The sequence below is a fragment of the Balaenoptera acutorostrata genome, chromosome 2 (assembly GCF_949987535.1).
Source record: "Balaenoptera acutorostrata chromosome 2, mBalAcu1.1, whole genome shotgun sequence".
Classification (NCBI taxonomy): domain Eukaryota; kingdom Metazoa; phylum Chordata; class Mammalia; order Artiodactyla; family Balaenopteridae; genus Balaenoptera; species Balaenoptera acutorostrata.
In genome coordinates this window covers 64,069,118-64,213,296 of record NC_080065.1, presented here as the reverse complement: position 1 = coordinate 64,213,296, position 144,179 = coordinate 64,069,118, and the positions used below count along the sequence as shown (strand labels likewise).

General features: G+C 39.5%; 2 protein-coding genes and 1 non-coding gene across 9 annotated transcripts; 2 read left to right on the top strand and 1 right to left on the bottom strand.

Annotated features, from left to right (window-relative positions):
- The first annotated feature begins 50,039 nt into the window (after nt 1–50,039).
- On the top strand, nt 50,040–61,404 carry ZBED3 (zinc finger BED-type containing 3). Of its 6 annotated transcripts, XM_057541781.1 has the most exons (5): nt 50,050–50,142; nt 50,948–51,019; nt 52,637–52,718; nt 56,677–56,792; nt 57,485–61,404. In XM_057541781.1, exon 5 carries the CDS (start codon nt 57,499–57,501, stop codon nt 58,138–58,140), a length of 642 nt encoding a protein of 213 aa, XP_057397764.1. In that variant the 5' UTR covers nt 50,050–50,142; nt 50,948–51,019; nt 52,637–52,718; nt 56,677–56,792; nt 57,485–57,498; the 3' UTR covers nt 58,141–61,404. The 6 variants fall into 6 exon arrangements, with proteins under 6 accessions (XP_057397762.1, XP_057397760.1, XP_057397764.1 ...); XM_057541777.1 differs by lacking the exon at nt 50,948–51,019 and having other exon boundaries at nt 50,047–50,142; XM_057541783.1 differs by lacking the exon at nt 52,637–52,718.
- Nucleotides 54,750–54,887, top strand: LOC114236946 (small nucleolar RNA SNORA47). Its single transcript, XR_003622789.1, has one exon. It is a non-coding gene; the product is annotated as a small nucleolar RNA SNORA47 (small nucleolar RNA).
- A 10,697-nt stretch (nt 61,405–72,101) lies between the features above and the next one.
- AGGF1 (angiogenic factor with G-patch and FHA domains 1) lies at nt 72,102–118,660 on the bottom strand. 2 transcript variants are annotated; one of them, XM_007175886.2, is made up of 14 exons: nt 118,104–118,660; nt 115,500–115,602; nt 114,287–114,441; nt 113,253–113,417; nt 110,773–110,961; nt 96,880–97,210; nt 95,775–95,886; nt 94,894–94,945; nt 83,616–83,717; nt 82,208–82,373; nt 80,988–81,070; nt 77,876–78,003; nt 75,577–75,676; nt 72,102–74,310 (listed from the first exon to the last, which is right to left on the bottom strand). In XM_007175886.2, exons 1-14 carry the CDS (start codon nt 118,311–118,313, stop codon nt 74,110–74,112), a joined length of 2,097 nt encoding a protein of 698 aa, XP_007175948.1. In that variant the 5' UTR covers nt 118,314–118,660; the 3' UTR covers nt 72,102–74,109. The 2 variants fall into 2 exon arrangements, with proteins under 2 accessions (XP_007175948.1, XP_007175947.1); XM_007175885.2 differs by having other exon boundaries at nt 114,287–114,489; nt 118,104–118,659.
- Between the last annotated feature and the right edge of the window lie 25,519 nt (nt 118,661–144,179).

Sequence of the window (144,179 nt, the reverse complement as noted above, 5' to 3'; positions counted from 1 at the left end):
TAAATGTCTGAAAAATGTTACATTTGTTAAATTCGTAAGTTTTAATTTTTTTTCGTTGTGTAAGGAGCGTTCAGATTTTCAGAGGAATATTGTTTAATCTATTTACACAATTAGTAAATCCAGCGTTAAAGTACCAACAGCAGTGATTGTGCCTCTGGACGTACAGAGACCCCTCGGACATTAAAGAATTTAATCAGATGTAAGCGTTCCTGAAAGATTCATGGCGGAGACACAGAAGGCAGAATTAGGGAGGCAAGAGCCAGGTTTCAGTATCGGTTGCTATTTAAAGAGCCGGGATGGCGGCTCTGGAATGCTGCTGTCCTGACGCCCTCTAGTGGTTCAGACTGAGAAGCCCACCTTTCCTGAGCACCAGGAGAAAAATGCTTATTGCTAAGTCAGCTCGCTCTCCAAGAAGTTTCTCTTGATTAGCGAGACTTAGGGAAAAAAGAAAAAAAAAAAAAAATCCAGAAATTCTTCTGTCAACGTTCTTGTGAGATACTCAACCAGTCTTTACACAAACACTTCCTGCATCACTAGGCGCCTCAGTCCTCTTTGAATATCTCTAATTATTATAAAACGCTTCCTTCTTCTCAGCAGACACTCCATCCCTGCGACCTGTACCACTGGCTCTGCGTTTCCCTCTGGAGCTGCACGGCACAATTCTAATCTCTCTTGCACTTGACAGCATCTCAAATATTTGAAAATGACTTCTTGTCCTCCCCGGCCCGAGCTTATCTCCTCCAGACCAACACACATGGTTCCCTCTACTGTTCCTCATTTGACTCAGCCTCCAGTTTCTGGCCCAGTTGCTCTCTTCTGGAGGCATTTCAACAGCCCTTGAAAACACACCGATGGCAAAAATGGCCTCCACCCTGAGAGGTGGCCCATCTGCCCACAGTGCGGAGGGGCTCTCGCCACCCTCCCAGTGCACGCTCTAACTCCAAGGGCTGTCTGGAGTAGCCTTGTCCTACCATGTCAAATGACGGATGGATGGAAGGCTACGATCTCCCTCGTCTGGACTTTCCCACTAGCCTTGCTTTACTCTCTTTTGTAGCCTTGAAGCATTTTCTGTATTTGGACAGAACTTACCAGTTTCCTAAATAATACTGTATGCAAACCACCTGGACAGGTGACCAGGTCTGGGTGCAGTTGGCCTGCCACTGAGCAGAGAGCTCTTGAGAAATCTCAAGAATGACTTCTTCCCTTGTGAGAATGAAGCTCAGTAACTTGAGACTGGATTCTAACCTTCATGTTGGGGACGTCTGACCAGACTACATCCCTTCCACTGCAGCTGAAGCTCATTTTCTCTCATATCTCCCTCTATGGAAACAGAGAAGAAAGACTTGGTGTCAATAATGTAACATCCCTCTATAGTTTGAAGACTGATATTCAGTCTACTCACACCTCTCTTCTCTGAACTAATGTAGACTTTTCCCTGAAGGGCTATTTTTCAAAAGCTTTCATCATTTACTTTGTCTCCCCTGGCTCCTTTCCAACTTCTCCATAACATCCTACCCTTATGGGGCCAAGGACTGAACAGTATGTTTTAATGACTGATATTGGCTATAGATTAAGAATTATATCTGTGAAAATATTTCCATTATAACATAGCTCATTGTACAAAGATTTATATACCTAAGGAGTTCCTGGCTGGCATATAACAAGTTATGTTTCAGTTATTTGAAAGTTGGGCACATTTTCCCACAGAAACAGTGGTTCCCAGCCAAGCCAATTTAGGTCACAGAGCAATAATGATATCAGGTTGAATTTAGGGAATAAGAATTCTCTGATCTTAAGCTTAAGAGATGCAGAAAGATGAAATGAGAATTTCTGTCTCAATTTCTCAGCGGAGGCTGCTCTTCGGGAACATTTTGAAATGGGTGACTCTTAACTTTGGATATCTTCCCACATTCTTTTCTGGCCCTCTCCCACCTCTTCGGGTCCTTATCCCAGTCTCCTAGTTCCCAATATTCTAGTGTTGTCAGAAGTCTCCTAGGGTGCTGCCTCACTCAGATCTCCCTACATTCTGCAATTCTCCATGCTTCAATACACCTGAGCTCCCCTTGCCCATGAGCCAGCATCCATCCCCCCAGTAAAGCCAAGTTCAGGTGGGGTTAGAATGACAAGTATCTCATCAAATCAACTGCCATTAATGAATTCTCAATGATGCCTCTGTTTTTAAATGGGTATCTTAGATAGTCAAAAGATTCTTATCTGTGCAATTTCAGGCAGTGTCAGAAAATTTAAAAATACAGGTTATATGAGGGAAGATTTTGGTGAATATGGAAGCCTTATAGTAGATATGTTCATTCTGCCTAATGGGAGTGTATCCCAAATGGTACCTCCTTTCCACAGACTCCTTCCCTCTTCTATTTCTGAATCACAGATATATGCTCCATATTGTTTTTCAAATTGTTTTTAAAGATTTTTCAAATTGTTTTTGAGAAATTGCTGTTCTCTTAAGAAACTGAGTGAAATCAACCATGCCAAAAAAAAAAAAAAGCACATACTGTAGGATTCCATTTATATACAATTCTAGAAAAAGCAAACTAATCTATAGTGACAGAAAGCAAATCAGTGGTTGCCCAAGTTCAAGGCAGGAAGGAGAAATGAATTACAAAGGGGCTTGAGGAAACTGTTGGAGGTTATGGAAATGTTCACTGTCTTCATGTGGTAAAGGTTTCATGGGTGCATACATCTGTCAAAATTTATCACACTTTATTACACTTTAAATATGTGTAGTTTATTGTACATCATTTATACCTCAATAAAGTTGTAAAAAAACAAAAATGAAAAAAGACTAACATACACACACATACATTTTTTCTTCTCAGAATTGACACTTATTAATAGTTTATCATATTTGCCTCAGTAGTGCTTATATAAATTAAATAAAACAGATAATAGTTAAGTCCCCAGCCACTGTTCTATTTCTTCACCCCAAACCCCAGAAGCAACTATCATGAATTTAGTGTATATCCCAACCATCTGTGGTAATTTTACATGCATATATATGTATTCTTAAATAATACATATTATTTATGTGTTTTAAAATTCATGTAAATGACAACATGTACATTTTATTCCACAAAATTTCTTCTTTATTACATTGTCATGAGTTGACATTACATAAAGATTATTTTTTATTTTTTTTTTTAAGTTTTAATTTTTATTTATTTATTTATTTATTTATGGCTGTGTTGGGTCTTCGTTTCTGTGCGAGGGCTTTCTCCAGTTGTGGCAAGTGGGGGCCACTCTTCATCGCGGTGCGTGGGCCTCTCATCATCGCGGCCTCTCTTGTTGTGGAGCACAGGCTCCAGACGCGCAGGCTCAGCAATTGTGGCTCACGGGCCTAGTTGCTCCGCGGCATGTGGGATCTTCCCAGACCATGGCTCGAACCCGTGTCCCCTGCATTGGCAGGCAGATTCTCAACCACTGCGCCAGCAGGGAAGCCCCATAAAGATTATTTTACACATGGATATATTATGTTACATATAGGTACAACCCATTCCTTCTAATGGCTGTTATAACAATTCATATCATAATATAATAGAATATTATGATAATGCACATCACAATATACTAGGATATTATGATAAAAATCATATCACAGGATAATACGAATATATTTTATTATCCATTCCCCCTTTGATAGGCATTTCCGTTGCTTTCAATTTTCATAATTACAAGCAATATTACAATAGGCTGCAAAGTTTTCAAAACAAACCTTATGGTACTGGCAGTAGGAGTTACTGGGTAGTGGCCACCAATTAAGTGGACAGGTGGACTTGTTAAGTCAGATGCTGGTAAGGAGGAGTGTCCTGCTTCAAGGATCTGTGGTCTGTACAGAAATAGCCAAAGTCGGATATGACCCTGTCTCCAAATTGCAGCTGAACAAAGTGGCTCTGCGATGCATCCTGCAGAGTTGGAAATGATTCAGAGGACTTTAGTGGCCCACAGAGTTTAAATCTGAGTTGGACACAGAGGGGACCCAAAGCAGAGGACCTTCCATGACACAGGTACAGCAAATGCCTTTAGCAACAAGCCATGAGCAATTCAACTCTATCCACTGCTGTTTAAATTCTTGAGGGTTTTAATGTTAAATGAGCATCAGAAAATGTATAGTCACTCTTCTAGATTACTCTGTGATGTATATGTAGTAAACCTGCCTTGTTTGTAGTATTATTCAGATCCTTCTTTATGTTTAATTTTTACTTTCTTGATTTGGTAAAGTCTCAACGTACCATGTTAAAGTCTCCACTATGATTGTGTTTCTAACACATTTTGCTTTGTATATTTTGATGCACTGCGATTCAGCATATACAGATTCCCAAATGTTATGTCTTTCTTGTGAATTTTACCTTTCATTATTATAAAATTATATCTCAAAAATGTGAAGAGAACCTCCAGCATTTCAGTGGGCTGAGTTGATGCAGAAGAGTTCCCCTTCGGCTACTACTACTGAGAAACACTGGACAAACAGTTGTGTATATATGTGCCATTGACAGAAAGAAAGGGAACTCTCCCTATTCTAGAAACAAAGAGGGAATCTAGAGGCTGAGCAGTAAGTAGGGGCTAATGCCTCTGTAGCCTGTGCAGGGTTTGGACCAGCTAGGGATTTTAACACCCTTGCAGGCCAATAAGATGTTGTCTCTGGTGTGAGCAAGGAAGCAATGGGCGGGCATTGAGCAATCTGCAAAATCTGAGTTCCTGAGCACCAGGCTACTGGCAAAAACAGGATCAGATAAGTTCCTGCGTCCTCAGGCTATAGGTTGAAAAAAAAAATTCATCCACAAAAACTTGAAACTATACCTGTGTCATACATTGATATGAGTTCTGCATTTTCACTGTGAGACAGAAATACCAGGCAGAGAAGGAACATAAAAGCAAGTTGAGAACTGGTCTCTAGCAGTCTAGCAGAAGCAAACTTGCAGCCACAGTGAAGGGACAATCTAACAACCCCAGGCACACAGTTCTTCCCCAAGGGAAAAAACCCTGCTGAAAATAGGCTCATAATAAAAATTACAAATCATAGGAGGAAGTCACCCAGGGCCAGATCATGAAATTAACAGGAGAAATAATGCCCCACGAAGTAGAGAAAACAGATCAACCTATAGATGGCTATAAAATAAGTATGTTTTAGATAACTTACAAGATGAAAGAAGGAATAGAGAGTACAAAGGAAAACAGGAAATCATGGAAAAAGAAAAGGTAGATTTGGAAAAGGACCAAATAGTTCTTTTATAAATGAAACCTATATCCACTGAAAGTCAAAACTAAATAGATTTAATTATTTAATTAACTAAATAAAACTAAATAAATTAATTATTTATTTAAAACTAAAACTAAATAATTTAATTATTTAATACTTGCATAGAAAATAAGGAAACTGGAACTAAGGACATGACTCAGAATGTAGCACAGAGATAAAAAGGGGGGAAAAAAAGAGTTTAAGAATCACCAAGGACAGAATCATAAATAACAGAAAATATACCCATTAGGAGTTATGGAAGAGGGAAATAGGAAATGGGGAGGAAGCAACAACTGAAGTGATAATGACTGAGAATTTTACCAAATTGACAAAAGACGGTGTACAGAGAAGTACACTGCATCAGATTATATTGCTATGTAACAAACCAACCCCAAACCTGGTGGATTAAAAACACCACTGTTTATTTAAATCATAGTTCTGTGGATGAACAAGTTGGGCTTGGCTCTGCTGAGAGGTTACCCACGCGTCTGTGGTCAGCAGGAAGTGGCCTCACTCTCTTTAGCTGAATGAGAAATAAAGGGGAAGAGAACTGGCTGAGCCCCTGAGGGCTCCCTGCAAAGAGCGCTCTCTGTTTCCCCTGGCAACTATCTTGCTGCAGACAAGTCAGCCTCACACTGCCCAAAGGCCTGTGTGTTCTGATTTAATGTTTTGCAGCTGGGTTTTCAAATGGGCTGTTGTGTAGCATGTTCTGCCCTTTTACACAGATTGTGACAGACATCGACGTACTGGGAACAACTTGGTTTCAGGAGGGAAGTTGGAGTCATTTTCATTAATGACTTGACATTTCTTTGCCTCTATTGCAAGCTTGGGGTAACTAATTGTTAGTTTTACCTATGACCACCTCACCCTCTGAATTCAGTTCAAAGTATCTAAATAAAAAACAAATCACTTGGGTCAGTGTTAAAATTTGCTCTGCTAGGACTGCGCTACTAAGACTTTTGGGGGGGGGCTGGATTATGGTTAATGTTTAAAAGAATCAACAAGAATTATATTTACACAGTCCTGTAGATTGATGATTGGGCATAGTAGGAAAGGGGCCTGGATTGTGGGAAATAAAAGCAGGTAGAGGAGGATTAACCAAGATGGCGGAGTAGAAGGACGTGCTCTCACTCCCTCTTGTGAGAGCACCAGAATCACAACTGGCTGCTGGACAATCATTGACAGGAAGACCCTGGACTTCACCAAGGAGGATACCCCACGTCCAAGGACAGAGGAGAAGCCACAGTGAGACGGTAGGAGGGGCGCATTCAGAGTAAAATCAAACCCATAACTGCTGGGTGGGTGACTCACAGACTGGCGAACACTTATACCACAGAAGTCCACCCACTGGAGTGAAGCTTCTGAGCCCCACGTCAGGCTCCCCAACCTGAGGGTCCGGCAACGGGAGGAGGAATTCCTAGAGAATCAGACTTTGAAGTCTAGTGGGAATTGATTGCAGGACTGTGACAGGACTGGGGGAAACAGAGACCCCACTCTTGGAGGACACACACAAAGTAATGTGTGCATCGGGACCCAGGGGAAGGAGCAGTGACCCTGGGGGAGACTGAACCAGACGTACCTGCTGGTGTTGGGGGGTCTCCTGCAGAGGCAGGTGGTGGCGCTGTTTCACCGTGGGGATAAGGACACTGGCAGCAGAGGTCCTGGGAAGTTCTCCTTGGCGTGAGCCCTCCCAGAGTCTGCCATTAACCCCACCAAAGAGCACGGGTAGGCTCCAGTGTTGGGTTGCCTCAGGCAAAACAACCAACAGGGAGGGAACCCAGCCCCACCCATCAACAGTCAAGTGGATTAAAGTTTTACTGAGCTCTGACCGCCACAGCAACAGGGAGGGAACCCAGCCCCACCCATCAACAGTCAAGTGGATTAAGGTTTTACTGAGCTCTGACCGCCACAGCAACAGTCAGCTCTACCCACCACCAGAGCCTCCCATCAAGCCTCTTAGATAGCCTCAACCACCAGAGGGCAGACAACAGAAGCAAGAAAAACTACAATCCTGCAGCCTGTGGACCAAAAACCACAGTTACAGAAAGACAGAGAAGATGAAAAGGCAGAGGGCTATGTACCAGATGAAGGAACAAGAAAAAACCCCAGAAAAACAACTAAATGAAGTGGAGATAGGCAACCTTCCAGAAAAAGAATTCAGAATAATGATAGTGAAGATGATCCAGGACCTCGGAATAAGAATGGAGGCAAAGATTGAGAAGATGCAAGAAATGATTAACAAAGACCTAGAAGAATTAAAGAACAAACAAACAGAGATGACCAATACAATAACTGAAATGAAAACTACACTAGAAGGAATCAATAGCAGAATAACTGAGGCAGAAGAACGGATAAGTGACCTGGAAGACAGAATGGTGGAATTCACTGCTGCGGAACAGACTAGAGAAAAAAGAATGAAAAGAAATGAAGACAGCCTAAGAGACCTCTGGGACAACATTAAACGCAACAACATTCGCATTATAGGGGTCCCAGAAGGAGAAGAGAGAGAGAAAGGACCAGAGAAAATATTTGAAGAGATTATAGTCGAAAACTTCCCAAACATGGGAAAGGAAATAGCCACCCAAGTCCAGGAAGCGCAGAGAGTCCCATACAGAATAAACCCAAGGAGAAACACGCCGAGACACATAGTAATCAAAGTGGCAAAAATTAAAGACAAAGAAAAATTACTGAAAGCAGCAAGGGAAAAACGACAAATAACATACAAGGGAACTCCCATAAGGTTAACAGCTGATTTCTCAGCAGAAACTCTGCAAGCCAGAAGGGAGTGGCATGATATACTTAAAGTGATGAAAGGGAAGAACCTACAACCAAGATTACTCTACCCAGCAAGGATCTCATTTAGATTTGATGGAGAAATCAAAAGCTTTACAGACAAGCAAAAGCTAAGAGAATTCAGCACCACCAAACCAGCTCTACAACAAATGCTAAAGGAACTTCTCTAAGTGGGAAACACAAGAGAAGAAAAGGACCTACAAAAACAAACCCAAAACAATTAAGAAAATGGTCATAGGAACATACATATCGATAATTACCTTAAACGTGAATGGATTAAATGCTCCAACCAAAAGACATAGACTGGCTGAATGGATACAAAAACAAGACCCATATATATGCTGTCTACAAGAGACCCACTTCAGACCCAGGGACACATACAGACTGAAAGTGAGGGGATGGAAAAAGATATTCCATGCAAATGGAATTCAAAAGAAAGCTGGAGTAGCTATACTCATATCAGATAAAATAGACTTTAAAATAAAGAATGTTACAAGAGACAAGGAAGGACACTACATAATGATCCAGGGATCAATCCAAGAAGAAGATATAACAATTATAAATATATATGCACCCAACATAGGAGCACCTCAATACATAAGGCAACTGCTAACAGCTATAAAAGAGGAAATCGACAGTAACACAATAATAGTGGGGGACTTTAACACCTCACTTACACCAATGGACAGATCATCCAAAATGAAAATAAATAAGGAAACAGAAGCTTTAAATGACACAATAGACCAGATAGATTTAATTGATATATATAGGACATTCCATCCAAAAACAGCAGATTACACATTCTTCTCAAGTGCACACGGAACATTCTCCAGGATAGATCACATCTTGGGTCACAAATCAAGCCTCAGTAAATTTAAAAAAATTGAAATCATATCAAGCATCTTTTCTGACCACAATGCTATGAGATTAGAAATGAATTACAGGGAAAAAAACGTAAAAAAGGCAAACACATGGAGGCTAAACAATATGTTACTAAATAACCAAGAGATCACTGAAGAAATCAAACAGGAAATCAAAAAATACCTAGAGACAAATGACAATGAAAACACGACGACCCAAAACCTATGGGATGCAGCAAAAGCAGTTCTAAGAGGGAAGTTTATAGCTATACAAGCCTACCTAAAGAAACAAGAAAAATCTCAAGTAAACAATCTAACCTTACACCTAAAGAAACTAGAGAAAGAAGAACAAACAAAACCCAAAGTTAGCAGAAGGAAAGAAATCATAAAGATCAGAGCAGAAATAAATGAAATAGAAACAAAGAAAACAATAGCAAAGATCAATAAAACTAAAAGTTGGTTCTTTGAGAAGATAAACAAAATTGATAAGCCATTAGCCAGACTCATCAAGAAAAAGAGGGACAGGACTCAAATCAATAAAATCAGAAATGAAAAAGGAGAAGTTACAACAGACACCGCAGAAATACAAAACATCCTAAGAGACTACTACAAGCAACTTTATGCCAATAAAATGGACAACCTGGAAGAAATGGACAAATTCTTAGAAAGGTATAACCTTCCAAGACTGAATCAGGAAGAAACAGAAAATATGAACAGACCAATCACAAGTAATGAAATTGAAACTGTGATTAAAAATCTTCCAACAAACAAAAGTCCAGGACCAGATGGCTTCACAGGTGAATTCTATCAAACATTTAGAGAAGAGCTAACACCCATCCTTCTCAAACTCTTCCAAAAAATTGCAGAGGAAGGAACACTCCCAAACTCATTCTATGAGGCCACCATCACCCTGATACCAAAACCAGACAAAGACACTACAAAAAAAGAAAATTACAGACCAATATCACTGATGAATATAGATGCAAAAATCCTCAACAAAATACTAGCAAACAGAATCCAACAACACATTAAAAGGATCATACACCACGATCAAGTGGGATTTATCCCAGGGATGCAAGGATTCTTCAATATACGCAAATCAATCAATGTGATACACCATATTAACAAATTGAAGAATAAAAACCATATGATCATCTCAGTAGATGCAGAAAAAGCTTTTGACAAAATTCAACACCCATTTATGATAAAAACTCTCCAGAAAGTGGGCATAGAGGGAACCTACCTCAACATAATAAAGGCCATATATGACAAACCCACAGCAAACATCATTCTCAATGGTGAAAAACTGAAAGCATTTCCTCTAAGATCAGGAACGAGACAAGGATGTCCACTCTCACCACTATTATTCAACATAGTTCTGGAAGTCCTAGCCACGGCAATCAGAGAAGACAAAGAAATAAAAGGAATACAAATTGGAAAAGAAGAAGTAAAACTGTCACTGTTTGCGGATGACATGATACTATACATAGAGAATCCTAAAACTGCCACCAGAAAACTGCTAGAGCTAATTAATGAATATGGTAAAGTTGCAGGTTACAAAATTAATGCACAGAAATCTCTTGCATTCCTATACACTAATGATGAAAAATCTGAAAGAGAAATTATGGAAACACTCCCATTTACCATTGCAACAAAAAGAATAAAATACCTAGGAATAAACCTACCTAGGGATACAAAAGACCTGTATGCAGAAAACTATAAGACACTGATGAAAGAAATTAAAGATGATACCAACAGATGGAGAGATATACCATGTTCTTGGATTGGAAGAATCAACATTGTGAAAATGAGTATACTACCCAAAGCAATCTACAGATTCAATGCAATCCCTATCAAATTACCAATGGCATTTTTTACAGAGCTAGAACAAATCATCTTAAAATTTGTATGGAGACACAAAAGACCCCGAATAGCCAAAGCAGTCTTGAGGCAAAAAAATGGAGCTGGAGGAATCAGACTCCCTGACTTCAGACTATACTACAAAGCTACAGTAATCAAGACAATATGGTACTGGCACAAAAACAGAAACATAGATCAATGGAACAAGATAGAAAGCCCAGAGATTAACCCACGCGCCTATGGTCAACTAATCTATGACAAAGGAGGCAAAGATATACAATGGAGAAAAGACAGTCTCTTCAATAAGTGGTGCTGGGAAAACTGGACAGCTACATGTAAAAGAATGAAATTAGAATACTCCCTAACACCATACACAAAAATAAACTCAAAATGGATTAGAGACCTAAATATAAGACTGGACACTATAAAACTCTTAGAGGAAAACATAGGAAGAACACTCTTTGACATAAATCACAGCAAGATCTTTTTTGATCCACCTCCTAGAGTAATGGAAATAAAAACAAAAATAAACAAGTGGGACCTAATGAAACTTCAAAGCTTTTGCACAGCAAAGGAAACCATAAACAAGACGAAAAGACAACCCTCAGAATGGGAGAAAATATTTGCAAATGAATCAACGGACAAAGGATTAATCTCCAAAATATATAAACAGCTCATTCAGCTCAATATCAAAGAAACAAATACCCCAATCCAAAAATGGGCAGAAGACCTAAATAGACATTTCTCCAAAGAAGACATACAGACGGCCACGAAGCACATGAAAAGATGCTCAACATCACTAATTATTAGAGAAATGCAAATCAAAACTACAATGAGGTATCACCTCACTCCTGTTAGAATGGGCATCATCAGAAAATCTACAAACAACAAGTGCTGGAGAGGGTGTGGAGAAAAGGGAACCCTCTTGCACTGTTGGTGGGAATGTAAATTGATACAGCCACTATGGAGAACAGTATGGAGGTTCCTTAAAAAACTAAAAATAGAATTACCATATGACCCAGCAATCCCACTACTGGGCATATACCCAGAGAAAACCGTAATTCAAAAAGACACATGCACCCGAATGTTCATTGCAGCACTATTTACAATAGCCAGGTCATGGAAGCAACCTAAATGCCCATCAACAGATGAATGGATAAAGAAGTTGTGGTACATATATACAATGGAATATTACTCAGCCTTAAAAAGGAACGAAATTGAGTCATTTGTTGAGACGTGGATGGATCTAGAGACTGTCATACAGAGTGAAGTAAGTCAGAAAGAGAAAAACAAATATCGTATATTAATGCATGTATGTGGAACCTAGAAAAATGGTACAGATGAGCCGCTTTGCAGGGCAGAAGTTGAGACACAGATGTAGAGAATGGACATATGGACACCAAGGGGGGAAAACTGCGGTGAGGTGGGGATGGTTGTGTGCTGAATTGGGCGATTGGGATCGACATGTATACACTGATGTGTATAAAACTGATGCCTAATAAGAACCTGCAGTATAAAAAAACAAACAAAACAACTAATACTAAACTTTCATTGGGTTATTTGTATGGAAATATGTTAATATAAATGTTTCAGACATTACATGAAATTTCTAAAAATCTTATATTTGTATTTGTATGGAAATATGTATGGAAATATGTTAATATAAATGTTTCAGACATTACATGAAATTTCTAAAAATCTTATATTTGTATTTGTATGGAAATATGTATGGAAATATGTTAATATAAATGTTTCAGACATTACAGGAAACTTCTAAAAATCTTATATGTTCTGGTATAATGTTATAAGTAATAATCCTAGTTATTACTTTAAAATGTATATCTCAGAAATAACTAATTTTCTTGTCAACTGCATTATTATGAACTTTCATCAAATCTTTAACTGTGGTCATTTTTAAGTCTTTTGTCATTTACAGACAGTTCTGGGTGTACTCTGATGATTTTGCAAATATGTTCCTATAAAAGGGTTTCATCTTCAAGAAATTCATGGAAAAGACTCTGACAAGTACAGGTTTCTGGTAACTGACTGTACTGCTGAACTGAATGAATAAGCATTTTCAGAACTCTAATGAAAAACTGATGAACTCGTAAAAGTGCTAACAAAAGATCAAGATGAAAAAAAAAATTAATTACATGGGACTGAGTGAACTGATGAGGATCAGTATAATTTTTGTGACTTTCTGTCTGAATTAAAAAAAAAAAATCCCAAAAAAAACATAATGAGATGCCACTTCATACCCTTTATGGTGACTAAATTTAAAAAGGTAATAAGATTTGGTGAGGATGTAGGTAACTTGGAAACTTCATGCTGGTAGGACTGTAAATGATGCAGATACTTTGCAAAACGGTCTGGCAGTTCTTCAAAAAGTTACACATAGAGTTAAAAAATGATCAAGCAGTTCTACTCCTAGGTAGATACTCAAGAGAAATGAAAAATATGTCCACATAACTTAAACAGTGTTGTTCATAACATTCATTATACATAATACCCCCAATTGGAAACCATCCAACTGATAAAAGAATAAAGAAAACATGATATATACTTAAACATGATATATACTTAAAATGGCATATTACTTGGAATGAAGTACTGATACATGCTACAATATGGACAAATTTTGAAAACATGCTACATTAAAAAAGCTAATCACCATATATTGTATGATTTCATTTATATGAAATGTCCAAAACAGGCAACTCTATTGAGACAGAAAATAGATGAGTGATTGCCTAGGGCTTGGGGAGGGATATGGGGTCAAAGGGGGAATGAATGCTAATTGTATGGGGTTTCTTTTTAGGAAGATGAAAATGTTCTAAAATTAATTGTTGATGGTTGTATAACTCTGCGTATATAGTGAAACTCATTTAATTTTACAATTTAAACAGATGAATTGCATGATTTGAACTGTTATGATATGTCAAAGAGTTTGTTAAAAAATCAATTGATTGTGTATGGATGGGTCTATTCCGTTCCATTTATCTAAATATATCTATCCTTGTGCTAATACCATGTTGTATTGATTACTGAAGTTTTACAATGACTAGTGAAATTCAGGAGGGGTAAGCCCTCCAATCTCATTTTTTTTCCAAAATATTTTTGATTATTCTAAGTCCTTTGTGTGTTACATATAAAATTTTTAGACCCAGTCTGGCAATTTCTACAAAAATGCTCGCTGGGGTGTTCAGTGGGATTTCATTCAAACTATAGATCAATGGACATCTTAATAGTATTGAATCTTTGAATCCGTACACGTGGGATAACTCTTAATTTATTTCAACTTTAAAAAATTTCAGCAGTACTTTTTTGCCCTATTTCTCTTTTAGATTTTATCATAAAAGGTTTTTTTTAAGTTTTTGGTAAATTTCTAGTTTTTGTACTTTACTGTAGATATTAATTTTTCATTTTCCAATTGTTGCTAGTATATAGAAACAAATGATTTGTATATTGATTTTGTATACTGCAATCTTTATAGATTTATTAAGTCTATCAGGTTTTTGGTATATGTTTTATGTTGATAATTATGTTTTACTTTCTATTTTCCAATCTTTAAGCATATCACTCCTTTTTCTTATATTACTGCACTGGCTAGTACAATATTGAATAGAAGTTTTAAGAGTGGACATTCTTTTCTTATTTCCAATTTTAGAGGGTAAGCATTTGGTCTTTAACTAATAGTATGATTTTTGTCAGTAAATTTTTCATAGATGCTCTTATTAAGTTGATAAAATTTCACTATAAAAAAAAAAAAAAGCAGGTAGAAAAGTTGAAAATAATTGATTAATTTATAACTGATTAATTCAAAGGAAAAAACAAGAAGGTTTTCCTATTTGGGGTTTCCTAAACCATGAATCCCTATTCCTCTCAGCCAAGAAGTAGAAGCTAGAAAGAATTTGTTTTTCCTAAATAAATTCCACACTAGAGCCTTTGATAAACAAACTCATAGGAAATAAGGAAATCTTGTTAATCATCACAATAGACTGGAATGACAGCACTCCGTTTACCTGTTCTGGAAACACCCTGTTCTGGAAAGGGCTCTCAGGCAGATAATCCTCACCCATTTGTTCTACTCAAAATATACATGCTATTGGGCAAAGAAAAAAAAAAAAACTGAGAGCAAGAGGGAAAAGTGTCACTTGTCCTAGGAAACTCCTAACTTAATCCATTTAGGGCCTGAAAGCAGGGACAGAGGGTGAAAGGTTAGGGAGGGGTGAGGATAAGAAATCATTGTGGTGCTTCAGGCTGAGAGGGGCTGAGGAGACGGCATCCTTAGGCTCCAACTTTCCAAGGATGGTACCTATTTCAGATATTCAGACTCCACGTCCTCATGAGTGCCCTTGGACTTGTCACAACAGATGTTTAGATATACGGTTTTGAGACTTTGGTCACTATCAACATGGGCAGCCTAAGGTGCCAGGGAAGTGGAGGGAGTTTCTCCTGCTCCCTGGGTGGCCATCCTTATTTGTAATGATTCTCGGGTGGGCAACACATCTGTGCCTTTGCTCTGGTTGGTCTGTGGATTTGGTGTCCCCCCTTGGCCATCTCAGACTCTGAAGCCTCCCCTTTGCTTTAACAATGACCAATCTCTAGTCATACCACCCCACATCCACCACTCTATTTTACTCCTGCAGGGGAAAATAATGCCCAAATTGAACAAGATATACAAAATGTGAGGGCAAAGTAGATAGACTCATAGCTAGAGCAAGAGTGTGACCTTCTGAGGTTTTGGTGAAGTGGTCTTTTCTATAGAGGGCACTCGCTGACTCTGGATTTTGACCACTGGTGTTCCTTACTTCGTGGTAAGACAATGAGGACCAGGAAGCAGTCTTCTCTAAGGTAGTGGCATCCAGACAGGTCTGACACGGCCACTAGAAGAGCTTGGACAGAAACTCAAATAAGCTGCTTCCATCTTGACTCTGCCTTGGCCAGCCCATGAGCACTAGAGCTTCTCATATCTGTTCCTTCTTCCACATCTGACTGAGTCCACCCTCAACCCCGTTACAGTTCCCATCCCTTTTTTTTTTTTTTTCATTTATTTATTTATTTATTTATTTATGGCCGTGTTGGGTCTTCGTTTCTGTGTGAGGGCTTTCTCTAGCTGCGGCAAGCGGGGGCCACTCTTCATCGCGGTGCGCGGGCCTCTCACTATCGTGGCCTCTCTTGCTGCGGAGCACAGGCTCCAGACGCGCAGGCTCAGTAGTTGTGGCGCACGGGTCTAGTTGCTCCGCGGCATGTGGGATCTTCCCAGACCAGGGCTCGAACCCGTGTCCCCTGCATTAGCAGGCAGATTCTCAACCACTGCGCCACCAGGGAAGCCCCCATCCCATTTTTGAACAAACCATTTGGAAAAGTGCTCTTTCCCATCTTGATCATGCTTCCTGCTCTTGGCATTCGATCCAGCTGCATCTATGTACACCTGCAGTGTTGGTGCCCCAAGTTCTCCTAGGACAGGCTCTTCTGGCATAACCTACACAAGCTAGTTAGGAATTAGGCATTTACTCTTTTAACATGAAAAAAGCCTGGGGAAGAATTTCAGTTTTAAGGCGGTACAGAAAAGAGATTTGTTTCTCCTTTCGCCTCTCGGCAACAAGCAAGATGAGAAACAGAAACACACATGCAGCACTGATGAAACCAGTAGGCCCTTCTCTTCTCAAATCACAATACATGAAGACAGAAAGTGACTGGAAGATTCTGGCCTGAGTAGAGTAGAGAAAGGTGGAACTTAAGAACCTGCAGAGCACGAACTCACCAAGAAGCAAACTGATTTTGCAGTGCACATGCCCCTGAAAAGCTGAGGCTTTGAGGCACTAATTGGAGGGAGGCAACTGATGAAAATAGGGAGATTTGTTCAGAATCCATTTAATGAGCATTTGGTCCTCACCCACAAGCCAAACAAAGTGATTAAAAAAAAAAAAAAAAAAACTTCCCTACATTTATTTTTTTGGGAAAAAAATTGAACCAGAAAGCTTTTAGGATGGTGGAAGTTAGATTCCAGAGTAAAAATACTGAATGATACAAATGTCCTCCTCATCTCAGTCTCAAAAATGCCAGCAGCTAGACCTAGATCCTTTAATAATGAGACTGGAAAATTCTTCTTTCCAGACATTAATGGTCCCAAAGAGACGTCCAACAGACACTGACATCTGAGTTTCCGCCACTGAAATAGCCAGCTTAATGCCATATACACTGCACTGGAGCCAAGGGGTGACAAGCCCCTCCCAAGCTCACAGACTGTCCATTAAGCTGGTTAGTGCCTAATTCTTAAATAAGTAAGAGGAAGTAGAACAATGCCAGGAGTAAATGATTACTTCAAAGACAAAAAAGCTAGAAATAACACCCTTAGATAAGAAGAGAAGGTGCATTCAGGAAATAAAAACAAGATACTAAAGAAAACAAATAACTAGAAAATAAGAATGAACTCTTGGAAATTAAGAATAAGAAACCTGAAATTTTGAAAACTGATAGAAAAGTTTGATGATAAAGTTGAGGAAGTCTCCCAGAAAACAGAACAAAAAGGAAAAAGATATGGACAATAGAAGAGAAAAGATAGGAAAATTAGAAGCTTGATCCTGAAGGTCCAATATCCAACTTAATAGGAGTTCCAGAAAGAGAAATTTGGAGAGAAGATTTGAAAAGAAGAAATAAAATTTCCTCTAACTGGAAGTCTCAAGTCGCTCAATGGACAGGGTCCCCCAAGTGTCCAACACAGTGAATAAAAACTACACCAAGTCATAGTACGTCAATTGCTATTGCCAAAAACACTATAGGACAGGTCCCTTGAGCAGCTATTGAGAGGAGATTAGATGTACAAGAGATTTACTGGGGTAAATGTCTGTGAAGGATAAAGGGATAAAGAACAAGAGTAGATGGGAAGAACCTTCAGATCACAACGCAGGTCTGATACCTGTGAAAGGAGAGGGGAAAGAGAGACTTGAGTAGGAAAAGCTTCAGACCTCAGAACAGTTCTGAAAAGGTGTCAGCCAGGCCAAAGAGGAGTCTCTGAGCCACAAACTGTTCATGAGAGGAACAGGTAGGCATAGCCTAGCTCTAGTACCCTCACCTTATTCAGTTATTAGCTAGAAGCTGTCTAAGGGAAGTATGGCCTCTTTGTTCCCATGGTATTGGATCCAGAGGTGTGGCAGCTGGGCTATCAGTCAACTATGATATACATGGCAGATCATTTTTAAGGGACATCTAAGCAGTACACCTCTATGACTACTACAGTCCATTTCTTGCTCTATACAGATCAAGTTCTCCATGGTTTCTATAGGCCTCTCTTCTGGAGGAGAAACTTAGAAGAGAGAAGTTATGGGAAGAACTACAGCCCCTGATGCTGCCATTTGTCTTGAAGTCACAAATCGTACTCATTCTCTCTCACCTGCACTATCAGATTTAAATTCCTCTCCCCATCAGCTATCAATTCTGCAGCTTTTAGTGGCTTACTTGGTGGGGTGACCCAAACTTTCATTCTACAGGCATCTTAGTAATCACATTCTTTTCAAGCAGAATTTGTTGCCCATATATGTTCGGAGATTGAGCAAGGGTGGAGAAGAGATGCCCATGTGGATCACTTGGGATCCAGACAGGTTTCCTCCTCGTCCCCATTGTGTAAAAGCAGCTCCACCTCCTCCTGCTGATTGAAGTCAGTTATCTCTGCCTAGACGATGACTCCCTTTTTCACCTGCTGGTCATTGGTTATAAGGCATCCAAAATGCCCTGGTGGCAGCCATAGCATATAGTTCAATGGGACTCTTGCTGTGTCTCCTGTCAAGAGTGCACTACATTTGGGTAGCAGGACCTCTAATCCCTCAGAGCCCAGAACTGCAGAGACAAGAAACACAAATTTCCCCAGTGGGTCGTTGGGATTGATGACACAGGGTGCCACTCCTGCTTCCACCACTTGGTTCCCAGACCCACACAGTCTTCCTATTGAGGATGCATACCACATGGAGGACCTAATTTAATGTATACAGTGCTTCCTGAAGGATAGCACCCTATCCTTTCAAGGTATAATTATCTCCAAGCTGGAGATACAGCTGTGCCTTGGTAACCATTCCAGTGCTTTATGAAGCTTGCTCCTTCTAGATGATGCGTTATGTGACATGGCCAGTGGATCCCATGGTCATGAGCTTACTCTCACACCTCCTTTGGTATGAAGTGGATCCAGTGGTTGACATTATGTTGTATGTGATTTCATGACTAAGATCTAGCATTCCATAAGTCCTCAGATAGTGGTGCTTGCTGAAGCTCTGTGAGCAACAACGGCAAACCAATAGCCAGAACAGGTATCTAACCCGATGAGGATGAACTGCTGAGCCTTCCAGGACAGTGGGGGCCAAATGTAGTTGACTTGCTACAAAGTAGCCAGTTGGAGATGAAAAAGTTATTTTCCAACTCAACAATTCCTGGGCTCCCTCTATTCCATCTACATTTTGCTTGAAAACTGGCTGGTTCACTTATGAACTCATCTCTTTCTTGTAGTCCTATTATTGGCAAATAAATACAACTAGCTCACACTTTCATCATTTTCTCTGGAGATCTCTCAGCATAAATCCAAATATTTTTAGGTGAATATTCCAATTTTCAAGTTACCAATGATTTATAAAACATTTCATCTCTACATAACACAGGTCTACATTTTCTTTCCAGCCTATTAGGCTTCTTTTGCCCACCATCCAGTCCCCAAACCAACGCCACTTATTTTTTGTTCTTCTTGTGTCTATATCCTACTACTGATACCAATTCCTAATACCAATTAGAGATCAATTTCTGACACCAAAAGCTACTGCCACAAAATGCTACATGACAAACATCCAAAAACTCAGTGGCTTAGAATAACAGCAATTTATTATCATTGATCTGTGAGTCAGCTGAGGGTTGGCAGATCTCAGCTAGGCTCAGCTGGGCAGCTCTGCTGATTTAGGTTGAACTTGGCCAGGACTGATTGGCTTTGTTCCAGGTATTACTCATTCTTCTCCTAGAACTACTGGGCTAGTCATCAGCACGTTCTGCTGCTTCCAATGACAAAGCATGGGAGAGCAAGCTCAACCACTTAAGTGCTTTTCAAGCTTCTGCTTGCAACATGTCTGCTAATATCCCATTAGCCAAAGTAAGCCACATGGCCAAGCCTAGAATCAAACAGGAGGGAAGCACACTCCACTCACCTAAGTAGGAGGGGAAGGGAGAACAGTGAATATTTTTGAGCAATAATCTAATCTACCACATATGCTATTGTGGATTTTTAGACCACCTCCAAAGAGGAAAATCTTCAGGTACAAAGGATTGGGAATTCGAATGCCAGAACTTCTCAGAGTAATACCAGAAGCTAGAAGATAATGGAATGCCTTCCAAATTCTGAGTAAAATGATTTTCAACCTACAAGTCTGGATCCATCCAAACTATCAGTCAATTATAAGGCTAGAATAAAGACATTTTGAGACATTCAGAGTCTCAGTTAATCTACCTCTCATATAGCTTTCCTCAGGAAGCTACTGGAGAATAAGATCCACCAAAAAGAGGGACTAAACCAGGAAAGAGGAAGATGAGGAATATAGGAAATAGGAAACCCAACATAGGAGAAAGGTGAAGGAAATGTCCAGCATGACGGCACATGGAAGTTCTATCCTGTTGCACACAGAGTTACAAGAGCAATCTGGAGCAGAGGGACAGAGGCCTCCATGGCTCTCTGCAGTGCGTGGAATTTAATTGTGTGAAAAATATATAAAATGCTATTGTGGAGAATGGGAACACTCAAGTATACATAAAACAAAAAACTAAGAAATGAAAAAATGACATATCAAATTTAGGAAAGTAAAACAGATGCATATGCAAAGAAATATAATCATAGTTCACTATGGTTCAGCTGTAAACAATATTTCATATTAATTTAGTCATAAAAATTGTACTATAACTATATTGGGAGTATGGGAAGAGGAAAGTAAAATCCTTACCTACCATAATAGAAAGTTACTAGAGATTATCCAACATTGATAAATCTGGAGAAAGCAATATAATACATATTACTTAGCAGTATTGAAGAAATATGCTGACTCTGGAAAGTGGAATTCGAAAATATGAAGCACGAGACATGGAATTGCTATTTTTTTGTTGCAAGTCTTCTATCAATATTTGACTCTTTTGTAAAAATGTATGCATATATTTTTCTGATACATTTTTTAAAGGCCTAGGGAAAAGTAATACAATAAGCCCATATAACACTTTGGTGAGAGCAAATTTCATCCATTTTGTCATTTATTGAGTAATCATTTATGCTTGGTTTCAGGCATCAGAATAAAGATTAACACTGCACAGTGTTTAGTGATTACAAAACAGGTTTGCATATATTTAGTCTTGTGACTTAATTCTCACAACTCTATGAGGTTGACACAGAAGTAAATTTACCATGATGCTAATGAATCTTAAGCTTCAAGACCCTTTGATGAATGAACCCCTTCCTAACTCCGGGAAGGGGCCCTAGCAATATATTCACACACACAAAAAAGGCCTTTTGTTAAGGCGATGGTTTCTTTATACTCCAACTTCCAAAGCATCATACTTCCCCTTATATGGCCATGGGCATTATTTCTAACTAAATATACATTTTGTCCCCACCCAATTTGTATTCACAATTTTGTATTCTTTTGTTTAAAAAGGGTTCCCCCAAAGAGTATAAACTTCAAGGCCCATAAAACCTGAACTCATCCCTGGGTAAGTACTATCTATACCATTTTACAAATTGATGAATGAGGTTAAGTGGCTTTGCCCAAGTTTGCACATCTAGACTTAAATTCAGATATTTGAATGTCCAAATCCATTTTCTTTCTACTACTCCACAATGCATATCTAGATGGTGAAAGAAAGGTTAAGAGGCATCAGCTCCTTTACTGGGAAAATCAGTCCTGGAACACGGATGGAAAGGGGGCAAACCTGAGCCATCGGGATTCATGTGGTGGTGTTCTGGGTAACAGGTGGTGGTGAAAGATACAAAAGGGAAGTTCACTGAAGACAAATCATGATGACACATCATTTTCTCTTCAGTCGGCTCAGCCTAGTGCTTGGAGAGCAATTACACCAAAATGCCACCTGTGAGACACAATCCGCTTGGAGTAGGAAGAGGTGACCTCCTTCTTCCAAATATGTCTATTTTCAACGTGGCCTCTGGGAACAGATCTTGGTATCTCCATAATGCATCTCTACCTGGTGGGACGAGCCTGAGGCAGGTTGAAATCAGAGGTTAGGAAATCAAAGACGCGCAGAATTGGAAGAGACACTTGGGGGAATTTAGCTCAACTCAATAAGAAGAGGCAGAGCATAGCGACAGGCAGCCCATGGGGTGGTTAAGAGTATGACTTTGAGCAAGGTATTTAATCTCTATGCCTCAGTGTCTTCATTTGCAAACTAGAGATAGAAAAATGAGTCCATATTCCCTCATCTACAACTCAGAATCCATAAATCTAAAATTATTTCAAAACCTATTTCATGGGAAGAGGTGACCTGACCTGATTTGGCAGCAAAATCTAACCCAATTCATGTAAAGGTATGTATTCCATTTAATGTAAAACTCATATGCCTCACCACAGAAATATTAACGTATTTGGCAGTGCCATGGGAGTGTTTTCTAACATGAGGTAGGTGTGCCGTGCACCTTTCTAAAATCCAAAGAATTTTTTTTTTTTAAAGAGCTCCTGACTTATTTATTTATTTATTTTTATTATTTTTATTTTATTTTTTTGGCTGTGTTGGGTCTTCGTTTCTATGCGAGGGCTTTCTCTAGTTGTGGCAAGTGGGGGCCACTCTTCATCGCGGTGCGCGGGCTTCTCACTGTCGCGACCTCTCTTGTTGCGGAACACAGGCTCCAGACGCGCAGGCTCAGTAGTTGTGGCTCACGGGCCTAGTTGCTCCGCGGCATGTGGGATCTTCCCAGACCAGGGCTCGAACCCGTGTGCCCTGCATTAGCAGGCAGATTCTCAACCACTGCGCCACCAGGGAAGCCCAATCCAAAGAATTTTAAAACACATCTGGTCTTAAGTCTTTAGGATAAAAGCCTGTGGATCTTAAGTGCGTATCTCATAAGGCTGTTGTGAGGATTAAATTAGTAATATAGGAAAGGTGCTCAGAATAGTACATGGCACAAAATAAGTGCTCTAGACAGGTTTTCTGTTACTACTGGGAACCCCCTCTGTAAGTATATTCCTAAGAGATGTTATCTGGCATTTATCTGACTCCTAGGGAGGAGAATACAATTCCTTATGCGACAATCTTGTTTAAGTGCTGGATATTTCTAATCTAATCTAATCTTATAATTTCTAAGATTATAAAGATCTTATAAAGCTGAAATTTGCCTTCCTCTAACTTCCCCCCACTGTTCATAGTTAGCTTTCAATACAGCTTTTGCAGATAGCTACTGCATCTCCCCTGGGTCTTCTTTTCTCCATGGTTAATTGTTCTTCATATATTGCTCCCAAACCAGCCTTTTAGCTCTCCCCTTGATACACTCCAGTTTGCCAATATATCCTTTCAAATGCAGTGTCCCAAATAAAACCCAGAGGTCCATATGGGTTCGGAACAGCATAGAATACAGTCCATATTTTTTCTGTGCTCCAGATTGTGAAAAACAACTGCATCTCAATGTGAAAACAGAAGTGAGACGGGAGGAGATTTGGAAAAACACAATCAAGGTCATCACAGAGTTTCGTTAGAAAAACATACTAAAAAAAAAAAAAATTCAATTTCAAAACAATTTTTTCTGATTTCCCTGAACTAAGAGGGAAAACAGTGAGCAGCCTAGGCCAATCGAAATGCAAGAGTCAAACACTGTAGAAGTAAGATTGGTGATTTATGCCAATTCATTTACGGTGAAATCCTACAGACAGTAATGCTGGAGCCCACGTGAAGGTCACCGACCGTATCCCACAGTCCAAGAAAAACCAATGACATTTCAACAGAAGGAGAAGAAGAACAGAGCTAAATAAAACTCTGACAAGTATCAGCACCAATGCACAGTGAATTACTGAGAAACAGGAGGACACTGCTCCCTCTGGTTGGCACAGCTAGACCCTTCCTCATCTCTGGCCTTGAGCCCTCTGGTTAAAGAGAACCTAAGCAAATAAACCCACTGGAAGGGAAGAAATCCGTTTCTAGGGTAGGCAAGCTGTGATGGGAATAGTGAGAAAAACATTCTTCTCTGGCAGTGGCCATCTTGGCTACCTGCAAAGTAAGCCTAGAATTCTAGATTCCTTTGGAGTCTTGGTAAAGATCCCCTGAGAGCTGGCTGGCAGGTACATGGGGATTCATTATTCTATTCTTTCTATTTTGTGTATGTTAAAAATTTTCCATAATAAAATGTTTTGAAACATCCTCAAGCATTTGTAACTTTTTAAAAGAATGGTGACAGTGTAATAATTGAATCTGTTCTCCTTTTCCCTATACTGAAGATATTTTTTAAATCAGAAGGTACCTTCATTAATAAAGTGGTCAGGAAAATGTTAGTAATTTTTTATGTGAACATATTAGCTCATATAGTAGGTTACATGTCTAATAACTGAACAGGGAAAAAAATCTATTCAGACAGTTTTTTTTGTTTCTTTTTTAAATTTATTTATTTTTGGCTGAGTTGGGTCTTTGTTGCTGTGGGCGGGCTTTCTCTAGTTGCTGCGAGCGGGGGCTACTCTTGGTTGTGGTGCGCAGGTTTTCACTGCGGTGGCTTCTCTTATTGTGGAGCATGGGCTCTAGGTGTGCGGGCTTCAGTAGTTGTGGTTCACGGGCTCTAGAGCGCAGGCTCAGTAGTTGTGGCACACGGGCCTAGCTGCTCCGTGGCATGTGGGATCTTCCCAGACCAGGGCTCGAACCCGTGTCCGCTGCATTGGCAGGTGGACTCTTAACCACTGTGCCACCAGGAAAGTCCCTCAGACAGAGTTTTGATACTGAAAACTATCTTCAAAGTTATGTTGGTGAATGAAATAGCCGTCAGGTTCATATCTGACTGAAGGCAAGGATGTCAGTAACTTTGGGAATCTCCAGCCTGCTTTCTCCTTTAATCCACTGAGAAATGGATTTGTGATCATGGTCCTCAGACTGAGACCAAACCCACTATCAGAACCACACAGATTAAAGAGTAGTCAGGAAATTGATAAGGGGAATAGACTTTGACCTAAGTCTGGTCAAATGCATGTAGGAACTGACCTCCAATTTACTTGGGCTCAAGTAAATGCTTGGAATGGGCTGACAATGTTTTGTATACTAATACTTGTCTAGAGGCAGCGCCTCCAGTGTACCAGAGTCCTGAGCACCATTCTCATCCTGGCCCCGCCATTTACCCCAGTCACTGCTATGGGCAACCAGTTCCACACAGGTGTCATCTGACAGCACCTCAGCCCACACCCACACTATGGATCTCTAGATTTTGCTCCAGGGTTTCTCTGACACCAAGATTTGTGATGCCTGTTGAAAGCTTCCTGGCAGTCACACATGCACAATTCAGAGGTGCTCAGCAATTACTACTTTTGAGGCTCCCCTTGGATAGGATGTTGTAGGTAGACAGAAATAAGGACCCCATTGTGGTGGAAGTGCAGCTCCAGTAGCAACACCGTTAAGGCTCTCACCTGTGGTGAACTGGGATAAGCTACAGGGAGAAGGAGAAGCTTTGGGTTATGCAGCTGCTGTGCACCTGAACGATACGGAGGCAATGATAATGATAAGGAATAGGGAATTCATTGGCTTTTGCAAACTGCTTTGGAAATCTTGAAAAGAGGAAATTGATGGAGTCAGGTTAACCAACAATCAACTCAAGCATACTGTGAACTCTAGAAGGTCTCCATGGCAATGTTTAAAACACTTTATCTCCTAGAGGTGCAGGGAATATTGTCTTGAATTTTAAACCGATAACTGAGTCATAAGGTGACAAAGGCAACAATACAAAGCCTCAACAGGTCTCCTATTTCAGTTAGGGTCCTTAAAGGAAAAGTTTAAGATCTTAAGACCTGGGATAGGGTAGACAAGTCTGAAAATATTGTCACTAGATATATTTTAATCCTCTAGGAGAGCAGAACCAGCCTTGTTCCCCCTGCTAGAAGAGAACAGCCTCACCTGGCCAGGACACCCTGCAAAGACCTTACCTGAACCTTGCCTTGCAGGATGATGCCTGTCCTCCTCAAGACCCTCTCCCACCTCCACTCTCTGCCTCCAGGATAACTAGAGCCAGGGCTTGGCTCAAGCAGGAGGGGAAATATATCCCAGCTCCAGTAGGAAATAGTTTTACTGAATGAATTGAAGGCCATGGTTAATGCATTCAGCCAGGAACCTGGTTATGCTACTGGGAATGGGCCTCGAGGATGTCAGACCAGGTAGGGTGAATGCAAAGCAGAGAATTAATTGACATGACAGTGCTCTTCTTTGATTTAAACTGTCCTGGCAAGGAAACTATCCACGGCAAAGATAGCTTCTTGAGGCTTGGACAAAATAAGGGCCTACAATAAACAAAGTTCAGTTGCTGGAACTTTCCTGACATAGCTCTGAGAAAGGAGTGAGAAAGCTCAAGACAAGTAGAAATATTAGAGTAGACTTATTTTTTCTTGATTATTCATTTATGACAGATCGCAGAAAGTGTTCATTAGGAATTAACAGAGGCAAAATGTAATTTAAATTTCTACAAGCATCTAAGTTTTTTAAAAAAGTTTGTAGGAAATACACATAGATTCCATTTTACATAACTAAATTCCATCAAGCTCTTTGATTTTTGTCATCATCATTGAATGACCTATACTGGCCAATAAGGCATGGTTTATACTTGAACAGTGGCGACAACTTAAAAAATTTTTTTTATCGTGGTAAAATATACATACATACATTTACCATTTTAACAACTTTTAAGCCTACTACTCAGTGGCATTAAGTACATTCACATTGCTGTGCAACCATCACCACTATCCATCTCCAGAACACTTTCTGTGTTCCTGATTAGACTGGCATTCAGACAAAGATTCAAGAGGATTCCTACAAAGACTTCTTGAGTTCTTTTTGTATAACTCTCTCCTCTCAGGTACTCTGCCTCTAAAATTATAGTTACCTTGGTCTTCTTGAACTACAATCTCTATCTACCCAATTCAGTGAGACGGTCACATTCCATATAGTTTCCTCTGTCTAAAGCACAGCCTTGGAGCTACCTACAAGCAGAAAGCCTATGCAATGGTAGGTCTTGTCCCATTCGTTTTCCCCTTCCCAGGGATCACAATCTTGTTTGACTCTTGTCCAGTGTTTGAAAACAATTATTTCCTACATTTTGCTTAGTTTTCTACTTGCTTAGGTTCAAAAGGTAATTCCAGACTGGATTACTCCCTCATGGCTGGAAGCAGTTATTAGAAAGTTCTTCAAATAGCTCAGCTTAAGTGTCAGCTCAGGGAAAACATCCTGCTGTTAGGACACTGTCTTCCAGGATACTGTATATATGTGCTAAAACAAGAACTGGTATATAGTGCCATGTCCCCTGTGTCTAGCAACACTGGTCCAGGAAACACGAGGCAGAAGTAGCATTGGCCCCCCACTCACCAACACTCCTTATAATCTAGTTAAAATTTGTGTTTCCCATTCCCACAATTACAATTCTGTTGTAGTAATCAATTTCTGTTGAATTAATCATCCTACATTTAGGTAGGAGAATATTTCCCTAGGGGAAATGGTAGGCCTTCTACTGAACTTGAGGCTATGACCTGTTATCTTTGGCCTCTCAAGGCAGTAGACTAGCAAGCAAAGAAAGGTGTTCTAATACTGGCAAGAATAATTGACTCTGATTACCATGAAGAGCTAAGGCTGCTCTTAAATAATGTGTGCAGGGAGGAATATTCTGGAACACAGGAGATTCGCCGGGATATCAACTGATGATTGATCAGTGATGATGAAACAGGCAGTTGCAGCAGTCATGGCCTTACAAAGACAACTGAAGGGCCAGACCCCTCCGAGATAAGGGTCTGAGTCATCCATTCAGGAAAGCAACCAAGATCAGCCAAAGAACCAGCTGAGGGTAAGGGAAATCTAGAGCAGATAGTAGGAAAGAGAGATGACAAATATTAATTATGGACTAGGGACATATTGTAGCAGCAGGGAATGTAACTTCTTCTACTAACCTTCTTGTATTAAATCTTTGTAGGGTTTGCAGCTGGCCAAAGTTTGAAGACCACTCTGGACAGATTGGATTTAATGCAGAATAGAAAAGTATATAAGACAAAGGTCGAACCCTATTGGAAATATGTTGTAGTTTCAAAATAAGTCTACAAATTCTTTGATGCTCCTTCATTCAAAAGGTGACACCTAATTCCCTTCCCCTTAAGTGTGGGCTGTACTTAGTGACTCACTTCTAAGGAATAGAATGTGGTGCAAGTGACAGTGTATGACTTCTGAGACGAGGTCATAAAAGGCCTTGTGACCCCTCTGTCTCTCATCACTCATTAAAGGAAGCCAGTTGCCATATCATAAGGACACTCAAACAGCCCTACATTGTGGGTGAACTAATGTAGTGATCTTTCAGTCCTAATCAAGCTTTCAGATAAATGCAGTCCTGGCTTGAAATATTGGATGTAACGTCATGAGAGACCCTGAGCCAGAACCACCAGTTAAGTGGCTCCTGAATTACTGACCCAGAGAAACTGTGGGTAATAATTGCTTGTTTGTTGTAAGACACTAAATTCGGGGCTCATTCCTTATGCAGTGACATGTAACTAACTTAATGATTCCTCTACAGCACTTATATCCTCTTGTTTGACTCTTAACTGCAGCATTGCTGGAGGTGACCATTTCTGCATAGGCTTTGACCTGCTGCCCCCAGGTGTAATCTGAAGCATACGACCTCAGCCCATGCGAGGGACCTTTAGCTTCCTACACTGGGAATTCTCTTAGGTGTGGGACACTTGCAAGATGCCTCCTAGCACTCACATAATGAGAAAGAAACCAAAGGATAAATGCTTTCCCTTTCACCACTCAGGTGTTAAGTTTAGGTGGCTTTCACAAAGCTTCTGAGAAGGCGTTGGTAGGCTTGAGCACCAGCTGCTCAAATGTCTCTAACTTGACAAGGTAGTTTTCTTTTTACCCTACTTTTTATTATGAAAATTTTCAAACATAGAGAAGTTCAAACATAAAGAAGTTCAAATAATTTTACAGTTAATATCCATATATCCACCACCTAGATTATACAACTAACATTTAACTCTTTCCTTTACTGCATGTCTATTATCTATCCCTCTATCCATCTACTAATATATCTCATTTTTAAATGCATTTCAAAGTAATTTGCAGACAACAGTACAATTCACCTCTAAGCACTTCAGCATGTATATCATTAACGAGAAATCAATATCTATGATTTTTTTTCTTTTAAGGCAAAACTTATATTCAGTGAAATGCAGAAATCTCAAGTGTACCATTCAAAAATAAATGTACCTGTGTGACCCAAATCCTCTGAAGATATGAGCACTCCCTCATGTCCACATTCTATCAATTTCCATTTCCATACACATACAACCACACAGACCACTGTTTTGATTTTTCCTCACCATAGATTAGTTTTGCCTGTTCCAGAACTTCATATAAATGGAACCAGAGAGTACTCTTTTGTGTAAGGCTTCTGTCACCCAGCACGTTTTAATATTTATCCATATTGTTGTAGCCACAGCTTTCCTTTTCATTGCCGACCAGGAACCCACTGCATGAACACGCCAGTTTGCTTATCCATCCTTCTGTGAATATGCTGTTCCTAGTATTTGACTATTATGAATAATGTCACTGTGAACATTCTACCCCAAATCTGGCTGTGTATAGATATTTTCACTGAGTAAGTATTTAGGAATGGAATTGCTGGGTCATAGAAATGTATGTTTAGTTTTATGAGAAACTGCCAGATTTTTCATAAGTGGTTGTCCCGTTTTACGCTTCTACCAATAATTTATGAGAACTCCAATTATTCCACATTCTCGACAACATTTGCTGCTGCCAGTCTTTGTAATTTAGCCATTTTAGTAGGCATCCAGGAGGTGTCTCATTGTGACTTGAATTTGAATTCCCCTGATGATAACTAGTGATACTGAGCACTTTTTCATGTGCTTCTTGGTCATTTGTATATTAATAGGACATTCTTGTATGGCTTTTCTGCCTTCCTTGTTTCACTCTCCCATTCCTCACTCTTGGTATCTAGTATCATTTCTCAAACTACCTGTCTGTGACCCTTTGTCTTGGCTTTACTATAGGGATATGCAGGTTAAGACAGCAGAGAAAGCTGGAGAGCTGAGAAGGTACAACTCCATTTCCTCCCCCACTCCTATGAAAAGAGCAAGGGCGATGCTTCTCTCTTCTGGTGACGCCTCACCTCTCCTAGGTTAACAGGTGTGCTTCCATGTGATGTCTGAGGGAGAGGGGGTGGAAAATGCACCTCTGACTAGGAGTATTCTATAAGACCACATGCAGTTAAATTTCTATATCCTTCACAATTAAAGAAATCATTTGTCTTTTGACTCTCTGTTATCACTGTTAGAATCACTAAAATGGTCATTCACACTAAGTTCAAACACAAAGGACACTGGTCTAAGAAACAGGCAGAGAAATGGCTTAGAAAATAAAATTCTTCTTTCATTCATCACCTGAACTTCACGTAAGACCCAGATCAGCCTCCACATGGTGGACACCATCCTTCCTCAACACCCAGAGCACTCTGAAGTGCCTCCTGACTCTCCAGCATCCAGGCCCAAGAGAACAGAGCTGAGAGAGAAGTCCCCACCACTCTCCCCTTCCGCCAGCACTATGCTCATATTCTGCGCCAGGATCTGGGTCTTCCTGCCATCACAACAGCAACAACAAAAAAACTTCAAGCTTAACTGAGGATTCTAGACTTAGATACAAAACTACCACCTAGAATAGTGCCTGTACATATGCATTCAATAGTTTTGGTTGAATAAAATAATAAAGGTACAAATGAATGGATGCATATTTAAATAACAGTTCAAATAGAATGTGGCAAATACACACACATACACACACACACACATGCACAATGAATGATACAAAGTGCAAGTTCCATGGGGAGGTCCAAGGATAGAAGAGGAAAGTACACATCCCTACAGCCCCCCAGCTAGTCTGGGAGTAACCAAACCCGCAGCCTCACTACTTCTGACCTGCACCAGTGCCAGAGGCTCTGAGGAAGCCAAGGAGACACAGGTGATGGTGGACAGAGGTGGTAGCAGCTTGGGGACCAACACGTTGTCACTGCCCCAGGCTCCAGAGGAGGGGGTGCACCCTGGGACCCTTCGAGCTGTGACCACACTGCCCAGGTCCAAGTCCATAAGGGTCACAGTCATAAAGCCACCAAAACAGAGCAGGAAGAGGCTTCCCCCTCACAGAGGGCCTGGAAGTAGCCTCTGCCTGGGTGGCAACTGACAGTAGCCTGGAAAACGGCTCTCAGGGTGGAGAGCCACGAGGCCCTGCTGTGCAGAAGGCTCTAGAGACCTGTGGCGCACACGGGTCGGGGTGGCAGGCGGTGGCAGCGGTGCAGGCTGAGGAAGTGACAACTGGAAAATGTACCATTTTCCCAGTAGCAGTGGAAGGGGAGGTGATGGAAGTGGCGCAGGTGGAGGAGGGAAGAGGAGATGGAGGCGAGAAGCCAGCAGGTGAAGACATGGACGTGTCCAAGCAGAGAGGAGCTGCACACTGGACTTCAAAGACTTAGTACAGAATGTAAAACACCTCAATTTTTATATTGATTGCCTGTTGAAATACTACTTTTGATATATTGTATGAAGTAAAATATAATTAAATTTTTTAATATGGAAGAAATCAGTGGGCAGGAATGGGCATGAAAGATTTATGGGAGCTGAACAATCTGAACTGAGCCTTGAAGGGTAAGTAGGATTGAGCTGGTGGAAGAAAAGGGAAACAGCCAATAAGAGAGGCCCCAGACTGTATAGACCTGAATTCTTTCTGATGGCTCTCTTCAGAGCTGAAATTAACCTCATCGCCGCATTAAAAACATCAGGGACACTGGAATCTGAAGATTTCGATTAAAAAAACCCTTTCACTATTGATTAGTGTTGGACAAATCACTTAATAAATCTGAGACTCTAATTTCTCACCCGAAAACAGGTATCAGAAAAATTCTATCTCACTCTAGTGATACCTAAATTAGATAGTATGTTAAAGAGCTTTGTTATAAAGCACCTGGAAATATATCATTCTCACTTCTTCTCCAGTATTTCTGTATTAGCACATCTTCTCAACAGTTTATTTCATAAGACTTGTGTTTCTCCTTCAACGCCTATGTGTAGTCAGGGAGGCCTGTGTATTTTAATATATTTTCAAATGCTTCCCTTCTGCATACATATCTCTTCTGTAGATATCAGACCCTTCTAATTTACTTTGGGGTATAGAGGGTGGGGGTCTCTGCAGAAGAAAATGGACATTTCCCACCTTCCTGATTTGCCTGCTCAATGAGTAGCAGCACCATCCATCCAGCTAAGTTACCCTTAGAACAACACCCCCTTACTGGGCAAATCTGCGAATAAGCCCTATTTTACCTCTCAAACATCTTTCATTTCTCTTGCTGCAACCCAAGTCTAACTTTTACCTTTGCCTGAACTACTGCAATAACCTCCTAGATGCCATTAAATCCTTGACTTTTGTCCATCTCTCTACAATCCATTCTTTACTCTGCAGCCAAAGTGATTTTCTCAGTATTAAGGGAAAAGCATTCAGTCTTGCACCATTCAGTGCGATGTTAGCTGAGTTTGTTCTTGTTGTTGTTGATCCCCTTTTTTAGGTTAAGGGAGTTCTCTTCTGTTCCAAGATGGCTGAGAACTTCTATGATGAATGGGTGTTGAATCCTGTCAAATGCTCTTGATGTGGTAAATTACAGGAACCCTGCCTGAATGGGAGATAGAATTGGAAGAGCAGGGGGAGATGGTATTGTCTGAAATAATTGGATGTGTTATGGCTAGTAGAAGGGGGTCAACTAGAGGCCATCTTGCAGTCCCTGTTGCCTCCACGATTCAAAGGCAACCAGGTACACAGCACGGCCTTTGAAACTACTGATTCTATCTTAGTCTGTGGGTAACAACCGGGATCCATTCTCTAAGAGCACCATCTCAGGATGCCCCTAGAAAGTTTCAGTTGGTATCCATTCCCTCGGCTTGCTGTCCTTCAACAAACAGCAATTGTGACATCTCCAACATGAAATTGGGCATGCAGATTACCTACTATTCATTGGCAGTCCTTGTAATTAGCTATTGAGCTCAGGTGGCAAATCCCAATGCAAATCTATTCATCAGAGTACAATTAATTAAACTTGACTTTCTCATTAGACACCTATAGTTTCCCTAACCTTTCATTCAGGTTAAGGATTCCATGTAATGAATGTCACCTTACAATTTGTCGTTATCAGTCATATCATTTTATCTTACAGTACTTGACACTACTTAAAATGACATCTCTTGATTTTGCAGAATGACGAGCTTGAAGGACAAAACGCTGGTTATTTAATAATTAAAAGATATTGTGAAACAACAAAGGCAGTAAAATATGTTTAGTAATTCATTTCTACTGTATCAACTTTGAAAACCATTTTCAAATCTTCACTCTCTTGGCCACCCTCCTATATGAACGATGCTCAATCCTCAGAATGCCTTATATATACTGGCAAACAGTTTATGAGCAGATTCCTGGACCCTGATCTTAGATTCTGATTCTGTGAGACTGGAAGCACTCCAAGTGATCTGGACGTCGGTGATCCATGAGCACCTTTGGAGAGGCTCTGACCTCTGGTATTGGATCTGCCTCTGTCAGGGACGGAACAGTCTCTGCCTCTGCTGTCTGAGTCCACAGAAAATTTCCAGGCAGAAGTGGGTTTCAGCTAAGCATCCAAGAGAAGCCCCAAGGGCAGACGCATCATGAGTTAGCCACTACCTGTCTACCCTCTGCAATCTAACTTAATAAAGGCCCCGCAGCCCTGGGAATGAGGTGCAAGGTCACCATCATGATAGGAGTGAGCATCACTGAAATGGCTGAGGACAAGACTCTTCAGTTTGCCTTTAGAAAATGTTTAAATACTTAACTGCCTTGTTGTCCGTCCCTCCCCACTGGTCAAAGTCTCCAGGGCCTCTTCTTTGTCCACTGATACAAACAACAACAGTAATAATAACCCCTTATATTTTATTTTTTTTAACATCTTTATTGGAGTATAATTGCTTTACAATGGTGTGTTAGTTTCTGCTGCATAACAAAGTGAATCAGTTATACGTATACATATGTTCCCATATCTCTTCCCTCTTGCATCTCCCTCCCTTCCACCCTCCCTATCCCACCCCTCTAGGTGGTCACAAAGCACAGAGCTGATCTCCCTGTGCTATGCGGCTGCTTCCCACTAGCTATCTATTTTACGTTTGGTAGTGTATATATGTCCATGCCACTCTCTCACTTTGTCACAGCTTACCCTTCCCCCTCCCCATATCCTCAAGTCCATTCTCTAGTAGGTCTGTGTCTTTATTCCTGTCTTGCCACTAGGTTCTTCATGACCTTTTTTTTTTTCCCTTAGATTCCATATATATGTGTTAGCATACTGTATCTGTTTTTCTCTTTGACTTACTTCACTCTGTATGACAGATTCTAACTCCATCCACCTCACTACAAATAACTCCATTTCGTTTCTTTTTATGGCTGAGTAATATTCCATTGTATATATGTGCCACATCTTCTTTATCCATTCATCCGATGATGGACACTTAAGTTGCTTCCATGTCCATTATAAATAGAGCTGCAATGAACATTTTGGTACATGACTCTTTTTGAATTATAGTTTTCTCAGGGTATATGCCCAGTAGTGGGATTGCTGGGTCGTATGGTAGTTCTATTTTTAGTTTTTTAAGGAACCTCCATACTGTTCTCCATAGTGGCTGTATCCCCTTATATTTTATAAGGAGACAAGAGAGTCATTGAATTTCAGAACCAGAAGAAATCACTGAGATTGCCTCATTCAACCCCAGAGAGGTGAAAAGCAGATGATGCGGTGATAGGGCAGAGAGGCCTCATTCTTAGGCCAGGGTTTTCCACTAGAACTTTACAAAATTACCTCATGTCAAAAAAAAAAAAAAAAATTACCTCATGTCTTTTAATCATTAATCTATCTGTCTTATCTGTGCCCCTGCCTCAGAGCAAAACTCACAATGCTCCCCAGAAGACAAATCACAAGCAACCAGCCAACCAAAGCACACTGTGTGCTCGGTGGGGTGGGCTGTGAGGTGACAAGTGCGTGGGGCTGGCCCCGCCCAGGCTCCACGCAACCAGGGCTGGAGCTAGCACGCTCCTCGAGAGTACTAAAATTCCTGCCCTGGATAATCACGAACTGAAATGAACAACAGCGACGACCAGAAGAAAACTGCTGACAATAAAAGTTCTCTTTTATTGAACTTGGTGCATGTAACGTTGCCAGCAAAACAAAAAGTAAAAAATAAAAAGTAGGGCTTCCCTGGTGGCGCAGTGGTTGAGAATCTGCCTGCCAATGCAGGGGACACGGGTTCGAGCCCTGGTCTGGGAAGATCCCACATGCCGCGGAGCGACTGGGCCCGTGAGCCACAATTACTGAGCCTGCGCGTCTGGAGCCTGTGCTCCACAACAAGAGAGGCCACGATAGTGAGAGGCCCGCGCACCGCGATGAAGAGTGGCCCCCGCTTGCCGCAACTAGAGAAAAGCCCTCACACACAAACAAAGACCCAACACAGCCAAAAAAAAATAAATAATTAATTAATTAATTTAAAAAAATTAAAAATAAAAAAATAAAAAGTAAGGTAATACAGTACAAACACGCAAACATAATGACTGACTTTTTTTCCCCCACTCCATTAATGTATTTTTAAAAGGAAAAAAACTTAGACCTACATATTGGTCCACCACAAAAACGAATATTACAGTTAAACAACAAGAGCAATTAAGATGAATAAACTTCAATTTTTAAGGATATTACTCAAATCAGAAAAATAGTTCATGTTTGAATTAAAATTTGCCCCTACCAAACAAAACTATCAATATTACACCTCATGGTTTCAACTGTTTTAAATTTTAAGCATAAGTAAAAACTCTAGTAGTCACATAGACCCCAGAATTGAGGTACGTAAAGTTCTGCTTCTTCGTCTTTGCATTCGTTGTGCTGTAACTGTTTATTTGGACTCTACTGTGTTAAACACAGGAATATGTTCATCCCAGGGGCTGAAGGCACACTGTACCTGAGGCAAGCTGGAACGATTTCAATCTGTTACAAACGTTTTCTCCAAAGAATGTACGCAGCCAAGTCACAGTGTGCGCAGAGAGAACAGGAGGGCAACTTATGACTAGGGATTCTCTTCACTTCCACATAAAATGCAACTACTAATGGATAATCAATATAAATGTGCGAATTCTAAGATACACATGTATTAATAAAACCCAACAGTAACTCAGCAATTGTTTGGAACTTTAACAAATAATATTTGGGGGACACTGTTTTTTCATTGGCATGTTTAGAATTGCCAGAACATGGTAATAATTAAAAGCAGACTAAATTTTAGGGCATCAACAAAGAACCTACAGCTAACATCATGGCTGGTGACAGACTGAATACTTCTCCCTAAGATAGTGAACATGCAAGGATGCCCTCTTTCATCACTTCTATGCAACACTGAACTGGAAGTTCTAACAATTGGCAAAAAAAAGGCTCAGAAGAGAAAGAAAAGGCATAAATATTGGACAGGAAAAAAATAAAACTATCTTTTTTCACAGATAACATTATTGTGTTAGAAAATCCTAAGGAATCTACACATACACACACACACACACACACAGCTACTAAAACTAGTAAATTGAACTTATCAAGGTCATAGGATACAAGGTCAATATACAAACTTGATTATATTTCTATATCAGCAATGAACATTCGGAAAATGAAATTTAAAATACATTTACATTTATAACACCATCAAAAAACATGATATACTTTGGAGTAAATTTAACAAAGTATGTGCAAAACCTATACACTGAAATTATAAAACATTGCAAAAAAATTAAGTAAGACCTAAATTAACAGACACATATATCATGTTCATGGATCTGAAGATTCAGTACTATTAAGATGGAAATTCTTGGAGGCTTCCCTGGTGGCACAGTGGTTAAGAATCCACCTGCCAATGCAGGCGACACAGTTTCGAGCCCCGGTCCGGGAAGATCCCACAGGCCGTGAAGCAACTAAGCCCGTGTGCCACAACTACTGAGCCCGTGAGCCTAGCGTCCGTGCTCCACAACAAGAGAAGCCACCGCAATGAGAAGCCTGCGTACCGCAATGAAGAGTAGCCCCCGCTCACCCAACTAGAGAAAGCCCATGCGCAGCAACAAAGACCCGACACAGCCAAAAATAAATAAATAAAATAAATAAATTTTAAAAAAGAAAAAAGATGGAAATTCTCGGGCTTCCCTGGTGGCACAGTGGTTAAGAATCCGCCTGCCAATGCAGGGAACACGGGTTCGAGCCCTGGTCCGGGAAGATCCAACAGGCCGTGGAGCAACTAAGCCCATGTGCTACAACTACTGAGCCTGTGCCCTAGAGCCCGCGAGCCACTACTACTGAGCCCATGCGCCACAACTACTGAAGCCCGCGTGCCCAGAGCCCGTGCTGCATAACAAGAGAAGCCACTGCAGTGAGAAGCCTGCGCACTGCAGCTAAAGAAAGCCCGCGATCAGCAACGAAGACCCAAAACAGACAAAAATAAATAATTTATTAAAAAAAAAAAAAGATGGCAGTTCTCTCCCAAATTGATTCATGGATTGAATACAATCTCAATCAAAATTCCAGAAGATTTTTTTTTTAGAACTTGATGAGCTGATTCTAAACTTTTTATGGAAATGAAAACGACCTAGAATAACCAAAGCAATTTCAAGACTTTCTATAAAATATAGTAATCAAGACAGTATGATAGTGAAACATGTAGACCAATGGAACAGAGAGTCCAGAAAGAGACCCACAAATGTATAGTCAAGTGATTTTCAGCAAAGGTGCCAAGGCATTTCAATGGGGAAAGGGATGCTGCAAAAATTACAAGTATTGACCCTTACCTCACAGCATACTCAATAATTAACTCAAAATGTATAACAGACAACATATGAAATTGAAAACTATAAACTCCTAGAAGAAAACCTAAAAGAAAATCCTTGTAACTCTGGTATAGACCAATATTTCTTAGGGCATAAAAATCACAAACAATTAGAGACATAATTGGAATATGGGGCTTTCTCAAAATTAATACTTTTGCTCATCGAAAAACACTATTAGGAAAATGAAAATAAAGCTACAGAATAGGAGGAAATATTTGCAATATATATACCTCACAAAGGAATTATATGCAGAATATATAAATAATGACTATAATTCAACTGTGTAGACAGAAACCAACTAAATATAGGCAAAATATTTGAAAAGACACCACAAAAGAAGATATATGAATGACTAATAAGCACATGGAAAGACCTCAACATCATTAACCATTAGGAAAATGCAGATTAAAACCAAAATAAGATATCACTTCACAGCCACTAGAACGACCAAAGTAAAAGAGACAGACAATACCAAGTGTCAGTGACATTGCTGATAGGAGTGTAAAACACTACTGCTGGGCTTCCCTGGTGGCGCAGTGGTTGAGGATCTGCCTGCCAATGCAGAAGACACGGGTTCGAGCCCTGGTCTGGGAAGATCCCACATGCCGCGGAGCAGCTGGGCCCGTGAGCCACAACTACTGAGCCTGCGCGTCTGGAGCCTGTGCTCTGCAACAAGAGAGGCCGCGATAGTGAGAGGCCCGTGCACCGTGATGAAGAGTGGCCCCCACTTGCCGCAACTAGAGAAAAGCCCTTGCACAGAAATGAAGACCCAACACAGCCATAGATAAATAAATAAGTAAATAAATAAAAGAAAATTAAAAAAGAAAATCCCCTTCCATAAAAAAAAAAAAACACTACGGCTACGTTGGAAAACATTTCGGCAGTTTCTCATAAATTTAAACATATGCTTACCATATTGCCCAGTAATTCCACTCCTGGTATTTATCCAAAAGAAATTAAGACATATATCCACACAAAGACTTGTACACAAATGTTCAGAGCAGCTTTCAAAAATATATACAATACCCCTAAACCAGAAACAACCAAATGTCCATCACCAGGGGAATGGATAAACAAATTGTGGTATATCTACATAATGGAATAAAACTCATCAATAAAAAGGAAGAATCCAAGGATACACTGCAATAACATGGATCAATCTCCAAAGCACTATGGTGAATGAAAGATGCCTAACACATTTATATGAAATTCTAGAAAATACAAATTTTCTACAGTGACAGAAAGCAGATCAGCAGTTGCCTGGGGGTGAGAAGAAGGGGCGACTAATTGAACAGGATATAAGGGAACATGGGGGCGGGTATGGAAATATGCTGTATGTGGATTGAGGTGGTGTTTACATGGCTGTGTACATTTTTCAAAACCCACCAAACTTTACACTTAAAATGGAAGCATTTTGTTGTATATAAATTCTACTATAAAACTCATTTTAGGGCTTCCCTGGTGGCACAGTGGTTAAGAATCCGCCTGCCAATGCAGGGGACACGGGTTCGAGCCCTGGTCCGGGAAGATCCCACATGCCATGAAGCAACTAAGCCCGTGCGCCACAACTACTGAGCCTGTGCTCTAAAGCCTGCAAGCCACAACTACTGAGCCTGCATGCCACGACTACTGAAGCCCGTGCGCCTAGAGCTCATGCTCTACAACAAGAGAAGCCACCACAATGAGAAGCCCGCACACCGCAACGAAGAGTAGTCCCCGCTCGCGGCAACTAGAGAAAGCCCTCGCACAGCAACGAAGACCCAATGCAGCCAAAAATAAATAAAAATAAAAATAAATAAATTTCAAAATAAATAAATAAATAAAACTCATTTTAAAAAACAACAGTAGGGACTTCCCTGGCAGTCCAGTGGTTAACACTTGGCGCTTCCACTGCAGGGGGCACAGGTTCAATCCCTGGTCAGGGAACTAAGATCTCACGTGCCGCACGGTACAGCCAAAAAAACACCAAAATACAAACAAACAAACCAAAAAAACCCAATGAGAAACAAGTTCCTAAATGCTCAACTAGCTGCCCATTGTCACCTAGAGTGCAGGGTTATAAAGGGGGCATCTGCTACACCGAGGACCCTCCAGACAAATATGCACTTGGCTCCAGGCCATCATGTGGTCTCTCACGTGATGGAGAGGACCAGCCCCAAAGGCCAATGGGATGCCTGGACCGGAGGTGGGCTTGGAAGGGCCTATTCTGTGTCCCATCCCCCTCTCGGATCCCACTTGGTTTTCTGAGGGGAATGAAAGGCACCCCTACCCAAGTAGAGAGCTCATCTAGTCTCAGGAGGGGCCACCAGGCTTCCAAAGGAGTACACTGGAAGGGGAAGAAGAGTGCAAGGGACAGAGACACCTTTGCCCTGCTTTGTACCTCCCTCAGGAACAGTAACCATCATGTACTGATGGCTCGCTCCGTGCCAAACACTATGGGAAGAGTTTTACATGTGTTATTCAAATTCTTACCAGAACCCCAGGTGTCACTCCTTCTGTTAGGCCAGTTCAGAGAGGAAAAAGCAAAAGCGGCAGAGAGGCTAAGAAACTGCCCTGAGCTGTCAGAGCTAGTACGAGGCACAGCTGAAGCCAAGCCCATGAAGTCTAGCCTGTGTTCACGTCCACAGCCTCCACTCGTGAACCAGCTCTGTTCCTGACCGTTCTGCCAGCCTCCCCCCAGCACCCTGCCCGAAGCGCACACAGTCAGGGGCAGGCTCAAGGATGATGTTCAGAACAAATAGGACCTTGGCCCAGAACACACAGTGCTGTTCGCCCCTCTGCTCCAGCTCCATCGAGTGCCCAAAGTTCAGAATCCTATTGAGTCATTTTCTCTGTAATTCAAGTACAGAAGTACTTTTAAGAGACGCATAGCATTCTGGCTATTCCCATGTGCTATAAATATGCGATTTATGGGGAAAATGGGAACTCTGTGTCACATTCAAACTGAGAACTATTTGAAGAAAGGGGGAAATTATCCCATCCTATTGAGTCATGGGGAAAAATAACCACAGTATATCATACTAGTAAATAGGAATGTAAAAATAGCTTCTGTTTGGAAGTGCAGACTGAATGTTAATGTGGCCTTGAGTTTATTTCAAGTATTTTCATTAAGCATTTTTTATTTTTTCAATTTCATCTTTGCAACCTGAAGTTCCCCCCATATCAAACCAAGGTCAAATAAGTTCAGATGCCAACTTGAAAAACCTTAAGATCAATGTGCTCAACTCCCTAGGAAGAAACCGAAGGCAACTGTTCTTTGAAAACAGGCCACCATGACATATAGGTCATTAGTTACTATAGAACAGGACCCCTGAGGGTGGGGCCCATGGCTGATTTTCTTCAGCTAGTCCAGAGCAGGAAATACTGTGTGCAGTGGACTCCTTGTTTCTCTTTGCCCAACACTCCTTTTTTCCAGGAGGCAGAAATTCTCTTCACTGAAAACTGCCCCCCTACTCCAACCTCTGGCCAAGTGAGAGTGGCCAAATCTGGTCTCACCTGACCAAGCAGGTGAGAAGGCCAGCCAAGGCTGGGTCTCGTTGAGTCCTTTCCCAAGATCTTTTTAATTAATTAATTAATTTTTTAAATTTACTTATTTTATTTATTTATTTATTTTTGGCTGTGTTGGGTCTTCGTTGCTGTGCACAGGCTTTCTCTAGTTGCAGTGAGCAGGGGCTACTCTTCGTTGCGGTGCATGGGCTTCTCATTGTGGTGGCTTCTCGTTGCAGAGCATGGGCTCTAGGCGCACGGGCTTCAGTAGTTGTGGCTCGCGGGCTCATAGTTGTGACTCGCGGGCTCTAGAGCGCAGGCTCAGTAGTTGTGGCACATGGGCTTAGCTGCTCTGCGGCATGTGGGATTTTCCTGGACCAGGGATCGAACCCATGTCCTTGGCACTGGCAGGCGGATTCTTAACCACTGCACCACCAGGGAAGCCCCAGATCTTTTTAATTTAAACAAAAGAAAGAGAGCACGACTGAGGACACGTGAGCCCAGGAGCTGCTAGCACAGTGTCTGGCTGAGCGGGGAAGTCAGTCTGCAAGAAAGAGCCTTTAGCCCTCTAACTCTCTGGTCCGGTTGCTCCTCCAGGCAGCAAGCCGGTACCTTCCAGGGATTTGTTACAAGAGGGATCGCACGTCCTAGACGAGGCACTGTTGGTCTACGGGGGACCTGTAGTCCACTTGGATTCTGCTCAAAGCCACGCTGAAGTCACAAAATCAAAGAATTCCCTGATGCCATTTATAGACAGGTCCTGGGTATCTCATGTAACTCATCTCATTTAATCCTCATAACAACCCAGTGGAAGAAAATATGACTATTATCCCCATTTTACAGGTTCAAGTTTTTTAGATCTTAGGTAACATGCCCACAGTCAAACCGTCACTTGCCTTTTCCCATTACTCTGAGGGCAAAACTAACACTGGTTAACATTGGTCGGCATCTGGACCCCTTCCTAACCATTCTCATGAAGGCATGAACTACAAAGACAAATCTAGACTAAAAGCCTGATGCAAACGTTCCTGTTTTTTTTAAAACAATGGGGCTAGCAAGTGGGAAGCTGAACCCAGTATCTGAAGCCTGCCCAGCATGCCCATCAAACTGGAGATTTCATTCACACCCAGATATTGATTCTGCACACCTGCACGAGGTGGGGCAGCTGAAGGTAGAATGAGGGAAGAACCTCCGATTTCTATGGTATGTGCCTTTTAAAAAAATATACTTTCTATTGTGGTAAAATATACATAAAATTTACTATTTTTTTTTTAAAGATTGATTGATTGATTGATTGATTGCCATGTTGGGTCTTCGTTTCTGTGCGAGGGCTTTCTCCAGTTACGGCAAGCGGGGGCCTCTCTTCATCGCGGTGCGCGGGCCTCTCACTGTCGCGGCCTCTCTTGTTGCGGAGCACAGGCTCCAGACGCGCAGGCTCAGTAGTTGTGGCTCACGGGCCCAGCTGCTCCGCGGCATGTGGGATCTTCCCAGACCGGGGCTCGAACCCGTGTCCTCTGCATTGGCAGGCAGATCCTCAACCACTGCGCCACCAGGGAAGCCCATAAAATTTACTATTTTAACCCTTTTAAAGTGGCCAGGGCACTGGCATTAAGTACACTCACACTGCTGTGCGGCCACCACCATCCAGCGCCAGAACGTTTCATCTTCCCAAACTGGAACTCTGTACCCATGAAACGCTAACTCCCCATTCCCCTCCTTCCCCCCCACCCTGGCACCCACCCTTCTACTTTCTGTCTTTATGAATCTGACTACTCTAAATACCTCATGTAAGTGGCATAGTACATGTTCTGCATTTTCAATCCCTCCACGTATATACTGAGACCTACTATTTGCCCAGCACTGTGCTAAGCTGTATGGGGGGAATGTATAAAATATAAGATCTGATTTCTGCCGCTGAGATCATTACAGGTGACCTGTGAATGCAAGGCTAGCTTCTAGGATCTCTCTCATCTAAATTTCCCCTGTCCTCCAAGTTTGTATCATGCACTTCCACATCGTATAGTCTAAGAAGTCTTCATAAAAGTGGGGACTTGAGAAATGAGAATGACGTGTGGTTGGGAAGAGAGGGAGGTTTTGAATTAATTAAATCACTCACAAATCTAGGCAGCCTGGATCATCCCAAGCCAACCCAGGAAAAGCCGAAGGGCCACAGCATAATGACCTGGCTTCTCTGAGGACAAGATGCTGAACTCTAGATCTGTGAATCTGACTTCTGTTTGTATCCACAAACCACACATACAATGGTTTCCTTTTCTCCTATTGCAGAATAAGACACAAAAGAAAATCAAAACTGTTTTGTTGTTGTTGTTATTCTTTTTAATTATCTCAGAGAATAGCCAAACCAGCTCTTTGGTGCAAGTTTGTCTTTTTTCCTTTGGCAGAAGAAGCTAGTAAGAACTTCTGAAACTTGTGTGGAATGTCTGACCACCAGGGTCAGGTCACATCAACCTTGACCACGGCAGGGGACACGGACCCTTGGGGAGATAAGCCTCCAGATGCTCACCCTAACAGTCACACCAGGCCTTCAAACAAGCAGTACGGACACCACCCCCGACGCTCCAGCCCCGCCAGCACTTTGAGCAAGTGTCCAATGCAGCTGCATCCAGACAAGGCTGGCTGTGCAGGGGCGCCGCCCACCTACCATGGCTCCTCCTGCCGGGTCTGCTTTCCAAGCACAAGCCCCCGCTGGGGACCCTGGTGGGTAAGAACAAGAAGGCCTTCACTGCTGTCACTCATACTGCTTTGCCTTTTCTGTCCCCCTGCCCTTCTTCCCTTTAAGATGTGGCAGGTAAAAAAAACAGTATTCCCTACTTTAAGACATTAACATTCCTTAGCGTGTCCCACAGCATGTAGGTTTGATTCCGACTGTCCATTCAACTGTATGTTAACAGATATTGCAAACGTGGGGCTAAGGGAAGGCAGCCAGAAGGTGCACTGTGGGTCTTTACAAGGCATTTTACAGCCCTGGGAGAAGGAAAATGTGAAATGGCAGCCAGTGGGTCCTACCTGGATACTGCAAGCCACCCACAGTCGGAGGCATGCAGTAGTTTATGGTGAATGGATGTACACAAACCACAACAAAATACAGGATGGTGGATTAATGGATTCTGAAAAGGGGTGGAAATTCTGAGGTAAGTCCTTCTATTATTTCTTCCTAATAGTTCTGAGAAATAGAAATCAATTTCTAAGGCCCATCTGAGAGTTCCCATAGGAAGAGAGCCATTTTTTTCTGCTACCAGTGTCTCCCTCTCATCCCAGTGACCTGGAAGAGGTCACCGGGGGAACACTACTCTCTAGAGGTGGGTACCACAGGGATGCCGCCCTCTGAGCAGCAACTCAGGCACCTCAAGCACACCAAGGCCAGGAAAAGACAGCAGGGAGACATGGAATCACAAACCACACTGCAGTTACAGGTACCAATTCCGTCATCCACCCATTCTCTTGCTTATTATTTTCTGCTACATATTGAATTGGTTGAATCTGAAAAATATCTTGGTTTTGGCCCACAATATTGCAATATTGGTCTACCTGTCTCTAGTCTGTTTTTTTCCCGCACATCCCATAGCCTTCCCTGAAGTGGTATACTTAAAATAGAAACCTTACTGTGTAACTCTCTTGCTTAAAACTACCTCCAGGATAAACCCCAAGCTTAGCTCACTATGTTTCAAACAAAAAGAGACTTGCACTTATATATAATTGTAGTGAAAATGTCAAGTTTCAAAAGTAAGTTTAAAAAACTTCCTAAGACTCCAAGCCAAAAGCCAACCAACAAAATAAACAAAGTCTATAGTAACACATTAAATGACAGAAAATGATAAAGTTACAAAAATGAAGTTGAGTCTGAAAAAGCCTAAAGGTGAGGATTGAAAAACAGTTCATCACGTGGGGATAACTTTTGTTACAATCATGACTATAAATATAAAATGAAGACATTATTTGAAAGGCACACAATTATTCAGAGTTAAAAAAAAATAAAGCTTCTTTATTTTGGTGTGCATTACTCTCCCTGCTCCCCCATCCTACCTCCTGTGATTACCTCTCAAGCTACTTGCGTCATAGTTTTTGTCTTAGTTACTGCGTTTAAGGGAACACAAGCTAAAAACCAGAGTGGTGCTAGAAAGCCGAAGCTTAAAACCTGTGACCCTCCAAACCTCAGGATGGGATTCTGGAACTGGATTATTTAACCATCAGACGGTAACGAGGATCTCATTTCTAGTGGTAGGTGGAGCGATGAGAACCGTTGGTGTGCTGAGGCGTTAGGATTAGGATTCTCACCTGTGATGGATTAAGATGAGGAACAGATGAAAGGGAAAACGGTTTATTCAGTAGCTTTGGCTGACCCTGTAAAACATGCACATCCAGAAGCAGCTAGCCTGACAGACCATTAGAATAGCCTATTAAAGTTTCAGCTAAGGTGCCATTTGTATCCTATAGGGATGGGATGCTGTCGTCCAGGGTAAATTGTATACATTAAATAAATGATGTAATGGGTCTATGTCCCCGGTAGCTAGAATACATGGGTCCTCAACACCATATAAGCTTTCTGGGGGCTTCCCTGGTGGTGCAGTGGTTAAGACTCCGCACTCCCAATGCAGGGGGCCCGGGTTCAATCCCTGGTCAGGGAACTAGATCCCACATGCTGCAACTAAGAGTTCGCATGCCACAACTAAGGAGCCGGCGAGCCACAACAAAGACCCGGCACAACCAAAAAAAACAAAAAACAAAAAAACAACAACAAAACACTGTATAAGCTTTCAAGCACCACAAAACCTGGATCCATATTGTGTCTACTAATGTCAGCATTAAAAGTAGCTATATCATACCCTTCTTTTCCTAATCCTCAGCTCCTCAAACTACCTTCTAATTTTTCTCTAATTCAGCTAAGCTGCAGACAGCTGCTAATCACGGCTCTCATCCTCACCAAAAGAATAATTCTGAGGCTCTGACAAAGCCCATACAGCAAAAACACTTTTCCGGCCAGTCTTCCCCACCCTCACTCTCCATTCCTGCAACTCTGTCTGATTTTGGGGGGCAAACTTTTCTTCCTCCTTCCCTTTCTCTCTTTTCCCTTTTCTTCCCTCCTTCCCCCCTTCCTTTCTGCCTTCTTTCCTTCAGACACTGCCAAAGATGCATATAATTAAGGAAAAACTAAGTAATTCAGGGAATTGGGACAAAAGGAAAATAAAGGTAGGAAAATAAAAGGTTAGCACATAGAAAAGTTTACCATATGGAACTGGTAGGTGAGTGTTATGAGTTGAATTGTGTCCCCCCTGCAAAAAAAGATATGTTAAAGTCCTAACCCAGGGTACCTCTGAATGTGACCTTATTTGGAAATAGGGTTTTTGCAGATATAATCAAGTTAAGTTGAGGTCATTAGGATAGAGCTTAATCCAAGCTCCATCCTGGTGTCCTTGTAAGAGGGAAGATTGGACACACACACACACACAAGGAGAATGCCACAACAAAGGCAGAGATTGGAGTGATGAAACTGTAAACCAAGGATTACTGGCCACCACTAGAAGGTAGGGAAAGGCAAGGAAGGAATCTCCCCTACAGGTTTCAGAGGCAGATGGCCCAGCTGGCACCTTGATTTCAGACTTCTAACCTCCGGAACTGTAAGAGAATAAATTTTCTCTTGTTTTAAGCCACTTAGTTTGTGGTACCCTGTTACAGCAGCCCTAGGAAACTAATAGCATAGGCATCCCATATTTGACTCAGCCACCTAGCAGCTGAAATAAGCAAACAGTCCAATAAATGAACCACAGTGCCCACAGGATTCAAAGGTTCCATTTGTTCATGGGATGCAGAGCTTTCCATGACATAAGAGATCAGAGAATGGTCTTCTCTCTGGGTCCTACAGAAGAAACACTGTGGGATACAGTGGACAACTGTAGTCGATGACATTGATACTGATCGTGATAATGAATTTTATGTAGCTATGTCCTACAAACTACCTCACTGAAGGCAGATGGCATGACCCCAATGGAAAGTTCATTAAAAGCACATATAGGAACCAGAACTGAAAGAGGAGACATTACTACCAACCTTACAGAAATTAAAAAGGAATACTATGCACAACTGTACACCAACATATTAGATAACTTGGATGAAATGGACAAATTCCTAGCAAGATACAAACTACCAAAACTGCCTCAAGTAGGAACTGAAATCTAAAAGACCTAGAACCAATGAAGAAATCGAATTAGTAATCTAAAACACTACCCATAAAGAAAAACTCAGGTCAGATGGCTTCTCTGTTGAATTCCAACAAGCATTTAAAGAAGAATTAATACAAATTAGTCACAAAATCTTCCAAAAAATAAAAGAGGAAGGAATATTTCTCAACTCATTTTATAACTCTGTATTACTCTGACACCAAAACCAGACAAAAACATCCAAGAAAAAAATACAGACCAAAAGCACATATAGGAAGGATGTATTGTACCAAAAGAGTGTGGTCCACATACACAGCTCTATAACTTCATGTCTTTGAGGCAACCTCCATAAGTAATTTTCTAAAACTGGGTTTTTGATAAGGATTAGACAGCAGATTCAAGGCTATAATCTCTGGCAAGAATCTGGACAGTAAATATTCTGCATTATCAGTGAAATGTAAGTCCTTATGCTTTGCCGACTTCCATGGCAGAAGACAGAAATGAGATCCTCTTATTTATTTATTGTTAACAGCATGATGAAAGTTAAGGGAATTGCTACCACCAAAATAAGAATTAAAGAGTGTTTTTCTTGCTGAAATTTGAATAAAGAGTGTGGGGCAAAGGAGAAGAGTTATTAGATATTTTAGATATATTTTATAATTTGATTTAAAATTTAATTTAAAACTACAAGAAAGATTTCAGATTATAGGAAAGTTTAAGCATTGACTTAAACACAGAAAAAAGACAGGCTCCTTTTCTCTGGACTTTAAAAATAAATCCAAAACACATCTTGTGAGCATAATAAACATAATTCCAGGAGTCCAAATTCTACCCTTTTTTAGATCTTGGTTAAATGCTGCCACTTTCAAGAAGATGTAGCTGTTCTCCGTTTAGTGTGGCACATGAAGGTTTCCTCTTACAACATTTTTCACTTTCTTCCTGGAGTTGCATTTGTCTTACTGTCTCACTGGAGTGTAATCTTCTTGAGGGCAGGAATGGTGTCTTGAATTAAGACTCTTACTCAGGTATAGGATAGTGCTTTGGGTACAAATAGCACTAACTAGAACTAACAAAAATACCATGTGTCTCATTACACGGTCAGTTTAAGGCTAAATGGATTTTTAAGGTACTCAAAGTGTTAAAGCCTCTTGTTAAAAGGATTGCCAGGTACAATAAACTTTAAAATTTTGTTTTTGAATTGAACCATGAATAAGAGATGGCTTTAATCTGATCCATTTATACTAGGTACTTTTAATCAGATGTCCTCAGCTATAAGTATGGACATCTTTTGGGAGAAAAGTAGTAACCTAATACTTAATCTTCACACTGCAAAACTATCCCTTTGAAGACATCCAACCGGTTTCTTCCTCTGAAACCATTCTTGGAATGGTAAGGAGAAACTCCATTAATAGACTGTGAAACTCTGGTTTATAGAAAGAATGAGGTTTTCAAAAAGAAATTACTTAAACCAAAGTATGTAAGGCGGATTGTATTATTCTAACCAGTTATTTACTCAACTTCTTTTAAAAGGATTATACAATCTCTGCCCATTGTCATGTGACTGGCAAGACTTCCTTATAAGAGGAATATACTTTCTGGCCCCACTGATAGGCCCTGTCATGTTACTTGCTTTGGTCAATAGAACGTAAGCAAAACTGAGGTGAGCAGAACTGAAGCATGCAGAATGTGAGCTGTTTTCAGTTTTAAGAGCAGCATGTGCCAGTGGTTTATAAGAGCTGATTATTACATTTCAAGAAACTTGGCAAGCCTCTTGTTAAACTGTTTGTAGCCTGAAATCCGCCATGGTGGGAGTATTTACATCACGGAAATAGCAAACACTACAAATCAGTACTCCTCCTCCCTCAAGGTTGGGTCCAGCACACAGTGAGCGTGTCCCCAAAAAGTTGGTCTTTCAACCTGGAGCCTGCAAGCCAGGACACCAGTGGAGTAGAGCCAAAGCTGCCTGCAGCAGATGTAATTTGCTTGAGAAATGAATGTTTGTTTTTGTAAATTACTGAGTTGTAGGGGTTGTTTGTTACCTAAGCATAATCCACCAAAAGCTGACTGATACACCATGCTAGTGTTACTAAGATTTTAGTGAACACCAATGAGCCCTACCTTTATCTGTCCAGACCTTGATTCAGGGGATTTCTTCTAACGACTTGTGCCATCACACACCTTGAACCTGAAAGGATGAAAATTACACTCAGAGACTCAAGCCCAGGAATCCAGGTCTTGGAAGGTTACTATAAAGATATAAAACAGTAATTCCATTTTTAAAAATCACTAAACTACTGCATCATTTTTTTTTTTAAACCTGGGAAAACACAAGTCTGTCGCTCATGGACCTGGACGGTTCGGGAGTGACTCCCCAGCCCTTTCAACACCATGTCACACGTTTGCATCCCCGCTTTCCACTCCAGGCGCATGAATGGAGCGCTGTGTCTTTAAGGGGGACGCGGCACTGAGGTTTCCGCACAGGACAAAATGTCTGCGAGGATCCTGGAGGGGATCGGCGATCCCAGACACCCAGCCCACCTCCCGCTTCGGGGGTGATGGGGTGAGTGTGGGCTGCGAGACTCGCGGCGGGGCGTGCCCACGGGAGACTGGGGAGTCCCGGGGGACAGGTGAGGGATCGCGGGAAGCTGCCTGGGGGCGGCGGAGTGAGCTGGGACCAGCCCGGGGCCTGGCGGGGGATCGCAGAGCAGCCAGCGCCCCGCAGACGCAGACGCGCAGGCTTGCTAGTGCACGGGGTGCCGGGCGTGCCCTCCGCGGTGGTGGGATTACCGTTATTGTAAAAGATGCACTGGGACCCGGGATTCTGCGTAACGCCGGTTCAGTTTCTTTATGCACCTCATTTTTGCTCCTGCTCTACAGTCTCCCTTCAAAAAAGTTATTCAGGAATATCGAAAGTCATGTGCTCTCCCTTTATTAAAGTTGCCTTATTGCAGTCAGTCCTTTAACAGGGAAAGTGGTTGGCGGCCCTTTCTCTAATTGAGACTTTCTGAATGTTTCCCACTTTGGGGAGAAACCGAATGCAAGCCAGATGCTCAAACAAAGACCCCGATCCCCACCGTGCTCAAACAAAGGAATTTTCTGATCCTTCAGGAACATACAGGAGCAGTTTGCTATAATCACTTACACTAACCTAATGCCCAAAGTTTACCAAGCAAAGTTAGTTTTCCCTCCTTGAAAGAAAAAAAAAAAAAAACTACCTGCTACCATCCGAACTTCTAATTAGCCGAGACTACAAAGATGCGGTGTTTAAGAGAAACTGTTGTAGAAATAGCTTAATAAATTAACATAATTAGGGTAATCATTTTCTGTACTTTTCATTAATGTAATTATTTATATACATTTTTTAGCCAAAAATAGCTTGAGGCAGCTGACAATGAAAGTATACAACAATGTATGCAAAGACCAAGAGCCAAAACCAGGTAATTCTTAATTAAAAAATCTTTGTTACAGAGCTCTTCAAAGTAGGGCAGCTTTAAATCCCCCTAATTCATATTAAATAATGCATCTCACAAGATGAAAATGGATCAACACTCTTCTTTTTAGGAACACATGTATTAAATAAAATAATGTAGGCCTGAAATAAAGGTCCACTTAGGGAAGAAGCTTCACAATTTTCATTAAAAAAAATACATTAATAGAGAGCGTTTCTCAGCCTTTTAGCTAATGGAAGAAGTATCTAAAGTTTTGGCTTATGACATTTAGAGAACATCTCTGATTTACCAGTTAATTAGCTGTGGGTCCAGTACATTTTTTACAGTCCATGTGTAACATTTTTCCAAATTTTTTCACACTTAACCCTTTATTCCCTAACTGAGGTATCCATCCTTTACAGTTTGGAAGCATTTTTACTTCATCTAAGCCTTCAGCCTGGTGACTATAGACTAATTTTTCTGTCTAGATTTGTTTATAAATAATATATGGCAGTAAATTAATATTTCAACAGAGATGGACAGGTAACAGATGAACTGTGGTTTCCTTGATACCTCAGTTGTCAAGGCTAATTATTTGTTTTAATTCTTATATTCTGCTTTGATTAAAGTTACTGGTAGATAAAAATGTTTTTAGTGTTTTCACATAAGTCTGTGTGGATTTGACATTAGGGTGAATTTCTCACCTGAGATCCAGCCAGGCTCAACCTACACATATTTGTTTATAACTCTGCTAGATTAATCCAACTAAAGTGATTAGACTTGACCATGGAAGGACAAATAGAGCTTTCTGTTATTTTTTGAGAACACTGCCTGATTCTTTGACCTTGAGCCTGCCTGATACGTTGTATGTGTACAAGCACAAGTGTAAAATAATAAAATTAACTTTTGTGGGTGGTTTATAGGATGATTCTCAATGTTATAATCATACATTGTATGTATACACTCATATTTACACAAAGTATTCATCCAGGTTCTGATCTCTTCCTTTATTCTCTATACTGGTATTCAGGGAGATCATATTGAGGAATATGGGTTTTAATCTGATAAGTTATTAGAAGAATAAAACTTCTTCAGAGAACATCAAGTGCAGAGGTAATTAATATGAATGTCTTATCTTCCACCAGCTTAGACTTCGTTATCATCCCTTCCAGATAATGGATACTGGAATGAAACTCATCATAGAATTCAGAGGCATCATACCATCAATACTACTCTCTCCTCTTCCAAGAAATAACTAAAGTCTACTTTTTTTTTTCAGCTTTTTCCCCCCTGAAATTGGACTCAAAATTTTCCACTGTTAAATTAATTTCATGCTAGCAGTGCACTTATTTAGCTTCAAGAAATTTTATTTAAAATACGAGCTTGGAAGCCTAATTATACAACTAAAGAACTGGAACTTTATTTATTAGAGTCAGCACGAATGGTGATGTGTTTTAGTGAATGTTGTACCCTGAGCAAGGTGGGGAAGGGAAAGAATGCTTAAGCATGGGTATCTGCATGAACCTTTGTGTTAGGGTCCCCAAGCCCACCCTTCCCCACTCTTCATGAGTGAACATTGCTCTGATCTTTACCATGGGTGTCAGCATCTTGATCTCTCCCCACCAGATGGTAGGCTTCCAGAGGGCAGGGACTATGTGGTGCTCCTCTTGGCATCCTGGGCAGCAAGCACGTGCCTGGCCCTGATCAGGTAGGTACACAAGGAGAGTTTGAATGAAAGAGTGGATGAAGTGAACAGACGTAAATGAAATAATCATTCATTGGCAACTTTCTGGTAGTTTTTAAATTGTTTAAGGAAAATTGAGCTTTTACTTTTCGTTTTCTTCTTGTTAGCTAGCCATACAAGTTAATAGGTGTTCGTTTTGGGGGCAGTACTTGGTAAGGAAGAAATGCATATCACAGGACTCCAGCTAGCTAGGCCTCCCTATCATCTTCTACCTGAGTGATGAGCCACCTATTTTGCGGGAAGATCAACTGAGGAAGTGAAAATAAATTTGGTTGGGGGTGGGGAAGTGGATCTCTGATTCTTTTTAATTTGCTTTTTGTATTTAAAAATTCCCAAGAGAATTCTTCCAACTTAAACTACTTCCTCTATCGAATAACAGAGTATGTTAACGGGAAAAACAGCACTGCCTTTTAGCCACTAAGATCTTCATGTGGGCCTGTTTGAATAGTAAATATTGGGAGCTTCCTTTTGCTCATGCTTTGAATTGATATAGCACTGGCGAGTCCAACAGTGACATCGAGTGCATTATCTGATTTCAGCCACCTATTTATTAGGGGCGGCTAATCTTATCATTTCTCCTGACAGATGGGGAGATAGAGACTCCGGTGAGCTGGGGCTAAGAAACGTAAAGTCAGGCTCATTTCATTTAATGCAGTGTCCCCTGAGTGCCTGCCCTATGCAGGCCCTATGCCGGGGAGATGAGTGAGGTGGGCTGCCCTCCCATGGCGTCCTCCATCTTCCGTCGATATAGAATCTCCTTCTGCTCAGGCAGGGCACAGCGAACCACCCACACTGAGCAAGCTCACACACTGGGATCCCTCCAGGGCCAGATGGCAGTGCACTATGCCCCATGGGACTGTTCCCTCCAGTCTGCAGAGTTAAGGCTGCCTAGGCCTGCCTGAGCTCACATGCTTGAGGATTGTTTTATAAAATTACTTTTTATTTATGTATAGACCCTGCCATATACTTACTCTACCTAAATGTATACACATGATCACATGCATACTTTCTCAGCACCCTTTTTCTTTTCCTTTTGTCTTTACCTCTTCCCCTTCTCCTTTCACACCAGCTGCCACCCTCTCAACCCATCGTGTATCTCATTTTTCTTTATATATATAAAAAATCATTAATCTGTATATCCTATACAGATCTACTTATTGTTTAATGAGAGTGAGATCATATTATACACACTTTTATGCATCTTGCTTTTCTCCCTAAACAGTTCCTCCAGAAATCCCGACAGAGCTCCAAAACATCCTTTTTAATGGCAGCATAATATTCCCTGGGGTGACTACACATTATTTACCCAGCCATTTTCCTGCTGATAGGCATTCTCTTGATTCCAGTTTTTTGCCATTCTAAATAATACTGTGATAAACATCCTAATACATGTTACTTTACATATTGGTACTTTTACTTCTACAGAACAGATTCCCAGGAGTTGGATCCCCAATTATATCTATTTTTAATTAATAGAAATTGCAGATTGCTTTTCCTAAAAGCCTTCACATCTCCACTAGGAATGCATGACCATACCCTTTTCTCTGCCCCCCTTCCAACTTTGGCTGACAGACCTCTTCATTTTTGTTAGTGTGATGGATCTAACATGAGACCTTATTGTTACTTTAATAGCACTTCCCTGAATATAACTGGTGTGCATCTTTTCACAAACTTCCTGGCCATCTGATTTTGCTCTTGGGTCATTTGCCTACTCATGTTTCTTGCCCATTTTTCAATTGGCTTGTTTGTCTTTTTCTTCTCAGTTTTTAAGAGCTCTTTGTATATTAGGGTCGTGGCTGAAGATTCTAAGACTTCTCTTCCAAGCCAAGCTTCTCTCCCTCTGCACCATAGGGATGGTTGAAATGAGCTCAGGGATTGCTTAGCAGACCTAGGAAGGCTCTGCTAGGAATGACTTGTGGCCACAGTTACTGCTGGTCACTCTTTAGAGACTGAGTCTGAACAGAAGACTCTTTTGAGCCAGAATGTGGCTGTGGTCGGAGGGCTGAGAAGGTGAGGCAGTTCTGAACCATGCTGCCTTCCACCGGTTAAGACCTCCGAGAGTGAAGGCTTGCCAGGGCAGAGGAGGTCCCTCTGCCGCCCTCAGAGGGGCAGCACTCTGCTGGCCAACACTTGTGGTGCTGCTTGTCCCTGGCTCAGAGGAGGGCTCCACTAAGTCTAAAGGATTAAGACATCAAAATCAGTGATCACTGCTTCTCATCCCTGTTTTCCACCTTAAGTCTTAGAACAGATGCCACTCCTGTATGTGGCACTCCTCTGGGCATCCCAGATTTTGAAGAAACCCAGAGACATCTTGTAGGGAGGTAAAGCATGACAGTAATTGGTCGCCTCTGGCACTTGTACGGGCACATCAGTCATAATTGCTCTCAGGCTCTGGCAGAGGTAGGAGAGTCTGCAGCAATACAATTTTCAACCCCCAGCTCAAGAAAGCATATCAGAATGCAAAGCAATAGTCTTAATGTTACACAAAAACTTTAAATCTCTTTTTTAACCTCTTTATTGGAGTATAATTGCTTCACAGTGGTGTTAAATCTCGTTTAATTTATAAAGTAAATATAGGCACTCATAATCCTATACTATTCTCTCCACTTTTGTGTATGTCTAGTAATTTTAAAAAAAGGGCACACTCTGGAAAGGTAAGGTTCTAATTTAGAAGGAATGGAATTCTAAAAAAAGAAAAAAGAAATGTAGAAAAAAATTTTAAGTAAAGCTGGATAACAAAAAACATCTCTAAGACTAAAATCTGGTTCTGTTTACTAAACACAATGTTTACTAACCGCCAAAAAGTTATCCTTGAAGGGGGTCTGTAACTCCCCTCCTCATCCCACCACTCCGGCTTTGGGGACTTTAGTGATTTAGTAAATCTCTTGGGGGAAATCTAGCCTTTAATTTCTAAAGACCTTTTATACTAATTATCATGGGTAACCATATTCAAACCAATACCTCATATCAGAAGACATGTAAATAGCTATTTCTTTTGTTAGAAGAGGCCTGGTACTTATTATTTTTTTTGGATGATTCTGGTAAATTCATTCCTTTTTTTTTTTTAATTCAAGAGATATGTTAAATGTCCTGCCTGATCTCAGTGGACTTGCTTGGTGGGAAAAAAAACAAATGAGGTGTAGAAAAGTGTAATGCATCTGTAACAAGACTATTAGCAACTGAATTAAAAGCTTCACTAAATACTATTATTAAAGCAACATATTTTTCCTGTTTTCATCTTTGTCTTAAGTCGTCCCTAGTAGCCTTTAATAAAAGAGATTCTGGAACTTCATCATCTCCACTGCTGCTGGTTCAAAACCTGACAGTAGGAGCCGGCACTGGTTATCTCATTGTCCATTATTCTCCCACCTCGGCCTGAATTTTCCCGATGAAATAAGTTCTCAGGAGAGCGCCAAGTCTGTCATATATTCTTACTATTATTTTTAAACTTTCAAAGCAAATTTGTCTAGAATCACACATTTGACCCTTTGTGAAGTTATTTTTTAAAGAAGAAAATTCACCTTTTCTATCTCCCCCCTCATTTGATAGGTTATAACAGTGGGAAATGTTTTCTTAATAGAAAAGACCTGGCAGTGATAGGCACTGTGTTGTATTCGGATCCCTTTAACGACAGGTATTTGTTGGACAAAGCAGACAGCTATTACTTCTATTTTTCTTCCTTAATTAAGAGAATCCACCAAGCTTTCTGTCTTGCAAATATAGTGTGCGGGCCATTTAGTTGGGATAAGCAATATAGAAAACTAATTTTATTTTATTTTTTATGACTGGAGCACCTATGAGAGGGTCGGCAGAATGAACACCAGAGGGACCTGGCACTATCCAGGATTTCTAGTATCTACTTTCAGGGCTGTTTAATTGAATTTCTTTTACTCCACTGCCTGTCCTCTGAATTTACTCCTAGCACTGCTGATGGTTCTTGAGAACTCAGAAGCCACACTGCAGTGTTTCCACCTGAGAACCCGGGCTGGCTAGAAACCCTGAGGCAATGATAGAGACAGCCCACCGCCTGATTTGAAGGTAAAAGTTTAGAAAACTGCTTTGTATATTGCTGTTTTCTAAATGTGCGTATTTTTAAAACATTTTAATGATTCTCAGTAGTCCATGTTTCTCATAAGCACATCGTTTTTAAAATCACAAAAACAAAGATTTTTACCTTGAAAAAAGTTGTCTCCTTGAAAGCTTTTTGAAAAGCTGCTCAGTCCTAGCACCGCCACCCTTAAAGTCTAAGAAACAAAATTTTCATTCCTGAAACTTTTTTTCCCCACTCCTTTCTTCTGCAACACTTCGAGAAGAATTCAAAAGGGAGCCTTGCTCGTTTTTTTTTTAAAGAGCGTAAAGGAGACTAGTTAAAACTAACATATACATACAGCACTTATTTAGCTTATTCTTATGAGAAGCTTGGCTTCCCAATTTTAGTCTTAGTACTTGTTAGCAAGGGAATCCAATGAATTTCGAAGAAAATTCCTGGTTAAGGAAAGAAGGGCTAGGCATTTTCTACCTTTTTTCCCCCCTGCGGAATCAACGGTTAATACCTACTGAAAAAGAAACGCAAGCATCTACCCAAACTAACCACAGGATTTTTATCAGTAGTGACAGGGAGGCATGGTTTCTTGACAGGCTAACTCTCGTCCTAGAAGTTGTGTGTTGGAGCGTGTGTCCGTGTGCACATGTAATATTGTGGTCGTCTTACCCTGTGTCCCTCGGTGCAGGCGCTGCCTAGAGAATGAGGAGCGACGAGCCGGCCGTGACCATGGAAGAGACGGGCGGGCCGGACGCGGCTGCGGGCCGCCTGGGGGCGCCGTACTCCGAGGCCTGGGGGTACTTCCACCTGGCGCCGGCGCGCCCCGGCCACGCGTCGGGCCCCTGGGCCACCTGCCGGCTGTGCGGGGAGCAGGTGGGCCGCGGCCCGGGCTGGCACGCGGGCACCCCGGCGCTGTGGAAGCACTTGAGGAGCGCGCACCGGAGGGAGCTGGCGGAGAGCAGCGCCCGCCGCTCGCCGCCCGCCGCCCCCGGCCCCGCCGCGGCCGCCGAGGGCGACTGGGCGCGCCTGCTGGAGCAGATGGGCGCGCTGGCCGTGCGCGGCAGCCTGCGGGAGCGCGAGCTGGCGCGGCGCGAGGCGGCCGTGGAGCAGGGCGAGCGCGCCCTGGAGCGCAGGCGGCGGGCGTTGCAGGAGGAGGAGCGCGCGGCGGCCCAGGCGCGCCGGGAGCTGCAGGCCGAGAGGGAGGCGCTGCAGGCGCGGCTGCGGGAAGTGAGCCGCCGGGAGGGCGCCTTGGCCTTGGGCTCGGCCCTGCTGCACACTCCGCTCAAAGAGGAGCCCGAGGGGGACCCCAGGGACGGCTACGTCATCACGAAGGTCTTCCTGTAGGTTTTAGCCGCTCCCACCCCCCACCCCCGGCCAGCGCTACTCAAAAAGTGAGGCCCGCGGACCGGCGTCTTCAGCCTCGCCTGGGAGCGAGATCGCAGGCCCGTTGCCGCTCTGCCGAATCGAAATTGCCAAATGTGGGGTCTTGAGAAGCACTTCGGAGGCCCGGCAGAACCAAAAATCACTCCGTGGTCCTCCGGGGTGCCTGGGAGCGCAAGCTCCAGCGGCCTCCAATGCTGGTGGCGTTTAGTGGCATCCGTGCAGGGGATGGTTTTCCTCTGACTGACTTTGGAATGAGAGCTCCAACAGCCCTGTGAACCTAGATCACCTGGAGCCATGGCCATTTTGTGTCTGGTGACTTTGAAAGGACAGGAGCTTCCTTACACACCAAAGACTATCACACCATGTGCCTGTACACCAGCCAGGGCAACCCAGGGTAGAGGGTGCATGGAAATGAGGATAAAGCATTTTTATCCAAAAAAGAGTTTTCCTCATTTCCTAATGAGTAAACCTTTGATGAGTAGTCTTGGCCCAGCACCAAGTGCTGAACGGGAGACCGTTTAAGTTTCCAAGACTGCTCATTACCCTGTCATTTCTAGTGCCTTAGGAAGGCAGTCCTGGAGAAGCCCTCTTTTCGCTGCCCTCCCCAGCTTGCCCGGCAGTACCAAGCACCCTATCTTACCTCCGCCCTCTTTCTTCCCCTGTTTCAGACCCAGTGGCAGCTGTGCTGTTTCCCCACTTAACTGCCTCACACCCGCCGCCTTACTAGCAAGACATGACCCCATCCCTCCTTGTTGTTAGGAAGGGAGCTTCTGCCCCCACATCTCCACAGTCCTCACTCCTGGGCCAAGGGGAAGGCACCCTCCCATCTGAGGCCACCTCCTCCTCTCATGTTTTCATCCATTCCTCTTCCACCTTTCCTGGGCCCTTCCTCCACTACGTTACCTCTTTTCCTCTGTCTCATTCCCTCCCTTTCTTCAGAGTCTTCCTCTTTAGCAATGCCCCAGTCTTCCTTGGACTGAAAAGAAAGACTCCCCCAGCCTGGATGCTCCCAGCTGAGCCCCCTCTAAGCAAGGAGTGTCGAGCAGTCCTTGCTGCTTATATTTGCTCCCCATTCCTTACTCCTTCGCTCGTGGTCAGCTTTGCATGCTACACTGGACTCTTAAGAAGCCGCTACAGTCTCACAATGGCTGAATATGATGATTTATTTTCAGCCTTCATTTTGCTTAATCTCTCCCTTCTTGAAATTTTTCCTTTGGTAGATGGAACTTGCTTTTCCTCCAGAGAATTCCTTTTCCTGATGTAGACTGGTTTCCAAACGGTTTTTCTTCAAGTCTCTTTTTTCCTCATTTTTCTGAGAATTTGAAAATGTTCAAGCATCCAGAAAAAGTTGAAAAGCTAGTACAATGAATACCCACATATACCCTCCACCTAAACAGTTGTTAACATTTTTTTTTCTCCCCTCCCTCCCTCCCTTCCTCCCCTAGTTGTTAACATTTTTGCCATATTTATTTTTCTTCCCTCCACCCCAAACATGCATGGCATTTCATCCCTAAAGTATTTCAGCATGTTTATCCCAATAGCCTCTAAGATAGAGTCCTTAATTGAAATTCCCTAATTGTCCCAAGAGTGTCTTTTTCTCTTTTCTAAAAAACAGGGCCCAGTTAAGATTCATACATTACTTCTGATTATAACTCTAGTCTCTTTTAGTCTAGAACAGCCCCCTTACTATTTTTTTTTCCATGACATTTAACTTTTTAAAAAGTCCCGGCCATCTTATGTATGTCTTATAGACATCCTGTATTCTGGATTTATCTGATTGTTTCCTTAGGCCAATTTATGTACCCAATCTTGGTTCATCTATACCCGTAGAGGTACAATAATCACCTCTGTGCCAGCGACTCCTGACTACCTCCAGCCTTGAGTGTTCTTCCGGCTCTGTCCTTCATGGCCAGTCCCCTGCAGCATGTCTCCACCTCTACTTGCATATCTTGCCACAGGAGATGGTAGGGGTAATTCTATTCAACTCTGCATCTCCACCCCTGACCCAATAACTAATAACTACTGGGCTCTTAAAATGTATCAGGTACATTTACATGTATTATCTCACTTTATTTCCACAGCAGCTCCTTGGGGGGCGGGTATTAATACTATGCCCATTTTACAGCTAAGGAAACTGAGAGAGGGGTTAAGTGGCTTGTACGAGATTACAGCTAGTAAGTAGTTGAGTTGGGTTCCAAATCCAGTCTCTACCTGCAGATGCCATGCTCCCAGCTGCCGTACTGTTGGCCTTGTTACTCAGTCACTGGAGCTGACACCTGTTTCATTCCTAACTCCAACTCCAGGTAGTACCATCAGTGACATTAACATGTACTGAGCACTCACCATGCCAGAGCTGTGCTAAAATGCTTCACAAGAATAACTAACTGCCTACTATGCAGCAACCCCGTGATATAATTACTCTTACACCCATTTTGTAGAGGAGAAGAGACAGGCTCAGGGGAACTAAGTAATGTCACGGCAGAGTGGGATATGAGCACCATTCTCACTGAATCCTAGGCCCCTGATCTATTGAGTCTATTTCTACAAAGTGTCACAGCTGTCTTCCTTCTGATGCCACCTGCTCAGCTCAGGCCCCATTTATTATTCATCTGGGATTCATCTTCCCATCCTTGTGTTCCCACACTGTCCCCTACTTGGCCAAAGGAACTGTCCTAAGCTGACATTGATTATATCACATTTCCTGCTCAAAGGACCCCCAAGATCACCCATCATCTACAAGCTATAGCTTTGTGGCTTGACATTCAAGTCTCCTCTACCCCTGTGCCAGTCTTATCTGTCCCTTCCCCTACACATGCTGTATGCTTTGGCCCAATTGGACTCCTTGTTCTTCTGACATGCCCTGGTCTTGGCATCTCTGTACCTCAGTTTGCCTTTCCTCCACTTAAAAAGCCCCTTCAATTTCTAAGTATGAAAAATCCCACCCATTTTCTAAGACCTAGCTCAAATTCGACTGCCTACATGAAGCTTTCCTGGATTCCTCATCATTCAGAGATGATTCTTTACTTCTCTGGACTCTCAGCATTTTGTATCTCAAAACCCTTAGAAAGGCCATCTAGCGTGTGGCTCTGTGGGTTCCTGTCTTACCTCCCTTGCCTGAGCCCTTGGGAGTTAAGGATAGAGTTCACTCATCCTTCTACTCCCACAGTGACTTGCCTGTAACAGCTGCTCAATAAATATTTGAGGCACTGAACTCAATGTCTTTAAGATTTTCACAAGTCTTCTCAAATTATTAATATAATTATTCATTTATCTTTAATCCTCTAAGTAGAATTCCTAACAGAAAACAATAGCCTAAAAGGAAGTAGCAGTAAATTTTTAAAAGCTGTTTAGTCGGGCTTCCCTGGTGGCGCAGTGGTTGAGAATCTGCCTGCTAATGCAGGGGACACGGGTTCGAGCCCTGGCCTGGGAAGATCCCACATGCCGCAGAGCGGCTGGGCCCGTGAGCCACAACTGCTGAGCCTGCGCGTCTGGAGCCTGTGCTCCGCAACGAGAGAGGCCCGCGCATCGCGATGAAGAGTGGCCCCCGCTTGCCACAACTGGAGAAAGCCCTCGCACAGAAACGATGACCCAACACAGCCAAAATCAATCAATCAATCAATCAATCAAAACATACGCATCTGATTCAAGATCCTCATTAAAAAAAAAAAAAAAAAAAAAAAAAAAAAAAAGCTGTTTAGTCAATAAAGATTTAATAAGTGTCAGTTATTGGGCTGTTTGGTTTGAATCCAATCACCTAGTATGTCATTATCAGGAACACTTTTCTTAAAATTATTTTCTTCACTACACAATTAATAAAAATGCAATGCCCCACTCTACGAAGAAAAGCTGAAAAAAAATCCCCCGAAGTCCTGTCACCTTAGACTACTATTAACATTTTAATGTATTTTATTCTTTTGTCTCTTGCAATTTTTGTATTACTCTAATAATAGTATGATCTTTCTTTTAAGTATTGAAATTTAACTTCTTCATGTGGATTTATAAGTTGGGCTATAAGATCTTAATCTGGACTTTTTGGAAGGAAAAAAACAAAACTTCTACACATGTCACTCTTCAGTTTCACCAATTGTTAGAACCACTAAAATAAGCAAAGATTGACTTTCAGAATCTTAACCGCTCCTTCAAAATAGATGGCTAACGGGAGCACCAGTAGCCTGTTCAGGGGATGGGGAAAGCAATTAGCCTGACTGATGACTTACCACTGCTTGTGGGAGTTATACACTTTTTACGCTTCTGCATTGCTATAACTTTTTTATATCAAGCATAAATTACCTTTATAATTAAAAATAAAGTTACTTACCTCTTGCAAATGGAAAATCCTTACTACCAGCATTCAGCTTCCTTATTTAAGATAAGCAAAACTTCCAACACAAGAACTGAGATAATCTGCAACTCCAGAGAAGCCTAGAAGGAAATGCAGCCCTTGTCCAGTCCAACTCCATCATTTGACAGAGGAGAAAAATGAGCCTGAGTGGCTCGTCCACTCTTAGTGGCTATGATGGCTCACCTGACTCCAGCCTCCTCATCAGATATTCTGCCTCTTTGGCCTTGAGGGCTTCTGCTGGCTCACCCGGCAAAGCACAAGGGCTATCAGGACCAACTGGCTAAGCCGGCATCCTGTCAGCTAAGAGCTGGGATCTGAAAGTGCAGAGGTGGGTTCCGGGGATTGCATCAGCCTCTCTGGCTGTGGCACAGTGTGCTCACAATTAGAGTTGTCACTGCTAATGGGTGATGGTGACATGCCTTGCGTATATTGGCAGAGCTTCACTGATTTACGTGACTAGGCTTGCTAATAGCACCAGCCAGCACTGCCTTTGAGGGCAATGCATGCAGTGGTGAGGTGGATGGCTGGAATTGGGATGCAGCATGCCCTGAACCTGACTCCTGAACTCCTGCCATGATGTAGAGTGATCAATCACTTCTTTAGGTTGAAATTTGTCAGGGAGGAGGGGGTGTGGGCAAAGCAGGGTAATGACAACCAAGGTTGAAAGAGCTAGGGCCCTTTATGCACCTAAGTTTTCATCCCTGGAGGCTGAAGAAGGGAAGGGATTGGCTTGGTTTGGGCTGAATTTCTACTTTAAACGGCTGTGCACGTCTTAATGTCTTAGAAGGGATTCATAAAAACTGAGCTGTTGTTTTGTTTTGCTGCCATGGACTCATTAGGGAATTCTATTTCTAAAGGTTTGATCTTCTTACCTTTCTACAACTTGAATCTGCTCCTTTGTCTGGAAAATGGATGAGGTGATCCTTAAGGTCACCTTTAGCTCTAACATGCTATGATTACATAAAATACAGTGAAACATCAATCTTTGAGTGAATCAGCTGTTCTGTTTAGATTTTCTTGTTAATTGCAGATTTAGAAGAAAATGTTGAAAGTCACATATGTGTGTTTATTAGTAAAAATAATAATAGTATATCACACTTCTACAGAACTGAGGTACTAACTCTATGGGATTCACTACCTAGAACTGAAAATGTGTGCAGTGGTAATGAGCGTGCTCTCCCATACCGTACTCTTTTTTTTTTTTTTTTTTTTTTTAATTTTATAGCTACTTTATTTATTTATTTATTTATTTTTGGCTGTGTTGGGTCTTCGGTTCGTGCGAGGGCTTTCTCTGGTTACGGCAAGTGGGGGCCACTCTTCATCGCGGTGCAGGGACCGCTCTTCATCGCGGTGCGCGGGCCTTTCACTATCGCGGCCCCTCCCGTTGCGGGGCACAGGCTCCAGACGCGCAGGCTCAGCAGCTGTGGCTCACGGGCCCAGCCGCTCCGCGGCATGTGGGATCTTCCCAGACCAGGGCTCGAACCCGTGTCCCCTGCATTGGCAGGCAGATTCTCAACCACTGCGCCACCAGGGAAGCCCCATACCGTACTCTTTTTGTCTTCACAACAACTTGCTGGCAGGACAGGTATAATCATCCCTGTTTTACTGTGAGGCTCCACACTTCAACAAGGTGAAATGGCCTGCTAAAGGCCACACAGCTTAATAAGTAGCAGACTGGAGGCTGGACCTCCATCCGTGGTTCCCAGGCAGACTTGGGACCAAAGAGTTGCACCTCCTTCCACAACTCTCTTCTGGCTCACCTCTTTACCAGTGCCAGGACCTCTGTATCATGGCCTGAGTGTTTGCTGACACTTGGGTCAACGTTGGCTACTTCCCATCCACGAGCTCTGGTGCTGAGGGTAAGCAAGCCAGCTTTCCCAGAGGAAGCAAGGTTGGCCTTTATTAGTTTCCTATTGCTGCTGTAACAAATTACCACAAACTTAGTGGCTAAAGACAACACAGATTTTTATTATCTTACAGTTCTGCAGGTCAGAAGCCTTGAAATGCATCTCAAAGTGTTGGCAGGGCTGTGTTCTTTTCTAGAGGCTCTAGGAGAGAATCTGGTTTTTTGCCTTTTCCAGCTTCTAGAGGTTGCCCACATTCCTTGGCTTGTGGCCCCTTCCTCTTCAAGGCCAGCAAGGACCGGTCTTTCTCACGAGGCATCACTCTGCCTCCCTTGTCCACATTTAAAGAACCCTCTCCTTATCTTAAGTTCAGTTGGTCAGCAGCCTAATCCCATCTGCAACCTTAATTCTCCCCTGCCAGGTAACACTGTGTTTCCAGGGATTAGGGTATAGACATTTGGGGAAGGCGGGGAAGTGGCAGGCATTAGCTACCCACCACAGCATTATACTGCCTGACCCAGGTCTGGAGGGTGGGGGGCGGATTAGAAAGGCACGTGCCTGATGGGGACCCCCTATTCCTCAGGAATCAACACTTTACTGGGGGTCCTAATCTTTCCCTCTTGTATTAATATTTTACTCAGCCTCTCTGCCCAGTGCAGGGAGTCCTCATAGACTTTTCTGAGAAACATACCTAGGTGACTATGGAGAATGCCTCTGGGGGGAAATCAGAGGCCTCCAGAGTTCTGAGAACATTTACAAATTTGTGGCACTGAGTAGGATCTGGCTGACTAGGAAGGCGGGGGGTGTGTGTGCGAGGAGCTGATGGAGCCTTTGGAGTCAGATGTGAATTAAACTCTAAGCTTTCAAAAAAAAAAAAAAAGAGTACTCAAATTTTATGATTAGTGAAAATATTGAAACATAAAAAAATAAAAATAAAATCTAACCTCCCAACCACTTATGTTAGGTGTCACCTTGGCAACCAGCTCCACCTCTCTGAAATCCAGTTTCTTCATCAGTAAAATAGAGATAAGACATACCTTACAGAGTTGTTATAATGATTACTATTTAGGCAAATTCTGACATAGTTTAAACTCAATAACTATGACTTCTTTTTTTCCTCTTACTTATCTGAATGGGAGCTCAAAACCAATCCAAAGGACTTCAGAAAGAGCAAGTTCCCTGGGATGATTCCCGAGAGGAGAGGCACATAAGCCACAAAGGTTTGCCAAGTCATTTTCCCTCATGATGGAACTATTTTTCTCTCAAAACATAAATTTCATACCTGATTTGCCAAATAAGCTAATCCAGTCAAACTCAATATGACTTGTGACTACGAAGTAATCCGACCAATCTTACAAGTAAATATATCAAAACCTACCCATTTAAGCACTTCTGCCTTCAAAGTTGTCACCTTTGAAGACTATACAGTTATTCCAAAAATGCTTCCATGCTTAAAACACTTCTGGAACTCCTCTTTTAGAGTAGCTCTTGGAATTTCTGGCACATTCTTTAAAACACCCTAAAGTTGGCAAATATTCATCTTACCAGGAAAAGTTGATTTTTGAAAAGAGCTGCCAGTTACTCAGAGCCCAGTCCGGTGAATATAACCAGATTAACATTTCTTGTTAATAAGGTGTGATTATAATAAAGCAGTGATAATTCTGTGTGTGTGGGTTCATAAATTGGCCTTGAAGGTGTTGTACATTAAGGTTAAGTAAAGGGAGCACAGTCGTAGTAGAGATTAAAGCCCATCTGAGTGGGTTTATGATGTGAATGAATTCAGATAGCCCTGGGAGTCATTACATATTTAAATAGTACTAAATGTTTCTCTTTATGAAAATCTTAATTATGACATTCTCTAAAATCTGATTTCATAGTATTAAAATGAAGGCTTTAAGGAAAAGCAATAAATGCTAATGAAAGCTTTATTATTTCAGTATATATTCTCCTGGGCCTCTGGTCAAGGTAAGTAATGATCTGACGAATGAGCTGGCAGAAGTCTGCTAGTAATTGGAAGCTAAGTAACACACTGTCACATGTTTAAATGTATTTCATAATATTCCACCAACTTTTCCCTGTCTTGCTTTCTGGGCAATGAAACGTAGATGAGGAAATTTCTGGGCATTTTAACAGAGATGAGGAAAGCTAGCTTTCTGTTGGAAAAATTTCTGAAAGTCATTCTTACTCAGCAGACACAAAACATTGTTTGCCTCCATCACATCCGCTTCCCCACGTGTGTCTGCTCCTCATCCTCCAGGGACTTTTTGATTTAAATGTTTTCCATCAACTCCAATTTCTAACGACCTGATAAATGTTGCTATTTTTTTCCTTGGTACTTCAGTGCTCTATTGTTCAGACTTAGAACCACAAAACCCCAATGTCCTGAGCAGGCAGTTACTATTATTTCAGGTAATTAGAGGAGCTACATAATCAAATGAGGGGCTACAGCCTCAGTAAGGTTCTACTGCTGTCTACATACCCAAAACCCTTAAAAACATGACTAAAATATTTTGAAGGCAGAGTTTATAAGATTCCCCTAAAAAAGTGTGATTTAGAGACAGATCTGAAACCATTAAAAACAACAACAAATTGCTCCTTCCCCTCCACCCCAAGAACTTTGGCTTTTGAAAAAACTTTGAACAGAAACCATTTTGGATTAATACTTTTTTTGAAACTATCAAGACCTTCGTGTGATACTTGGCCTTTGCATTCTACCAAATAGTATTTAAAAATAAATGTAAGCTCCAAGACTGCAGCAAGTCTTGCCCGATTTGTTTACTGCTGTATCCCAAGCGCCGAGAATAGCGCCTGGCCTATATTAAGGCCACCTGCTGAATGAATGCATTGCTGCTGAACTTTTATTCTTATATAGAAGTATCTGAAATCTAGTTGTTCGAGTTCTCCCTGTAGCTCCCCTGCTCCCACAGGGTACTGAGAGCCAGGGTGACCTGCGAGACCTCCCTATCATTTTCTCCAATGGCTTCATTTCCAAAGTCATGCAAAATCCACCCCTTCTTTGAGAATGACCTCAAAGGGTCACCCATGATACCTTCTATGCTTTCTCACCGTCTATCATCTACCGGTCTCCTGTTCATTCTCCAATATTAAGAAACCCAGCTCCTGATGCAGTCTTGTCCGCATATCATCACCTCAGGGAATGAAGACGACCCATCCACTTACTCGCCTCATCCGTCATCCTCCCTGACTTCTACTAATAACCACCATCTCTGCTCCAGGAGTCTACTCCCAACCGCGTCCTTGGTATTTTTTTTTTTTATATATAAATTTATTTATTTATTTTTGGCTGTGCTGGGTCTTCGTTGCTGTGCACAGGCTTTTCTCTAGTTGCGGCGAGCGAGGACTACTCTTCATTGCGGTGGCTTCTCTTGTTGCGGAGCACAGGCTCTAGGCACACAGGCTTCAGTAGCTGTGGCACGTGGGCTCAGTAGTTGTGGCTTGCAGGCTCTAGAGTGCAGGCTCAGTAGTTTTGGCTCACGGGCTTAGTTGCTCCGCGGCATGTGGAATCTTGCTGGACCAGGGCTCGAACCCGTGTCCTCTGCATTGGTAGGCGGATTCTTAACCACTGCGCCACCAGGGAAGTCCAGCGCCCTTGGTATTGATAGCACAGCATAATAACACTAACAGTCACTAATATTTGAGGGCTTATTATGCACTGGACACTGTGCTCAGTGCCACACAGGCCTTCTCTCATTTAAACTTCCCAACAACCCCATGAAGACATTAAGCTAGAGGTTTAAATAAATTTTTAAATGTCACTCAGCTGAGGAGTGGTGGAGCTGTGACTTGCACCCAGGTCAGTCAGACTCTTCAGCCAGGGCTCTTAACCATCCCACTGGGATGAAAAGAATCAAAACTTAAACCCCAGCTCTGCCACTCTGTGTCACATAGACTTTTTGGCCTTGAGCAAAATAAACACCTAAGTCTCAGCTTTCTAGTTCATAAAATACTGGCAGAAGTAAAGAAGATAATATATGTTAAGTGCTTGCTTAGAACAGTACCTAACATACCACAAATGTGTGTTCCATCCATCCTATTAACAAATGCTTAATGAACACCTCCTAAGCATCCAATCCTGTGGCAGGTACTGAAGACACAGCAGTGACTAAGACAAACAAGTTCTCTGCCTTCACAGGTCTAACCAGCCCCTGTTGCATGCTCAATAATAAATATTTGATAGAACAAGCCCTCAAGGAGGTCTGCTAGCCTCCACTCTGCCTCTCTTCAATCAGCCAGTTATTTTGCTATAAAGCAATCTAATGAGGGCCCTACCTGGCTTAAAATCCTTCAGAAATTCCTCATTTGCAAAGAGATAAGAACCAAATTTCTTAACACATTATGTGAGAGCAACTGTACTTAAGTGGCTCAGTTCTCCTCCCTACCCCAACCTCCTCTTCTTTAATCAGTGAAACTCTTTCTTCATTTGAAATCTATTTGGAATCTTGAATTGTAAACCAGATCAATGTAGACCTATTCTGTTAATGGCATGAGAACTGGAGTCACCAGTTTGCCATCCTAACCCCTTCCCACCCCTATCACTCACACTCACACACACTCACACACACACCCCTGTAGCTCCTAAGGCAATGCCACAGGTTCTGTCAAACAGTTTGAAAACCAAGTTTAGATCAGTCTTTTTCTAACTGTAGGGCACAGCCCATTAGTGAATTATGAAATCACTTTAGTGGCTGGAATCAGTGATTTGGAAAACAAAAATAAAAGTGCATTACATGAACTAATGGCTAAGTATTGGTATATAAAACCTGTTATATATGCACACACAGACCCTCACATTCTGAGCTGTGACATAAATTGTATTTCTTAATGTGGATCATAGTCAAAATGGTTCAAAAGCCATTGCTTTACATTCTCTTGCAGCTTCAGTTCCTTCCATTTCCTCAGTCACATAAAACTCCATCCATATCAAGCCACTTGTGGTTCCCCAAACCCATCTTGCTCTTCCTCTTCTATGTGTGTAAGTGTATGGTGCTAGGCACCAGGAACGCAGTTGCAAGAAAACGCAAAATCTTGCTTACACGGACAAATATACAAATCACACTATTTAGCTGTGAACCCAAATAAGTAGTCTAAATGAAACAAATCTGGATTTTCAAGAACATGTACCAAAGACAATTAGGGAGACAAGAGAGCCATCCCTGAAGAAGAATCAATTAGCAGAGATCTAAAGAATATGTCAGAGTTAACTAGGTAAAAGGGTAGAGGAAGAGCATTCCAGACATAACAAAATATAGGCAGCCCTGGGATGAGAGAGGATATGGCATGTCTGAGGAACTGAAAAAAAGGCCAGAGTGCTGGAGCCCAGAGAACGAGTGGGAAGGCAATACGAGACAGGACGGGAAAGGTTGGCAGTAGTTAGACCAGGTGGGGACTTACGGGCTAGGATTTTGTTTTCTGTCCTCAGAGTAATGGAAAGCCATGAGGAGGATTTAAACAGGAGATGATGAAATAGGAGTTTTGAAGACACTATGTCTGCAGTGTGGAGGATGGACTAGAGGGAAGGAGTGACTGCAGGGAGACCAGTTAGGAAGCCAGTAGAATAATCCAGGTGAGTAGTGACAGTGAATTGATTCGCTATATTGGAAGTCAGGGGAAAGAGGAGAGAGGGTGTGGTAGTGAAATAGAGACCGACTCCTAGGTTTTGGCTTGCATAACTGGGCAGATGGTGCTGCTAGCTGACAGAGTAAACTGGAAGAGACAGGGTTTGGAGAAGACTCTGGGTTCAGTCTTAGATAAGCTACATTTAAGGTGACTTTGAGTTGGATATGTGCCCTGCTAAGACAACCTGGAAGCCATGGGAGTATAGCTGGTAAATGAAATTGGGCATGAGTGTGAGGAAAATACCTGGGCTTGAGACCTGAATGCCTCTCCACTCTTCCTGGTGTTGTATTTCTACTTATTATAAATGTCTATGAATACACATAGTTAACTACACAGTTTTACTGCTTTAAAGTTCAAATATAGAAATGAATAAAAAGCAAAAATCTGCTCACTCCTTGGGTAAGTAAACACTTTGATACATACCCTCATATAGTTTTTAAATGGGATGATGCTTTACATACTTTTCTACAGTATGCTTTTTTTTTTATAAATTTATTTTATTTATTTATTTTTGGCTGTGTTGGGTCTTCGTTGTTGCGCATGGGCTTTCTCTAGTTGCGGCGAGTGGGGCTACTCTTCGCTGTGGTGCATGGGTTTCTCACTGTGGTGACCTCCTGTTACGGAGCATGGGCCCTAGGCGTGCGGGCTCAGTAGTTGTGGCACGCAGGCTTAGTAGTTGTGGCACGCAGGCTCAGCAGTTGTGGCACACGAGCTTAGTTGCTCCGCGGCATGTGGGATCTTCCCAGACCAGGGCTTGAACCCGTGACCCCTGCATTGGCAGGCAGATTCTTAACCACTGCACCACCAGGGAAGCCCCAATATGCTTTTTAAAATCAGCAATGTAATAAGAATATTCTTCTCTATCATGGTATAGACAGTTCTATCTTACTCATCTGAATGGCTACAAAGTATTACATAGTAGGCCTGCAACACAATTTAACCAACACCCCAAGTCACCACTAATGGATAGCTGGGTTATCTGGCATACAGTTACAGGCCCATTCAGTAGCCATTGTCCCCCTCTGCCTTGCTCATTGAACCTGATTTTGTTCCAACAAGCAACACGTTCTGCCCTAGGTAACAGTTCATGATTGGCTTAAGGCAAGTGAGACCATCCTGTTGGCCTACCTTTTCAACTTCCCTTGCAGCTATGGGCAGTAATGTTATCAGGCTCTGGCTAATAACCCTAAGTAGAAGTCTGTTGTGAGAGTTTCTGAGTAAGCTTTTGCTTTCCTGATAAAAGAGAACTAACAGGAATACTGCTCTTTCCTCTTTCTTCTGTTTTGGACATGACTGTGACGACTGGAGTTCCAAAAGTCATTTTGCAACTACAATGCCATAAGCCCGCACTAAGAAGAGTAAAGCAGAAAGGCAAAGAGAAAGCCTGGGCCCTGATACACATAGACACACACGTAAACACTGACTCATTTTAAAGAATCCAAATGTATTTCCACTTTAAAGCCTGAAAAAGTAAAATGAAATGTTTTAGATCAAAGATTCAAGGCAGAGATATAAGTGATGCCCTACAAAAATAAGAAGCACACTTAGAACAACACAATGGGGAAAATACTTTCAGCTGTTCCTGAGAACACCTTTAGATGCTAGGTCTAGAAATGCCTTCCTGGCTCCCTGCCAAGCACATCCCTCTGTCCTGCAACTCATTAGGAAGGCCTTTGTATACAATCTCTCCTTGCTGGAAATTTCTATTTCTTTTGCCTGCTCTTTGAAAATGTGCCAAATTAAGAAATAATCTTTTACATGAAAAGTTGGAAGGTGTTTGAATTGGGTGAACCATAACTTTTCATAAGTTCACAACTAAAGTAAGTGAAACATCAGAAGTAAAAACTTTTTAAAACAGAAAGAAAAAAATCCCCCCCTTTCTGAGAAAAAATGCTTCCTGGCTATTTAATTCTAGAAAACAATTTCTGTTATTTTACAGTAATGGTGATGGTTTCTTCTGTTCTCTATTTTGCCAGCTTCTCATGTTCTGGCAAAATATGTTAGATTTCTCAAAATTCAGCAGCTTGTAGCTCCACTTAAACACTTAAAGGCTATTAAGTTAATAAATTTATACTGCATGAATAAACTATAGTTTTAAATATTAGACGCAAAACAACTTTATGTGTAATTCAAATTGTACATAATCCATATTTATGCTTCTAAACAAACAGAAGCTCACATTTGTACTACTTTTACAGTTTACAAAGTGCTTTTACATACATTTTCCCATTTTCTATTCAAGACAAACATGAGAGTTAAATATTCTCATTTCACAGGTAGAAATAGAACCAGACATTATTCAGTGCTTTAACCAGTATATAGTATAGCCCTGAGACTTTAGATCTGCAAAGGGTTTTAATAAAGCAAATATCACATATATTTCAATTTTTATCACCATTTTCAAGTTTCCATTTTCTTAACAAAAGAAAACAATGAAAAAGTTTTCCACAATCTAATAATAAAAATGGGAAATATTACATAGACAGTTGTATACTAACCCAATGAGTGAGATCTACCAGAAGCAAGTTTACTCTGAGGGTCCTATATTGTTACCTATATGTAGGGCACCGGCACCAGAACCACATTTAGATGAGTAATTTTTCTACTTTAGAGAAAATAATGCAGGACACTCCTAGTGCCTCCAAGTCTAATGTACATATATGTGTATGTGTTAGGGTATGTAGGTGGCCAAAAAGGATACAGAAAAATACTTAATCTAGATTTTTAGAGTTATAGGACCTCTGTTTTTCCCATCTTAGGCCTTTAATAACGACAATTGTTTGGTCATATGTCTCATCTTTAGTAATACATTTATTTTTCTTTCCACACCCCCCCCTTTCTTCCCAAGTACCCTGTACATTAAGACTAGAAATTCCAACAGGTAGCCTTTCTTTCTGAATTATCTTCCCTATTGCATACTTTTTTCCAGAATTTTCCTTTCCTATTTCTATATCTTGAAGACATTTCTTTATAGTAGATGAAGGAGCTATATAGTTTATATTCATTATGAGAAAAGATCAGTTCCAGCATTGATTTCCCAGCAAAAAGCTGAGAGAAAAGTTGAACAGAAAGGAAAAGAACAGTGTTAACTGGCAGAGCGGTGACACCTGCACTCAGAAAGCTGCACTGCAGTCTCCGAAAATCTGAGGTTATCCTTTCATTATTGTGCTGCCAATTTACAGAGGAAAATTCTGTCTGGTCATGAGTTCAAAGCAGACCAGTATGTTTAAATTATTGGTTCAATGAATCATTCTTTTTGATGTTATAATGTTTTTTATTGCATTTGAAGACGTTTTCAATAAGTATCTTGAGTTTGAGGCCTTGGCTAGGTAACCCTTTTTCAGTAGAAATCAGATTTTTCTGGCACAACTCCATTGCCAGCAATGGGATTTATCAAAACTACAAATGCCAGCACACTGAATATTTCAATACTGTACTCAATTGTTCATATCTAAATATTTCAGCTATGAAACAAACCAAAGGTAAATGCTTTATAGTACAAATCAACAGATTCTTCACAGAAGAAAACAATGAGACTGATTTTCTACAACATGTCAGCTGTTCATTAGCTCTTCAATAATATTACTTGGGTTATTTCAAATATAATAACATTTATACACCACTACCCATGTTTTCTCAACATTTTCTACCTAGGTCCTAAAGGGCATAAACAAGGATGTATATAGTCAGAATTGTTTTTATAAACTTTCGATGTTTCTTTTGTTATGCATTGTACAATAATGAATATAAGGAGACAAGGACAAATGTACATTTAAGTTAGTGGTTACATGAATTTTGCTTATATGGCTAGTTGCTTATATGGGTCTTGCAAATGACAAAATAAAGTAACAAAGCTTGATAAGCTCATCTGTGCCCTGTGAACTTTAGTCCACCCACAGCATAACTCGACTCAGTCACTATTTATTAGTTTTTAAAAATGTTTTTTAAAAACTGCAAACCACACTTTATTACACATTTCTGAATCAAGAGGGGGTAAATCGTGACACGGTTCCCTCATGCCACTGACTCTTTTGGAGAGAAAATTTATGCAATTAAACAAGAGTTTCCAAATTCTATAAAAAAGCTTTTGTGTTCTATGACTGACCTTCACTCTACAGTCCCTTTGACCCAAGGCACAGTCCCTGGTGCATCTTTTTGAGATTTAGTTTCGGGGAAGTTTTCAGCAAACCTCTCTCGTGCTTTCTCCCAGTTCTTTTTGCTCTTGTTTTGGAGAAGGTGAAGATCTTCAATTGAAGATGGCTTGCCTGTCCCCAAGCCTGCATGTGTTCGCCGAAGTTGAAGCTGGATCTGTTACCAAAAGTTAAGAAGAGAACTTACTGTAGTATCTAAACACACTGAAATCTGCTGTATCCAATTTGGTACTTTAACTATAATTCTTTGAATTAGAAAAGACTGATGCATAAGAAAGAACTGTCAAAAACATCAAATACATACAGGAATAAATACATGATTATACATGGAACTCAAACTCATTTTTCTACATTGTCTTGCTTGTCAATAAGTACAGTTGACTCTATAGAAAACAGAATGCTCCTTAAATAGCAATCACCAAATTTCACTGAGATGCTGCAGAATCAATCTGTCATCTACTCTAACGAGAAGTAAAAGCAATGGATGTATTTAAACCTACAGTCCAAGCCTCGCCTAAGTAAGTGAACAGGTAAGTTAAACATTAAGAGTCATAAAAAGAGAACTTGTTTATTTTCATAAAAGGAGGGGAGGAGTTCGCATTATTATGAGAACCATTATAAGCCACCAGTTACTGAGTGCCTAATATATGTCAGGCCCCATCCTAGGGGCTTTATGTTCAGACATCCCTGAAAGAGTTCTCATTATCCCCATTTTTACATATGAAAACTGAAATCCAAACTTGCCCTAAGTCGCACAGCTAGTGATAGAACACATATTCTAACCTGACTACAAAACCCATGTTCATCCCACTCTGCCTCAATGAAATGAGAAAATTTACATTAAACTCACACTGATGCACCCATTATTTCTTTAGGTACCAAGTAATCATCAAGAAAGTTCTTTGATCATATTACTACTTTGTAAGGTTTTTGTGAAAGAGAATCTGAACCTCCGATGAACCATGGGACCATAGAATTAAACCACTGTGTTGTTTTCCGGACATGATTCTCTCTATTGCTTGTTACATGCTCTGAATCTTGAACCTAAAACAGATTCTCCAGCTAGTACAGAGTCTGCCTGTTCATAAAGTAACACTGTGATTGCTCTTGCATGTTAGGACAAGGCACAGTAAAGAAGTCAGTAAAAATAACTAAGACACAGAAGAACTTCTGGCTCAGGAAATAACATTCACTATCCTAGTCTGATGAAGGAAAAAACTCTAAGAGCCTTCCTAAGAACTTTAAAAACAAAACAAATCATAAACACATATATTTGGTAACTATGATTGCCACAAAGGTAGTAATTATGTCTCTTTTTGCTTGCTACAATACTCCTAGCACTTAAGGCAACACCTGGCATATAGTAAGTACAGTAAATATATCCGTTACAAGAATAAAGAATGAAAGAAATCTCGAGTCTTACCGGAGTTTTCATTCCTCCACCGTCCTTCCCTAGGCCCTCTCCTTTTTTCCAACCCATCTTTTCCAACATCTTCCGACCTTTATTGCTATCAGTAATTTCACTTTAGAGAAAAGTAAGATGAGAGTTGATTTCTAAAAGACCATTTAAGTCACATTTATAATAAATTCATGAAATAAAAATAACTCGTACAACTACTTTACAAACTATTTGGCATTACCTAATAAAGTTGAAGATACACAAATTCTACTCCTACATATACTACTTAACAGAAAAGGGAATGTTTTGCAGCTAAATCTAATAACCACAAATTAGAAACAATCCAGATGTCCATCAGTGGTAAAGTCGATAAACTGTGGCATATTCATAGAGAAAATTATATGGCAATGAAAATAAAATGTACCTAACATAACAAAGTAATGCTGGACAAAAAGAATATAGACACAAAATAAATACTAAATTATTCCATTTATTTAAAGTTAAAAAATAAGTGAAATTAATCTGATGCTGGTGAAGTCAGTAGAATAAGTTACCTTTGGGGAGGAGAGAGAAATAGTGATTAAGAGGGGACACTAGGACGGTAGGTTTCTGGGGTTACTGATAATTTTCTATTTCTTGACCAAGACGTGTATTCTGCAATGTGTTAATCTTATGATATATCACTGATATTGATACTTACATTTGTGAATTTAACATCAACAAAAAAAGTTAAAATAAAACAAAACTAAACCTCTCATTAACTATTTGCATTTTGTTTTATGATCTGCTAATTTAAGGGTATTTTAATTTTATGTTCTATCACATTGTCTTTTCAGTTCTACAAAATATGTAAATTAGCTCTCCAATAACGATAACCCAAGCAATGTCAGACCAATGGATTTCATTTTTCATTTCTGTCTTCTAATTTAACTGTAATACAATCTTCATATTCTCTAGCAATTATTTCAAAAATATTAAACCTTAAAATATATTTGTCGGGCTTCCCTGGTGGCGCAGTGGTTGAGAATCTGCCTGCCAATGCAGGGGACACGGGTTCGAGCCGTGGTCTGGGAAGATCCCACAGGCCGCGGAGCAACTAGGCCCGTGAGCCACAACTACTGAGCCTGCGCGTCTGGAGCTTGTGCTCTGCAACAAGAGAGGCCGCGATAGTGAGAGGCCCGTGCACCGCGATGAAGAGTGGCCCCCGCTCGCCACAACTAGAGAAAGCCCTCGCACAGAAACAAAGACCCAACACAGCCAAAAATACATAAATTAATTAATCAAAAAAAAAATATATATATATATATTTGTTATGTTGCTTAGCATATCTAATTTAAAATGCTATATTTCATAAAATGTGACTCCATAAATCCTAAGATGCACTGTTAGTCTATGTACCATTAAGAAAAAACTGCTGTCACATGTAACTGTAAAATTCTATCCAAGTAGTGTATCTTAGAATCAATAAAATGATAATAAGTCAAAATTTAGTAACTAATTGTTAGTTCTACATGAAAGATTTAAATGTTAACTAAACCTAGAATTTATATTCTGAGAAACAAAATGTAGCTAATATATGATAAAATGCAGAAATATAATCATTTTGTAGGCTTCAAAATTACATTTTTCATGTTTATCAATGCTACTTTACCAAGAGAAAAGAACTGGATCAAAAATAAGTAAGGGACTTCCCTGGTGGTCCAGTGGTTAAGAATCCACCTTCCAATGCAGGGGATGCAGGTTCCATCCCTGGTCGGGGAACTAAGATCTCACGTGCTACGGGGCAACTAAGCCCACGCACCACAACTAGAGAGAAGCCTGCGCCCCGCAAAGAAAGATCCCACATGTCACAACTAAGATCCTGCGAGCCACAACTAAGACCCGACGCAGCCGCCCCCCACCCCAAAAAAGTAAGAAAAATAGTATTTCAGGGTCAAGAACAGAAGCAGTTGAGTTCTGAAATAACTATTAAAAGTATCAGTCCATACCAATTTCTTACTAGCCCAGCCTCCTAAATATCTAATATATAAAAGTATGGTCACTCAGTTGTGTGGCTACAATGTTAGCTATGCATATATATGTGTGTTTAAGTTTGTATGTGATAAATCTGTATGTATACTTACATATATGATCAGTAATTTTCTAGGGAATAACGCAATACCAATATTAGAGGAAAATGTAAACAGATGTAGAGTTTCCATCTTGTTCTATATTATTCCTTTAAAGGCTACCTATCAGATTATATAGCCCTATAAATCACATTACCCTATGAATGTGATTATGGTACAAAGACTCTTTCAAGCAATTAAAATTTAACACTTACGAATGAACAGATGCAGGAGCATCATCTCTTTGGAAAGTTCCTTCACTTCCGATCTGCTCCCTGCGTTTTCCAGCTCTATCTTTATATTTTGGATTCTTCAAAGCCTTTTCATCTTCGTAGTCTGTATTCTTCATAAACATGAAATATTCATTGAGGAAAACAAAACTGATAAATAAAAATATAATGTCTGTATATTTGCCTTGCTTAGCAAATATGGTTCAATGTGGTCTCCATTAAACAAGCCATGATATAAATTAAGATATGATACAAATTAAGACAATTACATTATTGAATATTTCTATTCTATCCCCTTTAATATAGTGAAAATATAGTATATTTTGAATCAGTGCTGTGTACTCATATTCTCATATGAACTATAAGTATTCAAAAAAATATGGAGAACCCCTGGGGTTGGGGAAAAAAATCTATTTCTCCTTTTCTCTAAGGAACTGAAAGTTCCAAAGGACCTAAAATATTTTGATACTGTTCCTTAGAAGGGACAAATGTAGAAAGTCTTTAAAAAATAGATAAAAGGAAATAAATACTCTTTTACCCTGGCGATAATAATAGCTTTTTGCTTCAATACAGCTTCATTATATGATTAATCAGTCACTCAACAAATATTTTCTAAGTAAAGAGTAAGTTATGCCCTATGCTAGGTGACAGAATGTAAAGAAATTTATAATCCTGAAGTGCAGACACACAGTCTTCAGCATGCTACAGTATGACTGGTTCAACAATTAAGGTATACACAAGATATGGCAGTGGCACAGAAGAGACAGGCAATTCAGCTTGGGGTTTCAAAAGCTCCTCTTCCCCTTTGTTACTATTTGCTAATCTTTACATAAAAAGTACAACACTCATCCAAAAAGATGCTACGGACTGCTAGAGCAATGCAAGGAAAGTACCACAGAAGTTTTTACTTAATTTTGCTTTCAAAACAGAAAAATACAGACCACCAACCCTAATGGGTATTCCCCCCAGAAAATGACGTAGAAATTGAGCTAAAATTTTTGAAAAAACATTTTATTCTCTCCTTACATATCTATTTTCCTCCCAAATTAACCTCTTAACATTTTTTTCTATTATGATTTCTCTCCCTTAGTACAACAGTAACAAAAAATACAATTCTGCATAAAAATGTTATTTTGGCAGCATCTTTTCTGACTTGTTCATAAAGTGTAAAAAACACTGGACAAATACACTTAAGACCTAGATCCTATATCTAGGTCTGTCATTTAGTAGATAGGTGACCAGCTCTAGTTTCTCTAATGTAAACTGGCAATATTAATTACTTTCCTGGTCTACTTATAGGATTAAATGGTAATTTTTTTAAACTGCCTTACTGAGGTATAATTAACATACAATAAATTACACATAAAGTGCACAGTTACTTTTGAGATTCGTATACACTTATGAAACTTTCCTAGAATTTTATAGAATCGAATATATAGTATGGTTGAGTTGATCTTTGAACAACATGGGTTTGAACTCCGTGGATCCACTTATATATAGATTTTTTTTCAGTGGTAAATACTACAGTACTACACGATCTGCAATTGGTTGAATCTGTGGATGCAGAACCCCAGGTATACAGAACTGTAGACATAGAGGGCTCAGTACCAGCTATATGCAGATTTTTCAACCAAGGTGAGAGTCAGCACACCTAATCCCCGGGTTTTTCAACAGTCAACTGTACTCTTTTTGTCTGGCTCTTTCACTCAGCACAATCATTTTGAGATTCATCCATGTTGTAGTCTGTATCAATAGCTTATGCTTTTTTATTGCTAGAATGTTTGACCATACAGAGTTAACATAGTTTATCCATTTATGATAGTTTTTGGCTATTAGAAAAAAAGCTGCTGTGACCATTTGTTCACTAGTTTTTGTATGAACATGTGCATTCATTTCTCTTGGATAGAAATGAAATACTTTGAAGTAGAATGGTGAATAATACAGTAGGTGTATATTTAACTTTTAGACAAAGTACTAAACTCTTCTCCAAAGCAATCACACCATTTATATTTTCACCAGCAGTGTATGAGAGTTCCAGTTCCTCCACATGCCCACCAACACTTAGTATGGTCAGTCTTTTTAACTGGTTTTAAATTGCAATTCCCCAATGACTAATAATACTGAACATCTTTTCATGTGTGTATTTGTCACCTGCTTTGGTGAAGTGTCTATTCAAATCTTTTGCTCATTTTTAAATTAAGTTGTTTTCCCTTATTGAGTTTTCAGAGTTCTTTATATACTCTAGGTATAAGATACATGATTTTTATCAGATATATGATTTGCGAATATTTTTCCCAGTCTGTGGCTTATCTTTTCATTCTCTTAATCGTGTCTTTGGAAGAACAGAAGTTTTGGAGGAAGTACAATTTGTGCTTTTATGGATAGTGCTTTTAGTGTTAGATACCTTAACAAATCTTTGACTTTTTTTTTAAGGTTTGCTTCTAGAAATTTTATAGTTTTAAGTTTTAAATTTATATGTATAGTCCATTTTGAGCTCATTTTAATATGTTATGAGGTGGGGATCAAGGTTGTTGTTGTTGTATATGGCTATCTAATTGTTCCAGCACTGATTGCTGAAAAAAGACCATCCTCTTTCCACCAAATTGCCTTCATGCCTTCGCTGAAAATCATACACACACACACACACACACACACACACACACACACACATATACACATTTATCTATGTATCTATCTATATTGGGTCTATTTCTGAACTCATTATTCTGTTCCATCAACATATTTGTTTATCTTTTTGCCAGTACTATACTGTCTTTATTGCTGTAGTTTATAATAAGTCTTGAAATCAGGCAGTATTAGTCCTCCAACTGTGTTTTTCAAGGGTATCATTTTAATGCAAGTTTTTTAAAAACTAGAAATGGCTATTCCAATATAGGGTATTATCATCACTTTCCTACTCCAACCTCAACGGTTGTTGAGGTAAACAGTAAACAACTAACAGGAATTACACAAATCTCAGAATCATTCTAAATAGCTCTCGTTTTATATATAAAAATGGACTATGCTTATCTACAGGCAGTTTTATACAAAACCAGATGCACAGTTTAACACATGTAACAATATTTAACTCCCTTACCTGCAAACCATATTTTACTCGTATTTTCTTTAATTCTTTTCTCCTTTCCAACTCTTTTTCCTCCTTACTTAGAGTTGGACCAACTAAAAGGAAAAATTGAGTTTGGTTTAAAAAAAAACAAAACAAAACACTAAATCTGATATAATACTGTTTATTTAATAATGAAAAACTAATAGTACTAGTATCCCATCTGCAGATTAACAAAAAGTTCAAATAAATTAATATAAAAGGATCTTAGGTTGTGATGATGTCCTTTCAGCATTTTGGTAATTAAGTCTACTTGGAAAGTAAACCAAAACTCAAAGATTATAGGAATGTTTTAGATACTGAAAGAAACACTGAACATCTTAATTTTTCAATATGGTTACTGTAATAGAAACCCAAATGCAGAAATATTGTGAATTTTCCAAAGGAACATAAGCTTGTGCAAAAGAAAAATAACCGAACCCGAGATTCACGTTACTGGGTAATGTGCCATGCTCATCTTCATAACGTAGTACGAGAAAACAGAAAATACATAATGAACATGTATAGTTGGAATTTAAAGGAAACAAATGGTGTGAAAAAAATTACTTCTTACTAGTTAACAGTATCTTCCAATTTTTAAAGCCTTAGATGAGTGGGTTTTAAATAAGATAGCAACATTTTACAATATTATTTATTATAGAAAGTAATGGTATATACACAGATAATATATCAAACAAACTACAAGTAGGAAAGCAAATATATCAACCAATAAATCTTAATACCTTGGCCTATTATTTTCTATGTTACTATTTTACATCAGAGTTTAACTGAGGGTGACTTTTTATATCAGTAAATAGATGTTAAACGGAAACCAATCTCTATTTATGTCACAATTACTCCTTTGAAGTACATTTAGCTACCACTGCAGCGATGCTTCAAAAGCCTATAGACTGGATTAGCAAAAACAGAGCTAATGATTATCATTCCTGGTCATAAAGTAACCTAATGCTGTAATAGTACAACTAAATTATTACACAGAAAAACCAACTACAATCATAATCTACTAGTCTAGGTCTCAAATTTCAAATACATGTCATTTCTTAGTCTCATTTGATAATATTCACTTAACTATAAATGTATCTCAATAGAGTATTATATCAATTAGATATGAAGCTGGTAACTAACTGATACTTTTTTAGAACATGCAGTGAATTAAAAAGCTACCATGCCCATCAACAGTATGTTTCACATACCAAAAGGTTCATCTTTCTTATCAAGACGAAGGTGAGCTCTAACCTGCCCTGGTTCACAGCCATCACAGGTATCACTGCCAGGGTGAATGTGAAAGGACAACACAGTCTCTCCAATCTTCACTTCATCTCCATGCTCAAGTACGTAAGGGTCACATTTAGTTTTGGGCTAAAGGAGAAAAAAATTACAAAACCAAACCCAAGAGAGTTACATATGGTTATTTTATTTATGTCTACTGTAAGTAATGTCTGATTATAAAAAAAAAAATTGAGATTGTTCTCAATGAGATAGACATATGCACACACATTTCCACAAAACTTGAAGGTGATGCATAATATTCTACTAGTCGAGAAGATGACAGCTGAACCGAGCAACTTCTAATTTTTTTTTTAATATTTATTTTATTTATTATTATTTATTTTTGGCTGCATTGGGTCTTCGTTGCCAGCCGTGGGCTTTCTCTAGTTGCAGCGAGCAGGGGTTACTCTTCGTTGTGGTGCATGGGCTTCTCATTGCAGTGGCTTCTCTTATTGCAGAGCACAGGCTCTAAGCGCATGGGCTTCACTAGTTGTGGCACATGGGCTCAGTAGTTGTGGCTCGCAGGTTTAGTTGCTCTGCGGCACGTGGGATCTTCCGGGACCAGGGCTCGAAGCCCTGTGCCCTGCACTGGCAGGCAGATTCTTAACCACTGTGCTACCAGGGAAGCCCTCTAATTTTTATATTATCAAAATCCACTCATCTCCCCATCTCCATGCCCAATCCTATCACAGAAATACCCAACTCAAACTTCAAACAGTCTATTACCAAAATGAATAATCATCACAGTCAAAATGATGAAGTGTTAAGGAGATAAGTGCATCGTATTTCCCTTTTTCCGTCCTCTCTTGATAATTCAGTTTTATCTCATTTTTGATTCCTATAGACTAAGAATAAGACCTCCCTCCCTCCCTTCCATATATTATCTTATTATGTGCTAAAACACTTTGCTACATGTTGGGATAGAAGAGTTAACTGAATAGACATAGTCCCTGCCTTCAAGGAGTTTCCAGTTTAACAACATTTCCTTTAAAAGTTTAAACACACACACACACACACACACACACACACACACAAAGGATGGCCCCTAAAGTTGCTGTAAGAACATTTACTCTGAATAGCTTTAAAATGCATTTATTTCTAAATATAAGGCACAGGTACATAATTAGAAGTCAAAACTCAACAGTTAAGTATCCACTTACTGTATACATTTTTTAGCCCTTTCTAAGAATTCCCTTCCATGTTAACACATTTGGGTGAATACCAATCTGAACTAAATGATATGTATAATAACTATGGCCCTGAGGGATAAAAAGTTTCATTTCAGTTTTTTAAAATAATGTGCAAGTATTTAATTAATAAGTATATACTCACTTGAAGAATCTGTTTTCCATTAACAATTGTACCATTTTGACTGCCTTGATCCACAAGGACATAACTTTGTAAGTCGTGGTCAAAATAAATTTCTGCATGAAACTTAAAAAAAAGAAACCAGGTAATTATAAAGTACTATACTTTTCTTTAAACCATAGATAATTTCTCTATGATAAGATGCAATGAACTTTAGTCTCTTAATAATTTAACTTTTATTATTTTTAATACATTTTTTTCAGAATACAAAAGTGTAATAATGCTTCTGGTAGAAATGAGAAGGCTACAGGAGAAGAAGTCACCTATAATTCCACCTATAATTACCATTAATAATTTAGTATGTGTCCTATCTTTTCTACTTTTATAATATAGTTGAGATTATACTATATATATAATTTGAAATAATTTTTTCACCTAATATATTTGTTCATGTTATTAAAAATTCTTAATACGAAAGGTGATTTGAAACATTCAAGGCCGACTTCTGTTTTTTCCAAATTTTCAATACTCAGAACTAATCACTCCCTTCTGTTCCACAGCACTTTGTTTATATAACAATTAAATTACACAAAGTTTCCGTATATGTGAATGTCACTGTACTGCTTACAATTATCGCTTACATTTATTTATTTTTATTTAATTAATTAATTAATTTATTTGGCTGCGTCAGGTCTTAGCTGCAGCATGCAGGATCTTCCTTGAGGCACGCAGATCTTTCGTTTTGGCGTGTGGGCTTCTCTCTAGTTGTGGCGTGTGGGTTTTCTCTCTAGTTCTGGTGCGCAGGCTCCAGAGCGCTGTGGGCACTGTAGTTTGCAGCACGTGGGCTCTCTTGTTGAGGCGCTCGGGCTTAGCTGCCGCGCAGAATGTGGGATCTTAGTTCCCCAACCAGGGATCGAACCCACATCCCCTGCACTGGAAGGTGGATTCTCTACCACTGGACCACCAGGGAAGTCCCTATTGCTTACATTTAGTTTACAATTTTCTTACCACTTAGTACATAATACAGTACCTCACATATATTGGGCAGGTACTCAATACATGTGTATTTAACTGGATATAGAGCTGCAGAAATATTTAAATTTCATAAACAATACATTGCTGGTGGGAATGTAAAATGGTGCAGCTGCTTTGTGGGGGGTCTGACAGTTCCTCAAAATGTTAAACAGACAGTTACCATACGATTCAACAATTCTACTCTGAGGTAGGCATCAAGAGAAATGAAAACATACCTCCAAACAAAAACCTGTACGTGGAATGTTCACAGCAGCATTATTCTTAATAACCAAAAAGTGGAAACAATTCAAATGTCCATCAGCTGATGAACAGATAAAATATCTGTATCTGAACAATGGAATATTTGGCAATAAAAAGAAATGAAGTACTGACATATGCTACAACATGGATGAATCTTGAAAACATGCTAAATAAGTAAAAATGCTAGTTACAGGGGCGGAGTCAAGATAGCGTACCAGGACGGGGAATTCGCGTCTCCGCACAACTAGGGCACCTAGCAGGCACCGGTGGGGGACAACGGACACCTAAGGGGACGGGAGGAAACCCCAGCAACTGGGTAGGATGTGGGGCGTGGGGGGAGTGAAGTGGAGGCGGGACGGGACTGGCGCCCCTAAGGGGTGGCTGGGGGACGGGAAGGGATCCCACGCCCAAAGGGGGAAATTGGGGAACCACTGGGAGGGCAGAGGATCAAAAGGGAGTGTGGCCAGGTTTCCCCTGCCCACTTGGGCCCCCAGGAACCTGTTCAGATCCCAGGCCTGATCCTCTGCCCACCGAGGCCCCCTCCAGCTCCACAGGTCCTGAGGAAGTGGGAGAGAGGGAAGGGGGAGCAAAAGTAAAGGCCGGACCTAAGGGACAGCACCCCTGAGGGGTGGCTAGGAAGGGGAGGAGTTCCTACACCCAGTGGGACCCACCCACGGTTCGGGATCCAGTGGTCGGGGAGACCCTGGGGGAGACAGTGGGGGAGGGCCACAAAAGAACAGAAGGGAACGGGGCCAGTGCTTTCCCTGTCCACTTAGGCACCAGGGAGCCTGTTGGGCTCCCAGGCCTAATCCTCTGCCCTCAGAGCCTCCCTCCTGCCTCGCAGAACCCAAGCCCCGTCCCCACCCCCCCACCCAGGGTCCCACCTCTGCATTCAGAGACACCCTCCAACACTTGGCCTAATCCCCACCCTCACACCCTCACTCAGGGCCCTACCTCCAAACTCCAGAACTCCACACTCCAGAGGCCCTCCTTTTGACATGTTGCCTCTCCCCTTCAGTGCAGGTCCTAAGCAGAGGCCCCGCCCAATGCCTGAACATGGCCACCTAGGTCCCGCCCCATGCTCAAATGTCACCCCCCACCTGCCTAGGTCCCGCCCCACCCTAAATCTCACCCCTGTCTCTTCCACCCCAGTCTAAACTCTGCCCCCATAGCCAAGGTGCATTTTTTTCTTTTTTCTCTTTTAGATTCGGGTTCTGTTTTATCTTGTTGATTCATTGTTGTTCTTTTATATTTTTATTTTTCCTAATAGATTTTTTATTTTTCTAATTTTATTTTATTCTTTATACTGTTATTGTTCTCTCCTTTTGGCTTGTTCCCTGCCCTCCCCCCTTTTTTCTCTTTTTTTCTGTTGTGGTTTTATTTTGCCTTGTTGCAGTTGTTTCAATATAGTTTTCTTTTTCCTAATATAATTTTTATCTTTCTAATTCAATTTTGTTTTTTATTCTTTGAGACTGTACTGCTCCTTTTTTTCTTTCTTTTTTTTTTACCATGCCACAAAGCTTGCAGGATCTTGGTTTCCAGGCTGGAGATCAGGTCCGAGCTCCTGTGGTGGGAGCTCCGAGTCCAAACCGCTGGACTAACAGAGAACCTCAGACCCCAGGGAATATCAATTGGAGTGAGGCCTCCCAGAGGTCCTCATCTCAGCACCAAGACCCAGCTTTATCCAACTGCCTGCAAACTCCAGTACTGGACATCTCAGGGCAAACAACCAGTAAGACAGGAATACAGCACCAACAAATCAAAAAAAAAAAAAAAAAAAAAAAAAGAAACGACAAAAGAGTATGTTACAGACGAAGAAGCAGGTAAAGACCTACAAGACCAAATAAATGACGATGAAATAAGCAACCTACCTGAAAAAGAATTCAGAGTAATGACAGTAAAGATGATCCAAAATCTCGAAAACAGAATGGTGAAAATACAAGAAACATTTAACAAGGATCTAGAAAAACTAAAGAGCAAACAAACAATGATGAACAACACAATTACTGAAATTAAAAAGACTCTAGAAGTATTCAATAACAAAATAACGGATAAGTGAGCTGGAAGATAAATGGTGGAAAAAACTGCCAGGGAGCAGAAAAAAAGAAAAAAGAATGAAAAGAATTGAGGACAGTCTCAGAGACATCTGGGACAACATTAAACGCACCAACATCCAAATTACAGGGGTCCCAGAAGAAGAAGAGAAAAAGAAAGGGTGTGAGAAAATATTGGAAGAGATTATAGTTGAACACTTCCCTAACATGGGAAAGGAAATAGTCAATCAAGTCCAGGAAGCACAGAGAGTACCATACAGGATAAACCCAAAGAGAAACACACAGAGACACATATTAATCAAACTATCAAAAAATAAATACAGGGCTTCCCTGGTGGCGCAGTGGTTGAGAATCTGTCTGCCAATGCAGGGGACATGGGTTTGTGCCCTGGTCTGGGAAGATCCCACATGCCACGGAGCAACTGGGCTCATGAGCCGCAATTACTGAGCCTGCGCGTCTGGAGCCTGTGCTCCGCAACAAGAGAGGCCGCGATAGTGAGAGGCCCGCGCACCGCAATGAAGAGTGGCCCCCGCTTGCCACAACTGGAGAAAGCCCTCGCACAGAAACGAAGACCCAACACAGCCATAAATTAAAAAATAAATAAATAAATAAATTAATTAATTAATTAAATAAATACAAAGAAAAAATATTAAAAGCAGCAAGGGAAAAGCAACAAATAACATACAAGAGAATCACCATAAGGTTAACAGGTGATCTTTCAGCAGAAACTCTGCAAGCCAGAAGGGAGTGGCAGGACATATTTAAAGTGCTGAAAAGGAAAAATCTACAAACAAGATTACTCTACCCAGCAAGGACCTCATTCAGATTTGACGGAGAAATTAAAATGTTTACAGACAAGCAAAAGTTAACAGCATTCAGCACCACCAAACCAGCTTTACAACAAATGCTAAAGGAACTTCTCTAGGAAGGAAACACAAGAGAAGGAAAAGACCTACAAAAACAAACTCAAAACAATTAAGAAAATGGTAATAGGAACATACATATTGATAATTACCTTAAATGTAAATGGATTAAATGCTCCAACCAAAAGACACAGACTGGCTGAATGGATACAAAAACAAGACCCGTACATATGCTGTCTACAAGAGACCCACTTCAGACCTAGGGACACATACAGACTGAAAGCGAGGGGATGGAAGAAGATATTCCATGCAAATGGAAATCAAAAGAAAGCTGGAGTAGCAATTCTCATATCAGACAAAATAGACTCTAAAATAAAGACTATTACAAGAGACAAAGAAGGACACTACATAATGATCAAAATATCAATCCAAGAAGAAGATATAACAACTGTAAATATTTATGCCCCAACACAGGAGCACCTCAACACATAAAGCAAATGCTAACAGCCATAAAAGGGGAAATCGACAGTAACACAATAATAGTAGGGGATTTTAACACCCCACCTTCACCAATGGACAGATCATCCAAAATGAAAATAAATAAGGAAACACAAGCTTTAAATGACACATTAGACAAGATGGACTTAATTGATATTTATAGGACATTCTATCCAAAAACAACAGAATACACTTTCTTCTCAAGGGCTCATGAAACATTCTCCAGGATAGACCATATCTTGGGTCACAAATCAAGCCTTGGTAAATTTAAGAAAATTGAAATCGTATCAAGTAACTGTTCCGACCACAACACTATTGAGACTAGATATCAATTACAGGAAAAATACTGTAAAAAATACAAACATATGGAGGCTAAACAATACGCTACTAAATAACCAAGAGATCACTGAAGAGATCAAAGAGGAAATAGAAAATTACCTAGAAACAAATGACAATGAAAACACGACGACCCAAAACCTATGGGATGCAGCAAAAGCAGTTCTAAGAGGGAAGTTTATAGCAATACAATCCTACCTCAAGAAACATCTCAAATAAACAACCTAACCTTACACCTAAAGCAATTTGAGAAAGAAGAACAAAATAACCCCAAAGTTAGCAGAAGGAAAGAAATCATAAAGATCAGATCAGAAATAAATGAAAAAGAAATGAAGGAAACGATAGCAGAGATAAATAAAACTAAAAGTTGGTTCTTTGAGAAGATAAGCAAAATTGATAAACCATTAGCCACACTCATCAAGAAAAAAAGGGAGAAGACTCAAAACAACAGAATTAGAAATGAAAAAGGAGAAGTAACAACTGACACTGCAGAAATACAAAGGATCATGAGAGATTACTACAAACAACTATATGCCAATAAAATGGACAACCTAGAAGAAATGGACAAATTCTTAGAAAAGCACAACCTTCCGAGACTGAACCAGGAAGAAATAGAAAATATAAATAGACCAATCGAAACTGTGATTAAAAATCTTCCAACAAACAAAGGCCCAGGACTAGATGGCTTCTCAGGCAAATTCTATCGAACATTTAGAGAAGAGCCAACACCTATCCTTCTCAAACTCTTCCAAAATATAGCAGAGGGGGGAACACTGCCAAACTCATTTGACAAGGCCACCATCACCCTGATAGCAAAACCAGACAAATTTGTCACAAAGGAAGAAAACTACAGGCCAATATCACTGATGAACATAGGTGCAAAAATTCCTCAACAAAATACTAGCAAACAGAATCCAACAGCACATTAAAAGGATCATACACCATGGTCAAGTGGGGTTTATTCCAGGAATGCAAGGATTCTTCAGTATATGCAAATCAATCAGTGTGACACACAGTATTAACAAACTGAATGATAAAAACCATACGATAATCTCAATAGATGCAGAAAAAGCTTTCAACAAAATTCAACACCCATTTATGATATGCCAGAAAGTAGGCATAGAGGGAACCTACGTCAACATAATAAAGGCCATATATGACAAACCCACAGCCAACATCATTCTCAATGGTGAAAAACTGAAACCACTTCCACTAAGATCAGGAACACGACAAGGTGGCCCACTCTCACCACTATTATTCAACATAGTTTTGGAAGTTTTAGCCACAGCAATCAGAGAAGAAAAAGAAATAAAAGGAATCCAAATCAGAAAAGAAGAAGTAAAGCTGTCACTGCTTGCAGATGACATGATACTATACATAGAGAATCCTAAAGATGCTACCAGAAAACTACTAGAGCTAATCAATGAATTTGGTAATGTAGGAGGGTACAAAATTAATGCAGAGAAATCTCTTGCATTCCCATACACTAATGATGAAAAATCTGAAAGAGAAATTAAGGAAACACTCCCATTTACCATCGCAACAAAAAGAATAAAATACTGAGGAATAAACCTACCTAAGGAGACCAAAGACCTGTATGTAGAAAACTATAAGACACTGATGAAAGAAATTAAAGATGGTACAACCAGATGGAGAGATATACCATGTTCTTGGATTGGAAGAATCAACACTATACTACCCAAAGCAATCTACAGATTCAATGCAATCCCTATCAAACTACCAATGGCATTTTTCACAGAACTAGAACAAAAAATTGCACAATTTGTATGGAAACGCAAAAGACTCCGAATAGACAAAACAATTGTGAGAAAGAAAAATGGAGCTGGAGGAATCAGACTCCCTGACTTCAGAGTATACCACAAAGCTACAGTAATCAAGACAGTATGGTACTGGCACAAAAACAGAAATATAGATCAATGGAACAGGATAGAAAGCCCAGAGATAAACCCACGCACATATGGTCACCTTATCTTTGATAAAGGAGGCAAGAATATACATGGAGAAAAGACAGCCTCTTCAATAAGTGGTGCTGGGAAAACTGGACAGCTACATGTAAAAGCATGAAATTAGAATACTCCCTAACACCATACACAAAAATAAACTCGTAACGGATTAATGACCTAAATGTAAGGCCAGGCACTATAAAACTCTTAGAGGAAAACATGGGCAGAACACTCTATGACATAAATCACAGCAAGATCCTTTTTGAACCACCTCCTAGAGAAATGGAAATAAAAACAAAAATAAACAAAGGGGACCTAAAGAAACTTAAAAGTTTTGCACAGCAATGGAAACCATAAACAAGACAAAAAGACAACCCTCAGAATGGGAGAAAATATTTGCAAATGAAGCAACTGACAAAGGACTAATCTCCAAAATTTACAAGCAGCTCATGCAGCTCAATATCAAAAAAACAAACAACCCAATCCAAAAATGGGCAGAAGACCTAAATAGACATTTCTCCAAAGAAGATATACAGATTGCCAACAAACACATGAAAGGATGCTCAACATCACTAATCATTAGAGAAATGCAAATCAAAACTGCAATGAGGTATCACCTCACACCGGTCAGAATGGCCATCATCAAAAATCTACAAACACTAAATGGTGGAAAGGGTGTGGAGAAAAGGGAACGCTCTTACACTGTTGGTGGCAATGTAAATTGATACATCCACTATGGAGAACAGTATGGAGGTTCCTTAAAAAACTAAAAATAGAACTATCATATGACCCAGCAATCCCACTACTGGGCATATACCCTGAGAAAACCATAATTCAAAAAGAGTCATGTACCACAGTGTTCACTGCAGCTCTATTTACAATAGCCAGGACATGGAAGCAACCTAAGTGTCCATCTACAGATGAATGGATAAAGAAGATGTGGCATATATATACAATGGAATATTACTCAGCCATAAAAAGAAATGAAATTGAGTTATCTGTAGTGAGGTGGATGGACCTAGAGTCTATCATACAGAGTGAAGTCAGAAGGAGAAAAACAAATACCGTATGCTAACACATATACATGGAATCTAAAAAAAAAAAAAAAGAAAATGGTTCTGATGAACCTAAGGTCAGGATAGGAATAAAGACACAGACGTAGAGAATGGAGTTGAGCACACGGGGAAAGGTAAGCTGGGACGAAGTGAGAGAGTAGCATTGATATATATACGCTAGCAAACGTAAAACTGACAGCTAGTGGGAAGCAGCTGCATAGCACAGGGAGATCGGCTCGGTGCTTTGTGACGACCTAAAGGGGTGGGATAGGGAGGGTGGGAGACAGGCACAAGAGGGAGGGGATATGGGGATATACATATGCATATAGCTGATTTACTCTGTTATACAGCAGAAACTAACACAACACTGCAAAGCAGTTATACTCCAATAAAGATGTTAAAAAAAAAAAAGTTACAAAAGACTACATATTATACGATTCCATTTATATGAAATGTGCAGAACAGGCAAATCCACAGAGACAGAAAGTAGACTGGTGGTTGCCTAGGGGTGTGGAGGTCAGGTGGAAATGGGGAGTGATCACTATTGAGTATGATGTTTCTTTTCATGGTGATCAAAATGTTCTAAAATTGACTGTGGTGATGGTTACACAACTGTGAATACACTAAAATCCTCTGAATTACACACTTCCAATGGGTAAACAATATACAGTATGTAGACTATATCTCAATAAAGTTCTTAAAAATTTTCGTAAGTATAAACTTATAAAATTGTTCAAACATACAAAAGAATATACTGAAAAATGTCTACCCATGATCCAGCTTTAATAAATTTTGTTATATTTGCCTCAGATACTTAAAAGAAAATAAATTATTATCCATTGACGTGTACTTCACTCTATCCTCCACCCTTTCTTTCAGAGGTTTGATGTTTATTTAATCATGATGTATCTCTTTATACTTTTACCATATATGTATATATCCATAAAAATTGTTTATTTTGTCTTGTTTGGAACTTGATATAAATAGGAATCACACTATGAATTTTTTATTGAGACAGTTTATAGACAGGAAATTCATAGTTCTTAAATGTACAGTTTGATGAGTTCTGACAAATTTATGCTAAGAGTATATATTTCTTTTATCTTGCTTCTTTGGCTTAATATTATGTTGTGAAGTATATCTAGCTGTTGTGCATAGTTGTGCTACTTTGCTGAATGGTAATCCATTGTATGGCTGTACCACTACGTGTTCTACATAGTTCTACACATTCTTCTGATGCCGACATCCAGGTTTTTTCCAAGGTTTTACTATTTTTCAAAATGCTTCTATGAACATTCTTGTACATGCACCCTTCTTGTGGACAATACGAGGGTTTCTCTGGGATATACACTTAGGAATGAAACTGCTAAGCCACAGTATATGCAAACCTTAAACTTTGATACTGCCATTATCATTTTCCAAAGTGGTTGGACCAATTTATATTCCACACCAATCTATAAGAATTCTTGTTGTTCCATGTACTCTTAAACAACACTTTGTATTGTCAGAATTTTTAGTTTTTGCAAACGTAACAGGTGTGAAATTAATCTCATCACTGTGATTTTAATTTGCATTTTCCTTATTACTGCTGAGACTGAAAGCTTTTCTTATATTTATTAGCCATTTGGGTTTCCTCTTCTGTAAATTTTCTCATGTCCTTCGTACATTTCTTTCAATTGGGTTGTTTAGAATCATAACTATATCGAAGAGTTTAAATAGTTTCAAGTCTTTTGACCTGAAACCTTATTCCAAAGAGCTTTCTAAATTATGCTCTCAACAGGAATGATATTTAATAAATAGGATGAATGAAAACTGACATCTTGGTCTCATTTGTACTTCTTAAATTACTACAAATATTGAATGGTTTTCACATATTAACCATATTTCCTCTACTGTGAATTACTTATGTCCTTCTCTCATTTACCCACAGTGTGGTTTGAAAAAATGAATTTGTATGAGCTTTTAAAATATAAAGGATATATATTTTATCAGATCTGACTGTCCTAGTCTGCCTTTTAAATTTATTTAACAAATAAAGAACTTCAAACTTAAATTATTCAGTATTACCTTGTCCTCTGTGATTTTTTTCCTTTTTTTTAAACTTAGAAGGTCCTTTCCTATCCATTCGTTAAATATTCATTTCTGTTTTCCCCCTAATATTAATATGAAGTATGTGGGGTTTTTTTTAATTTAATTTTTTCATATACCTGGATATGTGTGATATATATTGTCAAACTGATTTCACACAGCTAACAAATCATCTATCCCACCAGTGGACATGTTTGTTTAAAAGAAAAAGCAGAAATGCCACCAGAGAACTACCTACATTTTAGACTGAAGTGGGAGAAGGACGTCTTTGCTACTTAAGTTACAGATTGGGTTTTCTTTGGAGGCAGAAGAATCAAGGGTCATAAGAAGGTAAAAAAGAAAGATAACTTGGTCAGAGTTAGGATTACGGGGATTTCCTTCCCTCTGAATGAGTACAAAGTAAAAATAACTAGACTTTCAAACTAATAATGGGAAAACAAATTTCATTCCAAAAAGACAAAAATCACAAAAAATACATATGTTAGAATTATATTATAGTCCATTAAATAGAAACAAAATGTGGATGATGAAAGGTCAAAAAAAAAAAGAAAAAAGGTAACAGTCAGAAAAGGGAGGGGGGAAAAGTACAGAAAATATAGTAAAGAAAAAAGATAAATGAGAGTTTTGGTAGCTAAACCTTGTAACTTAAGCTGCAACTGTTCTTATTGTTTGTTTTGAAAAACCCGACTACTCTTTTTCCTGAAACCATTAGAGACGCAACTAGGAAAAGCTATAAATGGAAAGCCTTGGATGATAGAGGATAGATTGTTCTTGAGTTGGAAAATACCCTGGACTCAAAGTAACTATGCACTAAAGTAGCCTGAATCCAGGTCTGATTTATTTTTGAACTGCTATAATATCTAGCATATTTATTTCATTCAATAAATATTTGTTAAATGGGTATTACTGTAATACTTAAATTAATCCACATTTTCTACTCCTGCACCAGACTGTTAAAAATTAAACATAATTTTAGCTCATCCAAATTGTGAAAGAGGATTTTTATTTTCTCAAGCAGTGGAATAAACAAATCTGCATTGCTTTCATTACCATTACTATATTGACTATTAACCTTTCTTTTTAATGGGAAAAATCCTAAGCTTTCTGCCATAATGATGATTTACAAAATCACATCTAGGGGGCTGTAACTGAAAAATCAAAGAGCTTACCTTACTGACACCAACTTCAGGGATTCGGAGAGTATGCTCCATATCTTTTTCTCTGCAGAGTTAAGTAAAATGCCTTTAATTATTTTTGAAGCATACATAAATGTAGCACTTAAAGAATTTTTTTAAAGATAAGTTTTTTTGTTTTAAAAGATAATGTTAAAATGTAAGTCTCTCTATCACACTAAATCTGGTTTCCATAATGCTACTCTAATTTCCTGTTTGAAAGAAGGTTCCAGAATTACTTTTACTCTTTGGTACATCTGTCACAGGCTAGTAAACATCCAGTGAGATAAAATATCCTTTGTACTAATGTCAATCACTTTTTCCAGACCTGTTGACTGTTTCCACTTCTATTACTACATGTAAAAAAAGTATACTATTTCTAAGAATTTAAAATTAAGATATCGGCATGGAACCTGAATTAAAGATACATTACCTTTCCAGTTGGGAAGAAAGGAAATTATCCTACTCATGATTAAAACCTACCTCTCTACCAAGCTGGCTGAATTACAAAGGGGTAAAGGAAAAGAATCAGAGGAGGTCAACAGTGGGTTTAAGTAATTTAAACCTAAAAAAAGCAATACAAAAGATAAGAAAATGACAAAAACCTCTGTGGAAGGTATCATATCACCAAGATTTTATCTCTTTACCTAGGTAGTCCCCTTTAGGGATAATGAGGTTATATCTCCAATTGTCTTCCAAAAGCAGGTGACAAAAGGTAAGTGTCAGAATATTTTTTGAGTGGAAAAGGGAGGGACATGGATGTCACTTTTTGCCAATTCAACAAGTACCATGCATATTTAATGATTAACTGCTCAGGAAAAGTACAGTCCACTGGAATAAGACAAATACACAAATATAATAACATTAAACATTTTTACCTTCCAATTGTAGCAGGATTTACAGCTGTAATGATAAAAAGTGATCCTGTCTGCAACACAGGTGATCTAATTACAATTACTCTAATACATGGGGGCCAAATTTTTTCTTCATCTGCCAAAGAAGGAAATGTGTACATATTAATTCAAATGCTATGGGAAAAAATTAGAAATGTATAGGGATGAGTAGGAGGCATACATAAAGTAAAAATATATTGATAAAATCTTCATTCTGTTTAAAACAACATTCTTAAATTCTGCTATATCACATACACAGTAAGTAAGGTTTAACAATGTTACCAATTTAAAATGATCAACCTATGGGACTTCCCTGGCGGTCCAGTGGTTAAGACTCCACACTTCCACTGCAGGGGGGCACAGGCTCGATCCCCAGTCAGGGAACTAAGATCCCACATGCCGTGCAATGTGGCCAAAAATAAATAAATTTATAAAAAGATCAACCTAAAGATATTCAGCACCTATCACAATTATAAAATAATCAACTCTCTCTTTTTTAAGGTCTTGGAATTTGAAAGTATCTCAAAAAAGCATTTTTACATTAAGTTAGAAAAACTGAGTCTGCCCTTTTTAAGAAAAAATAAGAGGAAATTCCATTAAGAACAAAATAAGCTCATATACACCAATATGAAATCCTGAGTTTTAAAAGTATATCTTTATATCCTCAAGTAAAATAAATATTAGATTTACCGTAATACCTATGTAAGCTGAATTCATGGACTACTCTTTTTAAAGGCAACTGCTTTCCATCCCTCAATTACAAAAGTGGACAATTATCTAATCCACTAAAATAGACTTTGTACCTACTTTAGGATTAGAAAGTAGGTAACTTGGTTTTGTGTTCTACTGACTAAGCCATACAATGCAATCAAACTTCAGGATCCAAGTACTAGTCATTTATTCACATCCTACTCTTGAAAAATAACCAAGCAGTTATAATTTTTAATAATGTCATTAATCTCTTTAAAACAATCAGCTCACTTTTTGGTAGATATATTATATGGGTTACTAACACTTTTAACTGTTTTGCACTTTTACAATGACCATACTTGGTTATTTATGTGAAATTAAATAATGGCCATTAACTCACCTTCATCTTCAGTATCTTCTGCAGTTACATTGTCTTCACTGGTAATGTCTTCATCATAACTGTCCTCGGTCTGAGAGTCTGTAATTTCACCTTCTTCGGGCTCACTATCAGTCTCTATGATTTTCTCATCTTTAAATGAAGCCGAATTATAAATGTTTTCATTAAGAGGAGATTCTACAGTCTTTGCGCTAACTGGAACAGTATATTTGGGGGGACTCTTTTTGTAATGAATGTCTATTTTGGCCTTCTTTTTCACATTTGCAAAATCTTCTCCCTCACTGCAGCTTATATGTTCAATACTTGATGTTTTTTGATCTTCTGAATTCAAATTCTGGAAAGAGGTGGGAACAGGAGAGAAGACTCTTAAACATGACCATCTTGTATTTAATGCTACATGTTTCAATGAATTAGTGAAGATATATGTACAGTGAAATAACAATAGCTATTATCTCTACTGCCTCTTCCTCTCATGTTCCCTTTCCTGGTTAATGATATTACCATCCACTTATCCAAATCATAAGTCTTTGACATCTCCTTAACCACCACTTGAAATCAACTACCAAGTGCTATAGACTCTGTTTGAAATTTATCCCAATTTTCTCTCCTTATCTATTTTCAGTGTCTTAACTGTCCCAGTCCAGGCCCTCATCACATATTGCTTGGACATGTGACAGCCTAGAACAATGCTGTCAAAAATAAAATGCAAGTTATATTTATACTTTAAAATTGTCTAGTAGGGCCATTAAAAAGGTTAAAAGAAACCAGTGAAATTCATTTTATCTAACCCAGTACTTACAAAATATTATTAATTATATATAAAATTAACATTTAATCAATATAAAAATTACCAAAATATTTTACATGGATTTTCTGTACTAAGTCTTCAAAATTGAGTGCAGTTTACACTTAGAAAGCATCTTAATTAGGATTAGCTACATTTCAAGTATTCAATAGCCAGATGGAGCTGGCTGAACAGTGCAGGCCTAGAGAATACAACTAAACCTGAATTTTCTTTTTGAACGTTGAGCCAATTATCAAGTCAACATACATAACATAAAGAATTAGCTTTAATTACAGCAGGGATTTAAAGGTCCAAATGTACCTAATGTAGCAGAACTGAAGTTTTGCTAAAATTTAATATATTAGAGTTGGTTTGATAATACAAAAGAAGTACAGATGAATCAGTTACATCTCTTTTGTTCCAAAATTCCAACTTACCTGGCATAAGCCTTTTATTATTTATTATACATGCATACTGGGCATACCCTAGGACAAATGAACAAATCTATTATTTTAACTTTAGAAGAAACAGAGGGTTATTTTCCTTTGGTTTGTAACACAGTCTGAATTTTCTTTCTATCTTAGAGCAACATGATGAAGTGAATTCATATGTTCCGCTGTTACTTTATAAAATATGAGAGCATCTTAAACACACTTGTGTTTGTTTGTTTTTTTAATTAATTTATTTATTTATTTTTGGCTGCGTTGGTCTTTGTTGCTGTGCACGGCCTTTCTCTAGTTGCAGTGGGTGGGGGCTACTCTTCGTTGTGGTGCGCGGGCTTCTCATTGCAGTGGCTTCTCTTGTTGAGGAGCATGGGCTCTAGGCGCGTGGGCTTCAGTAGCTGTGGCACGTGGGCTCAGTATTTGTGGCTCATGGGCTCTAGATCGCAGGCTCAGGAGTTGTCGTGCACAGGCTTAGCTGCTCCGTGGCATTTGGAATCTTCCCGGACCAGGGATCGAACCTGTGTCCCCTGCACTGGCAGGCAGATTCTTAACCACTGCGCCACCAGGGAAGTCCCTAAACACACATTTTTAATAGCAGCATAAATTCAGTTTGAAGACTGGCTAAACACTCACAGTGTGATAGATAAACTATACATACTTCCAGCAACATAAACTCACCAAGAACAAGAACGAGGACAAGGAGATGAAAAACTATGAGGAACTTTAAAGGCCACTGTGAGTTATGGCCAAAAAATTTCCCTATCTATATATGCTTTAAAAAAATAAAAAACCGGTTTCCAATCTTACATATTTTATTATTACTACTGCTTATAGGACAATACATGCAGAGGAAAAATGAGTGAAATTGCAAGAGGTACTGCTTTTTAAAAACTATTTGTCAGTCTAGAATGTTAGATAAATATTCATTAAGATATAAGAAAGGCCCGGGGCCTACATGTGGGCATTAAGCATATATGCATATTTCAAGTTATTACTGCAATCTCTTCACCCTACTTCCTTCCTTCTGTATACTCTACACTTTCAAAAAGTGAGGCTCAAGAACATCTTAAAACTCAAGAAAAAGATGAGGATGTCCTAACTGCTTTCCTCCCATGCTTCACAATTACCTTTTAGAATCCTTTGGGAATTCTCAGAATTTCATCAGGATTTTTCTTAAGTCTTAAGTCCTGAAGTTAATATATTTTTGAAGGACGGTAAAGATGAACAGTTATGGGAGCTAAGCTGGACCAAAATCTCACAGAATGCTTTCAAATTTCATTCTCTAGTTTGTCAGGAAAGGTCATTTGAGGACTCCTACATGTTCTTTGCTTTGCTAGGGAGAAGTAGTTTCATAATGTATCCTTTCAAACAGTTCAACCACTGGTAATAGGCAGACGTCACTAAAAAAGAGATCTTAAAAAAAAAAGAAAAATCATTTTTGGTATTTTAGTTACATAATCTTCAATTCCTAGGTATTGCCAGTGAAAATAAAAGAGAAATAAAGACAAATCAAATAGAGAATTGAGATAAAATTTCAAGAGTAGGGGAGGTGGCCAAGGTGGTGAAGTAGGAAGACACTGAACTCACCTCCTCCCATAGACACACCAAAATTACAACTAGTTACAGAGCAACTATCTATGAGAATGACCTGAACACTAGCAGAAAAGATTTTCCACAACTAAAGACATAAAGAAGTAAGCACATGATACATATATACAATGGAATATTACTCAGCCATAAAAAGGAATGAAATTGGGTCATTTGTAGAGACATGGATGGACCTAGAGACTGTCATACAGAGTGACAGAAGTCAGTCAGAAAGAGAAAAACAAATATCGTTTATTATCACATATATGTGGAATCTGAAAAAACTGGTATAGGCGATCTTATTTACAAAGCAGAAATAGAGACACAGACGTAGAAAACAAATGTATGGATACCAAGGCAGAAAGCGGTGGGGGGGGGCCTGGGATGAATTGGGAGATTGGGATTGACATACATACACTATTGAAACTATGTATAAAATAGATAACTAATGAGAACCTATTGTCTAGCACAGGGAACTCTACTCAATGCTCTGTGGTGACCTAAATGGGAAGGAAATCCAAAAAAGAGGGGATATATGTATACGTACTGCTGATTCACTTTGCTGTACAGTGGAAACACAACATTGTACAGGAACTATACACCAATAAAAATTTTTTTAAAAATTAAAAGAAAGAAACAAACAAAAGGAACCACACGAGATGGGTAGGACAGGTGGAGACCCACACCCCCATGCTGGCAACCCACAAATGGAAGCAATATCACAAGCACAGAGGTCCTCTACAAGGAGCGAGGAGTCTGAGCCCCAAATGGGGTCCCCAGCCCAGGGGTCTTGCACTGGAAAGATGAGCCCCCAGAATGTCTGGCTGTGAAAAACCAGCAGAGTTTATGTTCAGGAGAACTAGAGGGATACAGGAATAAGATTCTGCTCTCAAGGGCACATGCAAAATGTCACATGCTCTGTGTCCCAACACTGAGGCAGTAGTTTGAAAGGAGCCTGGGTCAGCTATTTTTGGGAGTCTGTTCTACCCCAATAACACTGGTACTGGAACACACCACTTTGGAATTTTCCTCTAGTCTGTTAGTGCTGGCGCCCCAGCCCTGCCCACCAGCAGGCTGGCACAGGCCCCAAACCCTACCCCTGGCCTGCCAGAAAGACAGCCAAGTGGGGACCCAGCTTCACCCCCAGTAAGCCAGGAACAGCCTTGAGCCCCCCAGACCATGCAGCCAACTTCACAGGAAGGCTACCCTACCCTCTAGTAGGCCTACAGCCACCACAGAAGGCATGGCCTCACAGCCAACCAGGCCAGGGGCCAGCCCTGCCTACCAGTGCTCCCACAGTAATCGGCCCCACCACAACAGAAGGACGTATATGCAACCCACATAGGGGACGCCCCTAAAGCATCTGGTTCTGGAGACCAAAAAGGAGTGTGCTGCTGGGGCCCCAGAGGAGGTCTCCTAAATAAGGCCATTTCTCCAAGACAGGAAACATAATCAACCTACCTAACACACAGAAATAAACACAGAGAATTGGGTAAAGTGGGGAGACAGAGGAATATGTTCCAAATGAAGGTACAAGACATAACCTCATAAAAAGAACAAACAAAGTGGAGATAAGCAATCTACCAGATAAAGAGTTCAAGGTAATGATCATAAAGATGCTCACCAAACTCAGGAGAAGAATGAATGAACATAAAATTTCAATAGTTAGAAAATATGAAGAAGAACCTAACAGAGCTGAAAAATAGAATAACTGAAATTAAAAATATAACTAGAAGGGACAACGGATTAGATGATATGGAGGAACAGATCAGCAGTCTGGAAAACAATAGCAGAAATCACTCAAGCTGAAGAAAAAACAGAATTTTAAAAAATGAGTATAATTTAAGAGACCTCTGGGACAATATCAAGCATATTAACAATCACAATACAGGAGTCCCAGGAGGAGAAAAGAAAGAAAGGGGCAGAAAGCTTATTTGAAGAAATCGTAGCTGAAAACTTCCCTAACCTGGGGAAGGAAACAGATATCCAGGTCCAGGAACCATAGAGTCCCAAACAAGATGAATCTAAAGAGGTTAATTACAATTAAAATGGCAAAAATTAAAGAAAAACAGAGAATTTTAAAAGCAACAAGGGACAGCAACTAGTTATCCACAAGGGAGCTACCATAAGGCTACCACGGACTTTTCAGCAGAACTTTGCAGGCCAGAAGGGAGTGGCACCATATATTCAAGGTGATGAAAGGAAAAAACCTACAACCAAGAACACTCTACCCAGAAAGGGTATCCTTCAGATTGGAAGGAGAGATAAAGAGATTTACAGACAAGCAAAAGCTAAAAGAGTTCAGCACCATTAAAACAGCTTTACAAGAAATGTTAAAGGGACTTCTCTAAGTAGAAAAGAAAGGACCACAACTAGAGATATGGAACTTATGAAAGGAAAAATCTCATTGGTAAAGGTAAACATACAGTAAAGATAGCAAATCAACCACTGATAAAGCTAGTAGAAAGGCTAAAAGATGAAAGTAGTAAAATCATGTATATCTACATAAGCAGTTAAGGGATAAACAAAACGAAAACGTACAATATGACCTCAAAAACATCAGATGTGGGGGGAAACAAAACTAAAAATGTAAAGCAGTTAGAATGCATTCAAACTTCAGGAATCGTCTTAAAATAACCACATATATATAGGTTGTCAAATATGAACCTCATGGTTACCAAAAACCAACAACACATACACAGAAAAGAGAAAGGAATCCAAACATAACAGTTAAAGGTAGTCATCAAATCACAAGGGAAGAGAGCAAAAGAAAAAAGGAACAAAAAAGTACTACAGAACCCCCCCCAAAAAACAATGAATAAAATGGCAGTAAGCACATACCTATCAGTAATTACTTCAAATGTAAATGGATTAAAAGCTCCAATTAAAAGACAAAGTGGCTGAATGGATTAAAAAAAAAACATATATATGCTGCCTACAAGAGACTCACTTCAGATCTAAAGACACACACAGACTGAAAGTGAGGGATAGAAAAAGGTATTCCATGCAAATGAAATAAAAAGGAAACTGGGATAGCAATACTTATATCAGACAAAACAGACTGTAAAACAAAGACTGTCGAAAGAGACAAACAAGAATGTTATATGCTAAAGGGATCAAGCCAACAAGAAGATATAACAATTGTAAATATCTATGTACTCAACACAGGAGCACCTAAATACATACAGAAAATACTAACAAACATAAAGGGAGAAACTGACAGTAACACAATAATAGTAGGGGACTTTAACACTCCACTTACATCAATGGACATCATCTAGACAGAAAAACAGTAAGGAAACGCTGGCCTTAAATTACACGTGACTAAATGAACCTAACAGATACATAGAGAACATTTCATCCAAAAGCAGCAGGATACCCATTTGTTTCAAGTGAACATGGAACATTCTGTATGATGATGACATGCTAGGCCACAAAACAAGTCTCAAGAAATTTAAGACTGAGATGCAACTAGAGATTATCATACAACGTGAAGTAAGTCAGAAAGACAAAGACAAACACCATATAATATCACTTATATGTGGAATCTAAAATATGACACAAATGAACCTATCTACAAAACAGAAACAGACTCACAAACATAGAGAACAGACCTGTGGTTGCCAAGGGGGAGGAAGGGAGGGAGAGGGATGGACTGGGAGTTTGGGGTTAGTAGATGCAACCTATTACAATTAGAATGGATAAACAAGATCCTACTGTATAGCACAGGGAACTATATCCAGTCTCCTGGGATAAACCATAATGGAAAAGAATTTTTTTAAAAAAAGAATGTATAGATGTGTATAACTCAGCAGAAATTAGTACAACACTGTAAATCAACTATACTTCAATTAAAATTTAAAAAAAATTTAAGACTGAAATATTAAGCAGCGTTTTCAATCACAACAGTATGAAACTAGAAATCCACTACAAGAAAAAAACTGCAAAAACCACAGACACATGGAGTCTAAACAATACGCTACTACACAAGCAATGGGTCACTAATGAACTCAAAAAAGAAATCTGAAAAATACCTGGAGACAAATGAAAATGGAAACACAATGATCCCAAATCCATAGGATGCAGCAAAAGCAGTTCTAAGAGGAAGTTTATAGAAATACAAGCTTACCTCAGGAAACAAGAAAAATCTTAAATAAACAATCTAACCTTACAGCTGAAGGAACTAGAAAAAGAAGAAAAAACCCCAAAGTTAAGAGAAGAAATAATAAAGGTCAGAACAGAAATAAATGATACAGGGAATTCCCTGGTGGTCCAGTGGTTAGGACTCTGTGCTTCCACTGCAGAGGGCATGGGTTTGATCGCTGGTCGGGAAACTAAGATTCTGCAAGCTGCGCAGCGTGGCAAAAAAAAAAAAGAAAGAAAGAAAGAAATGGTAGAGACTAAAAAAAGAAAAAAGATCAGTGAAACTAAGAGCTGGTTCTTTGAAAAAATAAACAAAATTGCTAAACCTTTAGCAAGACTTATCACCAAAAGAGAGGGCCCAAATAAATAAAATCAGAAAGAGAAGTTACAATTGATATTGCAGAAATACAAAAAATAAGAGATTACTATGAACAATTATATGCCAATAAAACAGACAACCTAGAAAAAATGGATAAACCCTGAGAAACACAGTCTCCCAAGACTGAATCAGGAAAAAATAGAAAATATGAACAAACCATTTACTGCAAATGAAATTGATTCAGTAATCCAAAAAACTCACAAGAAATAAAAGTCCAGGATCAGATGGCCTCACAGGTGATTTCCACCAAACATTTAGACAAGAGTTAACAAATCTATCTTTCTCTAACTATTCAAAAAAGTTGAAGAGGAAGGAACACTTCCAAACTCTCTACAAGGCCAGCATCAGCCTGATACCAACACCAAAGACACGACAAAAAGAGAAAATTTCAGGCCAATATCACTGATGAACACAGATGCAAAAATCCTCAAGACAATATTAGCAAACCAAATTCAATAATACATTAAAAGGACCATATACCATGATCAAGTGGGATTTATCCCAGGAATGCAAGGATGGTTCAATACCCACAAATCAATCAATACAATACACCACACTAACAAACTCAAGAATAAAAACCATGATCATCTCAACAGATGCAGAAAAAGCTTTTGACAAAATTCAACATCCATTTATGATAAGCTCTAAACAAAGTGAGTACAAAGAAAACGTACTTCAACATAATAAAGGCCATATATGACAAACCCACAGCCAACATCATACTCAATGGTGAAAAGCTGAAAGCATTTCCTCTAAGATCAGGAACAAGACAAGGATGCTCACTCTTGTCACATTTATTCAACTCTGTATTGGAAGTCCTCACCACAGCAATCAGACAAGAAAAAGAAAAGAATCCAAACTAGAAAGGAAGAAGTAAAACTGTCACTGTTTGCTGGTGACATTATACAACATACAGAAAATCCTAAAGACACTACCAAAAAAACTGTGAGAACTAACAAATGAATTCAGTAAAGCTGCAGGATACAAAATTAATATACAGAAACCTGTTGTATTTTTACACATTTAACAACAAACTACAAGAGAAATTAAGAAAACAATCCCAGGGACTTCTCTGGTGGTGCAGTCGTTAAGACTCCACACTCCCAATGCAGGGGGCCCAGGTTCGATCCCTGGTCAGGGAACTAGATCCCACATGCATGCCGCAGCTAAGAGTTTGCATGCCACAACTAAGAAGCCCTTGAGCCACAACTAAGGAGCCCACCTGCCACAACTAAGGAGCCCATGTGCCACAACGAAGGAGCCCGCAAGACGTAACTGAGGAGCTCGCCAGCCGCAACTAAGGACCCTGCCTGCCACAACTAAGACCCAGTGCAACCAAATCAAGAAATAAATATTTTTTTTAAAAAAGAAAACAATCCCATTTACAACTGCACCAAAAAGAATAAAATACCTAGGAATAAATCTAACCAAAGAGGGACTCCCCTCATGGCTCAATGGCCAATGCAGAGGACACGGGTTCGAGCCCTGGTCCAGGAAGATCCCACATGCTGCAGAGCAACTAAGCCCGGGCTCCACAATTACTGAGCCTGCGCTCTAGAGCCCACGCGCCACAACTACTGAGCCCACGTGCTGCAATTACAGAGCCTGTGTGCCTAGAGCCCGTGCTCCACAACGAGAAGCCACCGCAATGGGAAGCCCGCGCACCGCAACGAAGAGTAGCCCCTGCTTGCCGCAACTGGAGAAAGCCCGCACGCAGCAACGAAGACCCAACACAGCCAAAAATAAATAAAATAAATAAATAAATAAATAAGGCTCAGGGATTGATGAATTAAAAAAAAAAAAATCTAACCAAAGAGGAAAACGACTCATATTCTGAAAACTATAAAATATTGAGGAAAGAAGAGGAACAAATGGAAAGATATACTGTGCTCATGGACTGGGAGAATTAATATTGTTAAAATGGCCATACTATATCCAAGACAATTTAAAGACTCAATGCAATCCCTATTAAAATACCAATGGTGCTTTTCGCAGAACTAGAATAATCCTATAATTTGTAAGGAAACACAAAAGACCCCAAATAGCCAAAACAATCTTAAGAAAGAAGAACAAAGCTGGAGGTACCATGCTCCCTGATTTCAAAATATACTACAAAGCTACAGTAATCAAAACAGTATGGTACCGGCACAAAAAAAGACACATAGATCAATGGAACAGAATAGAGAGCCCAGAAATAAACCCACACTTATATGGGAAGTTAATCTATGACAAAGGAGGCAAGGATACACAATGGGAAAAGATTGCCTCTTCAGTAAATGGTGATGGGAAAATTGGACGGCTATGTGCAAAAGAATGAAACTGGACCATTTTCTCACACCAAACACAAAAAATAAACTCAAAATGGATTAAAGACTTAAATGTAACAAAGGAGGAAAGAATATACAATAGAGAAACAACAGTCTTTTCAGCAAGTGGTGTTGGGAAAGCTGGACAGCCACATATAAAATCAATGAAGCTAGAACACTCTCTCACACCCTACACAAAAATAAACTCAAAACGCTTTAAAGACTTAAATATAAGACATGACACCATAAAACTCCTAGAGAAGAACATACGAGAAACATAGGAGAAACATTCTCTGACATAAACTGTAGCAATGTTTTCTTAGGTCAGTCTCCCAAGGCAACAGAAATATTAATAAACAAGATCTAATCAAACTTAAAAGCTTTTGCACAGCAAAGGAAACTATAAACAAACAAAAAGACAACCCATAGACTGGGAGAAAACCTTTGCATACAATGCAACTGACAAGGGCTTAATTTCCAAAATATACAAACAGGTCACACAACTCAATAACAAGAAAACAACCAACCCAAAACAAAAAATGGGCAGAAGACCTAAATAGACATTTCTCCAAAGAAGACATACAGACGGCCAAGAAGCACATGAAGGGATACTCAACTTCATTAATTATCAGAGAAATGCAAATCAAAACTACAATGAGGTAACCCCTCACACTGGTCAGAATGGCCATCATTAAAAAGTCTACAAATAATAAATGCTGGAGAGAGTGTGGAGAAAAGGGAACCCTCTTACACTGTTGATGGAAATATAAGTTGGTGCAGCCACTATGGAAAACAGTATAGAAGTTCCTTAAAAAGCTAAAAATAGAGTTACCATATGATCCATCAATCCCACACCTGGGCACATACCCGGAGAAAACTATAATTCGAAAAGATACATGCACCCCAATGTTCTTTGCAGTGCTATTTACAACAGCCAAGACATGGAAGCAACCTAAATGTCCATCGACAGATGAATGGATAAAGACGATGTGGTATATATACACAATGGAATACTACTCAGCTATAAAAAAAAAAAAGAATGAAATCATGCCATTTGCAGCACATGGATGCACCTAGAGATTATCATCCTAAGTGAAGTAAGTCAGAAAGAGAAAGACAAATATCATATATCACTTACATGTGGAGTCTAAAACATGACCCGAACTTATTTACAAAACAGAAACAGACTCACAGACATAGAAAACAAATTTATGGTTACCAAAGGGGTGGGGGTGAGGGAATAAATTAAGAGCTCGGGATTAGCAGATACAAACTACTATATATAGAACAGATGAACAACAAGGCCCTACTGTATAGCACAGGGAACTATATTATCTTGTAATAAACCATAATGGAAAATATGAAAAAGAATATATATACATATTACTGAATCACTTTGCCATACACCAGAAACTAATGCATTATAAATCAACTATACTTCAATAAAAAAATATGAATATATACATATAAAAAGACATGTATGACCTGAAACCACAAACCTCCTAGAAGAAAACATAGGCAGTATGCTCTTTGACATCAGTCTTACGAATAGTTTTTTGGATATGTCTCCTCAGTCAAAGAAAATAAAAGCAAAGATAAACAAATGGGACTACATCAAACTAAAAAGCTTTTGCACAGCAAAGGAAACTATAAACAAAACAAAAAGGCAGCCTAGTGAAAGGGAGAAGGTATTCGCAAATGATATGACCAATAATGGGTTAATATCCAAAATATATAAACAGCTTACACAACTTTGCATCAAAAAAACAACCCGATTAAAAAATGCGCATAAGAACAAATAGACATTTTTGCAAAGAGGAAATGCAGATGGCCAACAGGCACACGAAAAGATGCTCAACACTGCTAATCATGAGGGACATGCAAATCAAAACCACAATGAGATTATCACCTCACACCTGTTCTAGAAGCTATTATCAAAAAGACAACAAATAACAAGTGTTGCCAAGGATGTGGAAAAAAGAGAACCCTTTTGCACTGTTTGTGGTACTGTAAATTGGTTCAGCCGCTATGGAAAATAGTATGAAGGTTCCTCAAAAAATTCAAAAGAGAACTGCCATATGGTCCAGAAATTTCACTTCTCCGTATTTACCAGAAGAAAACAAAAACATGAACTCAAAAATATATATGCACCCCAATGTTCATCACAGCATTATTTACAACAGCCAACATGAAAGCAACCAAAGTGTCCATTGATAAATAGATACAGATGTGGCGTGTGCACGCACACACACACACACAGGAATATTACTCAGCTATTTAAAAAACAAAATCTTGTCATTTGCAAAGACATTAATGACTCTAGAGGGCATTATGCTAAGTGAAATAAGTCAGAGAAAGGCAAATACCTTATGATCTCACTTACATGTGGAATCTAAAAATCAAAACAAACAAAAGGAAAACAGATTCATAGATACAGAGAACAACTGGATGGTTGCCAGAGGGGAGGGAGCTGGGAGTGGGGGCAAACGAAGTGAAGGGGATTAAGAGGTACAACTTTCCAGTTATAAAATAAATAAGCCACGGGAATACAATTTACAGCATAAGGAATATGGTCAAAAATAATATAATAACTTTTTATGTGGAACATGATAGTTACTAGACTTAAGGTGGTGATCATTTCATAACGTATGCAAATGTCAAATCACTATTTAGTACACCTGAACCTAACATAATATTGTACTTCAACTGTATTTCAAAAAAAAATCAAGAGTAAAGTATTGAATAGTTGCCACAATTTACAAAATGCCAATATAGCAAATAAGCCTCCTTTCCTGCCTGTAAACTACCAACCTAATTCTATTTAGGGAGTAGAAATAAGAGCATTGATAACATTTTTTTACTTCCCTTCTTTCAATTTAACGTTGTATCATAAGTATTTTAAAAATTCCCCTCAGCCTTTATAAACTACCATCTGAATGACTAAATAATGTTTTTTCAATTAAATGTACTATCATTTTCTTTCTTTTTTTCTTTCATTTTTATTAAGACATAATTGACATACAGCACTGCAGAAGTTTAAGGTTTACAGCATAATGATTTGACTTACATACATCAAAAATGACTACCATGGTTAAGTTTAGTGAACGTCCATCATCTCATTTTGATACAAAATTAAAAAATTTTTTTCCTTGTGATAAGAACTCTCAGAATTGACTCTCTTAACAACTTCCATATATAACTTACAGCAGTGTTAACTGTATTTATCATGTTGTACATTACAGCCCTAGTACTTATTAATCCTAGAACTGGAAGTTTGTACCTTTTGACTACCTTCATCTAACTATCCCCCTCTCCCCACCCCCTGCCTCTGGTAACCACAAATCTGGTATCATCTTCTATGAGATTATTTATTTGTTTTTCAAATGTAACTGACTTATAACACTATCTCAGTTCTTGGTGCACAATATAGTAATTCAATATTTCTATGCATTACAAAATGATCACAATGTCAAGTCTAGTTACCATGTTTCCACACAAAGATATTACATTATTATTGACTATATTCCCCACACTGTACATTTCATCCCTGTGACTCATTTACTTTGTAACTGGAAGTTTAAATGTACATCTTCTTAACCAATAACTGTCAGCCATTTAAATCCATTTTTTTGTTCTTATAAATATTGCTGTATAACTATACAAAGGAATGTTTCTTTCTTTGGAATTTTTTTTTAAATTACAAACTAGAAATGAGACTTTTCCAATTAAAGCATATGAACATTTTTATGGTTATTGATACAAATAATCCATTTTCCCAAAAGATACCAATTGAAACTAATGAATATATACGTATCCTAAATTTGCTAGCAATGGATTTTTTTAATGTTTGCTAACATAAGAAGAAATTGCTCAACACAACTAAGAATTTTGAACTTTTACCTACACCTACTTACAAACTGTGTTTTTCTTTTATTGTGAATTGTGCACTGACATCAACTTATCAATAGCTGGTATGAATGTTCTTCTTCCAAATTATGTAACACAGGAGTATTTTATCTGCCCTAAATCTACCTGCTTCAAACTTTAAGAAATTTTTTCTACTTCTAGTGATTGAGAATTTGTGAAAAGTCCATGTTTGCTCCATGTGAAAGCTTCTTGGTTGATAGATTCTGATATCTTGTTATTGCAATGAATATGTTTAAAATACAGAGTTACTAAATGATTTTCAGTTTCATCAAAAATTTTGGCTTAACTATGATATCATTATGTAAATTTTAAAAATTATGACATTACCTTTTCCTCATTTGTTGTAGAAGAATCAAGATCCTTTCTTTTCTTCTTCAATTTTTTATCTTTACTTTGTTTTGTGCCAGAAGTCTGATAAGGTTGCAAATCTACTCGAGAATGAAATTGGTATCGACCACTTTCCACATCACAGTAGTAATAAATTCCAGTGGAAGGATCGTAATATAGTTGATTTTCCTTTCAAAGAAAACAATAAGTTCTATTCATGTAACATGAAATAAAATAGAAAAATAGACTTAACAGAAATGACAAATATATTCAAATACAGTAAATTTTCTTTTAAGAACTATAGTATTTTTTGGAAAAAATGAATAAAGATAACAGAATGAAAAATGTTTGTAATTTTCCAAAATACTTTACCATTCAATATCTGCTCTAATTTTCCTAGTGTGGAAAATGAATACATTTACATATTATAATAAGTCTCATGAAATTGCCAATATTTGACCATTTTTTTACTTATAGAAACAGTAACTTCATATGGTTCAACAGAAACCTTTTAGAAGTCATGAAAACTAAGGTATGCATCAGAAAAAGCCGACCATATAAAAGCAATTGCAGACTCATTCTCCATATAATTACACGATAATGGTTTGGTAGTATAAACCCCTAAACCCTCCTCTCAATGACATAAAACAAAGATTTGCCTTGCAATGTTCATGTTTCAAAATCCTGGAGAAAAATCTGAAAATAAAATTAAGCTCATGAACACTACAATATAACATTCTGTACAAAGAAATCAATAAACAATTGTCTTCACTAATCAATTAATTCTACACTAAGTAACTACATAAGACTAAGAGTAAAGCAGCCTTACAATATAGAGTTTTGGTAAATTATGGATAAAAACTAGAAAGATAAAATTATGTAATCATCTGCATTTATTAGATACTGGCCAGTACTCTATAACCAAGATTTAATTGAACCATCTGTATCTTATTTACATCATAAATACATGCAGATCAGACTTGGAAACATCTTGCAAAGATATATACTGAGATTAAGCAAGTAAAGCTTCCTGAAAAAGAATAATTTATTTTTCTAACTGTTGATACTATTGCAATTTATTTTCTTTAATTCATTTTGTAGATCTCTTACAAAAATATCTAGAATTCTCACTATCTTTCCTTCAGCTAAAAACTGAATGGAAGCTTTCTGATCTTTATTTCCAGTGATAACAGAACTTTTACAACTCAAATCTTTTTAATCTGCTATGTCTTTCAGTCCAAAATACAGACATTTTCAAATATGTAAGAAAATTAATTAAAATAAAATGAAAACTAGCACAATAAAAATGGCAAAACAATGAAGTCCCTACTCCACTGAGACACAACCTGCAGAATGTAATTAAGCATTTACAGAATAGATGTCAGGAAGAAAGTTACAGAAAAGAAAGTAGAAGAATGACAAAGACTAATGTCATATACTTGGAAATTCCATATTTTTCTAGAAACCAAGTAATTAATAGCTATTTTCTTTGGTAATAAGAGTTTAAACATTAATTTTCTAGGTATTAATTAGCACTGTCAATTAGCACACTCCTGTGAAATTAAACCCTCTTTTACAAAGTATTTACAAAGTACTATACCAAGCACAAACTGACAAGCTAATGAAATCCCTTATCTAACTAAAATATTTACTATTATCATTACATTCCCTAGACTAGTCAATAATAGTTCCAATAACTGGAATGGTGAATATCTGCTCTACTTCAGGGCACTACATTCTGTAATTTCTGAGGACCAGATCATATGTGTAGACCACTGAGGTTGAGGTATATAACTTCTAGCATCATTGTCATCAAAACCTGAAAAAATCCAATTAAATACCAGACCTTCAACAGTCATAACACTATATTATAAATCAAGAACTTTCTTTTCTGGTTTTGTCCTAGTCCGTGGTCCATTATATTTCTGATTCCATATTAATTCCCTAGTTCTCACTGTTAACAAATTGATTTTTTAAAAGTGAAATGTTTAAAAGTCACAAAATATAAAACAATGACTAATAATAAACATGCTATAAAGACTTTAAGAAAAAGACTCCTCTGTGGTCTAAAATGGATTCATAAAGATATAAGTATTTGAAACAATTTTTAAAAAATCTTACCCCAAGCCTAGAATTAACATTACTTCCTTTTAGTTTAGGTTCTTAAACATTTTACAAAATGTAGTTGTCTCCTTTTATTAATAAATACACTAAATTTTTGTATGTTACTTTACATATAAAAGGTTATTAGATCTCTCTAAAATATTAATCTATAATAACACAATTAACTTATTTAATTAAATAAACATAGAAATATAGTATCATAAGCTATTTTATAAATCTTTACTCTTGCCAAATAGCTTTAAATCAATTTTTACATGCAGCTCCCTGCTTATCTTAAGTCAACCTAGGGTTTAATATTTGGTATTCAAGCAGCTAAGAACACAACCATACAGTATTAAAAGGTCTGAGATACTTACAGAATCGTAATAGAATCCAGTGCTGTGATCAAAATACAATCCAGTATTCTCATCATAACTAAATCCAGTCTGTGATACAGCAGCTTCTGCTGCAGCTCTCAAACTTTCAGCTAGTGATGAACCTACTAAGGATGTATCTTCTGTTGCTAACACAGATGCTGGCTCCTAGGTATGATACAATCGTGTCAAATAGGACAAAAACATCCTCATATCAATATAAAAGTTAGCAGAATCTGAAACAATAAACAGACCTAAAAACTATTTTGAATAATAAGACCTCAATTTCTGCAATGCAAAGGGATGACTATCAATTACAATTTGATCCACTTTAAAAAATATGAATTAGTGTATCAGTTAATTCAATTCTGACCCAGTTTGAAGACACTAGAAGTAAGTGAGTGACCATTACTCAAAAATAAACACCATAGGGAAGCAATACCATAGGGAATACCATAGGGAAGCAATCCACAAAATACAGACTGAAATATTCTTTAACGCAAATGATCTGGATTCTTCAATAATTACAGGCTCAAGGGGAAAAAAAATTTTAGAAAAGAGATAGAGAAGAAAGCTATAAATTATACATCACACATCAAGCAGTTGCCCTGTATGAACCTTAATGGGATCCTGATTCAAACAAATGGTAAAAACAAATTTATAAAACATTCTGGGAAATTTGAACAGTGGCAAGATATTTGACAGAAAGGAAGTATTAAAAAAAAATTTGGTGTGAACATGGTATTGTGGTTGCTCAAAATTTTTTGGTTGAGTCAAACGTACTGACAAATTTTGTTTTAGTTTATGTACAGCAAACACTTTTGCAACACAACAGAGTAGGAAAACAGTTACACATACGAACAAGTTCTAATTTTTGTTTCTCAAAAACTGTATTATTCACTGCATAATTACACACAGAACATTTACAACCCTTGTATATGTTGTAATAAACCAAAGAAGTCTATTTTTCTACATAATAACAACAAAGAAGAACAAGTTCTTGAGTAACAACAGTTTCAAGTGAAGCATTTTATTACCTGTGAATTTGAGGCAAGATGGTCCTCTTGTCCACAATTAACATTTTCTGTTGTATCAGTACCAGCATAAGCATCATTTTCTATGTGTGACTGGTCTTTAGAATTAAAAGTAGAAGCTTTGATATCCTGATCTTCCTGAACTGGGAGTTCAGATGCTTTATTTGGAAGATTAACATCATTATAGTATGTCTGATAATAATAATCTATTGCAAAAACAAATTAAGTGATATCATATTAGAACAGTGTATATAAAAAGGACTTAATTCCAAAACACTGGCACTGAACACAAAAGAGCAAACGTTGCAAACAAATCGTATTTTTATAATTATACACATTTTAACAGATTAAAATTAATGGTCCAAATAAATCTGCAGAGATATATATCTTTGATTCTAATGTCACCTTCAGTACCCTAGCTGTCAAGCTAAAAAGGAAAAAAAGGTAAGCAGATTTGGATTTTTCACAGCAAGAGTAAAAAGAGAAAACGGGTAGATAGGTTGTGTTCTGTCAAAAACAAAAAAATTAGCAACTTCTAACAATGTCTAACTACATACCTCAGTATACTTCAATATCAAATGACAACATGTCAAGGGCTGACTTTTCTGTCAAATTTTGCTCATGGTGCTGACTTTTTTAAAAACATAATATACAGATATGTAATGTTCATACCATTGCTGTGTTCAGCAATTTGCTAAGTTGCATACTGAATAAAACAAGGCAAAATTTAATGGGAAAGATCATTTCTTGTGATCCCTATTTATTAAAACTTGGTTTCTCAGTTATTTTGCCTCACAACATAATGCCACTAATAAGGCCAGGGTTGTAGGCTCACCCCATTCCCAGGAGGGCCTAAGAGACTGACACTGAATTGATGCTAAGTGGAACGCATCAACAAGAAAACACATGCCCCTGGTCACAAGTAAGGTCAGATGAGAGTAGATGGCTTACAGCATAGCAAAAATTACTCAGTGAATGTGCCAATGAAAGCATATTAGCAATATTACGTATTTACAGGAATAACAATACATTTCTACTTTCCCACCAAAAGAGCAAATAGATTATCTGAAAATACCAAATCATATGGAGAAAAGTCAACTTTGTAACAGCTCTCCTATTTATCTAGATGTATACAGATTCTAAATTTAAAGAAAACTCCACGTTAGCATGATTTGAATGTAGTAGTATTAGGATATCTTCACTATAAGCTAAATACCTGAGATTGACCAAGGAGGGTGGTTCTCTGTTTGTACTTCTACATCAGACTTTTTATTATCTTCATTTCTCCCACAATGGAGTATTTTACTGAGCTCTTCTACCTGAAAGAAAGCAAGGCTTTAGGAAAAATAAACCATACAGCAATCTAATAATATACACACTATTCTCCTGAAATTACAATGATTATTTTTCCTGGTAAAAGTTTTGAGAAGTACCAATATCAGCTAGTTTCCTTTTCAGAAAAACTGAAAATACTACAATATAATTGGCTTTCACCTTTTACATCTGCAGAAGGAGATGTTTTTATTCTTATATTCTCTAGTTAACCTCAAACTATTACCTCCAAAAATCAGACTGACTAAATTAATAAGACTTTGTGAACAGGATCCTTTATTTCTAACAAATAAGAAAGTTTTTATACTACTATTTTAATCGGTCAGCAGTTCTCCCTAAGGAGAATTAAATCACTGAATTAAATTATCTAGTATCATTCAGTGTTCTCCACCTGGAATTAACCATTCACTTAAATAATGCCACTCGTATACTTTAACATACTTTTTCCTTGAAATAGTAATCTTATAAAAGGAAAGAGAGGTGACTGCCTCAGAGATACACCTCGCCTCCCTGTGTCTCACTGAATACCAAGGCCAAAGCAACTGAGTGTGAAAAATACCCATAAGCAGATGAAGAGCTGCCTCATCAATACAGCTCAGTCAGAAAGGAACTCAGTGTGAGATTATACCCATTATAAGCGCAAACCCAAAAAACAAGCTTCTAAGTATTTCTTTAATGATACATAAAGCTTAAAAAGAGAAAGGTGATAAGACTGATTATATACAGATTATCTGTGCACTTCACAGATTATCAGATCTGCTGCTACCACCAGGGCTGGAACTAGAGTGAAGCGAGCAAGGCACCTAAGGCACAAAATTTAAGGAGGCATTCACTCTCAGATTCATGCAAGTATAGAATCATACCTGAGAATGAGTGCCCCCTTGAATTTTTCACCCTAGGCTACTGACTGCCTTGCTCTAATCCTGGCTCTGGCTACTACCACTATTACTATGAACAAGACCATTTGTATAGTATCTGCTACATGCTAGGCATGGCACTTGGTACTGTAGGTAACATCTCATTCATTCTTACAACCACCTTACAAATTAGTCGTCCTAATCCCCATTTTACATGTGAGAAACCTAAAGAAAGTAATTTGCACAAGGTTTCCTTGACTCCAAAGCCTGTACATATTGTACTTTCCTGCTAGTTCACCCTCAATTCTCAAGCCAAAGTTTTACTGCTCCACATAAAACACTATCTAGTCATTAGGAATGACAGTTAACAAACTGTCTACCCACCACCAGGGGAGGCTGACTAGAAAGATAATAAAGAAGAGTTATTACTATCACTAGTAAAGTTACAGCTTTCTATGCATTTCAATTTTTCATATTAGACTGCTACCAAATTAACACTAATAACCAAAACGCTGGCTCTTCAAAGATTAGCAAAAACGTTTTCTTTTAGGATCTCTATAGCAAGCGGTACTTTTACAATTTAGAATTATAAAAGTGTTTTTTATACAGCTCATCATATTTTGCTCCCCTTTCCCCTCAATATTTTAACAATATTTGTAGTCTCCTAGCACAGTCGCTATGCATTGTAGTTGTCCAAGAAATAGTTGAGTAACAAAACACAAATTTTCGATAATGTCATAATGTTAACAACTCTATACAATGGGCACAGAAAGTCATTGCAACTCAGCGGTTATTTTCATAGATTATTTGATAACAAAGCGTAACAAAGTTTGATGATACTTTAACGTTCAGCCTACATTTGTGGTTTTAGGAAATGTACCAATATATGCCAAAAGACTAGACAACAGTTTAACTGAAATTAATAATTACGTTGAAATAACTTGTTGGGAAAGAGCGCAACTGCCCAAAACAATCAAGCTGAAAAGATTATGCTGTTTAAGAGTTTTTTTTTAATGGGAGTTTAAATATTTGTCCTTACTGCATGTTATAAGAACAAAATTAGCTGCTTAGTGTCTCTAACGAAGACAGTTCTATCTTCCCTACTTCCACTAGACTACTCAAGATGAATGCCCAGAACAACCTCACACATACCTAGCGTTCAGCAATTTGCAAAACTGTAAAACAGTCTGTTGACATTTACTTTGATTTAACCTCCACCAGTGTGGTCCTAGCATTCTCATTTTATGGGCCACTGAGGCTCAATATCAGTTCACACATCTAGGGTATGATAAATGGGATTCTGATTGAAATCCGGCGCTTTAACAAACTCAAAAGTGATCTAGAACAAAATATTAGAAATGTGCCTACTGCCAATGGGACTTCACAAGTGAGAATGAAGACTCAAGTACTTAAGTGCACTCCACGCCGGCCACAACTGCAGTTCACGCACTTATCTAAATCGAGCACCCCAACTCTTAGGTTTGTTCCAAATGTACCAGGAATTATCATCGCACTGAACTTTTAACTCTTTCAGGTACTCTATAAAGCAGTCCCGGGCCCTACCAGGGAGCCCTTCTGAGGCTATCTTAGACTTCGAAGGCCTCATCTCGGACTGGATGGGGACCGCGCACCTGGGTGCGGAGCTCCTGGTTGTTGCTCTCGGCGCTCTGGTACAGCCGCTCTGTGTGATGCAGCAGCTTCTCGATCTCCCGCACTTGCCGCTTGCAGCTCCGCAGCTCGCGTTCCAACTTTTCCACCTTCCGCCTCAGCTGGGCCAGCTCAGGCTCGGGGGAGGGAGGTGGCGACGGCGACAACGAAGGTGGCGGCTCCTCAGAGGCCATGGGGTCCGGCGCGAAGCGGCCCGCGGGAGCGGAGGGACTGCGCTCAAGCTGAGACGGACGCCAACGGACCCAGGAGGCACGGGAGCGCGCGGGCAGCGAAAGGCGGCCTCATCCCCGCCCGGCCGCGGCAGCCCGCGGCCATGAGGCCCTAAAGCTGGTTACCTGTAGCCGAGGCGAACTGCGGGCAGCGAGCAAGAGGACGGAAAATGGGCCCAGTCCGCCGGGCTTTGAAACAGTAAAACTTTATTGGTAACCACCTGCCCCGGCGACCGAGTAAGCCACCGAAACGTTGGAGAAATGGGCGGGCGAGCGAAGCAGGAACCAGAAGCGATTGGGCCGTTTCTGGGCTGAACCGGAAACGACGGCGCCGGAGGTGGGCGGGGCCAAGACGGAAAAGGAAGCGACGGAAGGCAAGAAGGGCCTCACAGTGCACAAGCGCACTTTCCGACGGCTGCGGGGTGCACGGGACGGGACGGGACGGGGCGGGACGGGGCGGGAAGGGGCGGGGCGGGACGTGAGGGCGTGGAGAGCGGGCGGAAAAGGTGCTACGGTAGCCCGGGAGAGATAAACAGAACATCGCGCATCCTCTGGTCGCGGGATTTTACCCTTGCACACTTTCAAAACGTTTTCAAACTTTTTGCACAGAGTGCACTTCCTAGCTCCTCGTTTTACAGATGAGAACAGTGACTCTCCAAGAAATGTTTTGCCAAGGTTCATAGAATTGATGCTAAACCAGGACTGTGAACGTAGTGTTCTGACGCTCTGCTTACTTAGTGCTTCTGCGGATTCCGTGAGGTTAGGCCCCCCAGGAAAAGAAAGCAAATTCCTATAGGTCTGGCTTGCAGAGAGAAGCATCACTAGTGGGAAAGTAAGCAGCAAGATTCTACGGAAGCAGGAGAGAAATTTTTTCTGTTTCAGTGCATCTATTTGGTGTTTTGTCTATGTGAAACAGGCGTTTGTTCAGCAGCCTTTAAACTGATGAGGGCTTCTTGGAACACACTTCCTTTCTTAACCAACGTCATTTAGAATTAGAGCTTGAGTTCGGAATGCCGGGCCTGAGACCTATGGAGGTCAGCGACTACGTCTTGCCTGTCCTCTCCCAGGGCCCAGCTCAGTGCCTGACACAGAGCGGGTATCCTTAAATATTTGCTGAACATAAAAATCCTGTTTGATGTCCTAGTTCAGTGGCCGCTCTGTGTGCTTTTTGTCCCGTGCGTTGCCCACTAGTTAAGTCACAGGCGGTGAGTTCTCCAGCGGGGACCCGCCCTCTCTAGGTCCTGCACACATTATTCCTTAGGCTTTAAGAGTCCTTCCAAATGGCACCGCAGTGATCTTCTAGCCATCAAAGAATATTTAGTGAGAAGGCAGAATATGTACTCCCCGATGTAAAATAGAGATGTACTGCCCCCCAAAATCTGACTTACCTTAATGCATTATGACTCTAATCAAGAATTTATCCAAATCTTTTTAAATAAAAGCTATATTTCCCACTTTCGTCACCTTTGGGGGGGGTAAGGAATTCCATAAACACCACCTGTAAGGTAACTTTAAGGTAAAGGGGACTTCCACTTTCTCATTTTATAGATGGGAAATTTCAAGTTTTAACCATTCATTATAGAAGGAATAAATAAGCTTATTAGCTGCTACTTGAAGCAATGATTTGTCTTAAAGGTAATCCATTTAATCCTAAATTCTGACCTATCATGCCACTAGTCTATAACTTACCTCTGACCATTAGTCTGGAAGGAAAGAGTCAAAATATTTTTTGAGAAAAAAAAAGCTTTGTGTATGAGGTGGGAATTGCATTAAGGTTCTAGTAACAGAACTTAGTTTATAGTGGCTTATTAAACAAATTAGGAGGTTACTCTATTACATTAAAGAAGTCTGGAGATGGGCTGTCCAGAGCTGGTAAGGTGGCTCTACCAGCTCTTTAGAGACCCAGGCTCCGTCTGTCTTTCTGCTCTTCTATTCGTAGAGCATGTTCCCAGCCTCCAGGTCAATTCATGGTACAATATAGCAAGGGACAAAAGGACTTTCCCAAGGCCCCACCCAGTGACTTCTGTTTATATCTCACCCCTTGCTGCAAGTGGGGCTGGGAATTGTGTGTGTGTGTGTGTGTGTGTGTCTTTCTGAGCTGGACACATTATTCCCTCTAACAATAAAGGGTTCTATAAATATGGAAGAAAGAGAAAATACTTGTTGAGTAGGTAAATAGCAGTCTGCCACACCTAGTTTTCAAATCAAAAGGTACTTAGTAGAGTGGACAGGGTCAGTGCCCTAGAGAAACATACTACTCGGCACCCTTCATAGTTTGACTTTGTTTTTATAGTGTTTTCCTAAGTTATTATTGATATTTGGTACCACAGACTGTAATCATACTTCTTAGTTCACAACATATTATCAACATTAGCCCATGGATGGCTCTTCTCTTTTTCTGTTTTTGGGGGTTTTTTGGGTTATTTTGGTTTTTGTTTTTGTTTTAAAATTGCTCTGTATCCCCATTCCCCAGTCCCATTACCTCCTTTCTGCCAATATGGGCACCCAGTCTCACATGTTTGATATATGACCTTAAATATAAATCTATCCTATCTTTATGTTTCCTGTGTATTTCTTTTACATAAGTAGTATTTGATTTTAAATCTTATGCTGTTTCTTATTTTTTCCACACTAAAGATGTTTTTAAAATTCATATATATTGCTATCGTACATCTAAGTGCTGCATAGTATTCCAAGGTTTACATATACCACATTTTATTTACCTATTACCCTAGTTGTCAACATCTAAGTTATTTCCAATTCTCCATTAATACAATTGATGCCACAATGAAAATCCTTGTTCATGCCACTTTATTGACCTGTGCATTCATTTCTTTGGGATATATAGCAAGGCGTGTGATCTCTGGCTCATAGGGCAAACATTTAATTTCACTACGTTCTGCTATATTGCTTTTCAGAATGGCACCAACAGTGCACAAGGAGTTCTTTGTCCTCCGCATTCTCTCCAATACATAATATTAGTCCCTCTTGTACATTTTTTTGCCATTTTTATGAGTGTAATGAGGTATTTCACTGTTGTTTTAATTTGCAATTCTCTGATTATCAGAGAATTTCATATATTTATTGAAATGGCTATTTGGACTTTCCCCTCTGTGAACTGCCTATTCATAATTTTTTTGCCTATTTCTTTCCTGTTCTTTTGCAGTTCTTTCTATAATCTAGATATTAATCATTTACAGTTTTAGATATTGCAGAGATCTTCTCCCAGTCTGTCATATATCTGTTAAACTCATCTATGGTGTCTTTTATTGAACAGAAATCCTTAATTTTTATGAGTCAAATCAGTCTTTATTCAACTTCATTTTATTTCATATGTTTTATGATTTGGGCTTTTGAATCTTATTCGTAAAGTCTTTCTCCACCCCTGAGTCATATTTTCTTCTGTAAGGTTATAATTTTAACCTTCACTTGTAGTTCTCTACTTTAACTGGAGGGATTCAGATGTATTTTTTCCACACACATTTATCATCTATCAAGTTCCCATATATATCTGAGTCCGTTTCTGAGCTCTCTGTTCTCTTCTGTTTGTCTGTTAGCCAGAACTATTCTACATTCAACACTTTGGTTTTGTAGTATATCTTGATATCTGCTAGGGCAAGTTCCCACTCTGCTTTTATTTTTCAAAATTGACCTACTCATGAACCTCTATTTTTCCATGTAAATTTTAGAATGAGTTTGTTGAGATCCTCAAAAAATCCAAAGGAGTTTTTATTAAGATTTCATTGAATATATAGATTTATTTGGGAAGAAATAGCATAAAACTTTACATTGTTAAGATATCCCATCCACATACGTTCTTTTTGTTGTTGTTGTTGTTCAAATTATTCATTCTCTTTTGTCCTTTAATAGAGTTTTAATACTTTTTCTGTAAAAGGTCTTGGGCATTCTTTCTAAGGTATTTCCTAGGCACTCTGGTGTTTTATTGAGAATGAAAATTTTTTTTCTAGTATTTTAGAGAAAGAAAAGTCAAAGTGATGGATAGTTTTCTAGCTTGGACAAAGAAGGTAGGGACCATTGGAGAAGAGTATGTTACACAGGGGAGGGTTGCTTTCATTTTGATTTTGTTGACCAGATTGAGTTTGAGGTTCCTTCAGGACATCCAGTACAGATGCTCAGTAAGTAATGAGCATTCTAGAAGCCCGTCTGAAGCTTAAGAAACAGATCTGGCTGTAGAAGTAGTGTGTGAAGCAAACACAAATGGCTCCGAGGGCTAAGGAGATAAAGCAAATAAATGCACAGGGCATAGGGCAGCAACTACTCAGTCCTGGAGAACTGTGAACCCACGTGGGAATGTGAACCCAGTGTTACAGAGCTTCTGATTTTTCAAGGAAAGCCAGAAATTTGGATTTTTGTGGAACATCTGTTTAAAAACAATGGTTCAGATTAGAAAAATCATTCCTATGGTTTCATTATTACATCCTCTTCACTGTACATGTGTGCTTCACATGTACAGTGTGCTTCACTGTACATGTGTGCTTCACATGTGCTGCTCTGGAGTCCTATTTTTACCATCACTGCCACTGCCATCTTTGCTCCTCTCCTTCCCCTTTCATTGTTTTCTAATTTGTCTCTTTCTTTTCCTTTCTCTTTCCCCTTGATTTTATGATTTTGTTTGAAAAAGTTTAACTCTATATATATGTATCACTAGTCAATAATAGAGCTGTTCTTATCTATGCAGTGATTCAAGTAAACCCTACCTCTCATTTAATCTTCAGCCCTTTGATTATCACTTGTAGTAGATGCTGTGGAAATCACATTAATGGCCCCACTTCTTTTTTTTTTTTTTTTTTTTTAAAGATTTTATTTATTTATTTTTTTTATTGATTAATTGATTGATTGACTGACTGCTATGTTGGGTCTTCGTTTCTGTGCTAGGGCTCCCTCCAGCTGTGGCAAGCGGGGGCCACTCTTCATCACGGTGCGCGGGCCTCTCACTACCGCGGCCTCTCTTCTTGCGGAGCACAGGCTCCAGACGCGCACGCTCAGCAATTGTGGCTCACGGGCCCAGCCGCTCCGCGGCACGTGGGATCCTCCCAGACCAGGGCCCGAACCCGCGCCCCCCGCACCAGCAGGCAGACTCTCAACCACTGCGCCACCAGGGAAGCCCCCCACTTCTTTATCTATCCTGGAGTCACATCCTTTGCCATGTGACTTTGTGGTTTCCTTCGCTATAGAGGCCCTCCCTTCCATTTTTGAATCTGGGTTTTGCTGTGTAATTTGCTTTGGCAGGTTGAATGAGGGGTTGTGCCAGAACAGTGGACCAATTCCCAGCCTATGTCTCAGAAGACCTTAGAATTTCTGCTTGCTTTCTTGGATTCCTGGCATTGCCATGAGAAGGACACACCTAGGCATATATGCTGGTCTCAGAAGGAGGATAAATAACACATAGAACAGATCTGTTCCAGCTAAGATACTCTAGCTAAGCCCAACAGAGGCCCCAGGAAGTCTTCAGACCATTTGCAATCCCAGCAGAGATCAGCCAGCCCCTGCACCACCCCAGATTTGTGAGGAATAATAAATGGTGGTTGTTTGAAGCCACTGAGTTGGGGACATTTTGCATACAGCAATAACAGATATTAATCTGATCTAAAGCCATTCCAGGAGCCTGTGAGTTTCAGCAGGCTGGAGTCCAAGCACTGAGATATTAGGATACAAGTATCCCCCGTTTTTCTACAGTTTGAGTTTTACCACTTTGCTTCTACGGATACCTGTTTTTGCTAACAAAAGAAATCTGGAGAGGATTTCCACTTTGATTTAAAAAGGCAAAAGCTGAAAATACTGTCCAGCATTTGTTTTGCAGCACCCAGAGCAGCGAGAGTGGCACCGCCAAGCTCCTTCCTGAGAACTACCCTCAGCATCTCAGCATCAGCCTCCACAGCTTTGAACTGTGTCTGTGAACATCTGTTATCTCCATTTATTTTGTGCACCCATTAGAAAGATGTGTCCTAAGGTATCAGAAAAGCCTAAGAGAGCTCGTAGGACGTTGTGCTTAGCATAAAACTGGATGTAATTCTTTTGATCGCGGTGAACAAAATAGACACTGTGCATGCATCAAACTTGACTGTGTCCACCACTCGTACTAATTGCACCCAGAAAGGGAGATTCTTCAAAGCTGCTGAAGTCACCATTGGTTCTGCTAGGAGCAAAGTGTACAAAGTGCAGTGTTCAGTTAAGTTATCCTACACCTAAGGAGAAATCAGTCAGTCTTTTCAATAAGCTGAAACAGAAAGCACTGGTTGATGGTGGTGAAAATGTTGCAAAAGTGGAATTTAAAGGTAGTCATGGGTGACTTGATCAGTTTTTGAGGTGACGGGAGTTTCATAGCTTAAAGGTTACTGGAGAGAGTGCTTCAGCTGATACTGAAGCTGCCAAAAAAGGTCCCAGAAGAACTGAAGGAAATAATTACAGAAGGTGGTTATTTGTATAAGCAAGTGTTTAACTGCAAGGAAACAGCAATTTATTGGAAAAAGTTGCCAAGCAAATCATTAATTTCAATACAAGAAAAGCAGGCTAAGGGACACAAAGCACTGAAGGACAGGTTAATGCTAATGCCTATTATTAACACCACTGGTGATGCTGTCCTTAGGCCTCTACTAGGGTACCATTCAGAAAACCCAAGGGCACTTAAAGGCATTGATAAGAATACACTTCCTGTTGTGTTTCATTCACATCCAAGTGTTTGGAATACCCAAGTGATTTTTTCTGAGTACATGAGTGGATATGTTAGTCCTTTTGTTGAAAACTACTGTAGAGAAAATAACCACGATAATAGGTGTCTTTTGATTGTCAATAATTGGGCTGCTTATCCACCTGGCATTGCCGAGTATGGCAGTAACACTTGTGTTGTGTTCTTACCGCTGAATACAACGTCATTGCTGCAACCGTGTGACCCAGGCCTGATAGCCACAATTAAGGCTTACTCTATACAAAATGTGATGTGTTTTATTGTAAGTGCCATTGACAGAAAGGGCAACTCTGAAGCATCTTTATGAGAGATTTGGAAAGGCTACAATATAAAACTGGTAATCGTCAACCTTGGAGATGCTCTTGATAGGCTAACCGTCTCGATGAGAAATGGCATTTGGAGGACACTGTGTCCCGAAGCAGTGAAGTATTTTAAGACTTTGAACCAACAACAATAAATACAGCAAAAGTGACTGTGTTTGTGGAAGTTGGTAAAGATGATGTTGAAGAGGTTTTGGCATTCCATGACCCACAGCTGACAGGTGGAGAGGGTCATCCAGGAACCGACCATGAAGCACTTGTGTGAGCTTTCACCCTGATTGGCAGAGCTGCAGTGATTGCAGAAAAGCATGACTTTAATTTTGAAAGGGCACGTAGGTTTAGGGCAGTTTTGCAGGATGTTTTGAGTACCTACAAAGAATTCTGTGACAGCATATTGCATGAGGCTAAGCAGTCAAGCACATTGTCATATTGCAAGTCTTCCACATCAGCCACAGCAGACATCAAGGCAGGCAGACACAGAAGGTGTAGATCTTAGTGACTTGTCTGCCCTGATGGATTTAGATGGTGATGAGATCTTAATAGGTGACTGTCTTCCTCTCCCTCCTACCTGTCCTCTACCTCCCACCTCCCCAGCCTCCCATGACTCAGCCTGACACACCATCATCACTACCTCCCTGCCTTCCAGTGTGCTTGCTGTCTTCCCGGTTCTGATAAGCGAAACTACACTGTACCATACATTATTTCTACTTTATCCAGCCTGTGTATTTATCATATCACTCCTGCTTTTACCATATGTTCGTGTTATTTTAGGTTTTATATATTATTTGGTATGATTTGGTAGGTTATTTTTGGGTCTGGGAACACTCACACATTTTTCCATTTAAATTAACAGTAATTGCTTCTTTGCTTTACGCAGTCTTGGCTTACGAAAGTTTACATAGGCCTGCTCTACTTTCGGATAGTGAGGGAAACCTGTATTCCACAACCGAAGAATACTATCAATTAACTAAAACCTGATTTATATCCAATTTCTTTTAGCGTATCATCAATTCTATATTTAATGAACACTCACCTGTCATGATTTATGTTGAATCTGGTAGCCAACTCTCTCCTGTCTGATCCTGCTATTTGATATCACACAAGAATATCTAGGGAGCCATAGCATTTCAGCAGTTCTGATTTATTGCTCTATATTACTTCTGGTCAATTGCCCATTAACTGTTTCCTCCCCCTGGAGACCCAAGGAAAGAATGGGTGGGTGTAACACTAAAACCCTGGAGTGATGGTAAAGGAAGGAAGCCAAAGGAAACTAGGCAGGCCCATCTTCTCCACCCGCAACTGAAATATTTACACTTTGCGCCCTCATTGTATAATTGTATAATGAGTAAAAAGATTACTATATTGTAAATTTCCCCATGCTGCCCCCACCCATCACACATGCCTAATGTGGAGAACGCTGACTCTCCAAGAAGAGTCTCTCTCCACTAGACCCATTCTAGACCTTTAAGATGCAAAAATCAACCCTTTAGACTAGGGCAGTACTTTTTCAAACTCAGTGGTGATGGACCATTAAAAAAAGTTCCAATCTATTGTGGATTGATACTTTTGTAAAATATAACAAAGTGTGTGGGTGAATAGGAAGAGGAGAGATTAAGGGAGGCAAGAAGTTTCTGGGTAGTAGGAAATGATTACCCTTCAATAGCTTAAGAGATACAAGTTAAAGTTTGGATATGTAAAAAATTACTTGGCTATTTGAATTGTACTTTGAATCCAACTGACCATCATTAGGTTGTTGGCATTAAAATTGGATACAAATACAAAAATTTGCAATTATGCATCATTGCTAAATTCTTTTGAGGGTGTTCATTGCTAGTTGGTGCCTTTCAGGCATCCTACAGCATAAGTGGGAAGGTGACTAGATAGTTCTTTAAAAAAATCACTCAAGCCAGCTTATGCTGAACTATGTCTAACTGCCCATTGGTGGAAACATAGGTAATATCCTTGTCCTGAGCTTGAGCTTGTAAGAAACTTTTATTCATAATGTTAAATTCATTCATTTTCTCACTGCCTCCAAAGTTCCTGGGACTCAAACCCTTTCTGCCTTCAATTTTTAAAAGTGTTTTTGTGGCAGACACTGCTGGTTGTCAATCCAACAGCCATTCTCCCTTCTTCCTTACAAGGGAACCCAAATTTTGTTCAGGGTATCAATATACCTAACTAGAAGTCTGTATTTCTTACCCTTCCTTATAGCTGGGTGACCATGTGACACAGTTATGGCCAAAGAGGTGTAAGTAGAAGTCTAGAGGAGAGGCAAGTCTCCTGGGAAAGCCTTTGCTTTCCAATAGACAAGGACAAATTCAGGCTTTTGCCTTTGCCTTTCTCTTTTTTCTTATTCTCCCTACCCGGAAAGTGGATATTATGCTGGAGGTGGAGCAGCCATATTGTAACCATGAGGCAATCATGAAAATGAACACCACATTCGAAGGAAAACAAACCAGAAGGACAGGAGGATCCTGGGATGTTAATGACTGACACTGTGAATTGCCTATCTCTGGACTTCCTCTTTGGGGAGAAAAATAAACCCCTTTTGATTAAGTCACCATGGTTGGATTTCTAGTTCACTGAGCCAAATATAATTTCTAAATGACAGTTATTTTTATGTAGAGTTGTTTATCTACTTTGCTTGATGTCTTAATAAGTTTTAATAACCTAACTTTTAATGAGTAAAACATTTACTATACTAGTTTCTAGACATACTTTGTAAGAGTTTCAACTCAAGAAATGATTGCTGATAAAATGACACTAAAGCTAAGAACTTAATTCTTGGTGCTGTTTTGGTTAGCAATGGAAGATTTGAGGATATGTAGTTTTTTTCTTGACCATCTTTTGTTTTTCCTCTCTGTGACTGGCCTGGGAAAATTTCCAATTAAAACATTTCAATTGGCTCAGAGATGAAAGTTTTATACCCTCCAACCTTTTCTCCAGAAGTCAAGGATTAATTAATTGACAAGTGTCCAGCAATTAATATCTTAAAACTTACTAGGAATTTGGCAAAGAAATTGTTGTGGATTCTTTTCCAACCAGTGTGACAGAAAAATGTTCCTGGTGTGTTTTGAAGTTTCTGACTTTTCTCCTTTCACTTTGGTAAATATTAACCGAGAAGTGGTATATAAAAGTTGTATCCATGGTGGAAAGAGGAGGCTGACTGGTTGTGTGTGTGTGTGTGTGTGTGTGTGTGTGTGTGGCATTTGTTTGCTACCTGGGTTCATTTGGAAATTAGAATTTGTTACATTTGTAGTTAACTTTGATTCAGGCTTTTACAAATGAGTAGTAGATTTTGCTGTGAACATAAAACTCTCTAAAATAATAAAATCTATTAAAAATGAGTAGGAAGCAGAATACCTGTGTCCTGAGCACCACCAGCACACCCCCAAGATAGCAAGTGTTCAGTATCTGCTTGCTGAATTGAACAGTAAGAGCATTAAGTGCATGAGAAAACGCAAGTAATTTATATACCAATGGATGGAGTGGTGCAGAACCGTGGAACTTACAGAGTTTACGAACTGAAGAAAGTTATGTGAAACATTGGCGATATGTGATTTTTTCCATGGTGCCACCGCCTCCCAGCATGAGATGTGATCAGCATACAGCCACTCTGTATGTGATGCAGCATACAAGGATGCAGCACTCTGCACTTGGCTCTTCCCACTGAGCCCAAGCCTGACCTCGTAATCCCCAACTCTTCACTTTCTTCTTATTCTCCCTATCCTTCATAATCCTCAACACAACTGTTCCAGTCTTTAATATGGTTCTGCCAATATTCTTCTTCATCCTTATTTCTAAAATGTGCATAAAATCTTCAAGAGAGGCTTTAAAGGCAAAATAGGGTACCATCTATTTGTTCGGCCAATATGTATGGAATACCAGCTACATGCCAGGCACGGTGGTGGGCTCTGGGCATACAATGGCGAGTGAAAATAGATTCAGCTCATTGTCATTTACAGTCTAGTAGGGGAGACAGGCATTAGTCAAGAAATCACGTGTGGGCTTCCCTGGTGGTGCAGTGGTTGAGAATCTGCCTGCCAATGCAGGGGACATGGGTTCGTGTCCTGGTCTGGGAAGATCCCACATGCCGCGGAGCAACTGGGCCCGTGAGCCACAATTGCTGAGCCTGCGCGTCTGGAGCCTGTGCTCCGCAACGGGAGAGGCCGCGATAGTGAGACGCCCGTGCACCGCGATGAAGAGTGGCCCCCACTTGCCACAACTAGAGAAAGCCCTCGCACAGAAACGAAGACTCAACACAGCCATAAATAATTAAAAAAAGAAAAAAGAAAAAAGAAATCACTTGTAATTCTAGCATTTCTGAATTCCTATGTGATGTTTAGGTTAACTAAATGTGCTTAAGGCGAATGGACTTGAAAACTTTCAGAAGGCATGGTTTAACACGTTTCTCATAAAATGAGATTGCCAGCATAGAACCATATCATCCACTGAATGCAAATTACTTTGTAGAACTACAAATCTTAAAATGTAATGGAAGTTATACTTAAAAGAAGCACTGAAGATTGTCAAAGAAAGTAGAGTAAGGGAAGTCTTGCAACGAGGTCTTTGGTTCCACTAATTAGATTTAAGAAAATAGCAAAGGAAATTCTCTTCTAGAGAATCAAAACAGACAACTGGGACAGAATAAACACTCTTTCCTTGTTAGGGAACCAAAGCATACTCAGAACCTAGCTCCCAATTCTTCCACGCTCAGGCATTCTCCCTGGAGCAGCCAAGTTTGCTCGAGATTGGCACAGCATTGTAAATCAACTATACTTCATTAAAAAAAGTTAAATTGAAAAAAAAGTGTGAAAAGATAGGAATGTTCAGACCATTTTAATATCCTCATCATTATATAGCAATACATAAAATTAATAGTTTATACTTATATTTGCTTATTTTTATTAATTTATGTTTTAATATTTCTAATGTTAAAATGTTGTCACAATTATAAGTGATATAATAATATAGTATGATTTTCCCCTAGATTCTTAGAAAAGTCTGAAGATCAGTCCAGGATAAGGGAAAGGAGTGGGTTCTGAGTCTAATGCACATCAGTCCATCATAAAGGAACACAAGACTGGAGCTGGGGGAAGCAAAGAAAGAAGTGTCCTTAGAGAAAGCAAAGAGCTAACGAGAGGACAGGTTTTTCCTAAGACCAGAAGGAAACAAGAGGATGGAGGAAAGAGGAACCAGGGGGCTGGGGGCTGGGTTGGGAGCCAGGAAAAGTTGCTCAAGGAGAAAGAGAGGGGATTGCCCTGGAAGAGCTGGGCAGATGCATCTGAGATAGGTCCCCCATGAGGGCTGTTGATTCAGAGCCTGGGACCTGCTTGGATCTGAGCCATCACCTGTGGTTTGCCTTGCTTTCATTCAAGGGAATGTCTCTACTACCTGCACTAGGGGACTCTGACAACTGTCCTCCTTTGGGGTCCATGAGGACTTCATTCCTCCAGCAACCTCCACTACTGATTGCCTAGGAAGACTTGCAAACAACCCCTTCTCCCCTATTTGCTGCCCAATGCATACCACACCTCCAAGATACCGTTGAACTCATGAACACAAAGAAGAGGACTGATGGGGTCTGGACTAGACCCGCAGTGGAGTGAGTATGGGGAACATCTTACACTTATACTTGGGGTGGGGGTCTGAATGAATCCATCTTGATGCTGGAGGAGCTTTCACCTTCTCTCCCTGCCTTTTTTTCCCCAAGATAGAGTAATAGTTATTGACAATTCTCCTGTAATAATTAAAACTATTTAAGAGTATAAAAAAGGAAATTAAAATTAACCAAAGGAAACATTAGAATGACAGGAATACATATTTGCCCTCTTGCTGTTTCAAAGAAGGGCATGTCCACGATCCTATCGTTTTATTGAAATATATCTACTTCTCACCTTGCTTTAGTTCATGAGGATTTAATGTGAGACCACAATGAATGAATATTTAATCACCAAAGTAATGGTATTAATTTGTTGAAACAGTCTCCTGAAGAGAAAGGACAGAATGTTTGTGAGCCTAACAATCTTGTTACTCTCATCAGATTTTATTAAACATAGCCATGGTATTCTGTTTGGCATTAATTATATCTAGATATAAAACAGTTATGAACTAATTAAGGCTCATCTGAATATATGCCAAAAACCTAGAACAGAAAGACAAAATTGGGTGCTTAAGGAGCTCATTTGGGTTCCAGAGGACAGCTAGTATAGAATTAACTTGATAAATTAGTGAAAAGGTTTAAATGCAATGGGGACATAAGTGGGGTAGTAAAATAACAATGTTTAGATGGAAACAGGTTAACTAAATCTCAGCTTTGCTACATACTTGCTGGGTGACCTTCCGCAAGTTTCTTAAGCACTCTGTGTTTCAGTTTCCACGTAAAATGGAAACTAAATAATAGAATCCTTCACATAGGATGGTAGGAGGATGAAAAACAATAACGTGTGCCAAGTGCTACATTTAGAACCTGGCACATGATAAGTTTGGAGTGAATATTAATCATTTTCTATTATTGTTTTATTTAATTAATACTTACACAGTGCTTGCTATGTACCAGACACTGTTCTAATTGCTTTACAAAAATAATTCATTTATGTGCTAGGCACTATTTTAAGCACTGTGCAGATACTAACTAGTTTAATTCTCATCACAATCCTGTGGGATAGGTACTCTTATGGATGACATCACCTCCATTTCACAGATAAGGAAATCGAAGGCCAGAGATTAAGTAACTTGTTTAAAGATAACAGCCAGTAAGAGGTCAGAGCCAGGATTCAAATTCAGACCATCTGCTTTTAGAGGCAGCGCTCTTAACCGTATGCCATCTGTTCTCCACATGTTTGCATCACCATCAATTGAAGGTGACACATAAGACATTAACATATATACATTTGTTAGTTGATTATTAAAGTTTTTTTCTATCCAACAGATGTTTTCATAAAATTCATGTCACTTTAATAAACAGAATTATATTTTAAGTGCAAAAGTGAGCTTGGTAATGAAAAAGTACACATGGAGGGACTTCCCTGCTGGCTCAGTGGTTAAGAATCCGCCTGCCAATGCAGGGGACACAGGTTCAAGCCCTGGTCCAGGAAGATCCCATATGCCGTGGAGCAACAAAGCCCGTGTGCCACAACTACAGAGCCTGTGCTCTGAGCCCACAAGCCACAACTACTGAGCCTGTGTGCCACAGCTACTGAAGCTCACGAGCCTAGAGCCCGTGCTCCACAACAAGAGAAGCCACCACAGTGAGAAGACCGCGCACACCGCAACAAAGGGTAGCCCCCGCTTGCCGCAACTAGAGAAAGCCCATGCGCAGCAACGAAGACCCAACACAGCCAATAATTAATTAATTAATTAATTAATTTTAAAAAATTCCATTAAAAAAGTATACATGGAATCATTCTAGAAAAGTTAAAAAGATTAGTAAGACAAACATTTGCAAGGAAATTTAAGGACGCATTAATAATTCCCTATCTTCTTATGGGATTGCTTTAAAAATCATTCCATTCCTACTTGCTTCTCAAGTTAATAGAATGACCAAATGCAAAAGCACCTTGTAAACTTAAACAAACAAACAAAAAAACACTTGTAGAAATTTAAGTTATAATTATTTGCCTTTATATCCTTACAGATTCAGAATAGTATTCATTTGTGTGTGTGATATAAATAAACATATATATGCATGCACATCCTTGGAAAGTTTCTCAACGGTTATATAATATTCTGTCCATATTGGTTGCCACCGTGGGATTGCTGATCTGACAGGGACTTAACTTCTGTCAAATCCTTTTTACTGAAACCTAATGACTTGCAGAAATAACATAAGACACATTTTGACCAGAAGGTGGCAATAAAGCATTGATACTTTCAAAGGTTCCAGGAACAAGAACTAACTTCTGGTAGGTGTTATATATCCAAGGAGCTAAAATATTCTCTAGGTTCTGATCATCCAGATTTTGTGGGCTACTCCTCACCCCCACCCCGTCCCTGCCCTGGAGGATCCCAGGCTCAGACAAGAGGTGATGGGAACATAGTGCATAAGTGCTACCACTGGAAAAGCACAGGGCTCTGGGAGCAGGTCATCTATCTGAAAAGTATGACCCCATCTTAGAATCCTCATTTAAATTAACTTTATTGCGTAAGTGAAAATGATTACTGGGGTATTATGGTCATTATTTTAACTCTTTGATGAAGTTTTTCCATGTACCAATGTTACCGCCTCTAAGAATGTGTTTTTTTCTCTTCTTCATCTAAGGAACAGCAAAGGTAAACTAGGAGAAATTGGATACCCTTTAATTTGGTCCCCTCATTGTTCACCCCAGGCAATGAAGTAGCCCCTGACAAGGGTCCCTTAATTCTGGGAAGTGCACATTAGTGTTGCCTAGAATAGTCTGAGCCTGGGGTTTGTTAAAGAAAAAATTATTCTGACACTTGTAAGAAAGATTTTACTCAGGACTATTTCTATAAGTGTACCTGCCAAGACTATTGCAGTAGGGGAAAGAAATGGGAGTCAACTCCAAATACAAGAACAAGGAGGGATTTATAGCCAAGGAATAGGTGTTGGAGTTGGGGGCAGGGGGAATGGATGGAAAATTACATCAGGAGTCCGATGAAAAGACGCAGATGGATGGAAGGCTTTTATTCAAAGACAACCTCACAGGCAAGTTGTTTGCTATCTCTAGGAATTAGCTAATAATGGGAAAAGCACCACATCCCTAGGTCCTCAAGGCCCTAAGATGTCAAAACATTATAAAATACAGAAAAAAATTTAAAGCATGATCAATGGAAAGTGCCTTGCTTCTAGCTTCTAAAATACCATTTATGTCAACCACCCAATTACCTCATCAAATGAGAAAGCATTGATCAGCAAGATCATCTCATTTCCTCTAATAATCATAATAACATTTAATTAGTTCCTTCTATATGCTACGTCTCGTGCTAAGCACTTTAAATGTGTAATTGTATTTAATCCACACATTTGTATATTGGTTATAGTGGTAATTATACAAATCTGTACATGTGATAAAATACCATAGATTTATACACAAAGCCCTAGCAACAACAACAAAAAGAATGCACGCGAAAACTTGTGAAACTCGAGTAAGAATGTCTAGTTAATTGTATTGTGCCAATCAATTTCCTGGTTATGATAATGCACTATTTAAATAAGATGTCAACACTGGGGTAAGCTAGGTGATATATACAAGAGACCTCACAGTACTATTCTTGCAACTTTTTGTGAACCTACAATTATTTCAATTAAAATGTTACAAGTCCTTTGAGGCCAATACTACTATTATGTCCATTTTATACATGAGGAAACAGAGGCTTGGAGAGGTTAAGTAACATTTCTAAGGTCATTCAGTTAGTAAGTGACAGAGTGTGTGATTCTGACCCACAGCCAATGCACTATCAACCTCCCTTCAACAGAGATAATCTTTAGAAAAAATGGTGATTCCTCTTATTCATAGAATTTTCTAGGTCCCAATATGGTCTGAAAAAATGTAAATAAATCTGGGCTTCCCTGGTGGCGCAGTGGTTGAGAATCTGCCTGCTAATGCAGGGGACACGGGTTCGAGCCCTGGTCTGGGAAGATCCCACATGCCGCGGAGCAACTGGGCCCGTGAGCCACAACTGCTGAGCCTGCGCGTCTGGAGCCTGTGCCCCACAACGGGAGGGGCCGCGATAGTGAGAGGCCTGCGCACTGCTATGAAGAGTGGCCCCCGCACCACGATGAAGAGTGGCCCCCGCTTGCCGCAACTAGAGAAAGCCCTCGCATGAAACAAAGACCCAACACAGCTATAAATAAATAAATAAATAAATAGAGTAGCTATTAATTTAAAAAAAAATGTAAATAAATCCAATTACACTGCAGAGCTTGAGAGTTAAATGGCAGCACACTTAAAAGTTAGTATAGGAGACACAGGCAGCCTCCTGCAGCACATGCAGCCTCTCCAGTGCCTGGCTCCTGCAGTAAACAGTAGTCAGTAGCACCCAGCAACTCCCCCAGCGCCCTTTTAAAGGCAGTTTTGTTGGGGGGGGGGTGGTGCCTGTGGTGAGACACCTCCTGTGAGCAGCTTGTGTGGCATCCTCCAGGGCAGATCTCTGCTGGGTGGCTGACAGGGTCTTGGTGCTCCGGCTGGTGTCAGGCCTGAGCCTCTGAGAGGCGAGAGCTGAGCTCAGGACTATGGCTCACCAGAGACCTCCCAGCCCAACGTAATATCAGTTGGCGAGAGCTCTCCCGGAGATCTCCGTCTCAACGCTAAGACCCAGCTCCACCTAAAGGCCAGCGAGCTCCAGTGCTGGATGCCCCACGCCAACAACTAGCAAGACAGGAACACAACCCTACCCATTAGCAGAGAGGCTGCCTAATATCATACTAAGTTCACAGACACCCCAAAACACACCACGGGATGCGGCCCTGCCCACCAGAAAGAAAAGATCCAGCCTCATCCACCAGAACACAGGCACCCGTCCCCTCTACCAGGAAGCCCACACAAGCCACTGAACCAACCTCACCCACTGGGGCATACACCAAAAACAATGGGAACTACGAACCTACAGACTGTGAAAAAGAGACCCCAAACACAGTAAGTTAAACAAAATGAGAAGACAGAGAAATATGAAGCAGATGAAGTAGCAAGGTAAAAACCCACCAGAACAAACAAATGAAGAGGAAACAGGCAGTCTACCTGAAAAAGAATTCAGATAATGATAGTAAAGATGATCCAAAATCTTGGAAATAGAATGGAGAAAATACAAGAAACGTTTAACAAGGACCTAGAAGAACTAAAGAGCAAGCAAACAATGATGAACAACACAATAACTGAAATTAAAAATTCTCTAGAAGGAATCAATAGCAGAATAACTGAGGCAGTAGAACAGATAAGTGACCTGGAAGATAAAATAGTGGAAATAACTACCGCAGAGCAGAATAAACAAAAAAGAATGAAAAGAATTGAGGACAGTCTCAGAGACCTCTGGGACAACATTAAGCGCACGAACATTCGAATTATAGGGGTCCCAAAAGAAGAAGACAAAAAGAAAGGATCTGAGAAAATATTTGAAGCGATTATAGTCAAAAACTTCCCTAACATGAGAAAGGAAATAATCCAATCCAGGAAGCACAGAGAGCCCCATACAGGATAAACCCAAAGAGAAACACGGCGAGACACATATTAATCAAACTATCAAAAATTAAATACAAAGAAAAAATATTAAAAGCAGCAAGGGAAAAGCAACAAATAACATACAAGGGAATCCCAATAAGGTTAACAGCTGATCTTTCAGCAGAAGCCCTGCAAGCCAGACAGGAATTGCAGGACATATTTAAACTGATGAAAGGGGAAAATCTACAAACAAGATTACTCTGCCCAGCAAAGATCTCATTCAGATTTGATGGAGAAATTAAAACCTTTACAGATAAGCAAAAGTTAAGAGAATTCAGCACCACCAAACCAGCTTTACAACAAATGCTAAAGGAACTTCTCTAGGCAGAAAACACAAGAGAAGGAAAAGACTAACAAAAACAAACCCAAAACAATTAAGAAAATGGTAATAGGAACACACATATAATTACCTTAAATGTAAATGGATTAAATGCTCCAACCAAAAGACATAGACTGGCTGAATGGATACAAGAACAAGACCCATATATATGCTGTCTAAAAGAGACCCACTTCAGACCTAGGGACACATACAGACTGAAAGTAAGGGGATGGAAAAAGATATTCCATGCAAATGGAAATCAAAAGAAAGCTGGAGTAACAATTCGCATATCAGACAAAATAGACTTTAAAGTCTTTTACAAGAGACAAAGAAAGACACTACATAATGATCAAGGGATCAATCTAAGAAGAAGATATAACAACTGTAAATATTTATGCACCCAACTTAGGAGCACCTCAATACATAAGGCAAATGCTAACAGCCATAAAAGGGGAAATCGACAGTAACACAATCATAGTAGGGGATTTTAACATCCCACTTTCACCAATGGACAGATCATCCAAAATGAAAATAAATAAGGAAACACAAGCTTTAAAGCACAAATTAGACAAGATGGACTTAGTTGATATTTATAGGACATTCCACCCAAAAACAACAGAATACACTTTCTTCTCAAGAGCTCATGGAACATTCCCCAGGATAGATCATATCTTGGGTCACAAATCAAGCCTTGGTAAATTTAAGAAAATTGAAATTGTATCAAATATCTTTTCCAACAACAGCGTTATGAGACTAGATATCAATTACAGGAAAAAAACTGTAAAAAATACAAACATATGGAAGCTAAACAATACACATTAAATAACCAAGAGATCACTGAAGAGATCAAAGAGGAAATTTTAAAATACCTAGAAACAAATGACAATGAAAATACGAAGACCCAAAACCTATGGGATGTAGCAAAAGCAGTCCTAAGAGAGAAGTTTATAGCAATACAATACTACCTCAAGAAACAAGAAACATCTCAAATAAACAACCTAACCTTACACCTAAAGTAATTGGAGAAAGAGGAAGAAAAAACCCAAAGCTAGCAGTAGGAAAGAAATCATAAAGATCAAATCAGAAATAAATGAAAAAGAAGATGGCGGAGTAGAAGGACGTGCTCTCACTCCATCTCATGAGAACACCAGAATCACAACTACCGCTGGATAGTCATCGACAGGAAGACACTGGACTCACCAAAAAAGATACCCCACATCCAAAGACAAAGGAGAAGCCACAATGAGATGGTAGGAGGGGTGCAATCACAGTAAAATCAAATCCCATAACTGCAAGGGGGGGTGACTCACAGACTGGAGAACACTTATACCACAGAAGTCCACCCACTGGAGTGAAGGTTCTGAGCCCCACGTCAGGCTTCCCAACCTGGGGGGTCCAGCAACGGGAGGAGGAATTCATAGAGAATCAGACTTTCAACCCTAGTGGGATTTGATTGCAGGACTTCGACAGGACTGGGGGAAACAGAGACTCCACTCTTGGAGGGCACACACAAAGTAGTGTGCGTATCGGGACCCAGGGGAAGGAGCAGTGACCCCGTGGGAGACTGAACAAGACCTACCTGCTGGTGTTGGAGGGTCTCCTGCAGAGGCGGGGGGGTGGCTGTGGCTCACCATGGGGACAAGGACACTGGCAGCAGAAGTTCTGGGAAGTACTCCTTGGCATGAGCCCTCCCAGAGTCTGTCATTAGCCCCACCAAAGAGCCCAGGTAGGCTCCAGTGTTGGGTTGCCTCAGGCCAAACAACCAACAGGGAGGGAACCCAGCCCCACCCATCAACAGTCAAGCAGACTAAACTTTTACTGAGCTCTGCCCACCAGAGCAACAGTCAGCTCTACCCACCACCAGTCCCTCCCATCAGGAAACTTACACAAGCCTCTTAGAGAGCCTCATCCACCAGAGGGCAGACAGCAGAAGCAAGAAGAACTACAATCCTGCAGCCTGTGGAACAAAAACCACATTCACAGAAAGATAGATAAGATGAAAAGGCAGAGGGCTATGTACCAGATGAAGGAACAAGATAAAACCCCAGAAAAACAACTAAATGAAATTGAGATAGGCAACCTTCCAGAAAAAGAACTCAGAATAATGATAGTGAAGATGATCCAGGACCTCGGAAAAAGAATGGAGGCAAAGATCGAGAAGATGCAAGAAATGTTTAACAAAGACCTAGAAGAATTAAAGAACAAACAAACAGAGATGAACAATACAATAACTGAAATGAAAACTACACTAGAAGGAATCAATAGCAGAATAACTGAGGCAGGAGAACGGATAAGTGACCTGGAAGACACATGGTGGAATTCACTGCTGCGGAACAGAATAAAGAAAAAAGAATGAAAAGAAATGAAGACAGCCTAAGAGACCTCTGGGACAACATTAAACGCAACAACATTCGCATTATAGGGGTCCCAGAAGGAGAAGAGAGAGAGAAAGGACCAGAGAAAATATTTGAAGAGATTATAGTCGAAAACTTCCCTAACAGGAGAAAGGAAATAGCCACCCAAGTCCAGGAGGTGCAGCGAGTTCCATACCAGATAAACCCAAGGAGAAACACGCCAAGACACATAGTAATAAAACTGGCAAAAATTAGACAAAGAAAAATTATTGAAAGCAGCAAGGGAAAAACGACAAATAACATACAAGGGAACTCCCATAAGGTTAACAGCTGATTTCTCAGCAGAAACTCTACAAGCCAGAACAGAGTGGCATGATGCACTTAAAGTGATGAAAGGGAAGAACCTACAACCAAGATTACTCTACCCGGCAAGGATCTCATTCAGATTCAATGGAGAAATCAAAAGCTTTACAGACAAGCAAAAGCTAAGAGAATTCAGCACCACCAAACCAGCTCTACAACAAATGCTAAAGGAACTTCTCTAAGTGGGAAACACAAGAGAAGAAAAGGACCTACAAAAACAAACCCAAAACAATTAAGAAAATGGTCATAGGAACATACATATCGATAATTACCTTAAACGTCAATGGATTAAATGCCCCAACCAAAAGACACAGGCTTGCTGAATGGATGCAAAAACAAGACCCATATATATGCTGTCTACAAGAGACCCACTTCAGACCTAGGGACACATACAGACTGAAAGTGAGGGGATGGAAAAAGATATTCCATGCAAATGGAAATCAAAAGAAAGCTGGAGTAGCTATACTCATATCAGATAAAATAGACTTTAAAATAAAGAATGTTACAAGAGACGAGGAAGGACACTACATAATGATCAAGGGATCAATCCAATAAGAAGATATAACAGTTATAAATATATATGCACCCAACATAGGAGCACCTCAATACATAAGGCAACTGCTAACAGCTATAAAAGAGGAAATCGACAGTAACACAGTAATAGTGGGGGACTTTAACACCTCACTGACACCAATGGGCAGATCATCCAAAATGAAAATAAATAAGAAAACAGAACCTTTAAATGACACAATACACCAGGTAGATTTAATTGATATTTATATGACATTCCATCCAAAAACAGCAGATTACACTTTCTTCTCAAGTGCACACAGAACATTCTCCAGGATAGATCACACCTTGGGTCACAAATCAAGCCTCAGTAAATTTAAGAAAATTGAAATCATATCAAGCATCTCTTCTGACCACAACGCTATGAGATTAGAAATTAATTACAGGGCAAAAAACGTAAAAAACAGAAACACATGGAGGCTAAACAATACGTTACTAAATAACCAAGAGATCACTGAAGAAATCAAAGAGGAAATCAAAAAATACCTAGAAACAAATGACAATGAAAACACAACGATCCAAAACCTATGGGATGCAGCAAAAGCAGTTCTAAGAGGGAAGTTTATAGCTATACAAGCCTACCTCAAGAAACAAGAAAAATCTCAAATAAAGAATCTAACCTTACACTTAAAGGAACTAGAGAAAGAAGAACAAACAACACCCAAAGTTACCAGAAGGAAAGAAATCATAAATATCAGAGCAGAAATAAATGAAATAGAAACAAAGAAAACAATAGCAAAGATCAATAAAACTAAAAGCTGCTTCTTTGAGAAGAAAAACAAAATTGATAAACCATTAGCCAGACTCATCAAGAAAAAGAGGGAGAGGACTCAAATCAATAAAATTAGAAATGAAAAAGGAGAAGTTACAACAGACACCGCAGAAATACAAAGCATCCTAAGAGACTACTACAAGCAACTCTATGCCAACAAAATGGACAACCTGGAAGAAATGGGCAACTTCTTAGAAAGGTATAACCTTCCAAGACTGAACCAGAAAGAAATAGAAAATATGAACAGACCAATCACAAGTAATGAAATTGAAACTGTGATTAAAAATCTTCCAACAAACAAAAGTCCAGGACCAGATGGTTTCACAGTTGAACTATCAAACATTTGGAGAAGAGCTAACACCCATCCTTCTCAAACTTTTCTAGAAAATTGCAAACGAAGGAACACTCCCAAACTCATCTATGAAGCCACCATCACCCTGATACCAAAACCAGACAAAGATACTACAAAAAAAGAAAATTACAGAGCAATATCACTGATGAATATAGATGCAAAAATCCTCAACAAAATACTAGCAAACAGAATCCAACAACACATTAAAAGGATCATACACCATGATCAAGTGGGATTTATCCCAGGGATGCAAGGATTCTTCAATATACGCAAATCAATCAATGTGATACACCATATTAACAAACTGAAGAATAAAAACCATATGATCATCTCAATAGATGCAGAAAAAGCTTTTGACAAAATTCAACACCCATTTCTGATAAAAACTCTCCAGAAAGTGGGCATACAGGGAACCTACCTCAACATAATAAAAGCCATATATGACAAACCCACAGCAAACATCATTCTCAATGGTGAAAAACTGAAAGCATTTCCTCTAAGTTCAGGAACAAGACAAAGATATCCACTCACCACTATTATTCAACATAGTTTTGGAAGTCCCAGCCACGGCAATCAGAGAAGAAAAAGAAATAAAAGGAATACAAATTGGAAAAGAAGAAGTAAAACTGTCACTGCTTGCAGATGACATGATACTATACATAGAGCATCCTACAGATGCCACCAGAAAACTACTAGAGCTAATCAATGAATTTGGTAAAGTTGCAGGATACAAAATTAATGCACAGAAATCTTTTGCATTCCTATACACTAATGATGAAAAATCTGAAAGAGAAATTAAGGAAACACTCCCATTTACCACTGCAACAAAAAGAATTAAATACCTAGGAATAAACCTACCTAAGAAAAAAAAAAAAAAAAACCTACCTAAGGAGACAAAAGACCTTTATGCAGAAAACTATAAGACACTGATGAAAGAAATTAAAGATGATACAACCAGATGGAGATATATACCATGTTCTTGAATTGGAAGAATCAATACTGTGAAAATGAGTATACTACCCAAAGCAATCTACAGATTCAATGCAATCCCTATCAAATTACCAATGGCATTGTTTACGGAACTAGAACAAAAAATCTTAAAAATTGTATGGAGACACAAAAGACCCCGAATAGCCAAAGCAGTCTTGAGGGAAAAAAACGGAGCTGGAGGAATCAGACTCCCTGACTTCAGACTATACTACAAAGCTACAGTAATCAAGACAATATGGTACTGGCACAAAAAAAGAAACATACTTCAATGGAACAAGATAGAAAGCCCAGAGATAAACCCACGCACCTATGGTCAACTAATCTATGACAAAGGAGGCAAAGATATACAATGGAGAAAAGACAGTCTCTTCAATAAGTGGTGCTGGGAAAACTGGAAAGCTACATGTAAAAGAATGAAATTAGAACACTCCATAACACCATACACAAAAATAAAATCAAAATGGATTCGAGACCTAAATGTAAGACCGGACACTATAAAACTCTTAGAGGAAAACATAGGAAGAACACTCTATGACATAAATCACAGAAAGGTCTTTTCTGATCCACCTCCTAGAGTAATGGAAATAAAAACAAAAATAAACAAATGGGACCTAATGAAACTTCAAAGCTTTTGCACAGCAAAGGAAACCATAAACAAGATGAAAAGACAACCCTCAGAATGGGAGAAAATATTTGCAAATGAATCAACAGACAAAGGATTAATCTCCAAAATATATAAACAGCTCATGCAGCTCAATATTAAAGAAACGAACAACCCAATCCAAAAATGGGCAGAAGACCTAAACAGACATTTCTCCAAAGAAGACATACAGATGGCCAAGAAGCACATGAAAAGATGCTCAACATCACTAATTATTAGAGAAATGCAAATCAAAACTACAATGAGGTATCACCTCACACAAATTAGAATGGGCATCATCAGAAAATCTACAAACAACAAATGCTGGAGAGGGTGTGGAGAAAAGGGAACCCTCTTGCACTGTTGGTGGGAATGTAAATTGATACAGCCACTATGGAGAACAGTATGGGCATTCCTTAAAAAACTAAAAATAGAATTACCATATGATCCAGCAATCCCACTACTGGGCATATACCCAGAGAAAACCGTAAGTCAAAAGACACATGCACCGCAATGTTCATTGCAGCATTATTTACAATAGTCAGGTCATGGAAGCAACCTAAATGCCCATTGACAGATGAATGGATAAAGAAGTAGTGGTACATATATACAATGGAATATTACTCAGCCATAAAAAGGAACGAAATTGAGTCATTTGTTGAGACGTGGATGGATCTAGAGACTATCATACAGAGTGAAGTAAGTCAGAAAGAGAAAAACAAATATCGTATATTAACACATGTATGTGGAACGTAGAAAAATGGTACAGATGAGCCAGTTTGCAGGGCAGAAGTTGAGACACAGATGTAGAGAACAAACGTATGGACACCAAGGGGGGAAAGCTGTGGGAGGGTGGGGATGGTGTTGTGTTGAATTGGGCGATTGGGACTGACATGTATATACTGATGTGTATAAAACTGATGACTAATAAGAACCTGCTGTATAAAAAGTAAATTAAATAAAATTCAAAAATTAAAAAAAAACTAATACTAAACTTTCTTTGGGTTATTTGCATGGAAATATGTTAATAGAAATGTTTCAGACATTATATGAAATTCCTAAAAATCTTACATGTTCTGGTATAATGTTATAAGTCATAATTCTAGTTATTACTTTAAAATGTATATCTCAGAAATAACTAAATTTCCTTGTCAATTGCATTATTATGAACTTTCATCAACTCTTTAACCGTGGTCATTTTTAAGTCTTTTGTCAATTACAGACAGTTCTAGGTGTACTCTGATGCTTTTGCAAAAATGTTCCCATATAA

Bases quoted from the DNA above. Each gene is read 5' to 3' on its own strand.
- ZBED3 (XM_057541779.1), top strand. From the start codon at position 57,499: ATGAGGAGCGACGAGCCGGCCGTGACCATGGAAGAGACGGGCGGGCCG.
- AGGF1 (XM_007175885.2), bottom strand. From the start codon at position 118,313: ATGGCCTCTGAGGAGCCGCCACCTTCGTTGTCGCCGTCGCCACCTCCC. The intron at 114,490-115,499 runs GTATTTAGCTTA...TTTTTGCAATAG, and splicing joins CCCTCCTTGGTCAATCTCAG to ATTATTATTATCAGACATAC. The intron at 78,004-80,987 runs GTAAGGGAGTTA...ATGTTTATGAAG, and splicing joins GAGTAAAATATGGTTTGCAG to AATACAGACTACGAAGATGA.